Source organism: Myxine glutinosa, chromosome 5 (assembly GCF_964187855.1).
Source record: "Myxine glutinosa chromosome 5, kmMyxGlut1.1, whole genome shotgun sequence".
Classification (NCBI taxonomy): Eukaryota; Metazoa; Chordata; class Myxini; order Myxiniformes; family Myxinidae; genus Myxine; species Myxine glutinosa.
In genome coordinates, this window is record NC_136265.1 from 196,942,146 (window position 1) to 197,086,324 (window position 144,179).

The 144,179-nt window shown below is 44.8% G+C and overlaps 3 protein-coding genes across 10 annotated transcripts; 1 reads left to right on the forward strand and 2 right to left on the reverse strand.

The window, feature by feature from the left end:
- Positions 1 to 18,117: 18,117 nt before the first annotated feature.
- On the reverse strand, positions 18,118 to 68,942 carry LOC137426530 (uncharacterized). 8 transcript variants are annotated; one of them, XR_013623672.1, is made up of 6 exons: positions 68,589 to 68,672; positions 66,784 to 66,999; positions 57,266 to 57,351; positions 56,959 to 57,020; positions 53,327 to 56,839; positions 50,358 to 53,223 (listed from the first exon to the last, which is right to left on the reverse strand). XR_013623672.1 is itself a non-coding variant. In XM_078779327.1 (3 exons), the coding sequence occupies exons 1-3, from the start codon at positions 22,923 to 22,925 to the stop codon at positions 19,158 to 19,160; spliced, it is 519 nt and encodes a 172-aa protein (XP_078635453.1). In that variant the 5' UTR covers positions 22,926 to 23,126; the 3' UTR covers positions 18,118 to 19,157. The 8 variants fall into 8 exon arrangements, 1 of the variants encoding a protein (XP_078635453.1); XR_013623671.1 differs by lacking the exon at positions 66,784 to 66,999 and having other exon boundaries at positions 68,589 to 68,942; XR_013623668.1 differs by having other exon boundaries at positions 50,358 to 56,839; positions 57,266 to 57,348; positions 68,589 to 68,720.
- A 1,373-nt stretch (positions 68,943 to 70,315) lies between these two features.
- On the forward strand, positions 70,316 to 71,635 carry SDHAF1 (succinate dehydrogenase complex assembly factor 1). The gene is made up of 2 exons (XM_068115149.2): positions 70,316 to 70,948; positions 71,088 to 71,635. Exons 1-2 carry the CDS (start codon positions 70,706 to 70,708, stop codon positions 71,100 to 71,102), a joined length of 258 nt encoding a protein of 85 aa, XP_067971250.1. The 5' UTR covers positions 70,316 to 70,705; the 3' UTR covers positions 71,103 to 71,635.
- Positions 71,636 to 72,714: 1,079 nt separating this feature from the next.
- On the reverse strand, positions 72,715 to 92,290 carry GLO1 (glyoxalase I). The gene is made up of 6 exons (XM_068115148.2): positions 91,997 to 92,290; positions 90,934 to 91,016; positions 87,900 to 88,040; positions 84,973 to 85,040; positions 78,633 to 78,722; positions 72,715 to 73,266 (listed from the first exon to the last, which is right to left on the reverse strand). Exons 1-6 carry the CDS (start codon positions 92,075 to 92,077, stop codon positions 73,172 to 73,174), a joined length of 558 nt encoding a protein of 185 aa, XP_067971249.2. The 5' UTR covers positions 92,078 to 92,290; the 3' UTR covers positions 72,715 to 73,171.
- Between the last annotated feature and the right edge of the window lie 51,889 nt (positions 92,291 to 144,179).

A 144,179-nucleotide genomic window follows, 5' to 3' on the forward strand; every position in this document is an offset into this window, starting at 1 on the left:
CTGGATCACACTGCAACATATGAAAGAAAGGCGATCACTGACTCTTGTTCGAAGGCTCCGAACATTCATCACATCAGAAGTTGCAGGACAACGACATTTTACCTGCAACCTCTGTGAAATGCGGGGACATATGTTATTACTTCACCAACGTCCGGGGAACCAGCATGGAGCTGCAAAAAAAACGGCTGTGCCCTTGTCACAACAGCTGTGCACGATTCTGCTGGTTGCTCCTGGTATGGACCATGAATGACCTGAACACCATGGTCCCAACATCATTGTGGATGCATCCGGCATCCCTGTTCCACATCTTGCTGGCCAATCAACATTACACCAACACTTGCTGCCCACTCATAATGAGGGAGGAGGCAAGTCGACTACAACTGGGCAAAGGCCTTGTTCAAGGAATCATTATGGTTCACAGCAAGAGTGGCAAGAATGCTACATGGAGAGCAGGGTCAGTCTATGACTCCTCACCGTTACCACAACAGCGAAATCCTACACGAAGTAGTGCAGGTGTTTATAAAGACAGAAGAAAATGTTTCATACCTGAATTCAAACACAAGTGATCAGCCCTTCCTTTCAAACAAAGAATCAACGTTTGTTTGGAGGGAAACGTTTTTGCCAGATGTTGCAGATGCCTTAAAAACTTGAAAATGGTGAAGCAAAATTGTTGTATCTTGGTGATGGTGAAGTGTTGTTTTACAAAGATATTTGTGATGCAAATGAAATAGATTGAATTAACAATATGGAAGGAGTCAATGACCAACGAAATGTTTTGTGATCAGAGTCTTGCAGGATGACGGTGTATGCCTAAGGAAATTGTATTGATGTTTACTTGTAGTGATTGATTGTTTACTTATATTGATGTTTAGATTAATGGTTAATATAAACAAAAACAAAAAGATGAGGGAATTGTGGAAGTGTAACTCAGTGTAACTCATTGGTTGGAACTGGTAACGAACCAAGGTACGAGCAGGTGGTCGTAAGAATGTCAGGAATGCATCTCGCCCTGTCGAAGCTGGGAGTCCTGTTGTGTAGCTTTAGCACGACCCCGGGCTAACACACATTCCCAAGCCCGTACTATTGTCTTTCATCGGGATGCAAAGAGGATGAAGCAAATTCCCAGCAGGGAGGAGCGAGTTGGTGCCAGGAAGGCGAGCAGGATGACTGAGTAACATTGCTGCGGAGAAGGGATTACGATTTCAGCGCACAGAGGATTAACTGAAGTTTGCCCATATAAACAGAAGAGACTTTGAGTCAAGGAGCACTCATCCTCAGAAGCCCTGCCCGACGGAATGAACGCGTACCACGAGTACGGCGCTGCGGAGAAGACATCGGCCACGAAAGAGGGACTATGCGGATAGAGTTACCTGGTCCATTGAGTTAAACGGTAGTTATTTGGTATTGGAATGAAGTGAACAACCAGTTAATAAAGTTGTGATCTTTTGTAAACCTGTGACATCATTGGAGTCTTGAGTCTCACAACACTTCCATGACAGAGGCGAGCTGTTGCTGACCTTTGCTCTGGCTTCTTGGAGTGGAAGTGCTGAACACCTTCAGCTTGTTACGAGGAATGGGTGCGTCCACTGCCTTTGTTCTGTCCAACAGACACTCTCTGGTGAAAGCCTCGAACTGCTCTTGGCCAATCCTCTTGGCATTCATCACGGTCTCCACAGCAGCAGGATCTGCGATCTCCTTTGTGTCCAGTTTGACTACATCCTGACTCTCCTCCTCGAATGGGTTGCCCATCTCCTCTATGACACCGACGAGAGAGCGAACATCTTTCACAAATGAGGCCTGTACACTTGGCGTCTGATCATGATGACGTGTGTCTGCTGTTTGCCGTCTCCAGTGTTGGTTCCCATCCTGGAATTCTTCGATCACCCTGGCAACTTCTGGTCCCGCAACCATCCAGCGACGTAGGGCACTAGGGTTGTCAGTGAGCCCAACTGCTCCACCGTCTCCTTTGATGCAGGCATTATTCTGCTCATGTGCCTGGTCAATCGGGATTGAAGAGAACACCCTCTGTGTTTTCTGAACGGTGAAGTGGCTTTCCCTGAATTTCCTGGCTACATCTGGGTGTTTGATGGTGAGTTCGGCCATGTCCTTCAGGTGCACTGGTATCCACCTAGCATAGTGGGTGTGATCCAGTGCATGGAACCAGGGGACCAGCTCTGTCAGAGCATCGAGGTACATCATTAACGATCCCTGCCTGAGAGAACGCACATACACTAGAACCAACAGTTCTAGTTCCAGCACGGTTGCCCAGTAGTGAAACTGGGGGATGTCTTCTCCTCTCTGGCAACACCAGTCTTCAAACTCCGGAAGGTCCTCTGCATCCCTGGTTTCTCCCAGACAGTAGTGGTTGTAGGCACGGTGTTGCAGGATGTACAGTGCTGCTGCAGTCACTTGATGTGCTCTTCTTGTGCGCAAGACATGGGATGCTCGCAGGAATGAGTCTGCTGTCCCTGCTGTCGCAATCTCGGCTTGCACAAGTGCTTGCACCCAACCACTCCCTTTCAGCCAGTCCCCCAGTGTCCTCAGTGCCGCCATCTCTATGTGGAGGCCACCAAACATCACCACTATCTGGTCTTCACCATAGCTCTCTGGCCACTTCCACTGTATCTGCTTGGCCAAAGCAAACAGTGGCTGATCAACGGTGACCACTGGTGTCTGTCCAGGATTCAGGTGTTCCACAGCATTCTTCACGACGTCCATTGAGTGCCGGATCATGGCCACTGTGTGGGCACTCTCCAGGAAGAGTGGAAGCAGTGACGTGGGGCAGATGACTCGAGCATCTGGTGGCTGTCGGCTGGCATGAAATGCAGCCCAAGATGTGTTGTCATTGTCCACTGTACCAGTGTTGTCTTCCAGGACTCGCTTTGCATTGCCTAGCCATTGGTATTCTTCATCAGTCTGCTGTTTGAAGTCTCCTCTGGTCAATGACGCCACTTTAGCAGCTGGGACAGGCGACTTCTTGATGCTGCTAGTGACAGGGGGTACATCAGTGTAGTAGTGCGGCAAGGGGGCGACTGTCTTGGACCGTGCATCCCCAGATCCTCCAACAATGACGATACTCCGATCCACTCCTTCACCAGTGTAAGAAGGATGTTGTATGAGGGAGATAGCGGTACCATGGAAGGAGTCCTTTGATGTTGTTGCACTGGGGTTGTGATCTATGTTGTCTACAGCGGCAGTTGTAAACACTTTGCCACGCAAACAGACATACAGACAAGCTGGGATCAAAACATTACCTCCTTCCACCATTGAGTGTAGAGGTAAACATCATGGAAATTATATCATGCCCTAGATTTAATTCATGCTTACCCGTGTATTTGCTTCACTGGTTCACAAGGTCTTTTGCATACATGTAATTCAGACTCTCGTCTTCATTGCTGACCACACAATGTTGTCTAGCTGAGCCCAGATTGTATGTAATTAACTCATTTATGTGGAGTCACAAGGTGATTTAAACACAGCCACACACAAAGAACACAGTTGATGTGGGTCAACACACATGCAGCCTCTCTACTCTTTTATTGGAAGCCTATACAGAAATTTCTGTACTCTAGAAACACAAAAGATGGCATAAAGGGTCTAGGAAAAGGGGATTATGCATGTTTGGTATTTATTGACAATATGAATGTAATGTTACATAAAATATGCATATGAAAAACACAAATGAATGGGTCACTTTGTTTCCTAATGGGATATGAATTTATATTTTAGACTGCCAGTATATATGAGCTTGTCTGAGTTGTTACTAGTGATTTAGTATAGTTTATTTATTTATTTATATTTACAGAACTAAGACATTCTTTTCAAAGTATTGTGTTGAATCCAATATTTGCCTAGATAATTTCCAAATAAAATTATATAACAGACTGTGATAGATAATATTAAGTTGAAATTGGTGCCATTGGATTCCTTGCCCCCAAAAACATACATTTAGATACCAGAATCAAGTCAATAGCTGCATTACGTCCAGAGATAATAGCAAATGTAGATTTCAAGTGGCGGCCATTTTGAAATCCAATATGGCGGACATAAAGAGAGAATTTCAAGTGGCCCAATATCTGAAAATGTTCGCAACATATTAATGTACATTTGTGCCAAATTTGGTGCTTGTATCACAAAATGCACAATTCTTTTGAATATTTGGGCTAAGCCGCCCCACTAAAGGAGGAGGAAAGATAAGAAAATAATTTACAGAAGGATGGAAGGACCAGAAGACACAGTGCAATTATTAACTTACCTAAACAGTCTTACTTATACCCCAAGGACAACATAGACAAAACAGACGACAAGCAGACTTACACGGGGGAATGATGATAGGATTGGCTGGAGGGATGAATGGCACGAATGGCTGGAAGGAGAGGAAGGTTCAGCGGGAGCAGAAGAATGGCCGGGCCGGGAGTGAGCAGCCGCCGACTCTCCACACTCTCATTCATACGACGGCGTTTCGTCGCGGCCACGGGTCGAACTGCCGTTAAAGCTCCAAGCTGCGGTGGTTAAAAGCTGCGGTGGATTCCGTGCTCATTGGTTCGTGGGGGCTTCCTCGGTCACCCGCTTCCTTGACTCCTTCCTCAAATCGTCTCTATCTCCAATCATCTGCGGTGGGGCGTCGCGCTGCGGGTTATATAGGCCACACCCTCGAACCTTCGCGAACCTCCCCGATCGTTCTCTCTCCGCCCTCTCAAGCCAAACCCCTCGTACTTGGTTGGTCGGCAAGGGCTGGCTCACTCCTCCTCCCGATGACGAGGTGCGGAGACACGCCTTTCTTCTCCGAGTTGGCCGCGTGTTCAATGGAGGGCGAATGCAGTTGGCAATTGCTGACAAATGGGGAATTGAAAGGGAATCTATCTTATTTGAATTTGATGCAATGCAGTGTCAATTAATGGAAGACAGAGCCTTAAACTAATACACATAATAAGGAGATAACTACTTAAAAGGATATATGATTTGCTACGTGCATGTATATGGATTAACTAGGAGGACGACCTTTGACCTTTACACTACGGAGGTTGATATTTACAACAAGAATTCATTACATATACATTTATAAAGGGTGATATTTACAATAATTCTCAAATCCACAACAATATATATGTTGGAACCCATCTGTGGATCGGTCCCATCGGCCGATGGGTCTGACCCATCTGTGGATGCACGAGAAATGACAATGCAGACCCATCGGCCGATGGGTCTGCGCCATCTGCAGATGTGTTGTTCACCTTGAAGGAATGTGTATGCATCAATGGTGGATGAGTATGTTTATTTGAACCTAAAAATAAGCAATTGATGTCATAAATGTTTATAAAGCAGTCCGTGACATGTGGTTTGTCGATAACCGTTTGTCGATAAGATAAAAATAAGATAATATTTTTAGGTTCAAATAAACATACTCATCCACCATTGATGCATACACATTCCTTCAAGGTGAACAACACATCCGCAGATGGCGCAGACCCATCGGCCGATGGGTCTGCATTGTCATTTCTCGTGCATCCACAGATGGGTCAGACCCATTGGCCGATGGGACCGATCCACAGATGGGTTCCAACATATATATATATATATATCTACTATATAAGATACTATATAAGACCTCAATGCATACTACTATATAAGAATCTACTATATAAGAGAGACGTCTGTCTGTGTGTGTGTGTTGTGGAGCTGTGAATGTGGAGCTGTGCTCTCACGTCAAACTCCAACAATATGGACGCGACAACGAGCTGAGTTTCACAGAGATGTTTATTCCGAGCTCGGCACGAATGCACTGAAAATGGCTACCCCGAGCGGCAATATATATTTCAAATTCAAACAGTAAGCCACACCTCTCAACGGGGCATGGTATGCAATCCGAGTGACCGCCCGCTGATTACGTCACCGGCCGTTACAAGAGAATTGTGTCCGGTAACCGCTACATGCGCCCCCCCCCCCAGAATTAGCTTTTACAGGGAGAGTCAGTTTGTGGGGGGCCTTAATGACCCGGCCGAAACGACCCCTGGCGATTCGTGTGGGGGTGGGAGGCGGCTTCGTGGCGGATGGTCGGGCGGGGGGCTTGGTCGACGGGGGACGGCCCCGCCGTGGAGGAAGGGCCAACCGTGGAGGTTGGTCGAGGTCCAAATGGGCCGGCTTGAGGCGATCCACGGAGATATGGTCCGGTTTGCCGACAATGTCGATGATGAACGACTTGTCGCCCCTCCTCAAGACCCGAAAAGGCCCATCGTACAGCGGCCGGAGCGGTCCCCGGTGCGCGTCGTTGCGCACAAAAACGTACTCCGCTGTGCGAAGCGCTGGGGGGACATGGAGTTGAGGACAGCCATGATGAGACGTGGGCACCAGGGCAAATCTCCTGGCGGCCTCCTGGAGGACCGAGCGTTGGGGAGCCGCGGACCAGGGGCCTGCGGCGTCGGGGATGAACTCCCCCGGCACGCGCAGTGGTTGGCCGTAGACCAGCTCGGCGGTAGAAGCCTGGAGGTCTTCTTTAGGGGCCGTCCGGAGGCCCAATAGCACCCACGGGAGCCTGTCAGCCCAACTGTCTTCCTGGAGGCTGGCCCTGAGAGCGGCCTTCATTGAGCGGTGGAACCTCTCGCACAAGCCGTTGGCCTGGCGGTGGTAGGCCGTGGTGCGGCGAAGTTTGACCCCCAAGGCCTGAGCGACCGCGCCCCAAAGCTCAGAGGTGAACTGTGGGCCTCTGTCAGAGGAGATGTCCGAGGGGGCGCCGAAACGGGTGACCCAGGTGCCGATGAAGGCCTGCACCACGTCGGCGGACGTCGTTGACGTCAGCGGGATGGCTTCCGGCCACCTGGTGGTCCTGTCCACCATCGTGAGGAGATGGGTGAAGCCCCGCGTGGGGGGAAGGGTTCCCACCAGGTCCACATTGACGTGGTCGAAATGCCGCGCGGGCACGTCGAATGGTGCCAACGGGGCCTGGGTGTGCCGGTGGACCTTCGCACGTTGGCAGGTGACACAGGCGTTGGCCCAGTCGCGGACGTCCTTCCGGAGCCCGTGCCAGACGAATTTCGCTGCCACGAGCTTCTGCGACGCTTTCCGGCCCGGGTGGGAAAGGCCGCGGATGGCGTCAAAAACGAGCCGTTTCCATCCAGCGGGCACAATGGGACAAGGTTGGCCCAGGGAAACGTCGCACAGGAGAACTGTGCCTGTGTCCTTGAAGGGGACGTCGGACAACCGCAGGCCTGTGTCCGCTGTCCGGAGGGCTTGCACCACGGGGTCGGAGGTGTGGTCGGCCGCCATGCGGGTGTAGTCCACGCTAAGGTGGACGGCGCCCGCAACGGACCGGGAGAGGCAATCGGCCACAGCATTGTCCTTGCCCACGACGTGGTGGATGTCCGTCGTGAATTCGGACACGGCGGAGAGGTGGCGCTGCTGACGAGCCGACCACGGCTCTGAGACCTTGGCCATGGCGAAGACCAGGGGTTTGTGGTCCACAAACGCCGTGAATGGGCGGCCCTCTAAAAGGTGGCGGAAGTGGCGAACCGCCAGGTAAAGGCCGAGGAGCTCGTGGTCGAACGTGCTGTATTTGCGCTCGTTAGGGCGGAGGTGCCGGCTTAAGAAGGCCAGTGGTTGCCAAGCCCCGTTAACCCACTGCTCGTGCATGGCGCCCACCACGTAGTCGGAAGCGTTCGTGGTAAGGGCGATGGGTGCGTCGAGCGCCGGGTGCGCCAGCATGGTTGCGTTGGCGAGGGCCAGCTTAGCGCCCGTGAACGCCTCGTCCATCTCCTCAGTCTAGGCGATGTCGTGCTTGGCCGGCTTACCCCTGAGGGCCTCGTACAGGGGGCGCATGAGTTGGGCGGCGCGAGGCAAGAACCAGTGGTAGAAGTTCACCATACCCAAAAACTCCTGCAGGGCCTTGACGGAGCTGGGGCGCGGAAAACTTTTAACGGCTTCCACCTTGGTCGGCAGCGGAACGGCCCCGCACTTCGTGATGCGGTGTCCCAGGAAGTCGACGGCAGCCACGCCAAACTGGCATTTCGCCGGGTTGATGATGAGGCCGTGCTGGCAGAGGCGCTCAAAAAGCGTGCGCAGGTGAAGGAGGTGCTCCGCCCGGGATGTGCTGGCGATGAGAATGTCATCCAGGTAGACGAACAGAAAGGTGAGATTGCGCAGCACACTGTCCATCAGCCGCTGGAAGGCCTGGGCCGCGTTCTTAAGGCCGAACGGCATTCGGAGGAACTCAAAGAGGCCAAAGGGTGTAATTACAGCCTTCTTCGGAACGTCGGCCGGCCGGACAGGTACCTGGTGCCCCGAATAAGGTCGACCTTGGAGAAGATCACCTGCCCCGCCAAACGGGTGGAAAAGTCCTGGATATGCGGTATCGGGTACCGGTCGGGGGTGGTGGCGTCATTGAGGTGGCGATAATCGCCGCACGGTCGCCATCCGCCACCCGGTTTGGGTACGATGTGCAGGGGCGAGGCCCATGCGCTGTTCGAGCGCCGCACAATGCCCAACCGCTCCAGCGCGTCGAAATCCGCCTTTGCCATGGCGAGTTTGGCAGGGTCGAGGCGATGAGCCCTGGCATAGACCGGTGGACCAGTGGTTGGGATGTGGTGTTCGACGCCGTGTTTGACGGCGACGGCCGAAAACGTCGGCCGCGTGAGGGCGGGGAACTCAGCGAGGATGCGGGTGAAGTCGTCTGCGGCCGGGAGCGCGCAGGCTAGCTTGGTTGGTGCGGAGCCGCTCAACAAACAAGCGAGAGAGCTGAAGGTCTCTGCGTTGACGAGCCGACGACGTTTTACGTCAACCAAAAGTCCATGGGCGCAAAGAAAATACGCACCCAACAAAGCCATGGGCACGTTAGCCGTGACGAAATCCCACTCGAAACGCTGGCCCCCGAAGCAGAGTGCGACGCTGCGTGAGCCGAAGGTGCAGATAGAGGAGCCGTTTGCAGTGACCAAGGCGGGGCCGCAAAGCGCGGCCTGCTTGTCCTGCCCCGAGGCGGGTATAACGCTCACCTGAGCTCCCGTATCACACAGGAAACGTCGCCCAGACGCGGTGTCCGTAATGAACAAAAGGCTGCCGGAATGGCCGACACTCATGGCAGGAAGCGTGCACCGGCCTGGTCATTTCCCGACCCGTCGAAAGTGCACGGTGGGCGACACGTTCTGGCCTTCTGCCCGAACCTGGCATGATAGTAGCACATGGTTCACCCCGGTGGTGCCCCGCGGCACCGGTCATGGCGGATGCGGCCACGAGGGGCGCTGAATCGGCCGGTGGCAGCGCAGGTCGTGGCGAGGGCGTTGCCTCGGCCGGACCAGGGTTCCAGGCGGCCGCTCCGAAGTGCCACCTGGCTGAGAAAAATTTGTCGGCTTCCTTAGCCAGGGCACGAGGGTCCTTGATTGTAGAGTTAGCCAAAGCCAAGCGTACCTGCCCGGGTAGCTGTCGGAGAAACAGCTCGCAAAAGAGGAAATCTGGGCGGTGTTCGCCGAGCAGGGAGAGCATGTGGTCCATGCGCTCGGATAGTCGAGCCTCCTCGAGCTCAGGCAGATCGAGCAGCTGTCGCGCGCGTTCGGCCTCAGTGAGGTCAAACGTACCGAGGAGTAGTCGTTTGAGTGCGCCGTACTTGTCGGCGGTCTCCGTAGAAGGCTCAAGACCCGGAGGCGGGGGCGGCGTTTAGCGTGGAGACCACATGGTGGAAGCGAGTCTCGTCCGCCGTGATGTGCCGCAGAGCGAACTGGGACTCCGCTTGGGCAAACCAGACGGCCGCGTGCGATTCCCAGAAGCCAGGGAGTTTCAAAGCAACGGTCGACTCCATTGCCGTGTTCGTAAAAGAGGTCACCAATGTGGAGCTGTGCTCTCACGTCGAACTCCAACAATATGGACGCGACAACGAGCTGAGTTTCACAGAGCTGTTTATTCCGAGCTCGGCACGAATGCACTGAAAATGGCTACCCCGAGCGGCAATATATATTTCAAATTCAAACAGTAAGCCACGCCTCTGAACGGGGTGTGGTATGCAATCCGAGTGACCGCCCGCTGATTACGTCACCGGTCGGTACAAGAGAATTGTGTCCGGTAACCGCTACAGTGTCACCATTTTTCTCAGAGATGGCTGAACGGATCTTCGTCAAACTTTTAGAGGCTCATCAGTGAGTGCCTGGGAGTGTTTTAGGCAAAAAAACAAAAATTATGAAAAAAAAGATCGTTTTTACCTGTAGGCCGGCCGGAGACCTGTGTATGCCAAAAAGACCTGTAGGCCGGAGTTAAAAAAAACAAACAAAAAAAACGCACAATAGTACCTAAGCCTTTTTAAATTAATGACTTGACAAGTACACATTCGCATAAATAAATACAAAACAATCACCAGACATTTGAATACAGATTAATCAAACGATTCCGGAAGTGTACGAAGTTGGTAGTATGGCTTCTTCTTCTTCCTGATCGGCATCACACTTAACACAGAAACGGGATGAACGCCACATTCACCAGCATATATTTAACAAAACCATTGGCATACACATGCACCTCAACCCAAAGGCTGAAGCACATGGTCAATCAAAACACATGCATCCTGACCCCGAAGGGCCAGAATGCATGGTCATACAATTGGACCCCTCCTCCATAGGAGTGAGTCCCCACGACTCCAACACCCTGCCGTCCCGATGAGGACTTATTTTTCCCTCATCAGGACAACATACTGCAAATTGTTTATTTGTGACCAACCTAAGTCGCGAATAAACAAATATTGAACCCCCTAACTTGAGGAGGAAGCAAAGCACGACCTGTAGGCAACAAGTGTCGCCTGCCACGCTGACACCATTGTCTCTGCCCTGCTCATCAACAATTAGGAGGTTTGCAGTCAGGAATATTAAATTTAACTGAAGCACACCTTACGTCATGACGCTGACACATAAATTATACCAACACATCACCTCCAAACTAGGAGGCATCCATGTGGTGCTCAGTTACTACTTATTTATGCGAATGTGTACTTGTATATAACTGTCTTTAATCAAAAAGGCTTAGGCACTATAGAGCGATTTTTTAAAAATCCAAAAAACCAAACTTTTTTTCTTCAAATTTTTATTTTTGGCCTAAAGCACTCCCAAGCATTCACTGATGAAACTCTGAAAGTCATCTCTGAGAAAAATGGCGACACACAGACCAATGGCTCTCTTATATAGTAGACTAGCCGAATGCACCTGGCGTTGCCCGGGTTCTTTTTGAATGAATTTACTGCTATAATTCAGCTTTTACTCGTGGCCGGAGAAGATTGACTACTATAATTCAGCTCAGCTTTTAATTGCTAAATGGGCCCAGCCTGGCCGCGGCCGCCTCGACCGACCTTGACACCTAGCCTATAACCTTCCTGGGTCCCGTCCCGACATTTTTGGTTCTTTTTGAATAAATTTACGACTACAATTCAGCTTTTACCCGCGGCCATAGAAGTTTGACTACTATAATTCAGCTTTTACTCGTGGCCGTAGAAGATTGACTACTATAATTCAGCTCAGCTTTTAATTGCGAAATGGGCCCAGCCCGGCCGAGGCGGCCTCACCACCTCGCCTATAACCTTCCCTGGTCCGTCCCGATATTCTTGGTTCTTTTTGAATGAATTTACTACTATAATTCAGCTTTTACTCGCGGCCGTAGAAGATTGACTACTATAATTCAGCTCAGCTTTTAATTGCGAAATGGGCCCAGCCTGGCCGAGGCGGCCTCGACCAGCCTCACCACCTCACCTAGAACCTTCCCTGGTCCGTCCCGACATTTTTGGTTCTTTTTGAATGAATTTACTACTATAATTCAGCTTTTACCCACAGCCGTAGAAGATTGACTACTATAATTCAGCTCAGCCTTTAATCGTGAAATGGGCCCAGCCCGGTTGAGGTGGGCCTCGACCAGCCTCACCACCTAACCTATAACCTTCCCGGGGCCTGTCCCGACATTTTTTGTTTCAGAGGTTTCCTCCTATCTTTCACCGTTCAGGAGATTAGCGTGTGCAGACAAACAAACAAACAAACAAGAAGACGTCATGCGGAGCACGATACTTGCAAAATACGCCGCCCCACCCCCAAAGGTTTTCCATTGATACAGCAAATTGTCCATTTCATGAAGATTAAAATTTACAATCTTGATCAAAGCTCGGGTCAACAGGATGAAAAGTGACGATTTTTCAGATGAAAAATGATTTTGGAAGGTTGACCTTGAGTTGACCTTTGACCTTTTGACCTCAAAAATAGTTAGTTTCCCTATTTATTGACTCAATGTGCAAATGCTGTTCAATTTTCAAGTCAATAGGATGAAAATTGAGGGTATTAAAAATTTGACCTATGATGACCTTTTGGCCTATGTTGACCTCAAAAATAGATGGTGGTTGAATTCAGTGACCATATATATAAATCCTCTCAGAAGTTCAAGTCAATCAAATGAAAATTGGTGATTTTAGAAATCTGGCCTATGTTGACCTTTTGGCCTGTGTTTATCTATTTTGAAGTTAACCTATGTCGACCTAAAATACAATACGTGGTTGAATTCAGTGACCAGATATGCAAGTCCTCTTCAAATTTCAAGTCAATCGGATGAAAATTGAGGATTTTAGAAATTTAGCAAAGTTGGTGACCTTTGGCCTATGTTGACCTTTCGACCTATTGACCTCAAAACAATAGGCTTCTTGCTTTTGACCAACTCTACCATTTGGTGACGTTTCGTGAAGATCGGTTGAAAATTGTGACCTGTAGGCCGGTGACAGACAAACAAACAGACAGAACCACAAACACAACCGACCAATATACTTTTAAAATCTTCGATTTTGCAAGTAACAAACAAACAAAAACGTTCTTTTTTATATATAGAAGATGATAGGTGTGTGCTAAAATCACCCTTCTTATCAACTTCAGATCAGCTGTTATGCAACTTTAGTGTTTGTAATCTTATATAAACACCTACCAAAACCTTCCGGGTATCGTCACCACCACATGGTAATCATGGATATTTTTTCTTTCCTTCATATCATAACTTTTATTTCAAATAAACGTTTGTTTATTGTCATTACATGTGTGCAGTTAGTCAATTTATAATTCAATTTCCCAGAAACACAAGTTTAATTTGTTTCAGCAAAGCAAATTACATCAAGTCAATTCAAGACAAAGCTAAACAGAAACTAACTCAAGGCCATTTTGATCATCACGCAAATGTAACAAAAACGGTAGTTGAAAGTACATGCGCCATTTTATTAATTTATACAAGCAAGGGTTGGTGTATTCTCATTTAATAACATGGTGGAGTGACATCCCAATCTATACAGCCTGGACCTTAATCTACCTCCCTATAATCATAACCTGGACCCTCAATCTACCTCCCTATAATCATAACCTGGACCCTCAATCTACCTCCCTATAATCATAACCTGGATCCTCAATCTACCTCCCGAAAATCATAACCTGGACCCTCAATCTACCTCCCTATAATCATAACCTGGACCCTCAATCTACCTCCCTATAATCATAACCTTGACCCTCAATCTACCTCCATATAATCATAACCTCGACCCTCAATCTACCTCCCTATAATCATAACCTGGACCCTCAATCTACCTCCCGATAATCATAACCTGGACCCTCAATCTACCTCCCTATAATCATAACCTGGACCCTCAATCTACCTCCCTATAATCATAACCTGGATCCTCAATCTACCTCCCTATAATCATAACCTGGACCCTCAATCTACCTCCCTATAATCATAACCTGGACCCTCAATCTACCTCCCTATAATCATAACCTTGACCCTCAATCTACCTCCCTATAATCATAACCTGGACCCTCAATCTACCTCCCTATAATCATAACCTGGACCCTCAATCTACCTCCCGATAATCATAACCTGGACCCTCAATCTACCTCCCTATAATCATAACCTGGACCCTCAATCTACCTCCCTATAATCATAACCTGGACCCTCAATCTACCTCCCTATAATCATAACCTGGACCCTCAATCTACCTCCCTATAATCATAACCTGGACCCTCAATCTACCTCCCTATAATGATAACGTAGACCCTTACTCTACCTCTCTATAAATACAATCTGGACCTTACTCTACCTCTCTATATAATCACAATCTGGACCTTACTCTACCTCTCTATAATTACAATCTGGACCTTACTCTACCTCTCTATATAATCACAATCTGGACCTTACTCTACCTCTCTATATAATCACAATCTGGACCTTACTCTACCTCTCTATATAATCACAATCTGGACCTTACTCTACCTCTCTATATAATCACAATCTGGACCTTACTCTACCTCTCTATATAATCACAATCTGGACCTTACCCTACCTCCCTATAATGATAACGTAGACCCTTACTCTACCTCTCTATATAATCACAATCTGGACCTTACTCTACCTCCCTATAATGATAACGTAGACCCTAACTCTACCTCTCTATTTAATCACAATCTGGACCGTAACTCTACCTCCCTATAATCATAACCTGGACCGTAACTCTACCTCCCTATAATCATAACCTGGACCGTTACTCTACCCTCCCAATAATCATAACCTGCACCCTCAATCTACTTCCCGATAATCATAACCTGGACCCTCAATCTACCTCCCTATAATGATAACGTAGACCCTTACTCTACCTCTCTATAATTACAATCTGGACCTTACTCTCCCTCTCTATATAATCACAATCTGGACCTTACTCTACCTCTCTATATAATCACAATCTGGACCGTAACTCTACCTCCCTATAATCATAACCTGGACCGTTACTCTACCTCCCTATAATCATAACCTGGACCCTCAATCTACTTCCCGATAATCATACTGGACCCTCAATCTACCTCCCTATAATGATAACGTAGACCCTTACTCTACCTCTCTATAAATACAATCTGGACCTTACTCTACCTCTCTATATAATCACAATCTGGACCTTACTCTACCTCTCTATAATTACAATCTGGACCTTACTCTACCTCTCTATATAATCACAATCTGGACCTTACTCTACCTCTCTATATAATCACAATCTGGACCTTACTCTACCTCTCTATATAATCACAATCTGGACCTTACTCTACCTCTCTATATAATCACAATCTGGACCTTACTCTACCTCTCTATATAATCACAATCTGGACCTTACTCTACCTCCCTATAATGATAACGTAGACCCTTACTCTACCTCTCTATATAATCACAATCTGGACCTTACTCTACCTCCCTATAATGATAACGTAGACCCTAACTCTACCTCTCTATATAATCACAATCTGGACCGTAACTCTACCTCCCTATAATCATAACCTGGACCGTAACTCTACCTCCCTATAATCATAACCTGGACCGTTACTCTACCCTCCCAATAATCATAACCTGCACCCTCAATCTACTTCCCGATAATCATAACCTGGACCCTCAATCTACCTCCCTATAATGATAACGTAGACCCTTACTCTACCTCTCTATAATTACAATCTGGACCTTACTCTCCCTCTCTATATAATCACAATCTGGACCTTACTCTACCTCTCTATATAATCACAATCTGGACCGTAACTCTACCTCCCTATAATCATAACCTGGACCGTTACTCTACCTCCCTATAATCATAACCTGGACCCTCAATCTACTTCCCGATAATCATACTGGACCCTCAATCTACCTCCCTACAATGATAACGTAGACCCTTACTCTACCTCTCTATAATTACAATCTGGACCTTACTCTACCTCTCTATATAATCACAATCTGGACCTTACTCTACCTCCCTATAATGATAACGTAGACCCTTACTCTACCTCTCTATATAATCACAATCTGGACCTTACTCTACCTCTCTATATAATCACAATCTGGACCTTACTCTACCTCCCTATAATGATAACGTAGACCCTTACTCTACCTCTCTATATAATCACAATCTGGACCTTACTCTACCTCTCTATATAATCACAATCTGGACCTTACTCTACCTCTCTATATAATCACAATCTGGACCTTACTCTACCTCTCTATATAATCACAATCTGGACCTTACTCTACCTCCCTATAATGATAACGTAGACCCTAACTCTACCTCTATATATAATCACAATCTGGACCTTACTCTACCTCTATATATAATCACAATCTGGACCTTACTCTACCTCTCTATATAATCACAATCTGGACCTTACTCTACCTCTCTATATAATCACAATCTGGACCTTACTCTACCTCTCTATATAATCACAATCTGGACCTTACTCTACCTCTCTATATAATCACAATCTGGACCTTACTCTACCTCCCTATAATGATAACGTAGACCCTTACTCTACCTCTATATATAATCACAATCTGGACCGTAACTCTACCTCCCTATAATCATAACCTGGACCGTTACTCTACCTCCCTATAATCCCTCTGTCTGGAAAATGACACGACAGCCCTATAATCACAGCCTAATCTGGACCGTCACCCAAACATCTGACAGTTTTATATGGCGGTTGAAGGTTGGATTCTCCACCATTTCTTGCATAGTCCATCCAATAATCTTTCAGATTTTGTGGATGTTATACAGCTCATAATCAGAATTCCAACACAACCCTGTCAGTTCAATTGGTGGAAGATCAGGATCTTTCCCATGGAAGGAAAGAATAGCCCCCCATTCCCCCAACATGGGGTTTTCACCATTAAAAGTGTCATTATGTATGTCGTCATGTGGATAATTGTTGGAGCAAACAAAATGTAGCTCTCCATCAGTGCAGAAAATAAATTTTCTTGTACATTGTGTTGATAGTATTTGTCATTCCTCTTGCATTCAACAAACAAGATTAAATCAGATTCAAAAAAAATGTTTCCAAATTTGTAACATTTGCTTCAATGTTGATGTTAAAATTTTCATTATCCAGCATTTCCCACCTGCCACTATTATCTGTTGTAACATTTGATCAATGTTACATTCAAGATCCTGCAAGCTTTCTTCGAGGTATAGTGCCTGATGTTCCAGCATATCCGCTAGTTGTGATGGGTTTCCTTTGTATACATCTTCTGATGTCGTCACGAGGGTTGAAATATCTATAACTAGAAGTAGAGAACTAAATAGTATTCCTGTTATCGGCAAAGCCAACTTAGCAACTCCACCTGCACTTGCAACTCTACCTGCATTTGCAACTTTACCTGCATTTGCAGCTCGACCTGCATTTGCAACTCGACCTGCGTTTGCAACTCTACCTGCATTTGCAGCTCGACCTGCATTTGCAGCTCGACCTGCATTTGCAACTCTACCTGCATTTGCAGCTCGACCTGCATTTGCAACTCTACCTGCATTTGCAACTCTACCTGCATTTGCAACTCTACCTGCATTTGCAACTCTACCTGCATTTGCAACTCTACCTGCATTTGCAACTCTACCTGCATTTGCAACTCTACCTGCATTTGCAACTCTACCTGCATTTGCAACTCTACCTGCATTTGCAACTCTACCTGCATTTGCAACTCTACCTGCATTAACAGCTCGACCTGCATTTGCAACTCTACCTGCATTTACAGCTCGACCTGCATTTGCAACTCTACCTGCATTTACAGCTGGACCTGCATTTGCAATTCTACCCGCATTTGTAAATCTACCTGCATTTGTAAGTTTACCTGCCATTACAGCTCGACCTGTATTTGCAACTCTACCTGCATTTGCAGCTCGCCCTGCATTTGCAATTCTACCCGCATTTGTAAATCTACCTGCATTTGTAAGTTTACCTGCTATTACAGCTCGACCTGCAAACTCAGCACCTTCCACAATTGCGTTCCCAGCAACCTTGGCTTCTCCAACGATATTACCTGCTCTTGTTGCCACTGCAGCAGCTCTTGCACTTAGATTTACAACGAAAGAAACTGTTCCAACAGAATCTTTAAGTAATTCGGATGTGTAAAAGAAGGCAAATCTTATTACCATGCAAACCCCAACGAATGCTCTGACGTCACAAGGCTCACATTGACCTATAATCGTCAACAACCTTTCAACCTCCTCATATGTTTTCTCAACACACTTTTCAATATCATTGAATGCTTCTTCTTTCATTTCCTCTTCTGCATTTTCCGATGCAATAAGATTCATGTTTTGTACTATCAGAGTAAACAGAGTCTCAATTTTTGTTATTTGTTTACGTAACGTTGAAATGATTGACAGGTGGGATCCATCCACACCTGGTGAAGAAACTGAGGACCCTCCTGGCACAGAGTTTGATTCACATTCTTGACGGCCTTTTCCTCCAAGGGCTTCTTTTATTTCTTCAACCATTTCCTTCAGTCTTTCTTCGATTCCTCCTTCTCCAAGTAAAATAAAAGTGTCATGTGAAGGTTCAGATATTTCATTTAATGAATCTTCCAATCTTTTTGTGACATATTTGTTGACCATGTTTACATCCTCTTCCCCAATCTTTTTGCCAATTTCTTGCTTTGCGATGTTTAAATATACTTGCTCTGTAATACTTTGATCCAGTTCGACAATGTATTTGAAAAGTTCCTCCTTGCGTTTTTCATCCTTTTCCAGCAGCTTTTGCACTTCTTCATTTTCAAAATGTTCCTTCACGGACAAAACGATCCCGGCTCCTGCAGCTGCAACTCCTCCAGCTTCTGCTATGGCAGCTCCAGCCAATGTGAGTGGTGCTGCCAACCCAAAGGTACCAATAGTCAGGCCGAGCCCAACAATCCCTGCAATACCTCCAATTATACCAAGGGTGGATCCAGTGATTTTTGCGATGTTCACATTTTTCTGCGTCTCCCTCACTGTTGCGGCGATTTGGCGGATTTCTTCAATGACGACATTTCTGCTCTCCTTGAATTCTTGCAGAAGCCTTTGAATGTTGGAACACTTTTCTGAAACAGCAGGTTGGTTAACGAACAGCCTCATTCCTCCAAAGAGAGAATAAAAATAGTAACGAAATATATTAAATATTTTCATTTCGAAGTGTTGGTGTAAATTGTTGTGGCAAAAGTTAACAAAAGTGCTGAGGTCGTTGTGCTCTAATCTGTCCTGTAGGCCTAAAAATGTACTTCAATCTGAGAAACTGTTAAAACATGTCGTAAAAAAAAAAATTGTAGCTGTTAAAATCAATCTGAGAAACACAAATCACAAACTCTCGACTGAGTGAAACAAAGACACACTCATCGGCAGAAGCTGCGGTAGTTTAAATATCAAGAGTAGTTACTGGAATGTTTCCGACACCCTCCAGTGATCTTTGTGGTTTGAAAACTTGCTCAATAGGGAGGGCAAGGTAGATTCTGCAGTGCAGGTATTTTGATTGGAAGACAAGGTGAACGTCGTTTGTGAAGATATTGAAACTGGGAAAATGCAGGACAAGAAGAGGTTAGTTAGCATAGACAGACAGGCCTGTCATATATCATCCGTGTCGATAAAATATTTACTTGTGTAAGCTTGAACAATCGCGCATTTACTTACTCACCTGCTAACACCAGATTCCTTGTGTCCACCTTGCACTCCTTCAAGAGAAAGTTTGACTTTCACCTGCAGCACAGAAACAAATGATTTTGTTAGTCTCGCCCCAAAGGTTGTGTGTGTGTGTGTGTGTGTGTGTGTGTGTGTGTGTGTGTGTGTGTGTGTGTGTCTGTGTGTGTGTCTGTGTGTGTGTTTCCGTGTCTATATATTTTAGCTTTAAAATTTTTCTGCATGGATAATATTTTATTGCCAACTCGGACGTCACAAGTCACATTGTATGGCAGGAAAAAACGTCACATTCATTGTATGGCATATTCAATTAAAAAAAAAAAAAAACACCTTTAGAGGCCATTTTTCCCCGCAAAGCGGGGGTTGGCCTTTTTCGGGCACCATGGTTGTTGTTGTTTTTGTTGGTCCCATTTTTGAAGCAATGTTTTACGGCTGGATGCCCTTCCTGCCGCCAACCCTTTTTGTCGCCTTTTACGACACGCCTTTTACGACACTTTTACGCCTTTTTTTGTCGCCTTTGTCGACCTTTTACTTTGTCGCCTTTTTGTTCCTTTTTGTCGCCTTTTTTTGGATTAAAGGGGAAAAATTGGACATCATTTTCTCTGAAACCACTCAATGAAAAAAATTGAAACTCTACATTTGTCATCAACTTCTCATGGGGTTTATAGGGTGAGAACGATGATGTCATCGGTGAAGTTGTATTCCAGACATAATTGGTTGAATTGAAATCCTTATTCACAGAAATCTGAAACTTCATGTGTCTGATATATGACCTGATGTGAGTGAAGAATTAAATTTATGACGCCCTAACCATAATCTTTTATACCCCCATTAATCCACCCCAAGCCCACCTTCTTCAAATGTCCATCTTGTTTATCCTTGTAGTGTCCATCTTGTTTATCCCATGGACCCTACCCCAGCCCTCTCTCTTCCACAGATCTCCTGATATCCCTGTTCCATACTGTTGTTGTGCTTCCCTCTCTTGACCCCTCTTGTCTCCTGCTTCTTTTGTTACATGTTCTATGTGTTAGTTCTTATACGTGCCTAGACTTGGTAGACCAAAAATGTCACAAGGTATGGCAGCCATATTGGATGAAAGGAAAAAATTTGGACATCATTTTCTCCAAAACCGCTCAACGAAAAAAATTTAAACCTGGCATTTATCATCGATTCCACATGGGGTATTGTTACGTGCTCCTCCCCGATCCCCTGGCCACGGTGTACCTCCGAGCCCCGAAAGGAGTAACGGCAGAAAAATATGTTATCCTGTGTCAAAAATCAATGGTGAAACCACACCAATTGCAAATAATACAAACACCAATATTACACACAAATATTGTATTAAAAATCACACAAGAATAACAGTACAACAATCATAGGGATCAAGAGTACAATCAACATCTCCTAGGATGGTACCATCAGCTAGCATGCATAAGGTAACTCACTGTGCTCCAAGTGAGTGAAAAAGAACATTCCCCAATGTCTCTAAATTCATTCCCGTCTTCGCGCTCAGAGTTGATCCCCTCCAGTGATCAATGGAACGATGTCGAATCGAAACCAGAATCTCTTTCAGATGACAGACACAGTCACGCCACCCAAAACCGCACAACGGCACACGCGGCCAAAGCGGAGAAAAGGGTCACGTGGGTTACAGCGGCACAAAGGCGCACTCGCAGCGACTGGGAAATCCAAAGGCGCCCTCCAGGTATGAACTTTCACTGTTGACCGTCGGCGAGCCGCAAAGGAATCGTCAAAAGCCTTGGTGCACACACACACCACAGATACGTCTGAAAACGGTGGAAACGCTTGACGAAGCAAGGAAAGTCTGCTCGACGCACGAAGCGCGCGAGTCAAGATGGCCGACGGCTCGTCCTCGAGTCGCAACGACCCGGCGATGATTCTTCGGAATCTAACGCCAAACCTGACATGCAGGATGATCAGTCACAGCGATAGCAACTTTATCGCAGGAATTCCTTTTTCCCAGGAAATCCAAAGTACGTGACTCTTGCTCGACAACGTTCGATCCCGACCGCAAAGCAACCAGCTTCTTCTCCGACTTTTCGCTCCGCCCTCTTGTTCCTCTTCCTCTTCTTCGTCGTCTGGTTCCCGATCCAGTTTCCTGTTCCCTTTTAACATTAACTTTTTTACCTTTTGACACCAGTTCATGAACCATAAACCTGTTGAACACAATAATAGTACATGGAATCAGAAATATTTACAGTGGATGCAAAACCACAACAACGGAAGTGACGAATCCGTAACAGTATATGCAGTCCCTTCAGAAAGTATTCACACCCCTTGACTTTTTCACATTTTGTTGTGTTACAGCCTGAATTTAACATGGATTAAATTGAGATTTTTTTGTCACTGATGTGCATATAATACCCCATGATGTCAAAGTGGAATTTTTGGTTCAGAATTTTTTAGAAAATAATTTTTACGGAAATATAGAAATATCTAATTTTCATAATTATTCAACCCCGGAGTTAATACTTCGCAGAAATGCCTTTCGCAGCGATTACAGTTTAGAGTCATTTTGGGTATACAGTATCTGTATCAGCTTTGCACATTTCGATTTGGGGAGTTTCTCCCATTCTTCCCTGCAGATTTGCTCAAGCTTTGTCAAGTTGGATGGGGAGCGTCGGTCAACAGCAATCTTCAAGTCTTTCCACAGATGGTCAGTGGGATTCAAGTCTGGGCTTTGTCTGGGCCACTCAAGGACTTTTGCCTTCTGGTTCTGAAGCCATTCCGGTGTTGCTTTGGCTGTATGCTTGTATGCTGTTGGAACGTAAATCTTCGCCACAGTCCAATGTCTTTTTTTTTTTTTTTTTTTTTTTTGTATACAAGATCGAGGCTCGTGAAAGAGCTAACATTAATCACACAAAAAGACAAACCGACACACAAAACACAAAAAACAAGGGGAGCGGTAGACAAGATGGGGAGAGAGGGGGAAGGACACAAAAGAGAGGGGGAAGGACACAACCACAACATTTGAGAGCAGGGACATCGGGAGGACTTGGGGGGAGGTGGGAGAGGATTAAAACATATGAATACAAGGCTCAGGTGACAGGTTGTCATGACAGGTTGACATGACATGACAGGTTGTCATGAGTTGCGAATCTTGATGCAGCTGATATCATTTGCAATCACCCAAAGCATTCCCGTGAGCACGTTCCCATTCACACACCTGAGGCAGCTTGGGGCTGGGAGGCTCAGGTGTCACAAAGTTGTCTTCTTCTTCAAAGCAGTGTTGAAACCACGTGTGCCGAGTACTAACCTCAAAGGCACGAGGGACATCAAGGTTGGCTTCCTCTTCTTCTTCTACATTGCAATCGCTAATGGTCCATGGGTAGTCGTTGCTCCCTATGCCACAATCACTGACCTCGTCGGCATGAAGCTCAGGTTTAACGTCAAAGTTTTGTTCGTCTGCTTCTTCTTCCCCGTCGGAACAGTCGGTAATCCAGTTTGTTGTATTCTTCTTCACTATCATAACTCCACAAAGGCTTCACATCAGGGTACCTACTCATAAGCATGAGGGTCATACTCTACACCAAGGTCGGCTTCCTCCTCTTCTTCATAACAGTCATTGAGCGTCAATGCGTAGTTGTTAATCCCCATGTCACAAGCACTCACCTCCGGCACAATGCTCAGGTTTCACATCAAAGTTGTGTTCTTCTTCTTCTTCCCCGTCGGAACAGTCGGTGACCCACAGTTTGTTGTAGTCTTCTTCTTCCTCAGTTGTTAATCGTTGTTAATCCCCACGTGACGAGTACCAGCCATACAGCGATGGTCAGGCTCAGGAAGAATCTCGCATTTACTTGAGAAATGTTGTGGGGGCCGAACAGTTGCCGGACACGGTGGACACAATGTGCCCGGCACACTCGAAGGATCTTTTAGGTGGTCATCAGGTGAACAGTTGATTAAATTCGAGACTATGAAATGGGCCCCAGATGGGTGAAATGAGGCGGGAACTTACCAGTTCGTTCGTCGTCCTTTGTTGAGCCAGCGGACGAATGGGTTCAAAGACGCTGCCACCACGCCAGCAAATGGTAAACGCCTCTCCTTCCTTCAGAGCGAATGCCCAAACAAAACACGTTCGGGCTTTGTTGTAACATCAGCATTTAATCACCACACTTTGTCGGGTGACGAGGCACGAGGCAACAGTACACAAGGATGAACAAGACACCGGAACCCAACACATGAATGACAATGCAGGACAAAGGAGACGGTACACATTGGCATTAATTAGAAGGAAATTAGGAGACAATGGTAAAATCAGCACAGTATATGGGACTGGACCGTGCTTTAAAAATGTCTTTATTCACATGCAGCCTTGCCCTTTTGCACTCTGAAGCAGATTTTCTTTAATGATTTGCCAGTATTTGGCTACATTCATTGTTCTATGTATCCGTACATGTCTCGCAGGCCCTGCCACAGAAAAAAAAACATCGCCATATCACGATGCTGCCAGCACAATGCTTCACGGTAGGGATGGTGTTAGTTGGGTGATGAGTTGTGCTCAGTTTCCGCCAGACGTAGCGCTTTGCATTCAGAACAGAGTTCAATTTTTATCTCATCAGACCACAGCATGTTTTGCCTCATGATCTCAAGGTCTTTCACGTGCCTTATTGCAAGTTCCAGGTGTGCTGTCATGTGACTTTTTCTCAGGAGTGGCTTCCGTCTGCCACTCACCCATAAAGCCTAGATTTGTGAAGTGCTGCAGAAACTGTTGTCCTTCCTGCAGTTTCTCCCATCTCAGCCAAGGAACTCTGTAGTTCTGTCAGTGGCCATTGGGTTCTTGGTTACCTCCCTGACCAAGGTTCGTCTTGCCCGGTTGCTCAGTTTGGTCAAATGGCCAGCTCTAGGAAGAGTCTGGGGAGTTCCATATTCTTTCCATTTCCTAATGATGGAGCCCACTGTGCTCTTGGGAACTTTCAATATTCTAGAAATTATTTTATCCCCTTCCCCAGATCCATGCCTCCTTACAATTCAATCTCGGAGTTCTATGGACGGTTCCTTGAACCTCATGGTGGAGTTTCTGCTCTGACATGCACTGTCAACTGTGGGACCTCATATAGAAAGGTGTGTTTCTTTCTAAATCATGTCCAGTGAATTGAATTGGCCACAGGTAGACTCCAAACAAGTTGTGGAGACATCTCAAGGATAATGATCCAAACAAGTTGTGGAGACGTAAATTCTCGATGTAAATGTCTATGTAAATTCGTGTAGCGCCTCCTCCAGGGAGGAGAGGGTATTACAATGTGTGACTATCAATAAGAAGGATGTTAAGCTGGGTGTCATGTCTGCCAGCCAGAATTGGTGGTGCATGTTAAATATCCCACAATGTCCTTCACCATTGCCAGCATTCTAAACAAATTACAAATTCCTTCTCACATCTACAGGGACACCATCAATGGCAAAGGTGTGCACCATCATTGAGGATGCAACCAGCAGCCAGAGTGCTGCAAATGAAAGAGTTCCCATAGATCCGTTTTTTTCCCCATATCCTGTTGATGACGCCTCTCCATCCCAAAGGAATAATCCAAACAAAGTTTTCGTTTTTATTTTTTGTATGCAAAGTCGAGGCTCGTGTAACAGCAACACATAAAATACAAAGGCATAAACAGACAACACATAAAACATATAATAAATGGAGCGAGAGACAAGAGGGGGGGGGGGGGTGGAGAGAGGGAAGCACATCAACATTAGAGAACAGGGACAGTGGTAGATCTGTGGAAGAGAGATGGCTGGGGCTGAGGAGGGGGTGGGAACGGGATAAAACAAATGGACACTCATCGGAGTTTCAGGAAAGAAAAACGGAATTTGAAAAAGGTGGATCTGGGGTGTATTAAAGGGGGTAGAAAAGATCAATGTTTTGGATGGGGGGAAGATAACAGATGGTGGTGAACAGCTGTTTTGAAGACCTGGAGGGAGGAGTGGATTGAAGAGAGTGTGGGAGATTGTTCCAGAGGTGAGATAAAAGAGGAATGAAAGAGTGAAGGTGAGCAGAGAGTCTTGATTATGGCAGTTTCACCAGAAAAGGGTTTCTGGCAGATCTTGTGCATCCAGCAGGAAATTTGGGTGACAGAACACAGAGAGAGCTGGGGGAGCAAGGCCGGAAAGGAGTCGGTAGAAGACAAAAAGACCACCAACCTGTCTGCGGTGAGTGAGTGAAAGGCCCTCGGAGTTAGCTTCATCGCAGGAGATTCCAATGATTCTGAAAGCTTTGGTTTCAACAGCGTGAAGCCGAGCTAGGTGTGAGGCAGGAGCACCAGCCCAGAGTGGGAACAGTATTCCATTGAGCTGTGGATGAAAGCCTTGTATGTGGTGAGGAGCTCAGGTGTGCCAAGGAAGGACTTCGCACGATGGAGGATGCCCAGTTGGCGACTGGCTTTGGAGGCCAGCTTCGAAATGTGGTTTTCCCAAGAAAGATCTTGGCAGATAGTGAGACCCAAAAGCTTCAGTGACAGAACTTCTTGGAGAGGATTGTTGAGAAAGTAGATGGGAGGGTTGTCCAGTCGGTCTTTTCGGAGAGACATAGTAAGAGTGTGAGATTGGTCAGGATTGAAAGACATGTTCCACTTGTTTGACCAGTCTGTGATTTTGTCCAGGTCTGCAGAGAGTGAGGAGGCTGCAGACTGCCGATCTGAGGGATGAGGAATGGAGCGGCATAGAGTGGAGTCATCAGCAAAGAGATAGAGAGGATTTTCCAGAGAGTCGGAGAGATCATTGATGAAGACCAAAAAAAGCACAGGGCCCAGAACACTGCCTTGGGTAACTCCAGCCTGAACAGGAAGGGGAGATGAGAGAAATCCATTCAGGGCCACACGTTGACTATGACCAGAGAGGAAGTCCACAAGCCATGCGTGAAGATTTCCATGGATACCATAGGAGGAGAGTTTGGTGAGCAGAGCTGGGTGCCAGACCGTATCGAAGGCACGGGATATGTCAAGGGAGACGGCTCTGATTTTCTGTTTGGCATTGAGGACCTCCATCCATTGTTGAGACAGCAGAAGCAGCATGTCCAGAGTAGAATGACCTGGTCTGAATCCAAATTGATGATCGGAGATCAAGCCATTGGAGAAGAGGAAGGATTTGATATCCCAAGCAATGATGGATTCCATGACTTTGCTGGTAATTGGGAGCAGGCTGATTGGTCTGTAGTTGCAAGGATCTGTTGTTGCACCTTTTTTGTGTAAAGTGGTAATGTTTGCTGATTTCCAAGATGCTGGCAGATGACCTTGAGCAAAAGAGAGGGTGAAAAGAACAGGGAGAGGGTGAGATAGAGCGGCAGAGCAGGATTTTAGGACCCGTGGGCTGATGCCGTCTGGTCCAGTTGCACAATCAAAGTCGAGGTTTGACAAAAACTTCTCCACCTTGTCAGGAGAGAAGGACACAGAGTCCAGGAGCAGTTGAGTCCGACTGGGTAAGGTGGGAACAGAGAGAGATGGGTTTGGGACACACGATTTTGAGGCAAATACAGAGTTGAGGCATTCGGCTTTGTCACGTGCGGTGTCAACTGTGTGGCCATTTGAGGTAAGGGAGGGGATGGAGGGGGAACAAACACCAGAAACGGATTTGACCAGACGCCACCAGGATTTGGAGGAAGGAGACAGGTTTGAGAGTTCATTCTTGAGTGTGGAGAGATAGTGCTTCCTGGCACCCCTGAGGGTAGACACACACTTGTTCCGAGCTTGGTAGAAGGAACTGAGATTGCCTTCAGTTGGATTTGCCTTCCAAGATGCAAAGGCAAGTTGTTTCAGGGCAACTGCCTCACCACAAGATTCAGTGTACCATTGACGGGAGGAAGGGTAAGACAACTGAAGACGAAATGGGATATATCTGTGCATGAGAGAGATCAGTTTACTTTGGAAGAATTCCCAGGAAGAATTGATATCAGAGGCATTAGAGATGGGAGACCAGTCCAGATGATTGATGGCTGCTTGTAGACCGTGCCAGTCGGCCTGAGTGAAATGCCAGACTCGTCGACGCTGAGGAGGCTCTCTGAGAATGGCCAGAGAGATGTCCACTTTAACAAGCACATGATCAGAAGAACCGATTGGAGCAGAAGAAGAGTAGCAGACATTTGCAGGGAAGTTTGTCATAACTAAGTATAGAAGAGAAGATACTCCATTGGCTGAGATCGGGGTCGGGAAATTGACATTGTGTCAGTCCCAATGAGTCATAGAAGTTCTTTGCTGAGGTGCCATGGCTGGTGACAGAGGAACCCCCACCCAGCCAGTTGGCATGATGACAGTTGAAGTCACCATATATGAGGAAGAGAGAGTTAGGATGAGTGGATAGAAGTTTGTCCATGTTGTCAGACAGCGAAATGTAAATGGAGTCATCACTGTTTGGAGGACGGTACAGAACACATATGAACAAAAGGTGGGAGCGGAGAGGAAGCCATAGCGAGAGGTACTCCTGGGGGTTGGGTGGAGAGAGGGCAGTGCAAGGAGAGTGAGAAGAGAGTTTTTGATAAAGATAGCAACCCCACCACCAGGACGAGGCTCAGGTCTATCATACCGGAGGAGGGAGTAACCAGGAAGAGATACTAAGGAATCAGAGACATCTTGAAGGAGGTAAGTTTCTGTTAAGCAGATCAAGTCTGGTTTGTCAGAAGCAACCTGTATGGAGAGATCAGTCAGGTTTGAGCGAAGGCCCCGGATGTTTGAGGTCCATACCGTTAATGAGGAGAGAAGGGGGGCATCGGGTGCAGGACCGGTGGAGGGGAGGGGTAGGGTCAGATGAAGGATGAGAGGGGGAGGTAGGGAGAGCAGTTGATAGTGTGTCAGATATTACAGAAGAGTTACAAGAAAGGGAAGGATGAGGACGAAAGGTTTGATGGTGATGGGAAAAGGCACAGTGAGAGTTGTTTGAGGTGGGGGGGGGGGGGGCAGAGGAAAGTAGAAGGTTGGGGCAGGTGGAGGTAAGAAATAGAAGGGAGATGAAGTGGGGAGGAGGCAGCATTGAGGAGGAGGGGAGGGGGGAGAATTGGAGAGGGATGGTAGGGGGGGGGGGAGATTTGAAGGGGAGTGGTGAGGGGCGAGTTTAGGAAGGGAGGGGCAAGGGGGGAGTTGAGGAGGGGAGGGGCAAGGGGCGAGATTTGGAGGGGAGGGGCGAGGGGGGAGTTGAGGAGGGGAGGGGCAAGGGGTGAGATTTTGAGGGGAGGGGTGAGGGGGGACTTTAGAAAGTGGATGATTAATGAAAGACGAACATTTATAACAAATTGGGTTTATTGTGATTTCCAAGTTAGTGATCCGTTTAAGAACGATAGAGGAGGGGTGGAATGAATGTGAATTTAGAGCATGTAGTGAGGAAAAATTATAAGAGGTTGAATTTTTTTTTGAAGTGGAATGAGCTGAAGAGGAAATTGAAAAGAGCCTTTTAAATCGGAAGAAAAACAGCGTGTTGTAATAAACCACTGAATAAAACATTCCAGGGGAAAGTTTAAACATATTTAAGCAGAATCGTGAAGAACAGTCTTATATTCACAAAAATACCAACGGGGAGAGGGCCTAGAGGGACAACCACGAGTCACGTGAACAGGGCAAAAGATGACACATACACACACACATACACACACGTGTACACCCACACACACGCACATATACACATATACACATATACACATACACACACATACACACACACACACACACACACACACACACACACACACACATACAGAACCAAATCCATCAACCATAGGTAATTCACGAAAGGCCATCAACCGCGGTTGTTTGATACCTAACTTAAGTCGATTCAAAATTAAAATATAACGAAACGGTAAACACACATAAATTATCATATCACTGATTAAATGTTTTATTTTGACGCAAATCTTAACAAAAAGACCGTTTGAGGAACACAAATGGAAATATGAAAATTAAAATTGTACCGAAACCAAGAGTCCTGATGATGATGGGCTGAATATCCTTGAGAACCTTTTGATCTTGGATGTGTAACCTGTAACCAGCGAGTAACACACCTGCAACCAGCGAGTAACACACCTGCAACCAGCGAGTAACACACCTGCAGCCAGCGAGTAACACACCTGCAACCAGCAAGTAACGATGCACTCAATATAAGTAGGTTCTTGTCTCTGAATACACATATAGACACGTTTGGACTTTCCAGCTGTTTAAATGACGATATTTCCGAGCAATAATTCGCTCCAAATTGTTTCTCGGAAATCACATGCAATAAATACCTTTATGTACAGTGTACACACTCATTGTTTGCAGAACCAACCCAATGGTTGCGAATAGGTGGGCCCTGGCAAGTTTCTTAGGTGATTCATAGAAGATCGTCATACGTATGCCACAAGGTAGCATTTGACGACGCTACGTCGTAAGGTAGATGCCAAGTTATATTTACAAGACATAACGTGTGGATGCCAAGTCATATTTACAAGACATAAGGTGTGGATGCCAAGTCATATTTGCAAGACAAGACATAAGGTGTGGATGCCAAGTCATATTTGCAAGACATAAGGTGAGGATGCCAAGTTATATTTGCAAGACATAAGGTGTGGATGCCAAGTCATATTTGCAAGACATAAGGTGTGGATGCCAAGTCATATTTACAAGACATAAGGTGTGGATGCCAAGTCATATTTGCAAGACATAAGGTGTGGATGCCAAGTCATATTTGCAAGACATAAGGTGAGGATGCCAAGTCATATTTACAAGACATAAGGTGTGGATGCCAAGTCATATTTACAAGACATTAGGTGTGGATGCCAAGTCATATTTACAAGATATAAGGTGTGGATGCCAAGTCATATTTACAAGACATTAGGTGTGGATGCCAAGTCATATTTACAAGACATTAGGTGTGGATGCCAAGTCATATTTACAAGATATAAGGTGTGGATGCCAAGTCATATTTACAAGACATAAGGTGTGGATGCCAAGTCATATTTACAAGACATTAGGTGTGGATGCCAAGTCATATTTACAAGATATAAGGTGTGGATGCCAAGTCATATTTACAAGACATAAGGTGTGGATGCCAAGTCATATTTGCAAGACATAAGGTGTGGATGCCAAGTCATATTTACAAGACATAAGGTGTGGATGCCAAGTCATATTTACAAGACATAAGGTGTGGATGCCAAGTCATATTTACAAGACATAAGGTGTGGATGCCAAGTCATATTTACAAGACATAAGGTGTGGATGCCAAGTCATATTTACAAGACATAAGGTGTGGATGCCAAGTCATATTTGCAAGACATAAGGTGGATGCTAAGTCATATTTGCACAATTAAGATAGAGACACTGCTTATATGAATCTCTTGTTCGGTCTATGCAGCTAGACAAAACACGCTTGAGGAATTCTGTTGAACTGTTTCAAAGTTACAAAGATTTGAATGGGTGTATCTTGTCTGGACAGGCATTCATGGAGGAGCTTTATGATGATTTTGTGATGATCTTGTGATGCTTTTATCATCAGGCATAGCAAGTGTCCATCTTTCGAGCTGTTGAATTATAGGACATAGTGTAGTTCGGCGGCCATCTTGTGTAGTGAAATTATACCAAGGTGAACCCAGGGGTGCTCGCTACGGAAGGGGCCGTCTATAAGACCCGGGACAACCGGGGCGTGCGGACACTTCAGCGGAACTCACTGTGACATTATCCAGTAGTTTGAATGGATGTACTCCAGATCTAAATCGCCGGCCTCACAGAGTAGGGCCTGCGAGGCGAGAGGAACCGCATGCAAAGGGGTCCATCCAGCGAAGATGCGGCGCGCGCAACTGGCGCGTCGTGCATTGTAGGGATTCCATCCAGCGACGGTGCGGCGCATGATTCGCGCGTAAGAGGGGTTCCGACGAGCAGCGATGGGAATCGCCGGCGTCACAGAGAGGGGGCCCGCGATGGGTGCCACGTGTGGCTTCGCGGCGAGGAGGTGATCGGAATCAGAATGGAATCACGGGCCTCCCAGAGTATTAGCACGCGATGGGTGCAGTGCACGACGATTCGCGTGGAGGAGGTGGTTCCACCGAATAACGAGTGGTCGGAGTGAGCCGGTCGTGACGGCGTGATTCTGACGAGCAGTGCGCGATTTGCGCGGAGGAGATGGGCCACCGAGTAGCGAGTGGTCGGAGTGAGCCAGTCGTGACGGCGTGATTCCGACGAGCAGTGCGCGATTCGCGCGGAGGAGATGGGCCACCGAGTAGCGAGTGGTCGGAGTGAGCCGGTCGTGACGGCGTGATTCCGACGAGCAGTGCGCGATTCGCGCGGCAGTGCGCGATTCGCGCGGAGGAGATGGGCCACCGAGTAGCGAGTGGTCGGAGTGAGCCGGTCGTGACGGCGTGATTCCGACGAGCAGTGCGCGATTCGCGTGGAGGAGATGGTTCCACCGAGTAGCTCTATGTTCCGCTGATCTCCGCTCGTCACGGAATCACGATCAGCGGAATGCGTGCCCCGAGCGGCCTTTCTGCAGACCTTTGCAAAATGGCCCTTAGTGGAGCACAGGTGACACGTCGCCTCTCGGGCCGGGCATTCAGAGCGAGGATGCTGCCGATTTCCACGAAAATAACGTTTTGCATACCGGGCAGGCCGTGGCCGGGCAGCGGCGGCAGCAGTGAGGCCGGAAGCGGAGTCCGCTTCCGGAGCTCCCAGAGACTCGGCCGTCGTGGTGGTCGGGTCCTCCTCCGTATCCTCGGCGGTAGCCTTCTCAGGTCGCGCGTGTTGCGAGGTCCCTGCCACGACTCGTTGGTGATCATATGCGGTCAATTTTTCTCGGGCATCTGTGTATACGCGTGCCAGCCGTAGTGCTTCTGTAAATGTCAGCTCCGCGACCTCCAAGAGACGGAGCCGCAAGACTCCAGAACTTATTCCGGGGATGTTGAATCTCAGAGCAAATCGTCCTGCACTTGCTCATGGGTCCGGACGTCCTGCACGCAGTCTGCCAATAAGCAGCGCAGCTCCTGCGCGAAGCGATCGATCGAGTCAGACGGTTGCTGTCTCCGCTGAGAGAGTTGAGGCCGGCCGTGCACAGCGCTCCGTGTCTTTACGAGAGGCGCTTCAGCTCGGCTAGGGCCGTAGCGTACGTCCCAAATCGAGAAATGTTCTTGACAACAGTGTGATGGACCCCGGACAGCTTTATCGCAGCGGTGGGCTCTGTCTCGTGAGCCGCAAAGTGATTCTGCAGCGTTTGAGCCAACGAGCAAACTCCGATGCAGATCCCTCAGCCTACCCAGAGCTATTAAAACCTACCCAGAGGTCCAGTCGTGTCTGAGCTTGATTTTCACGACATTTAATATCATTTAGATCTGGAGTACATCCATTCAAACTACTGGATAATGTCACAGTGAGTTCCGCTGAAGTGTCCGCACGCCCCGGTTGTCCCGGGTCTTATAGACGGCCCCTTCCGTAGCGAGCACCCCTGGGTTCACCTTGGTATAATTTCACTACATCTTGGAAGCCATCTTAATTATGACACAAGCTATTTAATAGTCAGGTTTGAAAATATGTTATTCACATTCCTTGACCCAGAAAATGCAGAAGATCCTCCAAAAAATCACTGCTTTGTTGTATAGTAGCTGCTGAAAAGTATATTATACAAGGGACAGTCAACAAGAAACCTTAAAATATTTTTCACAACTTGTTTTCCCAGCGCTTCACTAAGGTCTGGATTCCTCAAGAAAAACAAATATTTTGGCTGCTTGTGTAGCCATTCGTGCACCGCCTCTTGGACCTCTTCGTCGGATCGGAAAGTGGTTCCACCAAGCTCCTCTTTAAGTGGCCCAAATATGTGGTAATCCGAAGAGGCGAGGTCTGGTGAGTAGGGTGGATGAGGAAGACACTCAAAATGCAGGTCCTCGATTGTTGCAGCTGTAGCGCTGGCAGTATGGGGCCGAGCATTGTCATGCTGGAGCAAAACACCGGTCGTGAGTAGTCCACGACGTTTTGATCTGATTGCTTGATTTCAGATGATTTTTAAGGAGGTCACAGTATGATGCACTGGTGACTGTTGTCCCTCTGGGCATATAATGCTCTGCAAGTGGGCCTCAGCTATTCCAGAAGAGCATCAGCATCACCTTTCCAGCAGACGGATGTGTGCGGAATTTTTTGGGCTTCGGTGAAGTTGAATGGCACCACTCTTTGTTTGCCCTCCTCGTTTCTGGCTGAAAGTAGTGGACCCAGCTTTAATCCCCATTTACTACGCGCTGTAAGAAAGCGTCACCTTCTGTTTCGTGTTGCAAGAAAGTTCTTCACATGCGTCCACTCGCCGTTCTTTCAGTTCGGGTGTGAGTTGTCACCTGCAACTATTTTTGGTGTGTCGGCTGTGTGAGGCAGGGCTGAGCGAGAAGCGTTTGCCACACTGTACACACAACTTTTAAACTTCCTGTCCCAGTCGTACACCTGCTGCAGCGATAAACATGCGTCACCGTATTGCATCTTCATTCTGCGATGGATTTCACTGGGATTCGCACCCTCACTTCCCAAGAAACGGATGACAAAACGTTGCTCCTCCCTGGTAGGTTCTTTTAAGGGAGCTGCCATCTTGGAAATGCTCCACTGACGTCATACGCTCAATGTTGCTAGATCTAAAACAGGCAAAACATAACTCTTACCCATAGATGTAACATATGTCATCTACAACTACACACATTACATTCTCGAATTTATATCACTATTTAAAGGTTACTTATTGACTGGCCCTCGTATATTTGGCAACCATCTTGGACGCCATATTGAATTCCTGAAAATGCTCAAGGGTGGCAAGATGTCACCGGCAGATTTTTAATGTGGAGGTTCTGAGCTTTCGAACGATACCAAGAACAAAAGTACAGACCACTTTTAAAGGTTAAGACCAGTATCTGCCAAACTATGAAGCCTCTTCCGCATTGTTGCTGCATTTGAGGATGAAGCCTAGGTCGAAATCCCATAGGAGCCATTAGAGACCAGGAGGACATTTGTATGGGTCTCTATTGGAAATTACGGTTTCTGTTGGTTTATAAAGGAACGAGTAGAGTTTCCAGTAGGAACATAACCAGATTCGGTTGAAACCAATAAAAAACATTCAATGCAACTGGTCTGAAACCCATAGAAACCAATAGGAACATTTAAGTTCAATTGGTCCTGTAAGAAACCATGAGAGTAAACTGGTCTGAAATCCAGAGACAAACCAAAATATTTTAATTATATTTTGTTATAAACAAACGCAAAACAAACTGTTCAATATTCTTAGTTCAAATAGAAAACCACTGGTACAGTTTACCAGAGGATCTGGGTTCAATTCCCAATCAATTCCTAGTCTGTACATGTTATTTTCCCACATATGCCAATTGGTTATTTTAAATCCTGTTAATCTCCGGGAACACGACAATACCAATATATAAATTAAGATCCCACGGGTGTGAATGGCCGACCGAGCTTTACACTCCGAGGCGTTCAGTCAAACTATGGTGGTGTTATTTAATATGCGCGAGCATGGAGAGCAGCAAGGCTCTTACATGCAGGAATTCCACTGGAGCGTCCTCAAAACACGATAATCAAACCAGACCGACACGGATTTAAAATGCAACAAATAAACAGGTTTAATGCAAATAAATGCCAGGGACAAGAAATGCACGGTAAAACTAATTCCTAATGAAAAATAAATGTGTTTGTGTGGTGCGTTTGCCTGCACTCCGCGGTCTCCTCAAGCGGTCCCCAACCCCATCGGCCGCCGCATGGGACCCTGGTCCTTGCGCAGGAAAATAGGCCTTAGCACGCAGCTGCATCCACCCCAGCCGCCTAACGTGAAGCAAGCAGGCCCTCGCTCCTTTCTCATCGTCCGCTCCACAAAGCACCGAGGTGAGATAGGAGAAGGATGCGTCCACCCAGAGTGTCCCAGCCACGAACCAAGAGCGTCAAAGTCCATGAGCTGCGACCGCCTGCCACGAACGTCGAAAACCAAGAGAGGAACAATAAAATGCGACCGTTCGCTATCGATGTCGGGACCAAGAGGGCGTCCGCTCACACCAATCGCCCGGGCCAAAAGAAAGAAAATGGCGGACCTCAGCCTTTTTGTTCCCCGGTCTCGAACGTCATATAATGACGTCTGCATGCGCTCCAATCAGAGTCCATCATAGTAGTCCATCGCCCTGACCAATCATCAGCTCTCGTGGCAGGGCCCCACGGCTTGCTTGGTGTTGCGATGACTCGGCTGGTGGCGTCGTTTGAGTTTTGTCATCAAATTTTCAACAAAGCTTTATTTTGATAATACAGAGAAGTCAAATTAATAATTTGGTCAAAAGGTCAGCATCACATAAAATCGTCAATTTTCATTCGATTGATGTGAAATTTTAAGAATTTACATATTGCGTCACCGAATTGCTTCACAAATTAAAAGCTACAAGCCGATTGTTTTGTTTTTTTCGATCAAAAGGTCAAAGGTCAAGGTTGTATAAAATCACCAATTTTCACCCGATTGACCTGAAATTTAAAGAATTTGCATATTGGGTCACAGAATTGGTTCACCAATCAAAAGCTAGAAGCTGATTATTTTTTGGATCTAAAGATAAAGGTCAAGGCTGCATAAAATCATAAATTTTCATTTTGTATTCTTTTTCAAACTGTCTTCGTTATTTTGAGCATACGAAAGAAGAAGACGTCTGAATACAAACGGACGTAGATAGGCCACGAGTGCTTGGGTGCCGAAAACAAATTCAAAAAAGAAAAACTGGAAAAATTCTGGAAAGTAATTTTTGAAGATCGTTAAGAAATAACACGAAAGCAGAATGGATCCCAAACTTAGAAAAGAATAAAAACAACATCTCGAGGAAATTCCCCCCATTGATTTATTGATGAAGAGAAAATTAGAAAACAACTTCAAAAAATGCCAAACTTCAAAAGCCCAGGCCCAGATGGAATTCAAAATTTCTGGCTAAAACAACTTTATTCTCTCCACAATCAATATGCCAGGACATTTAACGAACTGATCCAAGAGGAAAAGGCAGTGGATGAGTGGCTCGGAGAAGGGAACACCTTTCTCATCCCAAAATCAGAATCTACTCCACAAATACCGGCCGATAACATGCCTACCAACCACATACAACCAACCACAACCACATTCCTGCTGACAGGAATCATCACAGAAATGATGCTCCATCATCTAACACACCAAGGAGGTCTAGAGGCAGAACAAAAGGGATGTAAGAGAGTTTGATATGGAACAATTGACCACCTACTACTGAACAAGGCCATACCACTGCCTGGATAGACTATAAGAAAGCATTTGACGGTGTGCCACATTCGTGGATGATAAAATGCATGCAAATATACAAAATCAATCACCATATGATCAAACTGATTGAGAAAGCAATGGATCTCTGGAATACCACATTGATATTACAGCACTCAGAAGGAGATAATGAAATACCAGAGGTGAAGATACGGAGTGGAATCTTCCAGGGAGACAGTCTTTCCCCCCTTCTGTTTTGCCTGGCTCTGGACCCACAAAGTAACCTCATCAATGAACAAGGACATGGATATACCCCAACAACCAATAGACGAACATCCAAAGAAATGGGAAAGGTGACACATATCTACCTTACATGGATGATTTTAAACTATTTGCACCAAACAATACAAAATTTGCAGAACAACTCAAATTAGTGAAACAGTACTCCAACGATATTAAAATGGAATTTGGACTCGACAAGTGCACCAAGTGCACATGGTAAACCAACAAAAACAGACAACAAACAAAATTGACCTTGAAACAACAATACAGCAGTTAGAAAACGAAGCATCATACAAATACCTCGGAGTAGAAGAGGCCCACCAAATTTGTCACAAACAAATGCACAAAACAATCGCCAAAGAATACCTATGTAGAACGAAGGTGATCCTGAAAACATACCTCTCCCCAAGAAACAAAATCAAAGCCATAAACCAGCTCACAGTACCAGTGTTCCAATGTTGCTGTGGAATAATAAACTGGGCCCAATCAGAAAACAACAAGTTAGACATCAAAACAAGAAAACTTACCATTCACAAAATGTTTTACAAAAACCAGTGCATCCTGAGAATGTACCTGTCGAGACGAGAGGGAAGGAGCGGCCTGATGGAATTCAACCAGGTGCACAGAGTGACGAGTGTAGGACTAGCTGAGTATGTGAAATGCTCAACAGACCATCAGATGCAATTTGTTGACAAACATGAACACAACAAACCTGAAAAAGTATCCCTAACTCACATTGCAAATAATTTCCAAAAACAGGTGCGAATAGAAGATGCTGCACAGGAAAATGAAACAGCAACAAATACAGCCCCAACAATTGCAAAAAATACAGAATAAATATATAAAAAGAAATATCAAGAAATATACACCAACAACTGGGAGAATGATAAAAGAGCAGGAAAATACAAAAAACAATTGGACAGAGTGGGGATAGACAAAGAAGGCTCATTGGAATGGCTAAGAAGAGGTCTGCTCAACTGGGGTGGAGAACATCAACAAACAAACAACAGGCATTTTAAGGTCATTTTCCCTGCTAGAGCGTGGGTTAGCCTTGCGGTCCCCATGACAATCTTTTCCATTTTACCATATTTTCTACATCTACCCTTGTTAACTCCCTTGCCCACATTTCTTCTTCCACCACGTTTAGCCAAGTCTTTCTCGGACTTCCCCGTCCTCTACTTCCTTCGACATTTATTTCCATCACTCTTCTCAACAAGTCAATTTCATCCTTCCTCAGCACATGACCAAACCATCTCCACCTGTTTCTCTTCACAGCATCCATCACAGGTTCTATTCCCATCATCTTTCGCAATTCATCATTTGTCTTCCTATCTCTCAACGATACTCCGCACATCCACTGAACCATTCACATTTCCACCCTTTCCAGCCTTCGTTGCTGCTCTACGTTCATTACCCATGTCTCGCTCCCATAAATCACAACACTTCTCACACATGCAGCATACACCTTTCCCTTCAGCTTCAACGACACTCCCCTCCTCATCAGCACTCCACTCAGTTCCCAAAACTTCTTCCATGCACATCTCACTTCAGCAACTGTTGCCGAGTCTGATCCACCTTCTCCATTCAGCATGGAATGGAGAACAAATCATAATGAATGCCCAAGATCAAGGACACTACACCAATGGATTTAAAAGGAAGGCGGGTCTGAGCCAGATGAACAAGTGTAGATTCTACAAGACAGAAACGGAAAGTACTAGTCACCTGCTCTCGGGATGCAAAAAACTATCAGAACAACTTTACACACAACGGCACAACAAAGTATGCAAAGTGATTCATTGGCATAATTGTAAAAATTTAAACATCCCAGTACCATAAAACCCATGGAAACACAAACCAAGGGCAATCAATGAAAATGAGGACGTCATGCTCACGTACGACCTGATGATTCCATAGAGCGTGAACATAGAAAACAAAGCATTGCGTCCCGACATTGTACTGAGGAACAAAAAGGAAAAGACAGTATTGCTGATTGAGATATCAGTACCAAGCGATTTTGGCCTAAACAACGCAGAAATCAAGAAAATGACCAAATACTTGGACCTCTAAAATGAGGTCTACCAATAATAATAATAATAATAAAGGAGTCTTATATAGCCCCATCAAGCAGAGTAAACTATCCTCATGGCGCTTTACATTATCATGCGAACGCACACACACACACACACACACAAACATACACACACACACAGACACACCTTCACTCTTGCCCTATTCCTTTCCCTCCCAATTCAAAACCCACAGATGTGTACTCCCCCTCCTCCTCCCCTCCCTCCCCCGCGCATGTACACAGACATACTCTCGATCTCTCTCCCACCTCAAACCAAAGGGAAAACAGGTGGATGGAGGTTATGTTTTCACCCCTGTCTACTTGTCTGCCTGTTTTTTTGTCTGTGAACAGGATATCTCAAAAGGACGGATTCAGACAAAATTTGGTGGAAAGATTATGCACGTGACAAGGACGAAATGATTAGATTATGGTGAAGATCTGGATCCATTTACTATAATTTTAAAAGTGATTCTTCGCCATCGAGAGATGAAGCTAAAAACGATATATACCATGATATCTCAAAAAGTTATGGACGCAAAGGGGTTCCAAGAAAACTTCAACAGCCGGATAAAAAAAACAAACGGTACTCGGTAGAGAGCAAAACTCCACCAGGCTGGACAGTTTTTTTGTGTGTTTTTTTGTTGTTGTTTTTTTTGTATACAAGATCGAGGCTCGTGAAAGAGCTAACACTAATCACACAAAAAGTCAAACCGACACAAAAAACATATAATAAGAGCAGCGGTAGACAAGATGGTGAGAGAGGGGGAAGGACACAAACACAACATTTGAGAGCAGGGACATCGAGAGATCTGTGGGAGGGAGAAGGCCTGGGGGGAGGTGGGAGAGGTATAAAACATATGGACACTGTAAGGACTTCCACGAGAGAAGTTCGAATTTCAAAAAAGTGGATCTGGGGTGAATTCGCGGGGGTAGAAAAGATCAAGGAGCCTAGATTTTGGCAGTTTAACCATAAGAGGGTTGCTGGCAGATCTTGTGCGACCTGTAGGACTATTTGGGGGACAGAGCCCAGAGAGAGCTGGGGGGACAAGGCCGGCGAGGAGTCGGTTGAAGACAGAAAGACCACCAACCTGCCTGTGGTGAGTGGGTGAAAGGCCCTCGGAGTTAGCTTCATCGCGGGAGATCCCAATGATTCTGAAAGCTTTGGTTTCAACAGCGGGAAGCCGAGCGAGGTGTGAGGCAGGAGCGCCAGCCCATAGGGGAGAACAGTATTCCATTGAGCTGCGGATGAACGTTTACATTTCGACCAGAACGTTTACATTTTCTATCCCACTGATAGGCCGGATCTGGATCCTGACCTGAACCAAAATCTAATCGGCTTGTTCTTGTCACCTACCCAACTCTTCCACCAAGTTTTGTTATAATTTGTCCACAACTTTTTGAAATATCGTGCTTGATATCGTTTTTTGTACCATCTCTCAACGGTGAATACTCACATAAAAAAATAAAAGCTTCTCATATTCCTGACCAAGGTCTTTCTTGCCTGGTTACTCAGTTTGGTCGGATTGCCATCTCTAGGAAGAGTCTGGGTAGTTCCATATTCTTTCCATTTCCTAATGATGGAGCTCACTGTGCTCTTGTTTACTTTAAACACTAGAAATTGTTTTATACCCTTCCCCAGATCGATACCTCCTCACAATTCTATCTCAGAGTTCTCCAGACAGTTCCTTGGACTTCATGGTAGAGTTTCTGCACTGAAATTCACTGTCAACTGTGGCACCTTGTATAGAAAGGTGTGTTTCTTTCTAAATCATGTAATCAATTCTAAATCAATCAATCGAATTGGCCACAGGTGGACTCCAGTGAAGTTGTAGAGACATCTCAACGATGGTCGAAGGAAATCGGATGCACCTGAGCTCAATTTGGAGTGTCATAGCAAAGGGGTTGAATATGTATTGAATCAAGACATTACAGCTTTTCATTTTTAATTAATTTGTAGAAATTTCGGAAAAAAAAATTCCACTTTGACCTTATGAGGTATTATGTGTTTATGAGCGACAGAAAAAATCTCAATTTAATCCATTTTAAATTCAGGATGGAACGTCACTAAATGTGAAAAAAGTCAAGGGGTGTGAATACTTTCTGAAGGCACTGTAACAAGATATGTCAAAAAGTTATGGACTGATTCGGACGAAATTGGGGAACAAGATGGGTGTTTGACAAGGACGATTCGATTCGATTTTGGTGAAAATAGAGATCTGGAAACGAGAATTTTTTTATTATTTAAAATAATTTTTCACCGTTGAGAGATGGGGCCCAAAAACGATTTATAGAATATTTCAAAAAGTTGTGGATGAGTTATTACAATACTTGATGGATGAGTTGAGTAGGTGACAAGAACAAGCCGATTAGATTTTGGTTCAGGTCTGGATCCAGATCAGGCCAATCAGGGGATAGAAAACGTAAACTGTTCAGCCTGGAGTAGGACCCCAACCCGGATCTCAGTCAACGGAGCATCTTCTCTTCTGTACCTCACTTCCTGTGTACCTCACTTCCTGTGTCCTCACTTCCTGTTTTCTGGGATCGTTACTGTATAAAAGCGGGTCAGCTGACGGCATGCGGGCTGCCTACAATCCACTCCATGCTACGTTCCCTCTTAAGGACTTCAAGCCCTGCTTAGGCCTCTTCTTGGGCACCTGGCCACCATTGTGTTGATTACAGTCTACTTAAAGGCCTACTTGTCTTTTTTGCCCTGCTCTGCCACAACAATTTAATCAACACAACTATGGACCGGCTGCTTCGACCAGAACGCCTTGACGCGGATCCAAACTCAAGTTCGGCTACTGATGAATGGACACACTGGTTTCGGACCTTCCAAAACTTCGTTGTTGTACTTCCTCCTGAAGGACTCGACAAACTTCTTCTCCTGACAAACTTTGTCACGCCAAGGATCTACAAAATCATCACGGACTGTGTCACCTATGAGGACGCCGTTGAAACGCTGAAGGCCGTGTATATAAAGCCGAAGAATGAGATTTTCGCACGCCATCTTCTTGTTACGCATCGCCAACAAGTCGGTGAATCCCTGGATGAATACCTACAGGCTTTAAAGACACTGGGTAAAGACTGTAACTGCCAAGCCGTGACTGCAGCTCAACATCTAGAAGGACTTATTAGAGATTCATTAATCAGTGGACTACAATCGCCGTTGATCCGCCAACGCCTCCTAGAAAATAGGACCTTAGACCTAGCGACCATGTTCGACCAAGCACGTGCCCTAGATTCGGCGCAAAAGAGCTCCGAGCAATATGGGGCGTCATTGGGGTCATTGTATAGTTCCGCCGCTGCTGAACTGAAACAAGCTGTTCTGAATCCGTTCCACCCAACTATCGAGTCAACCGACTCTCCAACAGTATAATCTGCTACTGGCAGCAAATGCTTCTTTTGTGGTTACTTGAAACACCCCCGTACAAGGTGCCCCGCAAGCGAGGCTACATGCAACAAATGCGGGAAGAAGGGGCACTTTGCTAAAGTCTGCCGTTCGTCACCAGCCGCCGCTACCTCAGCGCAAGCGAATCGCCCGACACTTGCCTCTGTGACATCTGCAGCCATCTCTGTGGCACTATCAAAAGCAACCTGTAAGGTTGCCATTAATGGAATTGAAGCCAATGGCCTCATCAACAGTGGAAGCACGGAAAGCTTTATTCACCCACATCCCGTCAGGCGACATTCGCTAAAGTTTTACCAGTCGGGTGAAGTTGTCTCTATGGCCTCAGCATCGCTTTCAATGAAGACACTTGGATTCTGCGTGGTCAATTTAACCCTGAAAGGACGAAGCTACCAAGACGTCTGACTGTCCATACTCCCCAAGCTATGCGCAGACGTTATCCTCGGGCAAGACTTCCAGAAACAGCATGACAGCGTCACACTGAAATTCGGTGGTAACCTGCCGCCTTTAGATCTCTGCGGACTGACCACACTACGCGTTGACCCCCCGGAACTGTTTGCCAATCTGACGGCGGAATGTCGCCCAATTGCCACCAGGTCGCGTCGGTACAGCTTCGACGACCGTAAATTCATCGAGAAAGAAACTCAGCGGCTACTACACGAAGGAGTCATCGAACCGAGTAAGTCCCCGTGGTGCGCCTAGGTCGTGGTAACTAAAGACAAAAACCACAAGAAACGGCTCGCAATTGACTATTCTGAGACGATCAACCGATTTACGCTACTTGATGGGTACCCGCTACTGTGTATCGATGACAGTGAATAAGATCGCCACAGTATCGCGTCTTCAGCACCATCGACCTGCGTAGTGCTTACCATCAGGTACCCAGAAAGAACCACGATAAGCCCAATACGGCCTTCAAATCGAGCGGAAGTCTTTACCAGTTCACGCGAGTCCCATTTGTTGTCACGGACGGTATCGATTTCTTCCAACGCACCATGGACTCCTTTCTCAAGAAAGAGAAACTCGCTGGAACGTTCGCTTACCTAGACAATCTGACTATCTGTGGCATGACACAAACCGAGCACGACGTCAACCTGAAGCAGTTCCTCAAAGCAGCCAAAAGGAAGAAAGTCGCCCATAATGAGGACAAGTCAGGAGACGACGATGGTTCACGAGCGAGCGGTATTCAATGACAAAGGTCAAAACCGACATTGAAAATATATAAATAGGAATGTATTATCTGTTATGAGACAAGTTAGCTCCACAATACCGAAAATTCGGTTCGATTCCGACAACTTTGAAAATTTGACCTTTGTGACCTTGGAATGACAAAACGAAGGTTACTGACCATGAAATGAGATAGAAAATAATGTATAATCAGTTATGAGGTTAGTTAGCAACACAATACCGAAAATTCGGTTCGATTCTGGCAACTTTGAAAATTTGAACTTTGTGACCTTCAAAGGTCAAAGGTCGAAGATTCTGAAATTTGTTGGAAAAGTTGTATTGCATGATGTATGTGATAATATAAAAACATGTACGACATTTCACCCTATCAGGAAGCGAACAATGTAATAAAACTTGTAAAACTAAAACAAACAATGTAAATTCTTCATCAATGATCTCTCCGACTCTCTGAAAAATCTTCTCTATCTCTTTGCTGATGACTCCACTTTCTGCCGCTCCATTCCTCATCCCTCAGATCGGCAGTCTGCAGCCTCCTCACTCTCTGCAGACCTGGACAAAATCACAGACTGGTCAAACAAGTGGAACATGTCTTTCAATCCTGACAAATCTCACACTCTTAGAATGTCTCTCCGAAAGGACCGACTGGAAAACCCTCCCATCTACTTTATCAACAATCCTCTCCAAGAAGTTCTGTCGTTCAAGCTTTTGGGTCTCACTATTTGCCATGATCTCTCTTGGGAAAACCACATTTCCAAGCTGGCCTCCAAAGCCAGTCGTCGGACTGGGCATTCTCCGTCGTGCTAAGTCCTTCCTTGGCACACTTGAGCTCCTCACCACATACAAGGCTTTCATCCGCAGCTCAATGGAATACTGTTCCCCCTCTGGGCTGGTGCTCCTGCCTCACACCTAGCTCGGCTTCATGCTGTTGAAACCAAAGCTTTCAGAATCATTGGAATCTCCTGCGATGAAGTTAACTCCGAGGGCCTTTCACTCACTCACCGCAGGCAGGTTGGTGGTCTTTCTGTCTTCTACCGACTCCTCTCCGGCCTTGCTCCCCCAGCTCTCTCTGTGCTCTGTCCCCCCAATATTCCTTCAGGTCGCACAAGATCTGCCTGCAACCCTCTTATGGTTAAACTGCCAAAATCAAGGCTCTCTGCTCACCTTCACTCTTTCATTCCCCTTTTCTCCCGCCTCTGGAACAAATTCCCCCACTCCCTTCAATCTCACTCCTCCCTCCAGGTCTTTAAAACAGCTGTTCACCACCATCTCTTATCTTCCCCCATCCAAAACCTTGATCTTTTCTACCCCCGCGAATTCACCCCAGATACACTTTTTTTTGAAATTCCAACTTCTTTCCTGGAAGTCCTTGCAGTGTTCATATGTTTTATACCTCTCCCACCTCCCCCCAAGCCCTCCCCCTCCCACATTTCTCCCGATGTCCCTGCTCTCAAATGTTGTGTTTGTGTCCTTCCCCCTCTCTCCCCATCTTGTCTGCCGCTCCCCTTATTTTTTGTGTTTTGTGTGTCGGTTTGACTTTTTGTGTGATTAATGTTAGCTCTTTCACCAGCCTCGATGTTGTACACAAAAAAAAAAAAAAAACATCAAAAATCGACTTTCTAAATTTTGTGACTGTGACCTTGACCTTGGAGCGAAAATGAAAAATCGAGCTCCGTGGGGCTAGACACATGACATTGGCCGAACCAAATACCGAAACACCTGTCAGATTCCACCAAACCCCTTGGAGAAGATGTGGCTTGAAATCGATTACCCCCTAAAAAGATCTTTTTTGGGCGTGGCTCCGCCCACAATGGGCGCAATACGCCCACTCTAGGCAGGACACAACTCGATCATGATATCAACCTCCCACCCAAGTTTCATCAAGATCGGATGATATCATCGGGTAGTTATGCTGCGGACAGACACACAGACACACACCCATGACGAATATAGTGGTCTCTCTGTTTGATAACTCGTGAACCAATAAGTGTGTGTTTTCGACCAGTAAACTCAGTGTACTGGGCTATGTAGTAGAGGATGGTCAAATGCATCCAGACGCTGAGCGTCTTCAGCCCCTGCGAGAGCTACCCGTGCGCATAACATGGAGTCCCTCCGCCGGATCCTCGGACTTTTTGCCTACTACTCTCAGTGGATTCACAACTATTCAAGCAAAATTTGCCCCCTCAGTGCCACAAAAGCTTTCCCCATCTCGAAGGAGGCTGAAACCGCATTCCACCAACTAAAACGGGACATTGAAGAGTCAGTGGTCAACGCAATCTACGAGTCAATACCCTTCGAATTGAGACCGACACATCCGAGTTTGCTATTGCCGCAACGCTTAACCAGGCGGGGCGTCCAGTAGCCTTCTTCTCCCGCACAATCCAAGGATCCGAAAAACCTCATGCATCGGTCGAAAAGGAAGCTAAGGCTATCATCGAAACTGTCCACCAATGGAGACACTACCTGACGGGAAGGCACTTTACACTGAAGACTGACCAACGCTCTGTCAGCTACATGTTTGACAGATGACAGAAAGGCAAAATAAAGAACGACAAGATCATGCATAGGCGCATGGAGTTATCTTGCTTCGATTATGAGATTATCTACTGTCCGGGGAAAGAAAACATACCTCCTGACGCATTCTCAAGGTCATGCTCATCGACATGCCTGGACCATCGTTCACAATACGACCTCCACCAGTCCCTATGTCACCCAGGAATCACACGCATGTACCACTTCATGAAATCTTGAAACCTACCTTATTCGGTGGAAGACGTTCGACGGATGACCGGCTTGTGCAGAACCTGTGCAGAGTGCAAACCCCGGTTCTATCGGCCAGAAAGGGCCCACCTCATAAGAGCCACCCAGCCATTCGAACGCCTTAACATAGATTTTAACGGACCTTTTCCAAGCACTGACAAAAACCATTACTTCCTCACTATCATCGATGAGTACTCGAGATTCCCCTTTGTGTTCCCATGTGCGAACATGACAAGTTATACGGTGAACGACTGCATTTGCCAACTTTTCGCCCTCTTTGGAATGCCCGCCTACATCCATTCGGACCGAGGACCGTCGTTCATGAGCCAAGAGCTTGGTGAATTCCTAACAACTAAAGGCATCTCTAGCAGCAGAACCACTAGCTACAACCCGCAGGGTAACGGACAAGCTGAACATTACAACGGAACAGTCTGGGAGGCTATCACCATGGCCCTGAGGTCACGCCAACTGCCTAACCAGTGTTGGCAAACTTTCTTGCCTGATGCCTTACACTCGATCCGTTCTCTCTTGTCAACAGCTACGAATGCTACCCCACACGAAAGACTGCTAAGTTTTACTCGCTGCTCCGCGACCGGTAGCTCGGTACCGACTTGGCTATCCATGCCTGGACCTGTCCTACTCAAAAGCACGTGTGCCAGAGTAAGACGGAACCACTGGTCGACCAAGTGGAACTCCTGAAGGCGAATCCGCAGTACGCACAGGTCCGCTATCCAGGCGGCAAGGAAAGCACTGTATCCATCCGACATTTGGCCCCGACTGGAGATACAAAGGGATGGGAGCAACAGAACGAGGCACCGTGCGACTTGGAGAATGGGGTTGGCAGAGATTCGACTGCATCGGACGATCCTAGCTGCACGCCCACCGAAGTCTCTGGAGATGCTACTGAACAATAGCCGCTACGACGATCACAACCTGCCCGGCGGGCCCCCGACCGTCTGGGCCACTGAGTAGTGTTTTTCTAAGCAAGGGGAGAATGACATAAACCCAGTTTTCTTGATGTCTCACTTCCGGTGTACCTCACTTCCTGTGTCCCTCACTTCCTGTGTTCTGGGATCGTTACTGTATAAAAGCGGGTCAGCCGACGGCATGCGGGCTGCCTACGATCCGCTCCATGCTAGGTTCCCTCTTAAGGACTTCAAGCCCTGCTTAGGCCTCTTCTTGTGCACCTGGCCACCATTGTGTTGATTAAAGCCTACCTAAAGGCCTACTTGTCTTTTCTGCTCTGCTCTGCTACAACAGGGCTGTTGAAGATTTCTTGGAAAAAAAAAAATCGCCCCCATGAAATTGTTTGCGGAGATGACTTTTAGGTTGAGGGGAAAACTTTTTATTGCTAACATTTGTTTTGTTTTGTACACTGTTTAGCACACAATGTCCCACTGAAGGACTTCTGCACAGATGTAATCACACTGTATGATGATGGTTGAGTAAATGTTGAGTAAAACATGAATGTTTCAAATTAACCACTAGTTTGGCAGTTCAGGGTGCCTCAAATATTATTTCGGTTTACAGACGAGGTCCAATGTCACAAAAATAAAAGAGAAAGCATCTCAAACGGCAAACGAATCAGAAAAAAAATAAATTGAGACTCATTGCGACCGACACAATCTGTCAATTCCCCAACCCGGATCTCAGTCAACGGAGCATCTTCTCTTCTAGACTTGGTTATGACGAAACTTCCCTGCAAATGTCTGCTGCTCTTCTTCTGCTTCAATCGGCTCATCTGATCATTTGCTTGTTAAAGTGGACATTTCTCTGGCCATTGTCAGAGACCCTCCTCAGCGTCGATGAGTCTGGCATTTCACTCAGGCCGACTGGCACGGTCTTCAAGCAGCCATAAATCATCTGGACTGGTCTCCCATCTCTACTGCCTCTGACATTAACTCTCCCTGGTAATTCTTCCAAATTAAACTGCTCTCTCTCATGCAAAGATTCAATCCATCTCGTCTTCAGTTGTCATACCCTTCCTCCCGTCCATGGTACACTGAATCTTGTGGTGAGGCAGTTGCCCTGAAACAACTTGCTTTCACCTCATGGAAGGCAAATCGAACTGAAGGCAATCTCCGTTCCTTTCACAAAGCTCGGAACATGTGTGTGTCTACCTTCAGGAGAGCCAGGAAGCACTATCTCTCTACTCTCAAGACTGAACTCTCAAACCTGTCTCCTTCCTCCAAATCCTGGTGGCATCTGGTCAAATCTGTTTCTGGTGTTTGTTCCTCCTCCATCCGCCCCCCCCCCCCCTCTTACTCTCAAACCAACTCGAGGCCATTTTGATCATCACGCAAATGTTACTAAAAACAGCAGTTGAAAATACATGTTCGATTTTATGAAGTACTAGCAAAGGTACCCGGCGTTGCCAGGTAACAAAGTCGCTTTTAGGGGAATATGACTAGGGGAGTGGGGGAGGGGAGATTTGGGAAGAGGCGGGTGAGGAGGAGGAGGGGTGGGGAGAGACAGAGGGGTGGAGGGGAGAGAGAGAGAGGGGTGGAGAGACAGAGAAGAGTGGGGGAGAGACAGAGATGGGTGGGGGAGAGACAGAGATGGGTGGGGGCAAGACAGAGAGGATTGGGGAGAGAGAGAAAGGGGGAAAGACAGAGAGGAGTGGGGGAGAAACAATCTTGACAAATCTCACACTTACTATGGCTCTCCGAAAAGGCCGACTGGACAACCCTCCCATCTACTTCCTTAAAACAATCCTCTCCAATAAGTTCTGTCACTCAAGCTTTTGGGTCTCACTATCTGCCATGATCTTTCCTGGGAAAACCACATTTCCAAGCTGGCCTCCAAAGCCAGTCGCCGACTGGGCATCCTCCGTCGTGCGAAGTCCTTCCTTGGCACACCTGAGCTCCTCACCACATACAAGGCTTTCATCCACAGCTCAATGAAATACTGCTTTTCCCTCTGGTCTGGTGCTCGTGCCTCACACCTAGCTCGGCTTCACGCTGTTGAAACCAAAGCTTTCAGAATCATTTGAATCTCCCACGATGAAGCCGATTGTGAAGGCCTTTCACGCACTTACCACAGGCAGATAGGTGGTCTTTCTGTCTTCCACCGACTCCTATACAGCCTAGCTCCCCCAGCTCTATCTGTGCTCTGTCCCCCAAATATTCTTACAGGTCGCACAAGATTTGCCAGCAACCCTCTACTGGTCAAATTGCCAAATCAAAATCAAGACTCTCTGCTCACCTTCACTCCCTCATTTTCTCTTTTCTCCCGCCTCTGGAACAAACTCCCTCACTCTCTTCAATCCCACTCCTCCCTCCAGGTCTTTAAAACAGCTGTTCACCACCATTTCTTAATTTCCCCCATCCAAAACCTTGATCTTTTCTACCCTCGTTAATTCACCCCAGATCCACTTTTTTGAAATACCAACTTCTTTCCTGGAAGTTCTAGCAGTGTCCTGTCCATGTGTTTTAACCTATCCCGCCCCCCCCCCCTTCCCATGTGTCCTCCCCCCAAGCCCTCTGCCTCCCACAGATCTTCCAATGTCCATGTTCTCCACTGTTGTACTTGTGTGCTTCCCTCTCTCTCCCAATTTTGTCTCCCGCTCCCTTTATTATACGTTTTATGTGTCCGTTTTAAAAAAAAATTATTCATGTTAGCTCTTACACGAGCCTCGATCTTGTATACAAAAAAAAAAAAAAACAGAGAGAGTGGGGAGTGGGAGTGGGTGGGAACAGACAGACAGAGAGTGAGTGAGAGAGAGAGAGAGAGAGAGAGAGAGGGAGAGGTGGGGGAGAGAGAAATACCGGGGTGTGGGGAAGAGACAGAAAATGGTGGAATGATATGTTATGCTTAATGATCTCTCTCACACTCACACACACACACACACACACACACACACACACACACACAAAATCTCTCCCGTATCAGCGCTTGAGAGAGGAGCGTTGCCACCGGGGGCGCTGTGGCCTGTTCGAAGTTCCTTTATGTTAATTTAATATAAACCTACAAACGCACGCATAGCACTAAAACGACAATCCAAAAGGTTTACCTTCAAACAGAGGTCTTTGAAAGAGGAATTAAAGTGGGAAATTGTCATAATTTTATTTAAATATATATCAAGTCACAGAGAAAACAAAATGTCAGTTGATGCTTTTCACAACTCAAACCAGCATGGCGGAATTCCAACACGAGGTCTATTAAGGTTTTTTATTCATGTAGTGTATATATGTATGTGGAAGTGACAGGTCATATAATAGAAAGCAGGTTGCACAAAAAGGGAGAAAATAAAATAGCACAGCAAAGGCACAACATCCTACACTGCAGGCCCGAATGCACGCATTCAGGTGAGTGGGGGTGGGGAGCAGGGGGCTGCGTTCGTTAGTTAGTTCGTCAATATATGTAGTTTTTACTTTTTAAAGAAAGGAAATAAATAAAATATATTAAACCTGAGGAGGGAGCAGGGGTGTTCCATCGAGTGGGGTGTTCCATTGCCAAGCTGCTTGTATAGCACTCACCAAGCAGATGAAACACTCAAACAAAACTTTTGAGATGCCCTGAGTGTCCCATAATATCCAAATTAGACAAACGAACATTTCTTTAAGTCAGCACTGCTGCTGAGGGCAATTCTGAAGTTAAAAATTTGAAATTTGGTTCAGGCGAAGTGATTAATCGAGCTTTGCGGAAATTAAATAAAGGCATGAACACTGGTGTTTATAAGCATTGCAATGTACACACGAATACAGCCCCCATCCCCACCCCCAAATGTACACAGGAATACAGCGATTCGTAGGTATGAATATCAGCTATATTAGCATTAGTAGATATGAAGCTTTATTGTACAAAAACCGACCTGTTCTGTTCTGAGGCAACAAATACTCGAGTTGAGCGGATAAAGTAGCAGAATTAAGACCCCAAGCTGAGCATCCTGAACACAGGCTGACTAAAGGTTAGCCTGTTTCTTGTTTTAGTGTAAATTTTAGCATAAATCATCTTCAGAACACCTCCAAATACCCAGTTTTCATTCATGCACCCCCTTGGAGTTTGAGAAGTACGCATGCAAAGTTTGGGGGTGCTAGGTTTCATGGTGTTGGAGTTATGGAGGAGACGAACTGACTGACACACTCTTAGGAAGTGTTGTGAAGTTGGTGTTGTGAGGTGAAGTGTTGGTGTGTTCACATTTTATAACATGATGGAGTGACCTCCACGTAATCAAAATCTGGATCCATTCCAAACCAGCCAATAATCAGAGCCTAGAGCCAAGAGTATCTCCCTATATACTCTAGGCCCTGTATACTAGAGTATCTCCCTATACACTACCGGTCAAAAGTTTTAGTAGAACACCTCAATTTTTCCAGTTTTTATTGAAATTTACGCAGTTTAATGTCTCAATGTACTCTGAAATTAAGCATAGAACAAATAAACAATTGGAGATAAAAAAGAAATCATAGAATCATTTTGTTTAACAAAATTTAATTTAAATTTTGACTCAGCAAAGTCGCCACCTTTTGCAGATATAACCACCGAACACACTCGTGGCATTCTTTCTGCAATGGAAATCAAATATTGATTGGGAAGTTCTTCCCAACACTGTTGCAGAAGTTCCCACAAATGTGTTGCACTTGTAGGTTGCTTTGCTTTCACCCTTCTGTCCAGTTCACCCCAAACCAGCTCGATGGGATTTAAGTCTGGAGACTGTGCTGGCCATTCCACGATTTGAAGCCGACCGTCTTGTTCTTTTCCTCGAAGGTAGTTTTGACATAGCCTGGAGGTGTGTTTAGGGTCATTATCTTGCTGTAGGATGAACCCCTGACCAACTAGGTGTATACCAGAGGGTATTGCATGGCGCTGCAAAATGCTGTGGTAGCTCTTTTGGTTCAGGGTGCCAGTCACTCTGTGCAAGTCACGGACTCTGGATCCAGCAAAAGAGCCCCAGACCATCACGCTTCCTCCTCCATGTTTGACAGTTGGTGTCACACACTGAGGAACCGTCCTTTTGCCTACTCGACGGCGTACAAAAACCCTGTATGATGAACCAAATATTTCAAATTTTGATTCATCGGTCCATAAGACCTTCTTCCAGTCTTCAGTAGTCCACTGGCGGTGCTTCATGGCCCAGGCAAGCCTCTTTTTCTTATTTTGCCATCTTAGCAATGGCTTTCTTACTGCCACTCGACCTGTGAAACCTGCAGCTCGAAGTCTTCTCTTCACAGTTGAAACTGAGACTTGCTTACTTCGATCAGTGTTAAGCTGTGCTTGAAGCTGTTGTCCTGTGAGCCGCCTATCACGCAAGCTGTTGACTCTCAGAAACTTGTCTTCTGATTCTATTGTGGCTTTGGTTCTGCAAGACCTCTTCCTGTCAGAGTTTCCTCCAGTTTCCAATATACTACTTCCTGCAGTGCAATTTTGTCCAAATAATGCTTCGGAGGGTGTAATGACAGTCTGTTCCAATACTGATTTTATACAGACAGGGGGTTTGTAATCAAGTAATCAGCAGAGGTTGGGACACCTGTAGGAATTGTTTGCATCAACTTTCAAGGCTTGATTTACTTACATTTACTTAAAAGTTGTTAACCCATTACTTGTTCCCTGAAGAAGGCCTTTTTTTACAATATAACTGTGCAATTTACATTGTTTTCCCGTTTTTGCTTCCCTAAACTTGTTTTTTTTAACCTCGAGCAGTTTACTGCTTACCTTTCTTTGTACCATTTCAGGTTATTCACTGGACATTAAACTGCGTAAATTTCAATAAAAACTGGAAAAATTGAGGTGTTCTAAAACTTTTGACTGGCAGTGTATACTCACACTACCTCCCTATAATCATAACCTGGACCCTTACTCTACCTCCCTATAATCATAACCTGGACCCTTACTCTACCTCCCTATAATCATAAGCTGGACCCTTACTCTACCTCCCTATAATCATAACCTGGACCCTTACTCTACCTCCCTATAATCATAAGCTGGACCCTTACTCTACCTCCCTATAATCATAACCTGGACCATAACTCTACCTCCCAATTAATCATAACCTGGACCATAACTGTACCTCCCTATAATCATAACCTGGATCCTAACTCTACCTCCCTATAATCATAACCTGGACCATAACTGTACCTCCCTATAATCATAACCTGGACCATAACTGTACCTCCCTATAATCATAACCTGGATCCTAACTCTACCTCCCTATAATCATAACCTGGACCATAACGCTACCTCCCTATAATCATAACCTGGACCATAACTGTACCTCCCTATAATCATAACCTGGACCCTTACTCTACCTCCCTATAATCATAACCTGGATCCTAAATCTACCTCCCTATAATCATAACCTGGACCATAACTCTACCTCCCTATAATCATAACCTGGACCATAACTCTACCTCCCTATAATCATAACCTGGATCATAACTCTACCTCCCTATAATCATAACCTGGACCCTCATATGACACGATATCTGAAAAAGTTATGGATGGATTCCGACGAAACCTGGTTGGATGTGTGACAATAACAAGCCGATTAGATTTTCAGAATGCTCACAGTAAACGTTACTTGATTAAACTGGATGGATCCTTAAAACCTGTTTCCTAATTTGCAAAATTTGCTTCAATGGCAATTTTTTAATTTGCATAGTCACTGTCCACATACCTCTCTTATCTGCTGAAATATTTTGTCAATGATGCATTCAAGATCCTGCAAACTTTCTTCAATGAATAATGCCTGACATTCTAGCATATCCGCTGCTTCTGATGAATTCCCATTGTTTATATCCAATAATGTTTTAACGAGGGTTGCATGATCCATAACTACAAATACAGCACTAAATACTTCACCTGTTGTAGGCAAAAACAACCTTGTTGTAGCATACTTAAATTCCCATACAGTTACGGATTCGTCACTTCCGTTGTTGGGGTTTTCCTCCACTTGACATATTTCTGATATTATGTACTATTATTATCTTCAAAATGTTTAGTATTCACGAACAGTTATCAACAGTTAAAAAGGTTAACTTTAAATGATACAGGAAACTGAACCGGAGGACAACGAGGGGAAGAAGAAGAGGCGTGGCGAGCAAAGTCGGACAAGACGCGTGACGTCGAGCTCTGTAGCGAGCGTTGGCTAACGGAGGTCGCGAGGGAATTTTGAGTTCCTTGAAAGGACATCCTGCGATAGGTACTATCGCTGGGATTGAGAAATCTGCGTAGTCAGGTTTAGGCTGAGATTCCGCCGAATCCTTGCCTGGTCGCATCGACTCAAGTAAGAGCCGTCGGCCATTTTGAACCTCGTGCTTCGTTCCCCGACAAAGGTTTTGCTACAAGTCAGCTCTTCTCAACATCCTATCGTTTGTCGGGGATGTGTGTGCGCGACCGCTTCGTCTCCAATTACGTTGCGGTTTGCTGATTGAGCTGTGAACGTGCTCCTCTGGAGGGTGCCTTTTTACAGTTTCGGCTGTGTGACTGCCATTGCCATCTGTACGAGATTCCGGTCTCGACTGGACAGCGGGATTCGGGTTTCGACTGGACAGCGGGATTCGGGTTTCGACTGGACATCAGTCTGGCGATCACTGGAGCGAATCAACTTCGCCTTGGAGAAGGTTATAGAGACATTGAGGATTGTCCTTTTTCGCTCACTTGGAGCGCAGTGAGTTATCTGACTTTAGTTGATGGTACCATCATAAGATATACATAGAGTGCACTCGGGATTGCTATTGGTTGTACCGTTATTCTTGTGTGTGATTTTTAATACAACATTTGTTCGTTTAAAATCATTGGTGTGGTTCACTGTTGATTTTTCTGCCGTGGCTCCTCTCGGGATTCGGAGGTACACCGTGACCAGGGGGTCGGGGAGGAACACGTTACACCACCTACCTCTCTTATCTGCTGAAACATTTTGTCAATGTTGCGTTCAAGATCCTGCAAACTTTCTTTAATGAATAATGCCTGACATTCTAGCATATCCGCTGCTTCTGATGAATTCCCATTGTTTATATCCAATAATGTTTTAACGAGGGTTGCATGATCCATAACTACAAATAAAGCACTAAATACTTCACCTGTTGTAGGCAAAAACAACCTTGTTGTAGCATCCGAAAATTCCCATACAACAACTTTAACAACTCCAACGACATAAGCTGGTTTTGTTGTCAATGCGACAGCCCTTGCACTTAGATTTGCAACCAATGAAGCTGTTCCATCAGAATCCTTAAGTAATTCGGATATTAAATCGAAAGCAAATCTTGTTACCTTGCAAATCCCCCCTAATGTCATCACATCACAAGGCTCACATTGATCTATAACCTTCAACAAACATTTAACTTCCGTAACTGTTTTCTCAACAGACTTTTCAATATCATTCCATGTTTCTTCTCTCATTTTTTCCCCTGCATATTGCGATGAAATAACTTTCAGGTTTTTTATTATCAGAGTAAACAGAATCTCACTTTTTGTTATTTGTTTTCGTAACGTTGAAACAGTTGACACGTGAGATCCATCAACACCTAGTGAAGAAACCGAGGACTCTCCGGACACACGAGTCGATTCATATTCTTGATGAACCTTTCTTCTCAGGGCTTCCTTTATTTTTTTAACCATTTGCTTCAGTCTTTCTGTTATTCCTCCTGCTCGAAATGCATCTCGTGTTCTGAGGTTGCCATTTGGTGAAGTAGAATTTTCATCCAAATATTTAGTTATTTGATTTACCAGATCTTCCAATGTTTTTGTGACATATTTGTTCATCCTGCTCACAGTCTTTTCCCTCATCTTTTCACCAAGTTCTTGTTTTGTAATGCTTGAATGGACTTGCCTTGTCAAACTTTGATGGAATTCACGAATTTTGTTCAAAAGTTTGTCTTTATATTTTTCATCCCCTTCCATCAGTTTTTTCAATTCTTCCTTTTGGAAACGCTCCTTTCTGGACAAAAATAAACCAGGTCCTGCAATTGCAGAAACGAGTAGTAATGCTACCCCTAATGCTGCACTTTCCAAAGTTTTGAGAGCCAGCACAACCCCGATAATTCCTACAATTATACCAAATGTGGATCTACAGAATTTTGTTAAGCTCACAATGACCTGCCTCTTCCTCACTGTTGGTGCAGTTTGTCGTATTTTTTCAATGACACTATATCTGCTTTCCTTGAATTTGTTCAGACTATTTTTAACTTCCAAACACTTTTCAGAAATACTATTTATGTTATATGTGATGTTCAATGTGTCGTCCTCCATTTTGAAGTGTTGGGGTAAATGGTTATTTCAAACGTTAACAAAAGTGCTGGAATTTTTATGCTCTAATCTGTCCTGTAGGCCTAGCAGTGAAATCAATCTGAGAAACTAAAATCACAAACTCTCTACTGAGTGAAACAAAATCACACACTCGTCAAACACCGGCAGAAGCTGCGGTCGTTTAAACAAGAGGCTTGAGGGTAGTTGCTGGAATGTTTCCGCCACCCTCCAGTGATCTTTGTGGTTTGAAAACCTGCTCAACTGGGCAAGGGAGATTCTGCAGTGCAGGTATTTTGATTGGAAGACAAGGTGAAGGTTGTTTGTGAAGATATTGACACTAGGAAAATACAGGACAAGAAGAGGTTAGTTACCATTGACAGGTCTGTCATACTTAGTCATCCATATTAGTAAAATATTTACTCGTATAATCATACACTCACGCATTTACTTAATCACCTGCTACCACCAGATTCCTTGTGTCCACCTTGCACTTCTTCAAGAGATAGTTTGACTTTCACCTGCAACGCAGAGGTAAATTATTTTGTTTTCACTGTATTTTACTTTGTAGAAGAGATGAACGTGGTTGTCCATCTGTACTTGTGATGATAAATAATTTATGGGGAATACACAATAAACAGATAAAGTAATGAACAGTACGTTAGATTTAAAAAAGTGAATGAATGAATGAATGAATGATTTTTTAAATTGAATAGAATTGAAATGATAGATTTTAAAAAGTAAAATAAAGATTTTTTTAGCTCACCTGGAACGTAGTTCCGGGGAGCTTATGGGATGGCGCGTTGTCCGTCTGTCAGTCCGTAAACACTTGCAACTTCTCCTCCAAATCTGCTGAGGGGATTGTAACCAAATTTGACAAATTATATTTGGTATGTTGTAACTCAAGTGTGTTTACAGCATTAAAACATCGGATTTGCCTACAACATGTCATAGGTCACGACGAGGTCATTTTTCGGACATCATCAAAACCGGTAATATATGTGTTGAGGTTTGTTACATACTGTCTACACACCAGGTTTCAGCTTTCTAGCTACATTAGGAAGTACCAGATTGACCAAAATTGATTTTTCAATATGGCCGCCCTGCCGCACCTATTTTTGGGCGTGCAATGCCCAAATGCAATCCCAAACTAGTTTATGTCTTAAAGATGCTGCTTAACAAGTTTCACCAACTTTGATCAGTATTTGTGACTTTTAGAGCGTAGACGTCGAATTGTTTACAGACGACAGACAGACAGACAGGCAGACGGACGACAGACTATGGACACTGGGTGTCGACAAAAACTCAGCTGGACATAGTCCAGTTGAGTTAAAAAAACAAAAGCTTAATACACTGTAAATGAAAAATAATGGGTCAGTGAAATTCGAACAAATCTAATCAATACTTGTACGTACATTTGTGTAACAGGGACAGGATTTGCAACTGACTAAACAATGTATGAAACTCAGGAACATAAAAATAAACCCGTCCCTAATAGCATTAAGTTGCATGCACGCTTGAACGCACGCGCACGTGCACTTGACCTTGGGTAACAACATGGCGCCGATTGTTTAGTTGGCCAAACTCTGTCTATCTACAGCACTGGGACTGGAGCTGTTGCGCCATTGGAGCCAATGTAAACCCAGTCCTGCGGAACCCATGTGCAGTGTATTACCCCATGGAACAAAATGCAACTCCGACTTGGGTTGTGTCATGCCTTTCACCTCTTAATCCTGCAGATACATCACAATGTAATCCTGCAGATAATTTTCCTCGTCACACACACAACCTGTCCAGCAACATATGAAACATTCAAAATGGAGGCAATTTTCATAAAGAACCTGTTATACAAAATGGAGGCAATTTTCATAAAGAACCTGTTATACAAAATGGAGGCAATTTTCATAAAGAACCTGTTATACAAAATGGAGGCAATTTTCATAAAGAACCTGTTATACCAAAGACACCAGGACAGGACTTACTGTATATTATGGTTTACAAGATCTAGGCAAATGGAAGACCACAACGAGACAGAGGACAAATGTTGATACGAACTACCTGGAGTCACGTTTGGGCACAACACGAACAACCAAGGGAGAGACCAAACAGGAAGAGATGTATGAGAAGAGGGGAGGAACAATAACCTGTAAATAAGAGTGTTGGGTTAAGTGGCGTTCATAGGGGGTAGGAGGGAGGGAAGGGGGATCACATGACATGGTATATTACTTGTTTCACACCCTGGAGGAAAGAATGCATTTGAAAACTAGAAAGGTACTCGCGAGAACACAAGCCTCCACCAGGATGAACAGTTTACGTTTCGGATTCACTGATAGGCCGGATCTGGATTCGGTCCTGAACCAAAACCTAATCGGTTTGCTCGTCACCTTCCCAACTCATCCACCAAGTATCTTCCGAAACCATCCATTACTTTTTCAGATGTCGTGCAAAACATCGGTTTTGGCTCCATCTCTCAATGGTGAAGAATGACTTAAAAATTCGTGTGTCCGGATCGGACTCTTCACCAAAATCGAATCAATTCTTTCTTACCTGTTTTCACACACACAAAACCTGTCCACAAAGTTTTGGCTGAATCGGTCCAGAACGTTTTGAGAAATCCTGTTCAAAAACAGACAGGGATGAAAATATAACCTCCGGCCACTTTCGTTGGAGGAGGTAAAAGGTATGAAAAGATTTGTGAAGGTGTGTAAATGAAGGATGAAGAGATTTGTGAAGATGTGTAAATGAAGATTGAAGAGATTTGTGAAGATGTGTAAATGAAGGATGGAGATTTGTGAAGATGTGTAAATGAAGATTGAAGAGATTTGTGAAGATGTGTAAATGAAGATTGAAGAGATTTGTGAAGATGTGTAAATGAAGATTGAAGAGATTTGTGAAGATGTGTAAATGAAGATTGAAGAGATTTGTGAAGATGTGTAAATGAAGAAAACCACCGTTTAGAGGCCATTTTTCCCCGCAAAGCGGGGGTTGGCCTTTTTCGGGAACCGTGGTTGTTGTTGTTTTTTGGTCCCCTTTTTGAAGCAATGTTTTACGGCCGGATGCCCTTCCTGACGCCAACCCTTTTTGCCGCCTTCAACGACAAACAGGGAATTACCAGTGAACTGGTACTCAATTAGCCGACCTCGGAAGGATGACAGGCTGAGTCAACCCCCCTGGCGTTAATTCGGCGATCGACCGAGATTCGAACCCAGGATCCTAGGTATCCCAAGCCGGCACCCTAGCCGCTAGCCCAACACCAGGGAAGATGTGTAAATGAAGGATGAAGAGATTTGTGAAGATGTGTAAATGAAGATTGAAGAGATTTGTGAAGATGTGTAAATGAAGATTGAAGAGATTTGTGAAGATGTGTAAATGAAGATTGAAGAGATTTGTGAAGATGTGTAAATGAAGGATGAAGAGATTTGTGAAGATGTGTAAATGAAGGATGAAGAGGTTTGTGAAGATGTGTAAATGAAGGATGAAGAGGTTTGTGAAGATGTGTAAATGAAGGATGAAGAGATTTGTGAAGATGTGTAAATGAAGATTGAAGAGATTTGTGAAGATGTGTAAATGAAGGATGAAGAGATTTGTGAAGATGTGTAAATGAAGATTGAAGAGATTTGTGAAGATGTGTAAATGAAGATTGAAGAGATTTGTGAAGATGTGTAAATGAAGAAAACCACCGTTTAGAGGCCATTATTCCCCGCAAAGCGGGGGTTGGCCTTTTCGGGGACCGTGGTAGTTGTTGTTTTTTGGTCCCCTTTTTGAAGCAATGTTTTACGGCCGGATGCCCTTCCTGACGCCAACCCTTTTTGCCGCCTTCAACGACAAACAGGGAATTACCAGTGAACTGGTACTCAATTAGCCGACCTCGGAAGGATGACAGGCTGAGTCAAGCCCCCTGGCGTTAATTCGGCGATCGACCGAGATTCGAACCCAGGATCCTAGGATCCCAAGCCGGCACCCTAGCCGCTAGCCCAACACCAGGGAAGATGTGTAAATGAAGGATGAAGAGATTTGTGAAGATGTGTAAATGAAGATTGGAGAGATTTGTGAAGATGTGTAAATGAAGATTGAAGAGATTTGTGAAGATGTGTAAATGAAGATTGAAGAGATTTGTGAAGATGTGTAAATGAAGGATGAAGAGATTTGTGAAGATGTGTAAATGAAGGATGAAGAGGTTTGTGAAGATGTGTAAATGAAGGATGAAGAGGTTTGTGAAGATGTGTAAATGAAAGATGGAGATTTGTGTTGATGTGTAAATGAAAGATGAAGAGATTTGTGAAGATGTGTAAATGAAGGATGAGGAGATTTGTGAAGATGTGTAAATGAAGGATGAAGAGATTTGTGAAGATGTGTAAATGAAGGATGAAGAGATTTGTGAAATGTGTAAATGAAGATTGAGGAGATATGTGAAGATATGTAAATGAAGGATGAAGAGATTTGTGAAGATGTGTAAATGAAGGATGAGGAGATTTGTGAAGATGTGTAAATGAAGATTGAAGAGATTTGTGAAGATGTGTAAATGAAGATTGAAGAGATTTGTGAAGATGTGTAAATGAAGATTGAAGAGATTTGTGAAGATGTGTAAATGAAGGATGAAGAGATTTGTGAAGATGTGTAAATGAAGGATGAAGAGGTTTGTGAAGATGTGTAAATGAAGGATGAAGAGGTTTGTGAAGATGTGTAAATGAAAGATGGAGATTTGTGTCGATGTGTCAATGAAAGATGAAGAGATTTGTGAAGATATGTAAATGAAGGATGAAGAGATTTGTGAAATGTGTAAATGAAGATTGAGGAGATATGTGAAGATATGTAAATGAAGGATGAAGAGATTTGTGAAGATGTGTAAATGAAGGATGAGGAGATTTGTGAAGATGTGTAAATGAAGATTGAAGAGATTTGTGAAGATGTGAAAATGAAGATTGAAGAGATTTGTGAAGATGTGTAAATGAAGGATGAAGAGATTTGTGAAGATGTGTAAATGAAGGATGAAGAGATTTGTGAAGATGTGTAAATGAAGATTGAAGAGATTTGTGAAGATATGTAAATGAAGGATGAAGAGATTTGTGAAGATGTGTAAATGAAGGATGAGGAGATTTGTGAAGATGTGTAAATGAAGATTGAAGAGATTTGTGAAGATGTGTAAATGAAGGATGAAGAGATTTGTGAAGATGTGTAAATGAAGGATGAAGAGGTTTGTGAAGATGTGTAAATGAAGGATGAAGAGATTTGTGAAGATGTGTAAATGAAGGATGAAGAGATTTGTGAAGATGTGTAAATGAAGGATGAATAGGTTTGCGAAGATGTGTAAATGAAGGATGAAGAGATTTGTGAAGATGTGTAAATGAAGGATGAAGACATTTGTGAAGATGTGTAATTGAAGGATGAAGAGATTTGTGAAGATGTGCAAATGAAGGATGAAGAGATTTGTGAAGATGTGCAAATGAAGGATGAAGAGGTTTGTGAAGATGTGTAAATGAAGATTGAAGAGATTTGTGAAGATGTGTAAATGAAGATTGAAGAGATTTGTGAAGATGTGTAAATGAAGGATGAAGAGATTTGTGAAGATGTGTAAATGAAGGATGAAGAGATTTGTGAAGATGTATAAATGAAGGATGAAGAGGTTTGTGAAGATGTGTAAATGAAAGATGGAGATTTGTGTCGATGTGTAAATGAAAGATGAAGAGATTTGTGAAGATATGTAAATGAAGGATGAAGAGGTTTGTGAAGATGTGTAAATGAAGATTGAGGAGATATGTGAAGATATGTAAATGAAGGATGAAGAGATTTGTGAAGATGTGTAAATGAAGGATGAGGAGATTTGTGAAGATGTGTAAATGAAGATTGAAGAGATTTGTGAAGATGTGTAAATGAAGGATGAAGAGATTTGTGAAGATGTGCAAATGAAGGATGAAGAGGTTTGTGAAGATGTGTAAATGAAGATTGAAGAGATTTGTGAAGATGTGTAAATGAAGATTGAAGAGATTTGTGAAGATGTGTAAATGAAGGATGAAGAGATTTGTGAAGATGTGTAAATGAAGGATGAAGAGATTTGTGAAGATGTGTAAATGAAGGATGAAGAGGTTTGTGAAGATGTGTAAATGAAAGATGGAGATTTGTGTCGATGTGCAAATGAAAGATGAAGAGATTTGTGAAGATATGTAAATGAAGGATGAAGAGATTTGTGAAATGTGTAAATGAAGATTGAGGAGATATGTGAAGATATGTAAATGAAGGATGAAGAGATTTGTGAAGATGTGTAAATGAAGGATGAGGAGATTTGTGAAGATGTGTAAATGAAGATTGAAGAGATTTGTGAAGATGTGTAAATGAAGGATGAAGAGGTTTGCGAAGATGTGTAAATGAAGGATGAAGACATTTGTGAAGATGTGTAATTGAAGGATGAAGAGATTTGTGAAGATGTGCAAATGAAGGATGAAGAGATTTGTGAAGATGTGTAAATGAAGGATGAGGAGATTTGTGAAGATGTGTAAATGAAGATTGAAGAGATTTGTGAAGATGTGTAAATGAAGGATGAAGAGGTTTGCGAAGATGTGTAAATGAAGGATGAAGACATTTGTGAAGATGTGTAATTGAAGGATGAAGAGATTTGTGAAGATGTGCAAATGAAGGATGAAGAGGTTTGTGAAGATGTGTCATGAAGGATGAAGAGGTTTGTGAAGATGTGTAAATGAAGGTTGAAGAGATTTGTGAAGATGTGTAAATGAAGATTGAAACAATTTGTGAAGATGTGCAAATGAAGGATGAAGAGGTTTGTGAAGATGTGTAAATGAAGGTTGAAGAGATTTGTGAAGATGTGTAAATGAAGATTGAAACAATTTGTGAAGATGTGTAAATGAAGGATGAAGAGGTTTGTGAAGATGTGTAAATGAAGATTGAAGAGATTTGTGAAGATGTGTAAATGAAGATTGAAACAATTTGTGAAGATGTGTAAATGAAGGATGAAGAGGTTTGTGAAGATGTGTTATGAAGGATGAAGAGATTTGTGAAGATGTGTGATGAAGGATGAAGAGATTTGTGAAGATGTGTAAATGAAGATTGAAACAATTTGTGAAGATGTGTAATGAAGCATGAAGAGATTTGTGAAGATGTGTAAATGAAGTATAAAGAGATTTGTGTCGATGTGTAAATGAAGGATGAAGAGATTTGTGAAGATATGTAAATGAAGGATGAAGAGATTTGTGAAGATGTGCAAATGAAGATTGAGGAGATATGTGAAGATATGTAAATGAAGATTGAAGAGATTTGTGAAGATGTGTAAATGAAGGATGAAGAGATTTGTGAAGATGTGTAAATGAAGATTGAAGAGATTTGTGAAGATATGTAAATGAAGGATGAAGAGATTTGTGAAGATGTGTAAATGAAGGATGAAGAGATTTGTGAAGATGTGTAAATGAAGATTGAGGAGATATGTGAAGATGTGTAAATGAAGGATGAAGAGATTTGTGAAGATGTGTAAATGAAGGATGAGGAGATTTGTGAAGATGTGTAAATGAAGTATAAAGAGATTTGTGAATATGTGCAATGAAGGATGAAGAGGTTTGTGAAGATGTGTAAATGAAGTATGAAGAGATTTGTGAAGATGTGTAATGAAGGATGAAGAGATTTGTGAAGATGTGTAAATGAAGGATGAAGAGATTTGTGAAGATGTGTAAATGAAGGATGAAGAGATTTGTCTTGACCTTGGCTTGTACCATCAGCAGGCTAGCTCCAGGGAAGAAGTGGACGCGGCTGCAACAGCACTACTCCAGAAGCTGGACGCCACCCGTAGGACCAGATGGACTGAAATAGTTGAGTCGATCGATTTTACCCACTCTAGTCACAAGGCGTGGCAGACCATCAACCAGCTGACAGGCAGAAATACAATGCCATTCAGGTGCCCGGTGACAGCAGACGCCATTGCGTCCCAGCTCCTGAAGAACAGTCGCTTCCCAGATGCAGACAAAAACTTTGCCCGCCTGACGTTGAGTGAGGTGTCTTCTCTTTCCAGGGCGGCCAGCGCCGATGCCAATCTCTCTGGAGACTTCACAGCAGCCGAACTCAGTGCGGCCATGAGCAAACTCAAGCCGGGTAAGTCACCAGGCCGTGACAACATCCATCCGGAGTTCGTCATCCACCAGAGCACAACAACATCTGGTTGGCTGTGTTCGTTCTTCTCGTCGTGCCTCCGGAGGTCCAAGCTCCTGAAGACCTGGCACCGTGCTTCCGTCATAGCCCTGCCGAAGCCGAACAAACCTGCGGAAGATCCCAAGTCCTACAGACCGATCTCGTTGCTCTGCGTCCCATTTAAGATTCTGGAGAGGATGATCCACAGCCGCATCGACCCAGTGGTGGACCCACAGCTCCCGCGGGAACAAGCCGGTTTCCGTCGTGGCAGGTCAACAGTGGACCAGGTAACATTACTCACACAAGATATCGAAGACAGCTTCCAGGACAATGAGAAAGCTGGCGTAGTGTTCCTGGACCTGACAGCTGCAGACGACACCGTTTGGCACCGTGGACTCCACCTGAAGTTGCTGAGGACAATCCCGGACCGGCATATGGTGAACTTCATCATGGAGATGCTGTCAAACCGCAGCTTCGTCCTACAGACCAGCGACGGCCAGCACAGCAGGCTCAGAAGACTGAGGAATGGTGTCCCGCAGGGTTCTGTTCTCTCGCCGATGCTGTCTAACATCTACATCTACGACCTGCCGGATACAACATCCAGAAAGTACGGTTACGCGGACGACCTGGCCATCATGCTGCGACGACCAACATGGAAGGTGATGGAAAACGGTATCAACCAAGACATGGGCACCTTGGTCGCCTACCTCCGGAGGTGGCGTTTGCAGCTCAGCATTGGTAAGACAGTGTCAGCGGCATACCATCTTAACAACAGAGAAGCAAAAAGGGAACTGGACGTGTTCGTTGACAACAAATGCCTGGAGTTCCAGCAAGCCCCAAAGTAGGCTACCTCGGTGTCCGCCTAGATCGGATACTGTCCTTCAAGCAACACCTAGAAGACGTTAAGGCCAAGGTGACATCAAGGGTCTCGCTTATCCGACGTCTCGCTGGTACGACCTGGGGAGTCTCCGCCAAGACCCTACGAATATTCACGCAAACCCTGGTCTTCTCTGCAGCCAAATACTGTGCCCCAGCCTGGAGCAGAAACCCACATGTGAGAAAGGTTGATGTTGCCATAAACAACGCCCTCCGCATTGCAGCTGGTTGCTTGAAGCCCACCCCGGCATTCCACCTGCCAGCCCTAGCGGGAATCGCCCCGGCCGGCCTCCGACGGGAGGCCGCTACCCTCGCCCTGGCAAGGAATGCCCAGAAACACGACTGGCACATCCTGCACAACACCACAACGATAGTGGCACCTCCAAGCAGACTCAAGTCCCGCCATCCCTACAACAAGGCGGCATAAGAGATGCTCAGTTCTATCCCTGAGGACCTGTCTAGAAGCGCATGGCTGGCGGCATCTTGGAAGCAGGTGTGGGAAACGGCCGGGTGGCAGACAGCGCCGCGTGCGAGTGCGGCGAGCCTGTGCAGACTGCCGAACACATAATTACCACCTGCCCCCTATACAGACCACCTTCAGAAGCCGGCCTCTTCAACGTAGGACCAGAGACGAGGGCATGGCTGCACGACACTGAGCTGGCCATCTGATGATACACGAAAGAAGAAGAGATTTGTGAAGATGTGTAAATGAAGGGTGAAGAGATTTGTGAAGATGTGTAAATGAAGGATACCTCTTGGTAAGTGTGACGAACGCGCGCGTTTGGACCCGGAAACAGAATTATGACGCGGCCCGTTAGGTCATGGCTTACCAAGAGGATATCACAATCGATATGCTCTACCTTGACGTTTTTCATTCAGTGTGAAAAACAAACAAACCAATTGTTAACTCGACTGTGGTTCCTTAATTTTACCACATGAATTGAGTTGTATTAATGTTAGCTCGACTATGGTGCCCTTAATACTACTACCCAACTGCAAAGCCGCAATGAGCCGGCGAAGCCAAAGCCTCTTGCCACTATTTTACCCATCACTATGGCATCAGTAGGTTAGGTAGTTGGTAGTAGGTAGGTGTAGTAGGTACCGTACCTGGTAAGACTTGGTAAAAGAGAAGAGCAGACAGTCCTCCCCAAATACCTACATACAATAAATGTCACAAGAAGCTTAAGGAAGTAACTATACGATGTGCTAGCTTAGGGCCTATTTTAAGAAATTTTAACTGGGCTTAACATACGTTTTCACAGTATGTGTGTAGTCTTCTACCTTCAGTCGCTGTCAGGACTGGTTCTCTCCGGGCACTGCGCCTTCCTCCACCAGAAGAAGTTAGCTTGCAGTAAGATCAGTGCCGACAGATCAGATGATAGCGCTGTTTCAACGGCAATGTGTGACTGTCGTTAATCAAACCGTGTTGATGGCGCTGATTGGCTGACCTAAGCTGATCGCCGATTGGTCAGCTCACAAAATTTCGCAAATTCAGACCTAAAATGACACCATTTGCATTCTGGATGAGATTAAAATTGATAAAATTTACTTCTTGATTAATTCGGTGAATTCCGTCTCAACTTCGGATATTTCCGGCCGTGAAAAACTATCCCCTACGGCCGCGAGATTTCTAAAAAAGTAATTCTTCGTCAATTTTAGAATATTTGATGCCGTTTTCCCCCTCCGAAACGCGTAATAAGCTTTTTTGAAATATTTTTTCAAATGCTCGAATATCATTGGTTCCGGTGTTTGGTGACGATTTTCGTTGAAGATAACGAGGTTGGTCTTAAAGTATTTTAATTTCAAATTAGAGGTGCATAAGATTGTGAATCAAACAAAGACGGGTGAAACAAACACCTATTGAACTTTTTCGCAATTTTTTTATGCATACTTCCGCATCCGGAATATGGCGGCCTCCATTGAGTGATTTGGTTTTTGAAATATTTTTCCAAATGCTGGAATCTCATTGGTTCCGGTGTTTGGTGACGATTTTCGTTGAAGATAACCAGGCCCGTGCGGGCCGAGGCTGGTCTTCAAGTATTTTAATTACAAATTAGAGGTGCATAAGATTGTGAATCAAACAAAGACGGGTGAAACAAACTCATATTGAACTTTTTTCAATTTGTTATGCATACTCCCGCATCCGCAAGATGGCGGCCTCCATTGAGCGATTTGGTGCGTCACAGCTTCGGAATTCTCAAGCCAAGGGATCCAGCATAATCTGGTTTTCCAACATAATACGTACGCATTCATTGACAACACCGGCTTCGCCGGCTATTACCACATGAATTGAGTTGTATTAACATTAATGTTAGCTTGACGATGGTTCCTTAATTTTACCACATTAATTGCTCGTTTTCTTGTGACGTCATCGGAGCACGCGCGCAGGGCACCCTGGGACACCTCGGCCATTTTGATACCCTCTCGAACAACGTCGTCAGCGGATTCACATTAAATAGTTTTTGTTCACGACCAGACATGCCAATTTGCGGCGTATTTCGTTGTTCAAACAGGCCAGGCGTTAGGCCAGGAGTTAAGTTTTACAAAACGCCCAAACTTCTACTGAATCAGGGTGAGGAAACGAGAAATCTAAGTGAAGAGAGGCGGCGTTTGTGGAAGGCTGCCATCAATCGCAGTGACATCCAAACAGAATCACAGTGGGATCGCACACCTGTCTGCTCCGAGCATTTTGTTAACAGTAAGTAAGAACATGTTTCGTGGAATGCGAAACCTGGAACATAAAAGTATTGAATTTGAAACTGTCCAATAAACTTTCTAAAGTTATGTACTCTTATCAACTCGGTCAAAATGAATCTCGATTTTATCATGTGAAGAACGTGCTATGTATTCGTTGCTTACATGATAAATATAGGTGATGACTTATGGCCATACGCACAAAGCACACATGGCGGCACTCACTTCGCACTGTGCGTCACATGTCTACAAAGTATGCACACAGCCACACATGCATGCACAGCTTAAAACTGCAGTGGTTTTTGAACAAATGGAGGGCACTTAATCAATCAGGTCCATAACATGAACACAAGCAGCTTTAAAAAATACATGTTTGTTTAATATATTAATACCTTGGATCGAATCAAGTGGACGTCATTCAGTTCTTTGTGTAGGATTTGTCGCACCCATCCATCTTGGTACAACCTGTATGCCTCGAGGGATGTTGTATTAACATTGATGTTAGTATGACTATGGTTCCTTAATTTTACCACATGAATTGAGTTGAGTTGTATTAACATTAATGTTAGTTTGACTATGGTTCCTTAATTTTACCACATGAATTGAGTTGTATTAACATTGATGTTAGTTTGACTATGGTTCCTTAATTTTACCACATGAATTGAGTTGTATTAACATTAATGTTAGTTTGACTATGGTTCCTTAATTTTACCACATGAATTGAGTTGTATTAACATTAATGTTAGTTTGACTCTGGTTCCTTAATTTTACCACATGAATTGAGTTGTATTAACATTAATGTTAGTTTGACTATGGTTCCTTAATTTTACCACATGAATTGAGTTGTATTAACATTAATGTTAGTTTGACTATGCTTCCTTAATTTTACCACATGAATTGAGTTGTATTAACATTAATGTTAGTTTTCCTATGGTTCCTTAATTTTACCACATGAATTGAGTTGTATTAACATTAATGTTAGTTTTCCTATGGTTCCTTAATTTTACCACATGAATTGAGTTGTATTAACATTAATGTTAGTTTGACTATGGTTCCTTAATTTTACCCCATGAATTGAGTTGTATTGACATTAATGTTAGTTTTCCTATGGTTCCTTAATTTTACCACATGAATTGAGTTGTATTAACATTAATGTTAGTTTTCCTATGGTTCCTTAATTTTACCACATGAATTGAGTTGTATTGACATTAATGTTAACTCGACTACGGTTCCTTAATTTTACCCCATGAATTGAGTTGTATTGACATTAATGTTAACTCGACTATGGTTCCTTAATTTTACCCCATGAATTGAGTTGTATTAACATTAATGTTAACTCGACTCTGGTTCCTTAATTTTACCACATGAATTGAGTTGTATTAACATTAATGTTAGTTTGACTATGGTTCCTTAATTTTACCACATGAATTGAGTTGTATTAACATTAATGTTAGTTTGACTATGGTTCCTTAATTTTACCACATGAATTGAGTTGTATTAACATTAATGTTAGTTTTCCTATGGTTCCTTAATTTTACCACATTAATTGAGTTGTATTAACATTAATGTTAGTTTGACTATGGTTCCTTAATTTTACCCCATGAATTGAGTTGTATTGACATTAATGTTAGTTTTCCTATGGTTCCTTAATTTTACCACATGAATTGAGTTGTATTAACATTAATGTTAGTTTTCCTATGGTTCCTTAATTTTACCACATGAATTGAGTTGTATTGACATTAATGTTAACTCGACTACGGTTCCTTAATTTTACCCCATGAATTGAGTTGTATTGACATTAATGTTAACTCGACTATGGTTCCTTAATTTTACCCCATGAATTGAGTTGTATTATCATTAATGTTAACTCGACTCTGGTTCCTTAATTTTACCACATGAATTGAGTTGTATTAACATTAATGTTAGTTTGACTATGCTTCCTTAATTTTACCACATGAATTGAGTTGTATTAACATTAATGTTAACTCGACTACGGTTCCTTAATTTTACCCCATGAATTGAGTTGTATTAACATTAATGTTAGTTTGACTATGCTTCCTTAATTTTACCACATGAATTGAGTTGTATTGACATTAATGTTAACTCGACTACGGTTCCTTAATTTTACCCCATGAATTGAGTTGTATTGACATTAATGTTAATTCGACTATGGTTCCTTAATTTTACCCCATGAATTGAGTTGTATTAACATTAATGTTAGTTTGACTATGGTTCCACCCCCATTAATTCTCTCGGTTTGTTTACAAACCTTGAATGTAAAAAGAAAAATCCAAGGTCAGAAACGTGAAGTTACAAAACGAAAAGGTGATCAATTCGAAAGGTAATCCGGAAAATGTACGAGTAGCACTTCCGGGCTACCTTTCGCATCGTCGGTCGCAGGTGTTTGCGCTTTTGAATGCTTTTTACACCGCTCGCGGTGTAAGACAATCTGCAGCGTTTCTCATATATATATTCTTGTCTGTGCACATCGGGAAGCAGTAAAAGTGTTATGGTGCGCCATAGTGAACTACAGCGGCAGGTGCTGTCCCTCTATCGGCAGCTGATGCGGGCGTCCCAAGGCAAGCCGGGATTCGTGTCCTTCGTGCGTTCTGAGTTCCGACGCCAGGCGGCACTTTCCCGCCTAGACGTCCAGCGCATTCACTTTTTATTGCGCAGAGGGCGAAGGCAGCTGTTACAACTGCAGGAAAGCTCAGCTCAACAGCTCCTTCACTTCGGGAATCCTCCGCAGAAGGCCAGTTAATGGGCGCACCTTCGTTTGTGACCACGCCCATCTTCGTTTATGATCACGCCCACGCCGCACCTTCGTTTATGAGCACGCGCACGCCGCTTGGTAACCCCACCCACGTAACCTTCCATTCCTTTCACTGCAGGTGCGGATCCCGTGACGTCACAAACGCGGTTGCTCTCATTTTTGTCCATAACACTGAACCTGAAAGTAACTGCTGTTTGGCCCATCCATCACCATGACGACGAGGCCATCACTATGGCAACGAAGATTTTCGATAGTCTTGCGATTCAAATGGAAACTGCCAACGGGAACTTGCACACAAAGGGCCAATCGGACCATCATGCCTGTGCTCCATCCACCGATTAGACATCGTCCTTGATATTAAGGAAATGTTTGCCGTGTCCCACATTTCTTGAAAAGCAGGAAGATGAGTGAGGTCGGGATCTTCCATGCAAGAGAGTACGGAAGTGGATGTATGGAATGGTCTACCTGGCAAAGAAGTGGCAATTTCGCTCATTCGACAAGGATTTTACACATCGAAGCCTCATTGTTGTCATGTGATGCATTTTATGGATTTTTTTTTTCTTCCGCACAAACCTACTAAAAAAAAATATGCAACAGGTGCCGATCTGTAAAATTCCTCAGCATGTTATACATCTCCAACCAATAAACGTTTGTTGTCATTCTCAATTGGAATCTTGGACTCGATGGTGTGCGTGTGGTATTGGTAAACACCGCGAAGGTACCTGTATTGTCATCCGACAACAGCACGAGACATCACGTTGGCTTCAGGTGCCACCAAAGGGAATGCTGTGAAGACTCCAAGAACACCTTGGTTTTGCACGTGTGTGTGTGTGGTGCTGCACTGGATTCATTTCATGTGCAGCCGACGGTTGCTTGTTTGCATCCTTACTGGGAGCATGGCTGTGCCGCTGATGCAGTGCCCCATGGAGGTTAGGGCAGCAAGTTTTAACCTGTTTAAGGTGCCGGTGAAAGCTCACCGACTCGTCACGATCTTTCACGTCCGACTAATTTCACGCAGATGCCCAGTTTAACGTCCATCCGACGGACGGCATACAAATTGAATCTCCGTGCTTGTGAACCACCGGGATGACAGTTTACAGCTGGGTCGGGATTCAAACCCAGGTTTGAGACGGGTGGACGTACATTTAGGCCAAGCCACTGGCACAATCACAAGTTTGGTCTTCGTAGAGATGACGGCGATGGCCATGGGATGTTCTCATCCATTTGAAGGGTGACACCGGACAATGTCCCACATGTGCTCAATTCCAGGTCAGACTTTTCCCGAGGGCTGCTCATGATTATCACAACGAGCATTGGCAGCATCATCAGATGGCGCTTCCACGAGACGACAGACTGTACCACGGGCACCCAGGCTTTGCACACCAGCGTGACTCCGGGAATGGAGATGTTAAAAGGAAACACGTGGGAATGGAAGAATCTGCTAACGAAGACATTAGGCATACGGAGAGACCGCTGCAGGTTTCAAACGCAAGACGCCATTACGGTTTCTTACCAACTGGTTTGCCTATTCATTAAACGGTGGAAAGTTCAAAGGAAGACTTGGGATTATGCAAAGCAAAAACATCCAGTTAGAAAAATTCAACACCAGCTTTAAGGGAATGAAAAGTTGGAAGGAAAAGTAGACTGGATACCCCGTGGTCATGAAAACGAACACCGGCGCCATCGGTCACATTGGTGAACGCGAGCGATTGGGCGGTGTGAGCAATATAAAAACAGCAATGCCGTTTGAGATAAATCAATGTATTGTGGCAATACCCGATTATGACGACAGCTGCACATAAGCTGAAAGCAGGTGGTGGTGGCTGGTGGCGGTACAAATGCCGAGTGTGGTGTGGCACCTGAAGGAGGTTGGGGAGAGGCAGAGGTGGACAAACTTTTGCCGTACTCTGGCACCGAATGGCCGGCTAGACATGGCCCATCATCGGCTTGTGCCATACAAAGCGGACGTGTACATTTCCAATACCTGCATCGGGGCTTGCGAGGCCTGCGATCGTGCAAACAACTCGCCATCATACCCGTCACCCGTCATCATCCGTTCGATGCAGAGAAAAAGCACACGATCGTTAAACAAGCTCCGCCGAAACACATCAACGCAATCAACTCGTCAATTTGACCGAAACACGAGCACAGGGCAGGGGCGCATCAAGCGGACCTCTTCTTTTCCGAAAGATTCTGATGACCTCAAAGGGAATGGATGGCTCCCATGCCATGTGGGTTCAGAATTTCAATCCAGTAGCCATCGGGGTCCTGGATAAATGCCAGGCCTTTCATTTTTCCTGCAAAAAAGAACACAGGGATGGACGGACATCCGACGATGGATCATTGCAAACTTACAATGTAAAAACACAATGCGCAGTTATTTGTTTCATCAATTGCGAATCTATTCCCAAAGAACCTGAACTGTAGGATTGTTCCCAATGCACGACATGTTCCATTTCTAATCTTCAACCAATAAACAAACACACAAGCCTCATGTTTCACAGCCAGTTGTGACAAAAACATGGCTGCCGACACAGTGACGCGTACACAGAGCATAATAATTAACTTTTCACAAAATTCCACAAACAGGTAGCATCAAGGGATGATGAATCTTTACCTCCACCACCAAAGGTGAATGGAGGTTATGTTTTCACCCCTGTCTATCCGTTTGTCAACAAGATATCTCAAAAAGTTGTGGATCGATTCGGAGGAAATTTGGCAGAGATGTAGCGTATGTGAGAGGACGAAATGATTAGATTTTGGTGAAGTTCCGGATTCGGATCCGGCTACTAGAATTTTTTCAGTGATTCTTCTCCATTGGGAGAAGATCCTTCTCCGCTGTAGCGGCCAAAATTGATACATAGCGGGATATCTCAAAAAGTTGCGGATGGATTTGGACGAAACCTGGTGGACCGGTTCGGTGTCTGACGAGGACAAATAGTTTCGACTTTGGAGAAGATCTGAATATGGATTCGGATATGCGAATTTTTTAATTATTTTTTAAAGTGATTCTTCACCATTGGAAGATATGACGAAAACCAACATATAGCAGGATATCTCAAAAAGTTGTGGATGGATTTGGACGAAACCTGGTGGACCGGTTGGGTGCCTGATGAGGACAAATAGATTCGACTTTGGAGAAGATCTGAATATGGATTCGGATTTGCGAATTATTTAATTTTTTTTAAAAGTGATTCTTCACCATTGGAAGATATGACGAAAACCAACATATAGCAGGATATCTCAAAAAGTTATGGATTGATTTGGACGAAACCTGGTGGACCGGTTGGGTGTCTGACAAGGACAAATAGATTCGACTTTGGTGAAGATCTGAATATGGATTCGGATATGCGAATTATTTAATTTTTTTAAAAGTGATTCTTCACCATTGGAAGATATGACGAAAACCAACATATAGCAGGATATCTCAAAAAGTTATGGATGGATTTGGACGAAACTTGTTGGACAGGTTATATGTGTGACAAGGAAGATTCGATTTTGGTGAAGATCTGGATCCAGCTCGTAGAATTTTTAAAGTGATTCTTCACTATCGAGAGATCGGGTGAAAAGCGATATTTAACATGATATTTTAAAAAGTTAATGACGAGTTATGAATGAACCTGGTGGGCGAGTTGGTTTGGTGACAAGAACAAGCCGATTAGATTTTGGTTCAGGTCCGAATCCAGATCAGGCCTATTAGGGGGATACAAAACAAACTGTTCACTGAAGGCACGGCTGTGCCGCTGATGCAGTGCCCTCTGCTGGTTAAGCAGGAATTTGGAATTTGTTCAGGGTGCCAGCAATAGCTCGCCCACTCTTCACGAAGGTCACTGTGGGATGATTAACGTCCATCGACTCATGCCAGCATACGGGACACCCAGTTTAATGTCGATCCGAGAGGTACACATTGACGAACCACCCTGCCTGTTAAACACCGGGATGACAGTTTATAGCTGGGGTGGGATTCAAACCCAGGCTAGACAGCTTCGAGGCAAGTTTCTGTACTTCCAGGCCATCCTGTCAGCCCATGGGCTGAATGAACAGGTAGGTGGTAAATTTGGTCTAGGTAGCCTGGGTTTCGTCTCCCGTCTGCCAATTCGACGTTTACCTGAACATCTTGTATGTCTTATAAACCGGCAAGAGAGCCCAAGACCCATGTCAAGCAAGTGCAACGAAGGCGAGGTGGATGACATCACATGATCCATGTTCACATTACACGAGTGCCTTCAGAAAGCACTGTATTCACGTTGTTGTGTTATGGCCTGAATTAAAAATGCGTTAAATTGAGATTTTTCTTTTGTCACTGATCGACAAATAATACCCCAGAATGTCAAATGTAATTTTTATCATTTTTTTTTTCTTTTTTCTACAAGTTCCTCCTCAATTCTATCCGGAATGGCACAGACAGTTCTTTGGACAACATGGTGGAGTTTCTGCTTTGCCATGCACTGTCAACTGTGGGAACTTGAATAGAAAGGTGTTTCTTTCTAAATTATGTCCAATCAATTGAATTGGTCACAGGTGGACTCCAAACAAGCTGTGGAGACATCTCAAGGATGATCAAAGGTAATTGGATGCACCTGAGCTCAATTTGGAGTGTCTTAGCAAAGGGTTGAATAGTTATCGATTCCAAGACATTTCAGCTTTTCATTAATTTAAAAAAAATTATATTGACACTATGGGGTATTTTGTGTAGATCAGTGACAAATACATACATACATACATACATACATACATACATACATACATACATACATACATATATATATAGAACAATTGAAAATCACGACTAACCTAGATAGTTTTCATGGTGCCTTTTACAATGTTCAAACCATTCCACCCCTCCTGTAACATTTTCAAGTCTATCTCTGACTTCAAAATCTCAAAAACTTCCATTTTGACTTCAAAATCTCAAAAACTTCCATTTTGCTCTTCTATACTCAAATTCCATTAATCGTTCAAAACTTTCAAAACGCCCCCTCACCCCTCCCCTTCAAAACGACCTTCTGATATGAAATCCTTCCTCTTCTCCAATGGCTTGATCTCTGATTATCAATTTGGTTTCAGACCAGGTCACTCTACTCTGGACGTGCTGCTTCTGCTGTGTCAACAATGGATGGAGGTCCTCAATGCCAAACAGGAAATCAGAGCCGTGTCCCTTGACAGACCTCGTGCCTTTGATACGGTCTGGCACCAAATTCTCCTCCTATGGTATCCATGGGAACCTCCACTCATGGCTCACAGACTTCCTCTCATGTCGTAATCAACGTGTGGCTCGAAATGGAATCCTCCAATCTCCTCTTCCTGTCCAGGCTAGAGATCCTCAGGGTAATGTTCTGGGCCCTGTGCTTTTTCTGATCTTCATAAATAAATTAATTTATGTTTATCTATCTATAATTCCAGCAATCTGTGTGTGTGTGTGTGTGTGTGTGTGTGTGTGTGTGTGTGTGTGTGTGTGTGTGTGTGTGTGTGTGTGTCTGTGTGTGTGTGTGTTTGTCTGTGACCGCTGTTTCTCGACAACCACGGGTCCGATATACTTTAAACTTGCCAGGTATATTGCTGGGGACCCGAGGATGTGCCTTTTCAAGGTTTCATATTAATCGGACAAGTAGTTACCGAGCTATGGCGATTTCTTTACCAAACTCCGCAAGCCGTTCGCTTTGGACCAAACCATTTCATGTAAATAGAGGGGGGGGGGGGGTTCTGTGGTCGTTGCGAATGGACCAAACCATTCATGTAAATAGAGGGGGGGGGGTTCTGTGGTCGTTACTGCCACGTGGTTTCAAAGTTTTTTTTTGTTGTTGTTGTTTGCACGCATGTTTTTTTGCACCCACGTACGGGCACGCCCTAGGATGTTTACACACACACACCCCTACACAAATTTTTTTTTTTTTTTTTTTTTTGGCAAGGAACGGGCACCCACGTACGGGCACGTCCTAGTATTATATAATTATATGATAAATTAATGATTTATCCGACTCTAGAAAATCCTCTATCTCTTTGCTGACGACTCCACTCACTGCCACTCCATATCTCAACCCTCAGATCGGCAGGCAGCAGCCTCGTCACTCTCTGCAGACCTGGACAATATCACAAACTGGTCAAAAAAGAGGAACTCGTCTTTCAAACCTGACAAATCTTACTCTCACTTTGTCTCTCCGAAAAGACCGTCTGGAACACCTTCCAATCTACTTTCTCAACAATCCTCTCCAAGAAGTTCTGTCACTCTAGATTTTGGGTCTCACTATCTGCCATGATCTTTCCTGGGAAAACCACATTTCCAAGCTGGCCTCCAAAGCCAGTCGCCGACTGGGCATCCTCCGTCGTGCAAAGTCCTTTGAGCTCCTCACCACATACAAAGCTTTCATCCGCAGCTTGATGGAGTACTGCTCTCCCCTCTCGGCTGGTGCTCCTGCCTCACACCTAGCTCGGCTACACGCTGTTGAAACCAAAGCTTTCAGAATCATTGGAATCCTCCGCGATGAAGCTGATTCTAAAGGCCTTTCACTCACCGCAGGCAGGTTGGTGGTCTGTCTTCTACCGACTCCTCTCTGGCCTAGCTCCCCCAGCTCTGTCCCCCGAATATTCCTTCAGTACACACTAGATCTGCCAGCAACCCTCTTCTGGTGAAACCGCCAAATAAAGAGTCGCAGCTCACCTTCACTCTTTCATTCCTCTTTTCTCCCGCCTTTGGAACAAACTCCCACACTCTTCAATCCCACTCCTCCCTCCAGGTCTTTAAAACAGCTGTTCACCACCATCTCTTATCTTCTCCGTCCAAAACATTGATCTTTTCTACCCCCGTTAATCCAGCCCAAAACCCCCTCCTTCAAATTCTGTTTTCTTACCTGAAAGTCCTTGTAGTGTCCATCTTGTTTACCCAATGTACCCCACCCCAGCCCTCTCCTTTCCACAGATCTCCCAATATACCTGTTCTCTATTGTTGATGTGCTTCCCTCTCTTTCTCCCCCTCCCTCTGTTACAAGTTATATGTGTTAACTCTTTCACGAGCCTCGACTTAGTATATAAAAAAGGGGTGTGATTACTTTCTGAAGGCACTGTAAAAAAAAGTTCTTACATACAATGTTTACCTGTCAAGAAAAAGTATTGTTTTTTTTAAAAACCAGTGCTTGCCAAGTTGAACATGAATTGTTGGAATGGTTGCAAGTGTATTGCTGGCTGTCACCAGAAGTCACACACGGTGGTCCCTGCTAACCTGTCAAGCTCAAACTGTGCTGACGTTGCTTTGCTTTTTCTGACCAGACTATAAACTGTGGGATTGCTGCTTCACAGGCAGAGTATTGGATAAATGAGTGCTCCATCCCTCAGATGTACGTTAAGGTGAGGACCTGTCTGCTTGGAGTAGCTGATGGACATTTAACGCCTTTCGATGAAGAGTGCGTGTCATCACCAGCACTGCAGCTAAAATACCATACTCTTGGCCTAATTTACGAAGGGCACTGGAAGAGCGGCACAGATGTGCTACCAACGATGATGCTACGGGCAGTCACTTGCTGCACACACATTAATAACCATAGGATGAAATAGTTAAGGAAACGACAAAGAAAGCGTAGGTCACTCCCCCATCATTGAGCAATATTGATGGGATACCATAAAAATGCATTTACTCTAACAAAATCATGAACGAGGGTGGACTCTGTACCGCCATCAGGTAGTTTCGCAAACTTCACTCCGAGTTCTTCAAACCTCTTACAAGCAACGTACACATCAGGAACGGCAATACCAATGTGTCCTGCCAGAGGGACAAAGAAAAACAGAAGGGACATTTGTATCCTCTCCATTTCGGTTCATTCAAACAGACACCTTTTCAATCCCATGGGAGAGGTTATTCAGATGCTTGCAATCTCACACCTCTGAGGTATCATTTAAGTTGAAAAGACAAAAAAAACAAAGTGCTCAACTTGCCATGCATTTCCAGGAGCATTAAGGGTTAAAGGTCATGTGCCAAAGTTGCTGACACCCAGTTATGTAGAACACCATGTTAGAACCTCACAATAACTGACTGAGCTATTCCAATGATATCTGCAACAAATGTCACCAGACTCGGTGGTGTAATGGTTCGAGTGTCCGCTCCAAGTCTGGGGGGTTGGCGATTCGAACCCCAGCCGGGTCATAACAAAGACTTAAAATGGTATGCGCTGCTTCCCCGGTTGGTGCCCAGCGTTCATAACAAAAAAAAAAGGAAAAAAAAGAAGAAAAAAAAAGGATATAGCATGGACAAACCACAGGTTGGTAACCATTGGATAGGCACGTTGGGCCTAACGGCCTCCTCCAGCATTGAAAGTTATTTTAAGAGAACTCTTATTATTATAAATTCGTACTCAAACACGGTGAATTAATTTGGCCGGCTACAGATATCCAAATATATGCTTTAAGTGTTCATTGTCACTTTCAGGTACATAGATTACAACATTGAACTAGAACGGCACTCGGTAGGGGGCATACCTCCGCCAGGCTGACTAGTTTACGTTTTGTATACAACTGGTAGGTCGGATCCGGACCATTCATCCTACTTACCTGATGAGAGATACTGCGAATTAACGCAGTGGCTTTCCTGCGCAGGTGTCATAAAACGAAGGCAACAACAAAACAAAAACAACATGCATTTTTAGGCCATACTCCCTGCGAGAGCGGGGGTTAGCCTTGCGGTCCCCATGACAATCTTCTCCATTTTGCCCTATTTTCTGCATCTCCCCTTGTTAAACCTCTTGCCCGCATTTCTTCTTCCACAATCTTTAGCCAGTCTTTCTCGGTCTTCCCCGTCCTCTACTTCATTCTACATTCATTTCCATCACTCTTCTCAACCAGTCACTTTCATCCTTCCTCAACACATGACCAAACCATCTCAACCTGTTCCTCTTCACAGCATCTATTCCCATTATCTTTCGCAATTCATCATTTGTCTTCCTCACTCTCAACGATACTCCACACATCCACCGAACCATTCGCATTTCCACCCTTTCCAGCCTTCGTTGCTGCTCTACGTTCATTACCCATGTCTCGCTCCCATAAATCATAACACTTCTCACACATGCAGCACACACCTTTCCCTTCAGCTTCAACGACACTCCTCTCCTCATCAGCACACCACTCAGTTCCCGAAACTTCTTCAATGCACATCTCACTCGAGCAACCGTTGCCGAGTCTGATCCACCTTCTCCATTCAGCATGTCTCCAAGGTAAAAAAATGTTTTCACACCATCCAGCTTCACGCCGTCTCCAAGATCCAACTCAACATTTCCTCCATCTGCAGCTCCCTCTGTGCACATCGTACACTTGAATGTAGCTGCCACACTGGTTAATGACCCTCTCAGCCACTGCATTTTTGATGAACCCACTCAGCACACATTGTACATTGAATGGAGTTCACTCCGACACCCTTCCTGCACACAGCAAACGGCCACTTCCCAGTTCTTTCCACCTCACCACATGCTTTACCACTTACCATCACCTTCGTTTTTCCGATATTCACCTTCAGACCTTTTGTCTCCATACATTCCTTCCACTTGTTCATCTTCTCCTTCAGTCCATCCATACTTTCGGCAATCAACACCAGATCATCTGCATACAACAACTCCCACGGTAAACCCTCCTTTACATTCCGAGCCGGCACCTCCATCACAGCTACAAATAGTAGTGGACTTAGTACCGACTCCTGATGCACTCCCACCTTCACCTCAAACTCATCACTGTTCCCGTCCTTTGTCCTTACAGCTGTGCGCGCTCTTTTGTACATTGCCATCACGAGTCTGATCAACCATTCCTCCACTCCTAACTTCCTCAATGCCCATGTCACTACTTCACGTGGAACCCTATGGAATGCTTTCTCCAGATCAACAAACCCAAGAAACAACTTCTTCCTCTTCTCCATGTACTTCTCCTGCAACTGCCTCACAATAAAGAGTGCGTCTGTCATTCCTCTTCCTGGCATAAATCCAAACTGCATTTCGTCAATCTTAACTTTCTTCCTTATCCTCCTCTCCAACACCCTTTCCAATACCTTCATTCCATGCTCCAATAACTTTATTGCTCAATACGAGCCACAGTCCAGAGGGTCACCTTTCCCCTTGTATAGAGGGACGAGGGTACTCAGTTCCCAATCCACTGGAATGCAGCCTTCTTTCACCACCAGATTGCAGATCTCTGTCATTCTCTTCACATCCCAATTTCCCGCTGCCTTCAACATATCTCCCACAATTCCCGTCGGCCCTCCCACTTACCTACTCTTCATTGCTTTTATCGCTTCCTCAACTTACTTCTCGGTTATCTTCTCTGCCGGTCCTAAAACTGGGTTACTATCTCTGTTGCCATCCCATTCATTCTCTGCATTTAACAGTATTTCCATATATCTCTTCCATCTGGATCCACAACGATTTGTCCCACTTCATCCTTCAAGCAACTCACCCCCATCACATCACACCTCTTTCGCTATCTGCTTTACAATCCTGAATACCGCTCTCTGACCCTCTTCCAAATCCAAGCATTCTCCGAACATTTTCCTACATGCCTCCTGCACCTTTGCTACCTCTTTCTTTGCAGCCTTCTTCGCTGCCTTATAACTTTCATGCTCTGCCTTTTCTGCCACTCCTTCAACTTCTACCTCTTCTCGTCAATCTTCTTTCCAACTTCATCATCCCACCACCACGTTTGAGTGCCTCGGTTGTCCTTTTGTTCATCCACATACCTCACCAATGGCTCCCAACAGACTATCTTTCATCGACATCCAACCACTTTCAAGCTCAACCACATCATCCCCTACCATACTCAGCCTCTCTTTTAATGCCTCCCTTACTGTCACCTCTTTCAACCTCCACACCTTCATTCTCGGTTGGTACTTCATCCGCCGAGCTCTCCTCGCACCTTTTACCCTTATGTCGCAGACAACCAAGTGGGGCTGTGAAACAGCCTCCTCCCCCGGGATCACCTTTGTGTCCCGGAGGTGCCCCCTCTCACGCCTACGCACCAGCAGGTAGTCGACGGTTGTCGTCGACCCACCTGTCGTGTATGTAACAAGCTTATTATCCTCTTTCTGGAACTGAGTATTACAAATCAACAAATCAGCTCCATCAGCAAACTCCAAAATCCTTTCACCTTCTCCATTTCTCACACCATATCCGTAACCCCAATGAACTCCCCCAAAACCGTCCATACTCCTTCCCACATGTCCATTTAGGTCTCCTCCAACCACAACAACTTCCTCATCTTTCACGTTTTCCATCAGCTTCTCCATCGCACACCAGAACCTGTCCTTCTCTTCATCGCTCCGACCGACCTGCGGAGCATATCCCGAGATGACGTTCACCAAGAGCTTTCCAATCATCATCAACCTATCACTCACTCTAGTCACACTCACCACACTGTCTACAAACTCCTCAGAAAACAGGACACCAACACCATTCACACCCTCCAGGCACCTTTGCCACACAAACTTGTATTTCTGTCCCTGCCTACCCTTCACCATTCTCACACCACTTCTCTTCCATCTCGTCTCCTGCACACAACATATGTCCACTCTTCTTCTGACCAATATTTCCACCACTTCGCCTGATCTCCCTGTCATTGTCCCGACATTCCATGTCCCAAACCTCAGAAACCGATCTCCACGTCGGGCATCAGACGTTTCGTCGTCATAAATGGAGTGCTTTCCACCCTTGCTTCGATCGGGTTCCCCACCTTGACTTTTGACGAGGAGTGGGGTTCCCCACGGGGTACTTCGGGCTGTACCCTGCCCATATGTAGTTGTAATTGTCATGGTTCTCTTTTTGAGGCAATGGTTTTATGGCCGGATGCTCTTCCTGATGCCAACCCTTTTAGTCGCCTCTTACGACACGCAGGGATACGGTGTACCTATTCTAAACCGGGTTACACACCGGGTAAAACGAAGACAAGCAATTAAAAAAATATTTTGCATGTACTCATCAGTTTATCAATTATTATTGAAAATCTCAGAATAGTAAGCCGAGTGGGCTTCAAGGGCAATTACTCTCAACAATGGTATGCTGCCCCATAGCAAGTGATTTTGTGAGCATATTCACCGAGGGAGATTAGTCGCGCCCAGAATTGTATTTAAAAAATACGTTTAACAGGGTACAAGGTAAAAATGACAGAAAATATTTTTTAAATAAAGGGTGGTAAAATCAATATGCCGTTAAATGCTACGACTGCAAATGTTGCTAATGCTGTAGGTGACGGGACACCGAATCTTGAAATTAATAGTAGCATGGTGCAGCGGTTTCAAGCTTAAGGATGGATAATCAAAACGTTCATGCAATAGCATTGGGAGGAGGGAGGAGAGGGGGGGAGGATGGTGGGAGGAGGAGGAGGGAGCGGGAGGGGGGAGGAGGACGGGGGAGGAGGAGGAGAAGTTGTAAATTTAATTTCCCAACAATTAAACTTCCTAAACAAACCCCATCTATCATTCTCCCATCTACTTCCTAAATATTTCCAAGATGGCCTCCAAAGTCAGGCCTTCATTCACAACTTGGAGTATCCAGCCCAACTTGCTCCATAACACACCTCTGCCCCAGTCAATGTCTCTTTCATGTGCAAGTAGAACCGAGACATTTCACCCAAGCAGCTCTGTCCACAACAAGAAGCGTGAATCAAAGCCATGCATTGGCTTTGATCAGCAGCACATTCCTTTTCTACAAACAAGCCATCAAACCAAGAGCGGTGGCCTTGAACACTCAACAGCCTAGCAAGCACCGTGGCTTATACTGAAGAATTACCATTTCCTCATAAAAAACCCCATTTTACCACAATTGATTTAACTCGCATCGGCTTCCTTCAAGTACAGTTCACATTTTCATCACCTCTGCTACCAAAGGTGGATGGAGGTTATGTTTTCACCCCTGTCTGTCTGCTTGTTTATTTGTCCGTCTGTGAACAAAATATCTCAAAAAGTTGTGGCCGGATTCGGATGAAATTTGGCAGAGGTAGCGTATGCGACGAGGACGAAATTATTAGATTTTGGTGAAGATCCGGATTCGAATCCGCCTGGTAGAAATGTTTGGTGATTCTTTGCCATTGAATGATCGGGCCAAAATGATACAAAGTAGGATATCTCAAAAAGCTGTGGATGGATTTGGAGAAACTTGGTGGAGAGGTTGTGTGTGTGAAAAGGACTAATTATTTCGATTTTGGTGAACATCTGAATATGGATTCTGCTACACGAATTATTTAATTTTTAAGTGATCCTTCACCATTGAGAGATCGGGCGAAAAGCGATTATACAACATGATATTTAAAACAGTTATGGATGAGTTATGACTAAACTTGGTGGACGAGTTGGTTTGGTGACGAGAACAAGCCAGTTAGATTGTGGTTAAAGTCCGAATCCAGATCCAGCCTATCAGCGGGATACAAAACAAACTGTTCAGCCTGGCGGAGGTATGCTCTCCATCGAGTGCCGTTCTAGTTTAAAATGGTATAATATTTCATAACAATGGGCAAGTCAAAGATTTAAGTGCCTTTGAACGGGGTATGGTAGTAGGTGCCAGGCACACCGGCAAACCTGTCTTCCTTTCATGTTCTGATTCTTGTTGAAAATATAACATTCAATTTGAATAAAACAAATTCTCGATCATAACCTGCCAAGATATGTATGAACCAAATGCTTAACCCCAAATTTTACTTTGCGTGCGTTATAAGGCAATTATCTGTATGTGTGTATGTACGTCTGATCATTATCAAATTAAAAATGGCTTGGGCAATCCCCACCAAATTTTGCATATGTGCTGAGTACCCAAGCTCAGGTCAAGGGCATAAAATAACCCCCTCCCCATGAGTGTGCGGAAACAATTTGTGATTCTCACCTGTACTGTAGACATGGAATAGAGAAAGGTTTTTTTTTTTTAAAGCATTGACCCCTGCTGGAGGGTGGAGGTATTGCGGGTGGGATACTGCCACTTCTGAAAGCAAATCCTCTCTCCCAGGGGGACGGGCATTACCAGTTATAAATAAAAACCTCATGTTGGACATACCAAAGCCACGTGGTTCGGAGTTTCCATTGTGATATGCTTGCTTCTCATCATTCTCAGTTCCCCAGTTGCTGAAAAACAACGGTGTAACAGCAGAGCTGAAATGCATGGTTGGTCTCCAGTTCGTCCCTCAAAAATAGCATCTCTGCTGAACATTTGTAGTTGCATTTCATGTTGCTAGTTAATTACCCCATTTATCAATCATCGCTGACCAAGTGTCTAACAGTTACAAAATCACTAGAATAAACTAGAGCCTGACCAATATCCCCAAGATGCAGGGCTGGGTCCATGAGACCAAGCTGGCATGGTTTCTGTTGTGCTACAACTATGTTACATAATTATTTTCTTTGCATTTTCATCGTTTGCTCCGATAATTAAGTTACAAATATTCCAGTGGTATAAAAAAGAAAAATTTCATTCAGGTTTAAGGGAAAAGTTTAATTCTTAAAACTACCCTTCCTTTCCAGTCCTCAGGTCCACGAGACCCCAAATTATTTTCACCATAGTTTTGTTGCCCAATTACCTCATTCGCCTGACATTATGCCCTTGTGAAAATTGCTAAACTCAGACAGGGAGGGATGATGCTGAATCATCCTCGACATCATTCCATTGCCATGTATCCCATGTGTTTCTGGTTTTCATTCCCTCTTGTGAGCTTTGCCTGCTCGCATCGACTTCTCGTTAGTTGGTTAATTGCTTTAGCACCTTCAAAATCGGATTACTGCTTTGAATCCTTTGGCAAATGTAAGATTATTCGTTTCATTCTCATGATTTTACAAGTTTCATGAGTTTTGCAAGTGTATGGGTCTTACTGATCGTTTGGGTCTTACTGTTTGTTTTTTAACTCCGCATGGTGAGACACTCATCGCTTTTTGTTGTTTGGCATACTGTTCTGCAAATGTTGGGCCTATTTCATATTATTTTATCCCATTCTATTTTTTTTGCATCAGTTGGTTATCTTCCAAAAAAATCTTCCAAATTAAAGGTTAAATGAATCACTTGTTCGTGCAAGTACTTCCCCATTCGTCTCAACTTTGTACACAAAAGATGAAACAAAAAGAAATTTCAAAAGTTCACTTTATGCTTCCTGAGACTCATACCTGGAAGGTGAAAGTTTTTGACAAAGTTGTGGGTATATATTCCAAATAAAAGGATCGTTAAAGGATAAACGTCATCTTTTTTGAGCAAATACTCCTCAATGAGCCTCAACTTTGTAGAGAGAAAACAAACTTATTTGGTTTTAATACAATAAAGGGACATTTATTCCCTGGCTCTACAATTAAAGCACTTCCTGCAATTATAAGAAAATACCTCTGTGCACCACCCCCATCAGTTCCCAGTGAGGGTGTTAAGCACAGTTGGGAACATTTACAACGATGCAATAAAAGGAGCTCCCTTAGTGGTGAAAATGCAGAGGCTGTGTCTTCATTACAATCTGCCACTGCTTGAGCGGCAGGACTAGAAAACTGAACTCTGGTGTCTGAGCACTGCCAGACTCTGTCTGCTAAAATAGCTTATTAAATCTGCAAGTTTTACTTTTTTTAAATGTTGAATTCATTAAAAGGCATTGATGCATGTATTGTACACCTCTCCTTTCCTATTCCATCCCCAGGCGCTGCATGACGTCATCGCCCGGCAATGACGTGCGCTAAAAGGGAGTTCTGTTTTCACTCCATTTGTTTTTGTTTGTTTGTCCGGGCGATATCTCAGGATCCTTTGAGCTAGGAAGCTGAAATTTCAGCACAACAGTGAGCAAATGCTTTCGCAAAAACTGTTTTTTGTTTTTTGATTAATCAATTGAAGACCATAGAATTATAACCAGGCTAAGTCACTTCCCCCCCCCCCCCCCCCCCATTCTTCACGTTTTTCAAAATATTTTTCACGTTTTTCTCGAAATGACTAAAATGTGACTTAGCCTGGTTATAATTCTATGGTCTTCAATTATTTACCTAATTATTATCGATTTATTAAGTACTTATTCATTTTCTTTCTCATCTGAGCAATATCAGACACCTTTTGAGCTAGGAAGCTGATATTTGGACACGACAATGACCAAGTGATTTGGCGATAAAGGGTATTATGATTTATTGATTAATCAATTAATCGATTTATTATTTAGTGATTAATCAATTAAGTTTTCTTTTCATTAATGACTTATTTAATTAATTTTCAAAAAGTTACAGCTTCGGATGAAACTGGTGGTTGAGGTATGCTATTAGCCAATTGATTAGGAAATTATTTTATGATCATTACTCTGATTTTAATTATGCAATTAATCAATTATTGTACACCTCTCCCAATACCATCTCTGTGTTGCACGGTGGTATCGCCGGGCACCGAAGGCATCCTGGCTATGCCGCGTGCTGGAGGATGTTATTTATTTATTTGGCATGTGGGCGGTGTACTTTGAATGTATCTGTACTTGTTCGACATTTGTTTGCTCATTCATAGTATAATTTTAGTTCAATAAAAGAGTTTTCAAATATATTTGAAAAATTTGCATTTTTTTGGAAAAAATGTCGATCCATATATCGGCAATCGGTGGACTTACTCTCCAAAAATCGGTATCGGCATTGGCATGAGACCCAAAAGCTGGCATCTGTCGGGCTCCAGAATAAATATCAATCCTCGAACACTTTTTCAACGGAACTGCTTGCTTGGTCTTTGCATCTCTCCCTTCCATTATACACCAACCCAAACATACAAAAAAAAAAAAAAAATCTCTTCCCACACCGATAGATATGGATTTGTTCCTCAGAATCATTGCTGCCCGTCTAGAGACAATGATTTTGGACAACATTGTTTGTAGGATCCACTTAACGGCACTACACTTATTTGTAACCACAACAGCCATCCATCTCCTTGAATCCACCTACAAATGTACAGTGTACTCTTTTTCCCTAGTTTCCACAAACGAGGACCACACTCACTGCGTCAGTTCAATGGTGGCCTTGCGTGATAATGCCCACTCAGTACGAGCAGCATTATCACTGGGAATCTCTTCACGTGGCTCGTAGCCAAGCAAAAACAGCGAGAATTTCATGCTGTGCAAATCAAGCTTCTGCAGCAACCTGAGAAAAACAACCCCAAAAAAAAAGTTACAATAAGATAGCACAATGTTAATTTTGGAGCTTCACTGAACACATCTCAGGTAACCCATCCCAGAACACACATCTCAGGCCTCAAACAACGTGTTTTCAGGATCAAATGTGAGTGACCAAGGATCGACGGCTCTACCCACTATATCTGGCAGTATAGCCCAGATATATGAACACTCACCTTTGAACTGTCTAGCCTGAGTTCCAGTCTTAATCAAGCCACAAATTGCCATTCTGGTGTTTTGCAATGGTACAAGTTTGTAATTGATCACCATGAGCAAAACGTTTGGTAACGTACGTTAAGAAACGAACGTACTCTGACCAGAGAAGAAAACCCCATCATTTTGTTGTACAGGAAGTGACAGGGCATTCAAAACTAGAACGGCACTGGTAGAGTGCATACCTCTGCCTGGCTGAACAGTTCAAGTTTTGTGTCCAACTGATAGGCCGGACGTGGACTAAAATCTAATCGGCTTGTCCTTGTCACATACCCACTCATCCACTAAGTTTTGTCATAATCTGTCCACAACATTTTGAAATATCATGCTATATATCGTTTTTGCCCTATCCCTCAATGGTGAAGGATCACTCGGAAAATTATCAGATCCAAAGCCAGATCTTAACCAAAATCGAATCAATTAACCGTTGTCCCACACCCAACCTGTCCAACAATTTCATCCAAATCCGTTCATAACTTTGAGATATCCTGCTCACAGACAGATAAACAGGGGTGAAAACACAACCTCCGTCGACCTTCAGTGGCGGATATAATTCCAATAGCCTCACCCCACCTTTTCGGGAGTGGGTAATGGCAATGATAGGGAGCATTTGCACATTGTACATCGACTTCCAAAGAAATCCAGACCATAGAAGAATTTAATGGAAGACATTAGAGTAAACTACAATGACACACTTCAATGTCATGTCGACCGACATGCCTCCACCCACATTGTCACATCATCATAGATACTTTTACCGAGTTTGATTTAAATCCCTTCAGCTGTTCTCCAAGCATCACATTTTCACCTGACATGACCTCTGACCTCACCAAAATCACAAAATCACCTTTGATGCCAAAATATAATCACATCTTTGCATAATACACTACATGACCAAAAGTATGTGGACACCCGAACATTGAACATCTCATTCCAAAATCATGGGCATTAATATGGAGTTGGTAGCCCCCCCCCCCCCCCCCCATGCTGCTATAACAGCCTCCACTCTTCTAGGAAGGCTTTCCCACTAGATGTTGGAACATTGCTGCAGGGATTTGTTCCATTCAGCCACAAGAGCATTTGTGAGGTCAGGCACCGATGTTGGATTAGGCGTGGCACAGTCGGTGTTCCAATTCATCGTAAAGGTGTTCAATGGGGTTGAGGTCAGATTTCTGTGCAGGCCAGTCAAGTACTTCCACATCGATCTCGACAAACCATTTCTGTATGGACCTGGCTTTGTGCACGGGGGCAATGTCATGCTGAGACGGGAAAGGGCCTTCCCCAAACTGTTGCCGCAAAGTTGGAAGCACACAATCGTCTAGAATGTCATTTTATGCTGTAGCGTTCAGATTTCCCTTCACTGGAACTAAGGAGCCCAGCCCGAACCATGAAAACAGCCCCAGACCATTATTCCTCCTACTAACTTTACAGTTGGCACTGTGCATTCAGGCAGGTAGCGTTCTCCTGGCATCCGCCAAATCCCGATTTGTCCGTCGGCCTGACAGATGGTGAAGCGTGATTCATCACTCCAGAGAACGCATTTCCACTGCTCCAGAGTCCAATGGCGGTGAGCTTTACACCACTCCAGCAGATGCTTGGTATTGCACATGGTGATCTTAGGCTTGTGTGCGGCTGCTCGGCCATGGAAATCCATTTCATGAAGCTCCCGACGAACAGCTGTTGTGCCGACGTCGCTTTCAGAGGCATTTTGGAACTCGGTAGTGAGTGTTGCAACCGATGACGATTTTTACGTGCTTCGCGCTTCAGCACTCGGCGGTCCTGTTCTGTGAGCTCGGCTGGCCTACCACTTTGTGGCTGAGCTGTTCTTGCTTATTGACGTTTCCACTTCACAATAACAGCAGTTACAGTTGACTGGGGCAGCTCCAGCAGGGCATAAATTTGACGAACTGACTGGTTGGAAAGGTGGCATCCTATGACGGTGCCACGTTGTCACCGAGCTCTTCAGTATGGCCCATTTTACTGCCAATGTTTGTCTATGGAGATTGCACGACTGTGCTCGATTAAATATACCTAACAGAAATGGGTCTGGCTGAAACAGCCGAATCCACCAAGTAGAAGGGGTGTCCGCATACTTTTAGCCATGCAGTGCATCTCAAAATGTTGTGGACGGATTCGCACGAACATTGGCAGAGATTTAGGGTATGTTAAAAGGACGAAATGATTAGATGTTGGTGAAGATCTGGATTCTGATGCGGCTACTAGAATTTTAAAAGTGATTTTTCACTATTGGGAGATCGGGCCAAAAACGATACATAGCAGGATATCTAAAAAAGTTATGGATGGCGATTCCTGTGATTGATTTTGATGAAATGTGATTCTGTATTGCGATTTTCTGGTCTACTCTGAGATACAAAACAAAGTGTTCACCAGGTGGAGGTATGCTCTCTACCGAGTGCCGTTGTAGTCCATAATTACATTCAAGAGCACAGTCTTTAGCACACCAGGTTGTATCACGAGTTGTGGCAAAGCCAACATAGGATTTGATTACGCTGCCAGGATAGTCTGGAGTTATGCATACTCGCCTCCAAGTGGTCTAGCCTGGTTTGGAATATCGGCCCAGCTTTAACCCTATCCGGGCTGGGGTATTTCATTACAAGGAGGCCGTGGGGACAGACACGGGCACGTACCTCATTCCAAGAACACGAGTGTAGAAATCCAAGGACTTCTTTGGATCCTTTATCCGTAGCATCGTCTGCTGCATCATAAACTCCTGTAATGGGCAAACGGTCAGAAGTGAAAAACACAAATATTAGACAAAATGTGACATTTTGATGTTCAGGATTTTAAAAACAAAAACAAATTCAACTTATCAAATTCATGCCTTGGAGTGGTTTCTCCAACCACTACCATTTAAGAGGTTGAAAATAACCCATTGTACCACGTGATCTTGCAAGACAGCAGGTATCGAATTGGGTCAATTTGCAACAACAAAAAATCTCGAACATGAAAGAGCAATCAGAGATGGCACAACCTTGCCAGGACAGGTCTTGTGTGGTGTATTTGGCATGGCAAATAAATGGAAGGATGTTTTAAATGAAAGGTCATCGATTGCAAATGAAAGGGGAACACATGGCCTCGTTGAAAATGTCTGAAAAGGTTGAAGGGGTCCACGGCGTCACCGAGGGTCCACGGCGTCACCGAGGGTCCACGGCGTCACCGAGGGTCCACGGCGTCACCGAGGGTCCACGGCGTCACCGAGGGTCCACGGCGTCACCGAGGGTCCACGGCGTCACCGAGGGTCCACGGCGTCACCGAGGGTCCACGGCGTCACCGAGGGTCCACGGCGTCACCGAGGGTCTTCGGCGTCATCGAGGGTCTTCGGCGTCATCGAGGGTCTTCGGCGTCATCGAGGGTCTTCGGCGTCATCGAGGGTCTTCGGCGTCATCGAGGGTCTTCGGCGTCATCGAGGGTCTTCGGCGTCCTAAAGGGTCTAATTTAATTAATACAAAAAAACTCATTTTGTGCAGACAAACTCAAATACAATACCCCATGACATATCCCCTGGTAAGGGTCGTAAAGATGAAACGTGTCACGGAATGATGTAAACACGTCCACGCACCATTTATTTATCTTCTCTTACCCCTCAAACTTCTCTTCAACCCCTTATCGTCGCCACTTTTAGTTCCATACCCTAAAACATAAGCTATAACCCCTTCAACTTTACCCAACTGTCCCCAGTAAATATCTCACCTTAGTAGAGGCATCGGGCTCCGAGCAAACGGCCAGCGTGTCGTGCTCGTTAAGAGGCCCATCTTCTCCTTTCGCCGCCATGACTGTGAGTACAACACGAGATGGACCCGGAGAGCTGCTTTTAAACACCCTGTGATTCTTCTTCCCCCTGTTTGTTGAATCTTCCTCTTCTTTAAACACCCCGCGACCTCACGTCCTATTTCAGCCTCATTTATTAATTGTTGATCATGTTTTGAAGGACCCTCTGTACCTTAAAAATAAAGGTCAATTTTTTTTATTTTTTTTTTGTATACTGAATGGCTCGTGAAAGATTTAGTAAGAATGAAACATTTTGCCAAAAAGTCATCCCAAGTGATTTACTACTAGGCCTATATATATATATATATATATATATATATCACCTTTGCTCAGATAACTCCGAACCTCTGCTGAAGATTTGTGTGTTCAAGAGATTTTATTATCCTAACCTGCGTTGTATTCCCTGATGGAGTGAGCTGTAGCAGTAGCAGGAGCCCACATCGCTAGTAAGTTGGGAAATATTTGAAGAATTGACATCATTACACATACCAGAGGAGAGGATATTACATTTGGGTCTGTTTGTTTGTCAATTGTGAAAATCGAAGATTTTTCAAGTTTATTGGTTGGTCGTGTGCGTTATTACTTGGCAAAAAAAATAAAAAAAAATTGCAAGTATGTTGCTCACTCCGGTTTGTGTGTTTGTTTGTGTGTGTTTGTTTGTCTGTCCGCTCACTTATACTTGCCTACAGGTCACAATTTTAACCTGATCTTCACAAAACTTTACTAAACGGTAGAGTTCGTGGTCCGCCAAAATCCTATATATTTTGGGGTCAAAAGGTCAACATAGGCCAAAGGTCAACCACTTTTTCTGAATTTCTAAAGTCCTCAATTGTCATCCGATTGACTTGAAATTTGAATAGGATTTACATATCGGCGCACTGAATTCAACCACCAAATATTTTTGAGATCAGCATAGGCCAAAAGGTCAACATAGGCCAAAGGTCAACAACCATTTCAAATTTCAAAAATCCTAAATTTTCATCCGATTGACTTGAAATTTGAAGAGGATTTACATATCGGCAAGCTGAATTCAACCACCAACTATTGATGAGATCAACATAGGCCAAAAGGTCAACATAGGCCAAAGGTCAACAACAATTTCAAATTTCTAAAATCCTTAATTTTCATCCGATTCACTTGAAATTTGAATGGGATTTACATATCAGCAAACTAAATTCAACCACCAACTATATTTGGGATCACCATAGGTCAAAGGTCAACTTAGGCCGAATTTCGAAAATGTCAATTTTCATCCGATTAACTTAAACTTTGAAGACGGTTTGCATATCAGGTCACTGAATTCAACCACTAATTATTTTTGAGGTCAAAAGGATGCTCCACTGAGTGCCATGCTACTTTGTTCTGTTTTGCCAAGTGTCGCTCTATGAGTGATTTTTCATTCTGTCTGTCTGTCTGTCTGATTGTTTGTTTGTCAGTATGTCAATCGGCTACAGGTCACAATTTAAAACGAATATTAAAGAAACTTGGTAGGGAAGGGTCATAAGCAAGAAGCCTATTGATTTTAAGGTCAAAAGATCAACATAGGCCAAAGGTCAACAACTTTGTCAGATTTCTAAAATGAATTTTCATCCAATTGACTTGAATTTTTTTTTTTTTTTTTTGTATACAAGATCGAGGCTCGTGAAAGAGCTAACATTAATCACACAGAAAGACAAACCGACACATAAAACATATAACATGGGGAGCGGTAGACAAGATGGGGCGAGAGGGGGAGGAACACAAACACAACATCTGAGAGCAGGGACATCGAGAGATCTGTGGGAGGGAGAGGGCTTTGGGGGGGGGGGGGGAGGAGGCATGGGAAGGGGGGTGGGAGAGGTATAAAACATATGGACACTGCCAGGACTTCCAGGAAAGAAGTTGGAATTTCAAACAAGGTGAAATTTGAAGAGGATTTGCACATCAGGTCTGCAAATTTAACCACCAATTATTTTGAGGTCAACGTAGGCCAAAGGTTAACTTATTTTAAGGATTTCCCAAATTCTTGTTTGTTGACATATATCTTGTTTATTTGTCTGTTCGCACAAAATGTGAGCATGTCGATTAATTACATTACACCGTATAGAACCCTTTTTGACCCCTAAAACTCCCCCGTACTTTTACAACCCTGAGACCCCTTAAGACCATGGAGATCCTAAGGACTATGGAGACCTACAAAGACCCTAAGACCCTTCAAACTCTTTTGGACCCCTACGACCCTCTAGAACACCTAAACACTTCAGAGCCTTTAGAACCAAAAGACCCTTTGAGAGCCCTAGGACCCTTTAAAACCCTAAGACCATTTCAAACTGTAAGACTTTTTAAGACCCTTTAAAACCCTAAAATGCATTAAGACCCAAAAGATCCAGAGGACCCAAAAGACTCAAATTACCCTTAAATACCCCAAAGACCCAGAGCACCCTAAATATCCTGAAGAACCAAAATACCTCAAAGACCCAACATATCATGAAGACCCTAAAAGACCCCCAAAGACCCAGAGTACCCATAAGACCCTTAAATACCCCCAAAGACTCAGAGGACAAAACCACACACATCCTGGCTATCCATGCCCTCCGTCGGTGTGTTCCTCCACTGGAGTATGACCTTCCAGGGGTCATTGCCATCACAGGTAGCTTTCTCGAACAGGCTCTTTACCATTTTGACGGCAGACTCAGCTTTGCCGTTGGCTCTTGCGTGTCATGGAGAGGAGGTCAGATGCTCAAATTCTCATTCAATGGTAAAGGGTCTGAATCGCTCGCCTGAAAATTGAGACCCATTGTCAGAGATCACACGGTCCGGTTGACCGTGATATGCGAACTGCACCTTGCGTCACCGGATTGTTGTCTCAGCAGACAGATCTGGGAGCAGCTCAATTCGCCAGAAGTCAGAGAAGTAATCGACCATCAGGAGGAACTCTTTCCCAGTGTACCTGAATAAGTCCATTCTGATAATTTTCCAGGGCACTGTGGGCATCTCGTGCGACATCATCGTCTCCTTTTGCTGCTCATGTGCATATACTGACAAAGTCTTTGGTCTCTGCTTGCATGTTTGTCCAGTAGAGAGTATTGCGTGCTTGTCTGTAGCATGCTTCCCCAACAATGTGGCTGGAGTGGATTCGTGCCAGCATCTCTGGGCACAGTGACTTTGGTATGATGACCCACTGACCTTTTAACAGCTCGCCATTCTGCATTCACGGATTTAGTCTCTACGTAGCCAGTAATCTCTAACAGCAAGAGATGTCTCCTCTCTCTGGTCTGGCCATCCGGCCAAGGCAACAGCTTTTAATGATTGCAAGAATTTGTCTCTGTCTGTGTGCTGTCTGATCTGAATCAGGTGTCGATCAGTGGCGTTCAAGTAATCTGCACGATTGATCTGCTCCACAACATACTGCTGTTGTTGCATGCTACAAATTGTGTGTCGCTCATGTTCCACAATGGGAGTCCTGTCCGCTGCTGTTGCCATGCTGAGTGTGTCGCTGATGTACATTTTAGGCCCAGGCTTGTACACACCCCTGAGGCTGTAGTGCTGGCGTGTGAGAAACTCTGGAGCCGCTTACAGTGCCTTCAGAAAGTATTCACACCCTTTGACTTTTTTCACATTTTGTTGTGTTACAGCCTGAAATTTCAAATAGACAAAATTGAGATTTTTTGGTCACTGATCTATACATAATACCCCAAACTGTCAAAGTGGAGGTTTTGTTTTTAAATTTTCTTTTTACATTTTAACAAAATAATTAAAAATGAAAAGCTGAAATGTCTTGAGTCAATAAGTATTCAACCCCTTTGCTATGACACTCCCATTTGAGTTCAGGTGCATCCAATTTCCTTTGATCATCCTTGAGATGTCTCCACAAGGCGACCTTGACAGGCTATGACTTGCTCTTGCTCACGTATCTTTTCTGCATATCTCATGAGTTTGTGAGTTGGAGAAGCAACATTGTCGGGCCGTGACCTGTTCATAGTCACATATCTTGTCTGCATATCTCGCGGGATTGTGAGTTGGCCAAGTGGCCATGACAGGTGGGGAGAGGGTTTGAATGCTTGGAGTGGGGAGAGGATCGACACCTTAGGGTTAAGAGGTGGAAGGTGAGGACTTGGTTTTGGGAGGTGGAGGTAAAGAGGAGGGGAGGGCTGGAAGTCACATTTTACATTCCGTGGAATTTCTGCCGGTCCCTTTCTAGTTAGTTTAATTATATCATCCGTGAAGCATCTTGTATACACATCAAAATTACAATTGTTGGGGGGAGTCAGGGCAGCTGTCCAACGAATCGGTGGGAAGGATTGTTACGGACACACACACACACATATACACACACACACACACACACACACACACACACACACACACACACACACACACACACACACACACACACACACACACACACACACGAAATATGTCTATTATTATACAGATATGCACACTGTTGCTGGCTGCATCATTTATGGGGGGCACAGCTGTGCCATTCATGCAGTGTCCCACATTACCAGTGAGCTGGTACCCAGCTAATACAACAAGGTTGGACCAACATTGGTATTTGGGCGATTGGTCGCAAGCGAATTGTTGACATCAGTGCGACGTTGTTTATTACCTCCGCCACCAAAGGTGAATGGATGTTATGTTTTCACACCTGTCTGTCTGTCTGTTTGTTACTTGCCGAAAACAATTCCGGGAAGTATGTTGGTTGGTTGGTTTGTCTGTCTGTTTGTCTGTCTGTTTGTGCGCAGTACTACATCTACATCGTTGCACATAGAATCGCCAAACTTTACACACATATTTGCCTTTCCCTGGAATACACAATGCCCAATTTTTAACTCTCTAGGCCCAAGGTCAAGCTCAAGGTCACCCTAAACGTGAAATCAGGGGGGTCGAGTTTTCATTTAAAATATATTTCAAACCACTATAACTCTAAAAGTACAAGAGATATGCATACACTTACTGTTGCAGACATATAAGAAGTCACATACGACATTTCATTTGGCACCATGACCTTTGACCTTGAGTGACATTGAAAGGTCAAACTCAAGGTCAATAAAAAAGTACAATCCGGCAAGTCCTCAGTCTCTGACCGATTTCTAGTCTGTCTGTCTGTCTGTTTGTGCGCAGTACTACGTCTACATCGTTGCACATAGAATCGCCATACTTTACACACATATTTGCCTTGCCCTGGAATAGACTGTGCCAAATTTTTAACTCTCTCGGCAAAAGGTCAAGCTCAAGGTCACCCAAAACGTGAAAATCGTGACCGCAGCGTAAAGCCGGGCGAGGCGGAGTGATACAGTGGAAGGATTCGACGGTTTAAATGAAGCCGCGATGAGGCGGATTTTCATTGGGACCTTCATCCTGATTTTGTTACCTCCGCTACCAAAGGTGGATGGAGGTTATGTTTTCACCCCTGTCTGTTTGTCCGTTTGTTACTTGCCGGAATAGATTCCGGCAAATATGTTGGTTGGTTGGTTTGTTACTTGCCAGAATAGATTCGCCGGAATAGATTTTTGGTGGTGAGGGGGCTTGAAGCCAGATTTTAATCTTACAGCCGCCATGTTGGTGCTCGCCGTCACTGCGATGCAAAGCGAAAGACGCCTCAGAGCTGTCACATTCACAATCGCTATGTCGTATGTACTCCCGATACATGTTTCCTTCATTGTAAAAACTACCAAGTCAACAGTTAAAAGGATTTTGCGCCAATAGATGTTACGGCCTTGGCAAGATCGATGGAGACAGCGATCTGTTAGCTTATACACCACCCAAATAGCTATGTGGAATTCTCTCATGTAGAGATTAAACCCACGTCGTTTGAACTTTTGCAAAGGTCATTATTTACTTTTAATGATCCAAAATGGCCGATAAAAAAGAACATTCCGGCAAGTCGTCGGTCTCTGACCGATTTTTCATTTGTTTGTCTGTCTGTCCGTTTGTGAACAAGATATCTCAAAAAGATGTGGACGCATTCTAATAAAATTTGGCAGAAATGTAGCGTGTGTGACAAGGACGAAATGATTAGATTTTGGTAAAGATCCGGATTCGGATCCGGCTATGAGGATTTTTAAAGTTATTCTTCACCATTGGGAGATAGGGCCAAAAATGATACATAGCAGGATATCTCAAAATGTTATGGACGGATTCGGACGAAATTTGGCAGAGATGTAGCGTATGTGACAAGGACGAAATGATTAGATTTTGGTGAAGATCCGGATTCGGATCCGGCTACTAGAATTTTTTTTAGTGATTATTCACCATTGGGAGATAGGACCAAAAACCATATATACAGGATATCTCAAAAAGTTGTGGACGGATTTGGACGAAACTTGGTGGACAGGTTGTGTGTGTAACAAGGACAAATTGATTCGATTTTGGTGAAGATCTGAATATGGATTCGGATATGAAAATTATTAAATTTCTTAAGCGATTCTTCACCATTGGGAGATGGGGCCAAAACGATACATATCAGGATATCTCAAAAAGTTGTGGGCGGATTCGGCTGAAACTTGGTGGACAGATTGGTTGTGTGACAAGGAAGAAGCAATTCAATTTTGGTGAATATCCGGATCCGGATCTGGCTGGTATAATTTTTATAGTGATTCTTCCCCATTGGGAGATAGGGCCAAAAAATAGGATACCAAATATCAGCAAGGATATACAGGTTGAATAACAGGTTGAATATACAGGTTGATATACAGGATATACAGGATAGAATTTTTAAGTGATTCTTCACCATTGAGTGATATAGCCAAAAATGGAGGAGTAGTTCAGGGTATGAAAGACTGGACCTATGGTGATTCCTGTGATTGATTTTGATTAAATGTGATTCTGTATTGTGATTTTTCTGGTCTACTCTGATATACAAAATGTAAACTGTTCACCAGGCGGAGGTATGCTCTCTACTGAGTGCCGTTCTAGTTGGTTGTAAATGCGATGTCTATTTTCCAACGTTTATCCAACGTTGGTTATTGGTTGTAAACATGACGTGTATTTTCCAAAGTTGCCCCAACGTTGTTTATTGGTTGTAAACAAGACGTCTAATTTCCAACGTCGGCCCAACGTTGGTTATTGGTTGTAAACATGACGTGTATTTTCCAAAGTTGCCCCAACGTTGTTTATTGGTTGTAAACAAGACGTCTAATTTCCAACGTCGGCCCAACGTTGGTTATTGGTTGTAAACATGACGTTTATTTTCCAAAGTTGCCCCAACGTTGTTTATTGGTTGTAAACAAGACGTCTAATTTCCAACGTCGGCCCAACGTTGTTACCTTCGCAAAAGCGGAAGGTTATGTTTTGATCGCTGTGTATTTATTTGTATGTCTGTGTGTGTGTGTGTATGTTATTCGCATAACTCAAAAAGTATTCAACCGAATTGCATGAAATTTGGTGGGATGATTGGTTATTATACGGGACACATTTGATTAGATTTTGGGAGCAATCGGGTCAAAGGTCAAGGTCAAGGTCACGAAAAGGTCAAAATCGTATTTTTGTTGTTCTGTTCCCTACACTCCCATGCCAAGTACAGAACAGTAGCTGCGGCGAAGGTATGCGCTCTACCGAGTGCCCGTTCTAGTTTATTGATTGTAAACGTGACGTTTATTTTCCAGCATTTGCCCGAAGTTGGTTATTGGTTGTAAACGCGACGTTTATTTTCCAAAGTTGCCCCAATATTGTTGCGTTAGCTGGGAACCACAATCACCAAAATTCGTCTTTCAAGCCCGAGCCAAAAAAAAAACACTCCAGGTACCCTATCACCTTACCCTTCCCCAATTGGCTCGTGGGGGTAACCCCCCAATGTGCCAGTATGTTTCCCTGACTCCTACAGGGATAACTCACTGAAGATCCCAAGGTGAGCCCACCCCACCCCCCCCCCCCCTCCTTACTCCCTCTCCCCAGGTTAGCAAACACTCATTGTGACTTAGTATTTTTTTCAGGGTGAGTGCCCACCGAGGTGGATAAATTAATGGTTGTGGAGAGTGCAGCACTTACTGCACCAAAGTTCATTAATGCACGGCTGGCAGCACTCGGAGTTCAAACTGCGGCTCCGTTTCATTCTACCTCTTCTTATGACACCCACTTAACATGGTGACATGACCCTTAATTACCGTCGTCTAATATCAAACCATCGTTACCTGTGCAGCTTCATCCTTCCCTGAAGTTCTCAACATCAGCGTTTATTGGCGAACTTTGATCGCCGTAGCCAATGCAATTTAAACAGACGATGGCAATAAGGAAGTCTCTACCATGGAAGCATGAAATTGTGTCAGGTGTTCATATTGCATCTCGTTATTATTGTGAGATACCTTTAATGATTGCAGGTACACTTACAGCCTAGCCGATAATGGTAATGGTGTGCATTGTTATATTGATGCGTGGAAAGAACGTCTCGAAGTTCATCGTTGCTCAATATCCAGGTGATGTGCTTACTTTTTTGACACTTAAACCCCTGAAGCGGTCGTCAGGCACACCTTCTCGTTTCATGTTCTGTCTTCCAACCCCTACCCCTCAATGTCACACTGCAGAACCCCTTCAGGGTGGCACACTTAATACCTTATAATAGTCAAAGCAGGAAAGATAAAATTTAATTATCCATTTAATAAACATCTGAAAAGCTCCATAAGTGATCTCACTTGTCAAGATGAATTTATCACATCCCATTCACTGACACCTTCGCAGCACAGTGCGGTTGGTGGGGGAGCGAGAGGGGAGGTGGAATAATATAATCTTATTGGTGGGTATTTGACACAAGATTAGGCTGCTTGATAATGAACACAGAGTGCATTGTTAAAGTACAAACTTTATAAACAAGACGCATGCATATATAAATATATACAGTGCCTTCAGAAAGTATTCACACCCCTTGACTGTTTTCACATTTTGTTGTGTTACAGCCTGAATTTAACATGGAATAAATCGAGATTTTCTTTGTCACTGATCTACCCAAAATAACCCATCATGTCAAAGTGGAATTTCTTTGTTAGAATTTTTTTTACAAATTAATTAAAAATGAAAAGCTGAAATGTCTCGAGTCAATAAGTATTCAACCCTTTGCTATGACACTTCAAATCGAGCTCAGGTGCATCCAATTTGCTTTGATCATCCTTGAGATGTCTCTACAACTGGATTGGATTCAACCTGTGGCCAATTCAATTGATTGGACATTATTTATAAAGAAACTCACCTTTCTATATAATGTCCCACAGTTGACAGTTCATGTCAGAGCAGAAACTCTAAAATAAAGTCCAAGGATCTGTCCGCAGATTCGGTCGATAGAAATGTCCGCCTTGAGTGTGATGAAATAATGATTTCATTCGACGTGGATTCATTAATTACACCCTTACCCGTCGAATAAGCAACGGAGACCTTAGAAAAATACATCACCAATGACCAAGAGCTAGTGAGCAACAGCCGCCTCAGCTCTGGTCATCTCAGGACACTCATTCAACTCAGAACCTCAAATCAACGTACTTTGTATTCGAACACACCACATATCATCAACATGAAGGAACTCCGATGGGCTCACCCATCTCAGGGCTCATCGCCGAATTGGTGATGCAACGCTTTGAAGATCTAACACTACATGGTGAGCCTTCTCCGAGGTTGTGGCTGCGGTACGTTGACGACACCTTCGTGATCATAAAGAAGGCGGATGTTGACCGTTTCCACACAAAGATCAATTCAACATGGCCAGCAATACAATTCACATGTGAAGTAGAACAGGCTGGGTCTCTACCATTCCTGGATGTACATCTTTCCAGGGACGGAAATGGCAAGCTACACACGCAGGTGTACCTACTAACACGGACGAAGTATCGGATTACCGTTGAGGCCATCCCACCTGCCACAAAATAAGTTGTGTTCGCAGCTTTGTAGAATGTGCAAAAACACACGGCAGTGACCATGAGCAACGTCGGATGGAAATGCTGCACATCACTCAACTTCTGCGAGAAAACCACGACCCAAATGCATTTAACAAATCTTGTCGCCGGAAATCCAACTACAGCAACAACAATACAACCACACCTCCACACACGGTGGCACTTTCATACATACAACAGGCTTCTGAAACTACAGGCCGCATTCTACGTGAATACAATATCAATCGACATCACCCACAAACCACAAACATCCTCACGAGCACAGCTGTCAAAGCCAAAAGACCAGGTGAACAAATCTGACAGAAAGAATGTCATCGACAACATACAATGTGAAGATTGTGAAGCCAATTATGAGGGTAAAACATCCAAACGCTTAACCACAAGGCTAACTGAACACCAACATGCTGTAAGACGACAAGACAGGTTGTCATGGTTACGACACACATACATACATACATACACAACAACACTCGTTCTCATGGAATCAGACCACGATCCTTGGCACAGGATCTTTGAGAGTGAACCACGACATTTATCAAGGCCTCTGATGATGAAAACTCCATCAACTGACACATCGACTTACATCCCACATACAAAGCACTACGCAATCAATTACAACGTCAACAAAAACGGCAGTCATTTGAATGCAGGGAAGCCCTGTGATTGGCAATGACTTGGACCAATCCATGACATGAGCCGTCCCAAATGGAGCTTAACGGTTTGACCACCACACCACACTCAACGCCTCTGAGGAAGAGAACTAATTTGCTCTCGAAACGTCAGCTGATTAACAAATCGTTTAAATTACTTTACTGCTCAGTGTGCTATACTTTACAATTTGGATCCTGAGCTGCAAATCTTTCGACATGTACAGTACGTGTGTGTATGTATATATATATACACTAGCGACGCACGGGTGGGAAGCCAGAAGCAAATAAGCAATGCGTAAACGGTGAATGATAAACCATGGAACCAATAAATTCCACATTCCTGTGCCACCTTCAGTCCCACGTCAAGCATCATGGACAGCAGGTTCGTGAAGGACTTGCATGAAAAACGTACCCAGTCTGAATGGTTCTATACCCAGTCAATGGTGAATCTGCATATGGCGAATCCGCGAATGTCATGGTTAGGAAGTAGAAACCCTCACGTCATTTCCTCATTCACTTAAACTTAATATCTCTATTTTCATGCCAAACAGCATAACTCCAATCACAAATGAAATAGCATTAATATAAAAAATAAACTTTTACAAACACTGGTGGCATAAACAAATATTTAAATCCATGCTGACGTTACATCCGGATATGGAGCAGTTCCGTACGGTTGGAAATTCAAAATCATAATTATATTTACTCAATTCCAAACAGCATCATTCCAATATTTACTCAGTTCCATATATACCATATATACCATATATATATATATATATGTACATATACAGTCAGGTGAAAAAGTAAGTACACCCCATGTAAAGTTTTGACTTTTTCAACATATTTCAACATACAGCTATTTGATCTTCATTTCAACAATATTGATAGATAAAGGTGATATAATATAACAAATATCATGAAACATTTACATTTTGTAGTCCATTGTATAATTTAAATAAACAAATGCAAATTTCGCATGTGGAAAAAGTAAGTACACCCTCAGCTCTAATAGGTGGTATTGCCCCCTTTGGCAGAAACAACCTCAAGTAGGCGTTTCTTATAACTCTCTACCAGTCTCTGACATCGACTGAGAGAAATTTTTGCCCACTCCTCCATGCAGAATTATTTCAGCTGTGCGATATTTGAGGGGTTTCTTGCATGCACAGCTCGTTTCAAATCCCCCCCAAAACATCCCGATGGGATTTAGATCCGGGCTTTGACTTGGCCATTCCAGAACCCTCCATTTCTTTCTTTTCAGCCATTCCCAGGTGGATTTACTGGTATGTTTAGGATCATTGTCATGTTGCAAGGTCCCCTTCGATTGAGCTTCAACTTTCCGACAGATGGCCTCACATTATTCTCAAGCACCCTCTGGTACAATGAGGAATTCATAGTGGATTCCATGATGGTGAGCTGCCCAGGAACTGATGCAGCAAAGCTGCCCCAAACCATAATATTTCCACCACCATGCTTTACAGTTGCTATCAGGTTCTTGTAGTCAAATGCTGTCTTTGGTTTTCGCCAAACATGTCTTCTGGTACTGTGGCCAAATAGCTCTACCTTTGACTCATCTGTCCAGAGCACATTGTTCCAGAAGTGCTGGTCTTTGCATAGGTGTTCATTGGCAAACTTTAGTCTTGCCCTGATGGTCTTTCTGGACAGCAAAGGTTTCCTCCTGGCACACCTCCCATGTAGATCAAATTTGTGCAGCCTCTTTCTAATGGTAGACTCGTGCACTTTGACATCAACAGTGGCAAGAGCTACCTGTAGGTCCCGTGATGACATTCTGGGGGTTCTTAGAGACTTCTTTCAGCATTTTGCGGTCTGCTCTCGGGCTGAACTTGCTGGGGGCGGCCTGGCCTGAACAAGTTGGCAGTTGTTTGAAATCTTCTCCACTTGTAGATGATCTTCCGGACAGTCGAATGATTGATTTCAAATTGTTTGGAGATCTTTTTAAATCCCTTCCCAGACTCGTCGGCATCTATAACCTTCTTTCTGAAGGCCTCAGAGAGCTTTTGATCAAGGCATGGTGACGCCGCACACTTCAACAACAAAGAGCAAACCAAACTAAATGTCTGAGGTTTAAATAAGACAGGTTCCTTGAAGATCTTCTCTAACGATGTTCTAATCATTTGCACCTGAGCTGGTGCACCTGATTCTAATTTTAGGGATTTAAAGTAGTGATAAATGTAGGGGTGTACTTACTTTTTCCACATGCGAAATTTGCATTTATGTTTATTTAAATTATACAATGGACTACAAAATGTAAATGTTTCATGATATTTGTTATATTATATCACCTTTATCTATCAATATTGTTGAAATAAAGATCAAATAGCTGTATGTAGAAATATGTTGAAAAAGTCAAAACTTTACATAGGGTGTACTTAGTTTTTCACGTGACTGTGAGGGACGACTAAGCACGGCGTTTGTGGACCACAAACCTCGAACGTAAGTTCAACGGAACTTGACTAAGGGACGACTAAGAAGAAGACCTTTGTTGGTCGAAAGCTTGTCGAAAATTAAAGATCGACGTCCTGAAGCTACGTCCGCGTCTGATTTAATCTCCCGATTATTTATTTAATGCAAATGAGATGCCCTGCTCGTACTGTGGAGTTTCTACTATTTCTCACAGTTATAATATATATATATATATATATATATATATATATATATATATATATATATATATATATATATATATTGTTACGGACGCGGTTTAGATGTTACTTTGGGCCGAGCGGATGGTCCACCGCGACCGTTACAGGATCCCCGATTGGCCCGACTCCCCCAACGTTGACCAGATCGCACCACAGATATTCAATTTGGAAACCTCTAAAGTGACCGAACGAGAAGGAAGAGAGAAGAAGACAGAGTACGGAGGAATAACAGGATTTATTATACACACAAGCAAAAAGAAGGAGCGATCAAAATTATTTACAAGCAATGGATGGAAGAAGCAGTCACACAGTGCATCGTTAGCTTATACTAGTCTATTTACTTAACCCCAGGACAACGATTAGGACAGACGACGTTCACACTTACACGGGGGATATTGCAGGCAGGTATGGCTTGAGGATGGATGGTTGTTTTTGGGAGGCAATGGAGGGTCCAGCGTCGATTGCTGCCTGGCGCGTCCTTTTCGTGGCCTGCGGCCCCTTAGCTGCCCCCTTAGCTGCAGCGCAGCTGGTCGCACGATGGCTCGCACACACCTGCTCGTTCAGGCGTCTTCCTTCTCCCCAGCAACAATGAGGGGCAGCAAGCAAGAGGACGGGGTCAAAGCAAGAGCTTGGAGGACGCAAGAGCAAGAGGAGCAAGAGGGTGGAGTGCGTCCCGCGGCGACTTATATTGGTTTCCTCACCGAACCTTCGCGCACTTTCTCGGGGGTTCCCGCTCCGCCCTCTCTTAGCCAAACCCCTTGTTCTGGGTTGGATGAGCGGGGCCGCCTTACTCCTCCCCCCTATGACAAGGGGGTCGACCCGTCTTCTCTAGCCACTCCCCTTGTTCGTAATGGCCGCAAATGGCGAAAACCGGTCAGCAGCTGCAGGTACTGCGCCGTCACGTTGCACAGCAGTTCAGTACTGCAATAACCGGTTGCTGTGAAAGCTCAAGTGGGGGAATCCCTGGCACTTGAGCTGCCATGGATCATCGGAGGGGCCTACGCTTATTTCGTTTGATGCAATGCAGTCAATCTAGTGGGAAACACATATTTAGCCTACATAGAATAAGGAAATAAACTATTAAAAAAGATATATCGTGGCCTGTGTGTAAGTTTCATGGAATTAACTAGGAGGACGGCTGCGACCATTATTTACATTACGAGGGTGTTACACACAACAAAACCATACTTTTCACATTCGTTACACTTCCTCCAAAATTGTTACACTTTTCAAAACCGTTACACTTCTCAAATTCGTTACACTGCACCCTCCTTTCTTCAGGCCCATGCTCGGGCCTACAAAACTTTAACTTAGTGTGACACGTAGGTGTAATTCCCTCTACAATTAACCTGACCCTGAGTGTGACAATCTTAAAACACAAATAAGTATGTCCCCCTATTGCATTGCACCCTGTCTAACAGACTCAAGCCCACAGCTAACCGAATTATGGAATTGTTCTCAAACTATACATTTACGGTGGGGAGCATTATTTATAGTGACGTTATTTCTTATTTACAACGCAACCCAGGACCTGTGTTTTTTTTTTCTTTTTAGGGAACAAGAAAAAGAAATGCCTGTTGGGAGGGAGGAGACAGCACGCATTGCATCGATGCACCAGTACCAATACCACCAAAGCACCCAAAAGCGCCCAAAAGCACCACAAAGCACCACAAAGCACCACTCGGTGCACAGTCACCACGGTTCATAATAAACACAACAAAACAACTGGTGGTGGTCTTCTCTTTCTCTGCTGGGCCGATGTTCTTCCCGACGTCTTCTGGCTTCATGCGGCCTACTTGGAAATAATAAAAAGCACAACTTGTGTTCATTTTTATTTAGGGCCTCAGGGGCCAACTAAGGGTGGTCCACCTGTTTGGCATAGGTGCCGCCTTACCGAGGTCCGCAAGCAAGATTCCCTGGCCACTATGGCCGGTCTCCAACAGAGGTGCCCTGACCCAGAACCTGGGGTCCATCAAGTGGTACTTGGCTGCAGAACAGCGGTCCATAAAGTGGTACATCAACGCAATGCATGCTGGTTCTGAGAATCTCGTGCGCACAATGGCCATCTCACGCACGCTCCCCTCGGCACCCAATGGCGCACAGGTCCTCAAGTGGGAGACAAAAGGGGGGAAGACAAATGAGCGAGGGGTAAGGTCACAAGGGTACACGTCAATAAAGGCAATGCAGGGTGAAGTGTGTACGGAGAGCGAAGTGAGAAAAACTCGTCCCTACCGTACGTCACCCCCCCTGTCACCTACACTACCCTTGCCCTTACCCCATATTTACAAGAATTTACACCTTTACAAATTCGTCACTACGTCTTGTCTTCCCCATCTTTCCCTTCTACACCAAATTCGTCTCCAATCCCTCTACTTCAAAATTTGCCATCACCAATTCATCATCAATCCTCATAAGGAGGGAGAGATGGAATTACGCACAATGTCACACCCACGTCATGATGCGTCTCACAATCCAAAACATTTGCATTAATGAAAAATAATAAAACATGGCATGGTGTGGAGTTACCTCATCTCAGGTGAGTGGATGCAGATGGTGCGAGGAGATCCTTCATCCTAACTATCCTCTAAATGATTTTAACACACTTTACACTACCCGGGGTCTCTCCCTGCCAATCCATTGGCCAACTTACACTATGGGTTCTAAAAACCAATTCCCATTGACCAAACTGTGGTGCTTCTCAATTTGGGGTCTCACTCCCCCGATTCATCTCCCGGTGCCCTTGCACAATTTCTGGGCTGTGACGTGTAGCTCTCCCAGCAGGTCTACCCACCTGCACACCTCCACCACTGTAGTTGCCACCCGAGCTTACCTAGCTCCTCACCCTAACAACTAACTGGGGAAGACCCCTCCTGGCTCTGTCACCCCTTGGTGCCCTCTGGCACTGGGCTACCCGGGTCCATCCTCCGGATCCTCGGGCCCCATCCACAACTACTACCGGCTCCCAGAGCCCACCTGCGGCCTCACCTGGCGACATCCTCACAGTGGTGGAGTGCCCAAACCAACTACACACACTAACAGGCTACACGCCCAGCCATTTCCACAACACTAATGCACCCATCCAAATACCATTCTCTCACTCGCACCACAGATGCCAATATCCAACCACAATTTACCTATACCCTCTACCTAACACTTACACTACCCGCCCCGGGTATTCGTGATGGGGGTCCTCTCTTCCCCCATTCACACCTTCGCACCATCCACTCCACTCCATAGTTTCCATCCTACTCACTCCACGACCATCCATTCCAATACTCCACATACTCCACACTCCATGTCTTCCACACAACCATTTATTCCATACACCTGTTCTCCATTCACCTGTCGTTGCACACCTGTGCAATCATACCTGGTGCCACCTGCACCCTCCTTTCTTCCTGGACCATTTGGTCATCACAACACGCAATCACCACTACTCCCTCATACACTGCTCCATACACCTGTTCAGTTGCACACCTGTGCAATCACACCTGTTCAATCCTCAAACACACAGCATCATCTCATCTAACTACTCCCCTCTGAAACTTGCGCTTCCCAGTCGTCCCTTTAAACTATTGCGCTCCCACGTCATTATCATCCACACTTATCTACCTGCGTCCCCACTACAGGTATCAGTCACTAACTAACCTTAACGTTACCTAATATCATCTTCGCTAGATCCCTACACACAATATCCTAACCCACCCGGGCTAGTTTTCACTGCCATCAACCCCATAATCTAGTGCTCCTTTGCCCCCCTTCTGTGAGGGATGACAGAGTTGCCATCCCACCACATCGGGGAGGTCCTACTATCAATTTGGCACACCAAATTTCAGCCAATCAAAAATTTTGCCAATCATCTGCCAATCACCGTACCAATCATCAAATTTTGCCTTTTTCTAATTTTGGGTCCAAACACTAACCTCATCACTCGTCTACTTATTAGATCCTCTCGGTGCGCCAATCCCTTCTAAAGCTCGGCTTCGTACAGCCGAGCAATGAATGCGGGTTGTTTTGTGCCAGCGGCTGGATACGTCCTGCATTCGGGGCAGGGACGGGGGCTTACCCGGGCCAAGATCCCACGCACCACCTCGGCGTGGAGCCATCCAATGTCCCGATCTCGACCTGCCGGCACGTCTCAACAAAACGTGGTCGCCATGACGACCCTTCCTATCGAGCTGCCCGCTCCGCCTAGTTGAGCACGGACGCGGCCGTTCCAAGCGAGGCCCAGCGTGGATCGGGTACGGCGGTCCTTTCGAACCCGCCGTGGCTCGGATCCCCGCTGGTTCTCGCGGCACGCGAAGCCCGGCACGCACCGAGGGCTCGACTCGGCTAAAAGTCGCTCTAACCACTAACCCGGTTACCGTCGATGCCTCACCTGCATGCTTACACGCATACGCTACCCCTTTCTTGCCCATACATCCAGCTGTTCCCATGCTCCTCGTCGTACCTTCTCTAACACACCCAGGTACACTCATTCCACTCACAGACTTGGTCACACACCTGACCACCGAACACTTTGGCACACATTCGTTGTTCGCACACCTCACCCACGGCCTCACGGGTCCACATCAACCCCCAAGCCGACTGAAGCTCCCCTCACATCATATACATTGCCACTCACCTCCGTACCTCGTCGTCGCACCTCCTCTGCCACCTGCAAACTTTTTATTTGGTTAGTGAGCACCTCATCATGATTTGAACACAGGCCTTGTACATATTCCATGACTTCCTCCTTTATCTCCCTCTTAGTTTCCCTCCGTCTCTTCTTAATTTCACTCACCCCCTCTTCCACCTCCTCTAATTTTTCCTTTACCTCCTTCATCTCCCGGTGCGCCCCCTCTATCTCTTCCTCTAACGCCACCTTAACCGTTTCTATGTGCGTCCTCACCTCTCGGTCCTTCGTCTCCATTACTTCTGTCACCTCTTCGAACCTCTTCGTCAATCCCTCATGTACCATCTGACATTCCTTTTGTGTTGCTATTAATTCGTTTTTAATGTCCTTTTGTGTCGCTTTTAAACCCCCGATGATTGCAGTGTTCTTTTCCACTTGGTCCGCTAGTTCCCTTTGTCCGACTGTCAGCTGTTCTACTCCCTTCGTCAGACCCTCTATTCCCCCCTGTAACCTAGCCGTATTATTCCTCACCTCTTTCTCCATACGCTTCTCACCTCGCTTTACCTCCTCGCGTAGCCCCGAAACCTCCTCACTTACACCTCGTCGTATCCCCTCTTTCATCTCCTCCATCTCTTTTGTAGATGCCACCCTCATCTGTCCCAATTCATCCCTCTGAGCATCCAGTTTACTTTCTAACCCGATTTGCACCTCCTCTATCTGGTTCCCCATTCGTTTGATTTCCTTGTCAGATTGTTCCCCTATTTCCCGCAATTTGTCCTCCATCCTATTTTCTAACCCCATTAACCCATTTTTCACCTCTTTTATCCCGTTGTCTAACCCCTCACCGGTACCCCTCGCTTCGTCCCTCATTACCCACAATTGCTCACCCTGAGCATCCATCCAGTTCCCCATTACCCCCAATTGCTCACCCTGAGCATCCATCCGGTTCCCCATTACCCCCATTTGGCCCTCCAATCGCTCACCCTGAGCATCCATCCCTTTGAAATTATCGTCTGTTTTTACCATAAAGGCCATCATCTGTTTCATAAACAGGTTCCAATTCATTGGCATCTCGGGTTCGGCTACCGCGACCATGGGCGCGGCTAAATTTGGTGCCGCAACAACCATGTGCGCGAGGACGCCATCTTGTGTGCCCGAAACCTCGTGCGCGAGAGCGCCATTTTGTGCGTCTGATACGCCCTCAACCACATCCTCCATATACATTTCCCCGAGGTCCTGGGTTACCCCTAACCCGTCTATCTCCCCCACCGACATCCGATCGCCTTGATTGTCCATGGCGCGATCTCAAAATTCGGGTTTTATAAAACAACGAAATTTCGGCAGCACGTAATTTTGACCAAAAAATTTTTTTCCTACACGTTTTAAAAATTTGGTTCGGGCCTCGTATCTCACTCCTCGACACCAATTGTTACGGACGCGGTTTAGATGTTACTTTGGGCCGAGCGGATGGTCCACCGCGACCGTTACAGGATCCCCGATTGGCCCGACTCCCCCAACGTTGACCAGATCGCACCACAGATATTCAATTTGGAAACCTCTAAAGCGAACCGAACGAGAAGGAAGAGAGAGGAAGACAGAGTACGGAGGAATAACAGGATTTATTATACACACAAGCAAAAAGAAGGAGCGATCAAAATTATTTACAAGCAATGGATGGAAGAAGCAGTCACACAGTGCATCGTTAGCTTATACTAGTCTATTTACTTAACCCCAGGACAACGATTAGGACAGACGACGTTCACACTTACACGGGGGATATTGCAGGCAGGTATGGCTTGAGGATGGATGGTTGTTTTTGGGAGGCAATGGAGGGTCCAGCGTCGATTGCTGCCTGGCGCGTCCTTTTCGTGGCCTATGGCCCCTTAGCTGCCCCCTTAGCTGCAGCGCAGCTGGTCGCACGATGGCTCGCACACACCTGCTCGTTCAGGCGTCTTCCTTCTCCCCAGCAACAACGAGGGACAGCAAGCAAGAGGACGGGGTCAAAGCAAGAGCTTGGAGGACGCAAGAGCAAGAGGAGCAAGAGGGTGGAGTGCGTCCCGTGGCGACTTATATTGGTTTCCTCACCGAACCTTCGCGCACTTTCTCGGGGGTTCCCGCTCCGCCCTCTCTTAGCCAAACCCCTTGTTCTGGGTTGGATGAGCGGGGCCGCCTTACTCCTCCCCCCTATGACGAGGGGGGCGACCCGTCTTCTCTAGCCACTCCCCTTGTTCGTAATGGCCGCAAATGGCGAAAACCGGTCAGCAGCTGCAGGTACTGCGCCGTCACGTTGCACAGCAGTTCAGTACTGCAATAACCGGTTGCTGTGAAAGCTCAAGTGGGGGAATCCCTGGCACTTGAGCTGCCATGGATCATCGGAGGGGCCTACGCTTATTTCGTTTGATGCAATGCAGTCAATCTAGTGGGAAACACATATTTAGCCTACATAGAATAAGGAAATAAACTATTTAAAAAGATATATCGTGGCCTGTGTGTAAGTTTCATGGAATTAACTAGGAGGACGGCTGCGACCATTATTTACATTACGAGGGTGTTACACACAACAAAACCATACTTTTCACATTCGTTACACTTCCTCCAAAATTGTTACACTTTTCAAAACCGTTACACTTCTCAAATTGGTTACAATATATATATATATATATATATATATATATATATATATATATATATATATATATATATATATATATATATATATATATATATATATATATATATATATATAATATATATATATAATATAATATATATATAATATGTATATATATATGTATATATATATGTATATATATATGTATATATATATATATATATATATATATGTATTGTCATGTCCCCAGGGTTAAGACCCCCGGGTGACGTGTGGCCAACTGAGCTTTAACTCCGAGGCTTCTCAGCCGAATCGCTGGCGGTGTTATCTCTTTAGCACAATCGGGGGGAGGATACCAAGGTCCTTACCTGCACGGACGGTCTGCACATGGGGGGTTATCCGATCCCCACAGACACAAAGACGGGACAGCAAAATCCACAATACAAGAAAAGTAGGATTCGACAAATAATGATTTAATGAAGGAATTGCAAACAATTAAAATGAATGTGAGGTAAAGCTACAATTCTTAAATGAGGGACCCTCCTCACAGACTCATATACGGACACAGGGATAAATCAATAAAATAAAATGTGTTGTGGTGCATTGGCCGGTACTCAGCTCTGGTCTCCTCACACAGCCCTCAAACCCTGGCGGTCGTAAAATGGGTCCCCGAGGCCTTGCGCGGGAATGCTTAGGATGGCACGCAGTCACGCCCGTATCAGCCACCGATCCGCGGGGCGGCGGCCAAACTCCTTCCTCCTTCGATCGTTCCATGCTCCACACAGCTCCGATGTTTCTCAAGCGAACACTCCACAACCTACCGTCAGCGACAAGCACAACCGTCACGAGCCAGCTCCAAGACAGCGAGAGTTGCGTCCGCCTTTCACGTAGCCCAGAACGAGAGATATCGCAAATGTGACCGCTTGCGACCAAGCCCAGCACGAGAAAGAGCAAAATGGCGGTCGCTTCCCCTTTTTCCTCCAGCGCTAGAACGTTCGATGATGACGTCACACTATAACCAATCTTGCAGCGCCATCGAATCACCCCATCATTCGTCAACCAATCGTCCTTCGGGGCGTGGCCTTGCGGCCATTCTTGACGCCCATCGAGAACATTCAGCTGGGCAGAGTAGTAATGTCCAGGTACCGTTGGCAATCGTGTTATTTTAATTATGTGCCGATCGCATGGCTGGCCGAATAAATGTCATAAGAACAAAGGGAAAATCACAGAGGCGATTACACACTGGGAATTTATCCATATGCCCTAACTAATTAGCATAACTGCACCCCTCACATGGAGACACATATACACTTTCACGGACATTCGGCCCTGACTTAAATACATGAGGGTTCTTCTTTGCAACATTCGGAGCACACTACTCTATACAATTCTACCTCGACTAAGGTATTTTATTACCTACCCCCACACACGTAACAATATACATCTACAAGCAAAGACTTGCGGTTGGGGGTAAATTCAAACGACTCCATGGTAAGATCTCCATCCTTTAATTGAATCAACAATGACTCAACGTTTTGGGTCACATGTGAAAAAACCACATGCATCCACATTAACCTTCTTCAAGAGTGATAAAATAATCTCAAAACACCCCTTATATACTCAAAGGTGGGAGTGGGCAAAGCTAGACAGCCAATCAAAACACATATAACATCACTCTCATGAACTCAGGCAGTTATCATGAAATTTAAAAATTAACAGCACATTAACGGCTCAAATCCATAACAGAAATAAAACTGGATTATAACCCAAATGTTTAGCTACACTCCGGAACAGTCAGTAAAATTTTTAGCAAGTGATCATAAGTTAGTGTAACCCTATTAGTTATTGAGATGAAAGCACAAAATAACCTGTAATGGTATCAATATCAACACAATACCATATGCTATGGGTAAAGAGGTGGGGAGAAACAAAGTAGGGGGAGGGTGGGGTGGTTTGAGGGACATCGTCCTGATAAAAAAAACCTTGGATTCCAACATTATGTGGAATCTCTATTTAAAGTCAGGGAATCCTTGCTCCGTTTATGCAAGAGTGGAATGTGGATCAAATGTTAATGGTAAGTTAATCACCTCCTCTTCCGTGTACCAAGCCTCCTAGATACATCGTCTGTTCCTGTTAGGGGTACAACCTAAAATATTAACCCCATCCCACAAAGGTGTGTACCCTTCCTTAAGACCGTGTTTGACATCTAGTCTAAGTTAGGAAAGGGCGGAGAGCTGTGGTTCAGGTCTAATGCTGCATAGCTTTTATATATGCATATGAAGTATTTGGTGCTTGTGAAGATCTTCACCTTTCATTATGTGGGATGATTTCCGCAATCTATTGTGGATTTATGCAATCCCCCCCCACCCCCACCCCCATGCCTCCTCACCCCAAGCCCTCTCCCTCCCACAGTTCTCCCGAAGTCCCTGCTCTCCATCTTGTTCTCCCGCTTCCTTTATCATATGTTTTATGTTTTATGTGTCAGTTTGTCTTTTTGTGATCAATGTTAGCTCTTACACGAGCCTCGATCATGTATACAAAAAAAAAAAAGGCTACCAACTCAAAGGGGACTGTTCATGAGGACTTTTTAAAAGCTTAAATCGATACCAGTGTTGGATGGCAGTTTTGGCCAATGTCTGGCCGGTCAAAAGCGGTTGTTGCAAAACGAATAGAACAAATCATAAAGACAGATGTACACCTGAGAATCACAAAAGCAGCAATGGCAGAAACGCAAATTGTTTGCATGCATCTGCAAAAATAATAATGAATACACTCAATGTTCCGAGAATACAATCCTAGGTGTACTAACGTCTATAAGCCTGACATCATTTTTGTAATTATTATGACATAAGGGTGAAGCATCAGAGTGAGTAAGAACATTGAAAGAGGTAGAATAGGTGGTTGTGAGAAACTGAGGAGAGAGGGATAGGAAAAGGAAGATCTCTACAAGCAAATACCATAAACAACCATCGAGAGAGAGAGAGAGAGAGAGAGAGAGAGAGAGAGAGAGAGAGAGAGAGAGAGAGAGAGAGAGATTTTAAAAGGTGCAAGTGCCTTGGGCGGTTTTTCTGCCAACATTGTCTCATTTACAAACAGAAACAAGTCAATTTAGACGCATGGTATACACATCCTAAGGTCAGCCCCTAAAATTACATTGTTGCAAAGCAATTTGGAGCGGCCATCAGAAAGAGAGAATGGCCAATTACTACAAAATGTCTTGCAGTGCCTTCATCTCAACACCAAATGAATTCTCCCCGCTGCGATTTATCTGTAGAATAGCCTAAGGTACGGACTGCCTGACCCTCTCCGGGCCGGCCAGATCCAAGGAGCAAATTACTTTCTGCGTTTTCTCCGTGGAGATTGGCACGGCCCTGGCAATTAATCTCCATCGCCAGTGGAGTGCTGCTCCATGTTACCGAAAGTTACATCTGCAATCAGAATCTATCTGTGCCAAGATGTTCTACCCCAAATTTATAGAGGTGCTTGCCCTTCCTGGAATGAAGACATGAGTTCTGGAAGACTCTCGCTTAGACCTTTTACTTGAGCATATGAGGTGAAGTCCTGACATTTATCAATATGAGAAAAAGAAACAAATAGTCGAGGAAGTATGATCGAAAGTTGGGCAATATATTGAGCAGCGAAGTTATTGAAACAATAAGGCAAAAAATTGATTTTCAGGTCAAAGTGGAATATTTGATAAATTTCGATCAGGTTTCCCTTTTTTTGGGGGGGATGCAAGGTCGAGGCTCGTGGAAGAGCTAACATTGATCACAAAAACACAAACTGACACATAAATCATAAGATAAAGGGAGCGGGAGACAAGATGGGGAGAGAGAGGGAAGCACACAAGTACAACAGTAGAGAACAGAGACATCGGGAGATCTGTGGGAGGCAGAGGGCTTGGGGGGAGGAGGCATGGGAATGGGGTGGGGGGTGCGAGAGGTATAAAACACATGGACACTGCTAGGACTTCCAGGAAAGAAGTCGGAATTTCAAAAAAGTGGATCTGGGGTGAATTAACGGGGGTAGAAAAGATCAAGGTTTTGGATGGGGGAAGATAAGAGATGGTGGTGAACAGCTGTTTTAAAGACCTGGAGGGAGGAGTGTGATTGAAGAGAGTGAGGGAGTTTGTTCCAGAGGCGGAGGAAAAGAGGAATGAAAGAGTGAAGGTGAGCAGTGAAGGTGACATCAGGACATCCTGTTGTGGTTCGTTGAGAAGCTACAGTTAATGACAGCTTGTACCTTGTACATGTTAAGCCTTAATAAATCCTCCTGTAACTCTCTAGATGTCTCAGATTCATCTCCAAGGGGGTGGAGTGGGGGGTAAATCCCCGACAGTGGCGTAGTCGGCAGGATGTGTCCGGAGAAGGGAGAGGGAATGGGGGTTCACTACTGGGGGGCAGCAAGATTGTCGGCGCCTCGTTAATGAGTGAGACCTTTCTCGGTAGTATTGATGTCTTGCTGCTGTTCAGTGGGCAGCTCTACCTTAACCCGATCTGCCGGCACACATCGAAGGTAATGGAGACACGGACAGGGTGCGGGAGGATTTGTTAGGGGCAAGGGTACAGGTGGCTTGGGGCCGTAGACACCTGTGCGGGTATCCAGGCTTTGGGAGCCTGAATTCCCGGTCGCGGCGTGCGGGAAGCGTTTCAAGGTGGCCAGTTCGGAAAACTGGACACTCGTGCGCCGTCAGAGTCCGGCAAAATGTTCCGTGCAACGTATGACGGAGAATTATTATTAATTAATAATTAAATATTATTATTATATTTATATTATATATTATTATAAATAATATTATATTATATTATAATTATTATTATTATATTATTAAATTATAAATTATATTATAATTATAATACATATAATTATAGCCGGCGAAGCCAGTGTTGTGAATGAACGCGTACGTATTATGTTGAAAAACCAGATTATGCTGGATCCTTTTGAGAATTCCAAGCTTTGACGCACCAAATCACTCAATGGAGGCCGCCATCTTGCGGATGCAGAAGTATGCATAAAAAAATTGAGAAAAAGTTCAATAGGAGTTTGTTTCACCCGTCTGTTTTTGATTCACAATCGTATGCACCTCTAATTTGTAATTAAAATACTTTAAGACCAACCTCGTTCCCCGGGCCCGCATGGGCCCTGGTTATCTTCAATGAAAATAGTCACCAAACACCGGAACCAATGAGATTCGAGCATTTGAAAAAATATTTCAAAAAAGCTTTTTACAACATTTTGGACGCTGAAAACGGCGTCAAATATTCTAAAATTGACGAAGAATTATTTTTTAGAAATCTCGCGGCCGTAGGGGATAGTTTTTCACGGCCGGAAATATCCGAAGTTGAGACAGAATTCACCGAATTAATCAAGAAGGAAATTTTATAAATTTTAATCTCATCCAGAATGCAAATGGTGTCATTTTGAACTAGGTACGGTACCTACTACACCTACCTACAACCAACTACCTAACCTACTGATGCCACAGTGATGGGTAAAATAGTGGCAAGAGGCTTTGGCTTCGCCGGCTCATTGCGGCTTTGCAGTCGGGTACTAGTAGCCGGCGAAGCCGGTGTTGTGAATGAACGCGTACGTATTATGTTGAAAAGCCAGATTTTGCTGGATCCTTTGAGAATTCCAAGCTTTGACGCACCAAATCACTCAATGGAGGCCGCCATATTGCGGGTGCGGAATTATGCATAAAAAATTGCGAAAAAGTTCAATAGGAGTTTGTTTCAGTTTCACCCGTATGTTTTTGATTCACAATCCTATGCACCTCTAATTTGTAATTAAAATACTTTAAGACCAACCTCGTTCCCCGGGTCCACATGGGCCTTGGTTATCTTCAACGAAAATCGTCACCAAACACCGGAACCAATGAGATTCGAGCATTTGAAAAAATATTTCAAAAACCAAATCGCTCCATGGAGGCCGCCATCTTGCGGATGCGGAAGTATGCATAAAAAATTGAGAAAAAGTTCAATAGGAGTTTGTTTCACCCGTCTTTTTTTGATTCACAATCTTATGCACCTCTAATTTGTAATTAAGATACTTTAAGACCAACCTCATTCCCCAGGACCGCACGAGCCCTGGTTATCTTCAACAAAAATCGTCACCAAACACCGGAACCAATGAGATTCGAGCATTTGAAAAAATATTTCAAAAAATCTTATCACCGCGTTTCGGAGGCTGAAAACGGCGTCAAATATTCTAAAATTGACGAAGAATTATTTTTTAGAAATCTCGCGGCCGTTGTGGATAGTTTTTCACGGCCAGAAATATCCGAAGTTGAGACGGAATTCACCGAATTAATCAAGAAGGAGATTTTATAAAGTTTAATCTCATCCAGAATGCAAATGGTGTCATTTCGAACTAGGTACGGTACCTACTACACCTACTTACTACCAACTACCTAACCTACTGATGCCACAGTGATGGGTAAAATAGTGGCAAGAGGCTTTGACTTCGCCGGCTCATTGCGGCTTTGCAGTCGGGTACTCGTAGCCGGTTGAAGCCGGTGTTGTGAATGAACGCATACATATTATGTTGAAAAGCCAGATTTTGCTGGATCCTTTGAGAATTTCGAAGCTTTGACGCACCAAATCGCTCCATGGAGGCCGCCATCTTTCGGATGCGGAAGTATGCATAAAAAATCGCAAAAAAGTTCAATAGGAGTTTGTTTCACCAGTCTTTTTTTATTCACAATCTTATGCACCTCTAATTTGTAATTAAAATACTTTGAGACATGATGGAGTGACTTTGTTGAGTGACTTTGTAAAATATTTTATAGCCGGCGAAGCCGGTGTTGTGAATGAACGCGTACGTATTATGTTGAAAAGCCAGATTTTGCTGGATACTTTGGCTTTGGCTTCGCCGGCTCATTGCGGCTTTGCAGTAGGGTCATATTATAATATGATTATTATTCCATTATTCCATCTGGTTAGGGTTCCATATGATTGGTACCCACATACTTGACATGTGCGTACCACACATCGTTTACGTATGTGTTGACAGACCGGAAGCTGCTGCGTTCCTCTCAGCAGATCTGTAAATTATTCGATGCTGTTCCGACATATGGATGTGGAATGTGTCATTCAATCCAGGCAAGCCTCACGTTCTTATCCTGTATCTCCAAGAAGCATTGTCTAGCAAACCAATTTATTACCCTGCGCGCGAATCGAAAAGCAGGGTTAGGCATTCGGGTGCGTACGTTGTGCGTACGTGCATATGTCGTGCGTACGTGCATACGTGTGTACGTGTGGCATACGTGTCTGCATCTTTAAAATTCATTTTCTCAGCAACCGTTGGTCCGATTGACACGAAAATTTACCGTAGGAGTGCCTCCGCTTGTAGAATTTTTTTATTCATAATCAAGACGTAATAGGTCACGTGGTACGGACGCCATCTTGGAAAAAAGTTACACCTCTATATCTCCCAAAATGCTCAATGGAAAAAAATGAAATATGGCTCATTGTCAAGCACTCACCATGGGGAATAAGATATGTTGATGATGATGTCATCGGTGCCTTGGTTATGACGTCATAATTTGACAATTACAACGCTTGATTGGATCAGTATGAATTTTTTTCTCTGCAGTTCTCGGTCCGATTGACACGAAATTTTCACCATAGGAGCGCCTCCTCCTGTAGAATATTTTAATGATAAATATGACGTCATAGGTCACGTGGTACAGGCGCGATCTTGGAAAAACCGAAAAACGTTGCACCTCTATATCTCCAAAACCGCTCCATGGATAAATTGAAACGTGGCTCATTGTAAAAAAAACTCTGCATGGGGAAAAAGTCTTGCTGATGATGACATCATTGGTGGCTTAATTATATTAGAGTAGTATAATATTTTACGAACAAAAATATACGAACAATTATATTAGAGCCTTGGTATCTCTCCCAGGTTACTCCCTCTTCCGGTATGATAGACCTGAGCCTCGTCCTGGAGGTGGGGTTGCTATCTTTATAAAAAACTCTCTTCCTCACTCGCCCTCCACTGCCCTCTCTCCACCTCACCCCCAGGAATACCTTTGGCTACGGCTTCCCCTTCGCTCCCACCTTTTGTTCATATGTGTGTTGTACCGTCCACCAAACAGCGATGACTCCATCTACATCTTGCTGTCTGATAATATGGACCAACTTCTATCTACCCATCCCAACTCTCTCTTCCTCATATGTGGTGATTTCAATTGTCACCATGCCAGTTGGCTGGGTGTGGGTACCTCTCTCACCAGCCATGGCTCTTCAGCAAAGGACTTCTGCGACTCACTGGGACTGACACAATCTGTCAATTTCCCGACCCGGATCTCAGTCAACGGAGCATCTTCTCTTCTGGATTTGGTTATGACAAACTTCCCTGAAAATGTCTGCTGCTCTTCTTCTGCTCCAATCGGCTCATCTGATCATGTGCTTGTCAAAGTGGACATCTCTCTGACCATTCTCAGAGAGCCTCCTCAGCGTCGACGAGTCTGGCATTTCACTCAGGCCAACTGGCACGGTCTTCAAGCAGCCATCAATGATCTGGACTGGTCTCCCATCTCTACCGCCTCTGACATCAACTCATCCTGGGAATTCTTTCAAAGTAAATTGCTCTCTCTCATGCACAGATTTATCCCATCTCGTCTTCAGTTGTCATACCCTTCCTCCTGTCCATGGTACACGGAATCTTGTGGTGAGGCTGTTGCCCTGAAACAACTTGCTTTCGTCTCCTGGAAAGCAAATCCAACGGAAGGAAATCTCATTTCCTTTCACAAAGCCCGAAACAAGTGTGTGTCCACCCTCAGGAGAGCCAGGAAACAATATCTCACCGTTCTCAAGACCGAACTCTCTTATCTGTCTCCCTCTTCCAAATCCTGGTGGCATCTGGTCAAATCTGTTTCTGGTGTTTGTTCCCCCTCCATCCCCTCCCTCACCTCAAACGGCTTAACGGCTGACTCCGCACGTGAAAAAGCTGAATGCCTCAACTCTGTGTTTGCCTCTAAATCTTGTGTCCCAAACCCATCCCTCTCTGTACCCACCGTACCCAGTCGTACCCAGCTGCTCCTGGACTCTGTGTCCTTTCCTCCTGACAAGGTGGAAAAGTTTCTGTCAACCCTCGACTCTGATTCTGCAACTGGTCCTGACGGCATCAGCCCACGGGTCCTAAAATCATGTGCTTCCGCTCTTTCACTCCCTCTTTCTGTTCTCTTCACCCTCTCCTTTGCTCAAGGTCATCTGCCATCTGCTTGGAAATCAGCCAACATCACCGCTTTGCACAAAAAAGGTGCAAAAACAGATCCCAGCAACTACAGACCAATCAGCCTTCTCCCAATTATCAGCAAAGTCATGGAATTCATCATTGCTTCAGATATGAAATCTTTCCTCTTCTCCAATGGCTTGATCTCTGATCATCAATTTGGTTTCAGACCTGGTCACTCTACTCTGGACATGCTGCTTCTGCTTTCTCAACAATGGATGGAGGTCCTCAACGCCAAACAGGAAATTAGAGCCGTCTCCCTTGACATTTCACGTGCCTTCGATACGGTCTGGCACCCTGCTCTGCTCACCAAACTCTCCTCCTTTGGTATCCATGGAAATCTCCACGCATGGCTGGCGGACTTCCTCTCTGGTCGTAGTCAACGTGTGGCCCTAAATGGGTTTCTCTCATCTCCTCTTCCTGTTCAGGCTGGAGTTCCCCAAGGTAGTGTTCTGGGCCCTGTGCTTTTTCTGGTCTTCATCAATGATCTCTCTGACTCTCTTGAAAATCCTCTCTATCTCTTTGCTGACGACTCTACTCTCTGTCGCTCCAATCCTCATCCCTCAGATCGGCAGTCTGCAGCCTCCTCACTCTCTGCAGACCTGGACAAAATCACAGACTGGGCAAACAAATGGAACATGTCTTTCAATCCTGATAAATCTCACACTCTTACGATGTCTCTCCGAAAAGACCGACTGGAAAACCCTCCCATCCACTTTCTGAATAATCCTCTCCAAGAAGTTCTGTCACTCAAGCTTTTGGGTCTCACTATTTGCCATGATCTTTCCTGGGAAAACCACATTTCAAATCTGGCCTCCAAAGCCAGTCGCCGACTGGGCATCCTCCGTCGTGCGAAGTCCTTCCTTGGCACACCTGAGCTCCTCACCACATACAAGGCTTTCATCCGCAGCTCTATGGAATACTGCTCTCCCCTCTGGTCTGGTGCTCCTGCCTCACACCTAGCCCGTCTTCACGCTGTTGAAACCAAAGCGTTCAGAATCATTGGAATCTCCCGCGATGAAGCTAACTCCAAGGGCCTTTCACTCACTCACCGCAGGCAGGTTGGTGGTCTTTCCGTCTTCTACCGACTCCTCTCTGGCCTTGCCCCCCCCAGCCCTCTCTGGGCTCTGTCCCCCAAATATTCCTGCAGGTCGCACAAGATGCCAAAATCAAGACTTTCTGCTCACCTTCACTCCTTCATTCCTCTTTTCTCCCGCCTCTGGAACAAACTCCCTCACTCTCTTCAATCCCACTCCACCCTCCAGGTCTTTAAAACAGCTGTTCACCACCATCTCTTATCCTCCCCCATCCAAAACCTTGATCTTTTTTACCCCCGCTAATTTCGGTCCCCTTGTGTTTTATACTTCTCCCACCCCCCCCCCCCCCTTCCCACGCCTCCTGCCCCCAAGCCCTCTCCCTGCCACACTTCTCCCTGCTCTCAAATGTTGTGGTTGTGTGCTTCCCCTTCTCTCCCCATCTTGTCTTCCGCTCCCTCTTTTTGTATATTTTGTTTGTCTGGTTGATTTGTTTGTGAAATAAATGTTAGCTCTTTCACGAGCCTCGATTCAGTATACAAAAAAAAAAAAAAAGAAAAAAAAAAAAGAGAATATAAACTTATGATGTCATCGCTCACGTGGTCTGGCAGCCATATTGGATCAAAGAAAAAAAATGTTCAAAAACAGAAGAGTTGGCTCACACCAAGTTGACTGCGCAGGGTACGTATTTTATTTATTTGCGCAGGGTACGTACGTATTCCAGGAATACCATCTAGTTTATTTATTTGATCGACCACTCGAGTACATTCAGCTCCTCCAACATGTTAGCCTCACCACCAGCCATCTCTTGTCATATCCCATTGCTATCCATGAACTTTTCTACCAGTCTTATCCCTCTGCACATCACCTTTCCGATGGCAGTTTTTTTTTTTTGCAGAGAAGCACCTGCTCATCGAGAACACGAGAAACAAAAAAAAGAACGAGACATGATATCACCGATGGAGGATGCAAAAGTTGAAGGGAATCAAACCTGAGACTTTTCCAGCATGCACAGCCCATTTCTCGAAAGGACCAAGACATTTCTACGTTATACAGACTCCCAAATGTTATTGTTATCGCAGCTGACGTACCCAATGACATTCTGCACAAGGCACCTTGTCTCAGCTCCCGCTTCATAAAGGTCATGAGCCATGTCCGCAGTTCCAGATTCCCCTGTAATTGAGAGCATGACCAGTGGTGCCATTGCATGGGCTAGCGGGCAGGATACCTTCACAAAGCACGCCAGCAGTCGGTCTTTGAGCAAGTGCCAATGGAATCAAGCAAGCAAACTTTTTACAATGAATGACCGGATGTGGGTTGGTGGTAGAAGTCTATTTCGATCTTCCATTGAGGACTGGGACAGTTATCAAAATGCAACGAGGGAACATGGATAGTCAGAATGCAATGGCAAGCAGTAGATTATCCTAAAATATTCATAATTCAACTGTATTGACTTTGCATGATGGAAGACAAGTGGCAAAGGGAGTCACATGAATTTGAAGGAAACATCCATTATCCATGAATGTGTAGGGCAGTTTATGATACTGGTTACCTCCTCCACCAAAGGTGGATTTAGGTTATGTTTTCACCAGTCTGTCTATTTGTCTGCCTGTGAGCAGGATATCTCAAAAAGTTGTGGGCGGGTTCGGACGAAACTTGGTAGACAGGTTGGGCGTGTGACAAGGACGAATTTATTTGATTTTTTATGAAGATCCGGATCTGGACACTAGGATTTTAAAGTGATTTGTCACCATTGGGATATAGGGCCAAAAATGATAAAAAGCACGATATCTGAAAAATTTGTGGACGGGTTCGGACGAAACTTGGTAGACAGGTTGGGCGTGTGACAAGGACGAATTTGTTATATTTTGGTGAAGATCCGGATCTGGACACTATGATTTTAAAGTGATTTGTCACCATTGGGATATAGGGCCAAAAATGACATATAGCACGATATCTGAAAAATTTGTGGACGGGTTATAACAAAACTTTGTGGATTAGTTGGTTAGGCGACAAGAACAAGCCGATTAGATTTTGGTTCAGGTCTGGATCCACATCAGGGTGTTCAGCTCGGTTGAGGTACACGTTCAGCCAAGTACAGCGGACCACCAAAATTCGTGATTTAGGAATTCAAAATATTTGCATATGCTGGAGAATGACCTCACACCTGAACTTGACGTGGGCTAGCCCAAGAGATTTATTTCCATTAGGATGGGCGCCTTGCGCATCATGCATGTGTGGTATGAAATTACCTCAATCAAGGTTTTCCCAACCATTGGATTGGCAGTTCTTCGCCAACACTCCTGTGGCCACAGCGCAGTCCTGACCTGACCACTTGCGACAATGATCTGTGGGAATATATCAAAGCTAAGGTTGCAGAACATCGCATGGCATCTGTTGATGAACTGAAACAACGCATTCAGGAAGCATTTGGTACCATAACACATGGTATTTTGGCACCATAACACATGGTATTTTGGCACCATAACACATGGTAATTTGTCATATAACATATGGTATTTTGGCACCATAACACATGGTAATTTGTCACACAACACATGGTATTTTGGCACCATAACACATGGTATTTTGTCACATAACACATGGTATTTTGTCACATAACACATATGGTATTTTGGCACATAACACATGGTATTTTGGCACCATAACACATATGGTATTTTGGCACCATAACACATGGTAATTTGTCACATAACACATGGTATTTTGGCACCATAACACATGGTATTTTGTCACATAACACATATGGTATTTTGGCACATAACACATGGTATTTTGGCACATAACACATATGGTATTTTGGCACATAACACATGGTATTTTGGCACGTAACACATGGCATTTTGTCACATAACAAATGGTATTTTGGCACATAGTACATATGGTGTTTTGGCACATAACACATATGGTATTTTGGTACATAACACATATGGTATTTTGGCATATACCACATGGTATTTTGGCACATAACAAATGGTATTTTGTCACATAACAAATGGTATTTTAGCACATAACAAATGACATAACATATTTTGGCACATAACACATATGGTATTTTGGCACGTAACAAATGGTATTTTGTCACATAACAAATGGTATTTTAGCACATAACAAATGACATAACATATTTTGGCACATAACACATATGGTATTTTGGCATGTAACAAATGGTATTTTGTCACATAACAAATGGTATTTTGGCACATAACAAATGATATTTTGGCACATAACACATGGTATTTTGGCACATAACAAATGGTATTTTGACAGAACACATGGTATTTTGGCACATAAAACATGGTATCATAACACATGGTATTTTGGCACATAACATATGGTATTTTGGCACATAAAACATGGTATTTTGGTATTATAACACATGGTATTTTGGCACATAACACATGATATTTTGGCACATAACACATGGTATTTTGGCACATAACACATAGTATTTTGGCAACATAACACATGGTATTTTGTCACATAACACATGGTATTTTGGCACTATAACACATGGTAATTTGTCACATAACAAATGGTATTTTGGCAACATAACACATGGTATTTTGTCACATAACACATGGTATTTTGGCACATAACACAAATGGTATTTTGGAACATAACACATGGTATTTTGGCACATAAAACATGGTATCATGGTACCATAACACATGGTATTTTGGCACATAAAGCATGGTATTTTGGCAACATAACACATGGTATTTTGTCACATAACACAAATGGTATTTTGGAACATAACACATGGTATTTTGGCACATAAAACATGGTATCATGGTACCATAACACATGGTATTTTGGCACATAAAGCATGGTATTTTGGCACCATAACACATGGTATTTTGGCACATAACACAAATGGTATTTTGGAACATAACACATGGTATTTTGGCACATAAAACATGGTATCATGGTACCATAACACATGGTATTTTGGCACATAAAGCATGGTATTTTGGCAACATAACACATGGTATTTTGTCACATAACACATGGTATTTTGTCACATAACACATGGTATTTTGTTACATAACAAAAATGGTATTTTGGAACATAACGCATGGTATTTTGGCACACAACACATGGTATTTTGGCAACATAACACATGGTATTTTGGCACATAACACAAATGGTATTTTGGAACATAACACATGGTATTTTGGCATATAAAACATGGTATCATGGTACCATAACACATGGTATTTTGGCACATAATGCATGGTATTTTGGTACCATAACACATGGTATTTTGGTGCATAACACATGGTATTTTGGCACATAACACATGGTATTTTGGTACCATAACACATGGTAATTTGTCACATAACACATGGTATTTTGGCAACATAACACATAGTATTTTGTCACATAACACATGGTATTTTGTCACATAACAGATGGTATTTTGTCACATAACACAAATGGTATTTTGGAACATAACACATGGTATTTTGGCACATAAAACATGGTATCATGGTACCATAACACATGGTATTTTAGCACATAAAGCATTGTATTTTGGTACCATGACACATGGTATTTTGGCACATAACACATGTTATTTTGGCACATAACACATATGGTATTTTGGCACATAACACATGGTATTTTGGCGCATAACACATGGTATTTTAGCACATAACACATGGTATTTTGGCACATAAAACATGGTATCTTGGTACCATAACACATGGTATTTTTGCACATAAAACATGGTATTTTGGTATCATAACACATGGTATTTTGGCACATAATACATGGTATTTTGGCACATAACACGTGGTATTTTGGTGCATAACACATGGTATTTCGGTACATAACACATACTTTGGCACATAACACGTGGTATTTTGGTGCATAACACATGGAATTTTGCGTTGGTCTTCACACCGCTCGTGGACAAAAATCATCCTGCGCCTTGACAACGGCAGACGTCATACGGATGCACTCAATGTCTAAGGAGGTATTATAATTGTTGTATTATTGTACCCTTTAGGACCACAAGACCTGTTAGACATTTCAGACCCTTAAGACCCCTAAGACGTTGTAGACCCTAAAGACCCTGTTAAACCCTATAGACCCCTAAGAACTCCAAGAACCCTAAGATTTTTAATACCTTGTAAATCAATATAGACCCTGTTACACCCTTTAAAACCATTATACCTACCTCTAAGACCCTTTTTTTTTTTTTTTTTTTTTTTTTTGTATACAAGATCGAGGCTCGTGAAAGAGCTAACATTAATCACACAAAAAGACAAACCGACACACAAAACACAAAAAACAAGGGGAGCGGCAGACAAGATGGGGAGAGAGGGGGAAGGACACAAAAGAGAGGGGGAAGAGGGGGAAGGACACAAACACAACATTTGAGAGCAGGGACATCGGGAGGACTTGGGGGGAGGTGGGAGAGGAATAAAACATATGAACACTGCAAGGACTCTGGGGTGAATTACCGGGGGTAGAAAAGATCAAGGTTTTCGATGGGGGAAGATAAGAGATGGTGGTGAACAGCTGTTTTAAAGACCTGGAGGGAGGAGTGGGATTGAAGGGAGTGGGGGAGTTTGTTCCAGAGGCGGGAGAAAAGGGGAATGAAAGAGTGAAGGTGAGCAGAGAGCCTAGACTTTGGCAGTTTAACCATAAGAGGGTTGCAGGCAGATCTTGTGCGACCTGAAGGAATATTGGGGGGACAGAGCACAGAGAGAGCTGGGGGAGCAAGGCCGGAGAGGAGTCGGTAGAAGACAGAAAGACCACCAACCTGCCTGCGGTGAGTGAGTGAAAGGCCCTCGGTGTTGACTACATCGCAGGAGATTCCAATGATTCTGAAAGCTTTGGCCTCAACAGCGTGAAGCCGAGCAAGGTGTGAGGCAGGAGCACCAGCCCAGAGGGGGGAACAGTATTCCATTGAGCTGCGGATGAAAGCCTTGTATGTGGTGAGGAGCTCAGGTGTGCCAAGGAAGGACTTCGCACGATGGAGGATGCCCAGTCGGCGACTGGCTTTGGAGGCCAGCTTGGAAATGTGGTTTTCCCAAGAAAGATCATGGCAGATAGTGAGACCCAAAAGCTTGAGCGACAGAACTTCTTGGAGAGGATTGTTGAGAAAGTAGATGGGAGGGTTGTCCAGTCGGTCCTTTCGGAGAGACATTGTAAGAGTGTGAGATTTGTCAGGATTGAAAGACATGTTCCACTTGTTTGACCAGTCTGTGATTTTGTCCAGGTCTGCAGAGAGTGAGGAGGCTGCAGACTGCCGATCTGAGGGATGAGGAATGGAGCGACAGAGAGTAGAGTCGTCAGCAAAGAGATAGAGAGGATTTTCAAGAGAGTCAGAGAGATCATTGATGAAGACCAGAAAAAGCACAGGGCCCAGAACACTACCTTGGGGAACTCCAGCCTGAACAGGAAGAGGAGATGAGAGAAACCCATTCAGGGCCACACGTTGACTACGACCAGAGAGGAAGTCCGCCAGCCATGCGTGGAGATTTCCATGGATACCAAAGGAGGAGAGTTTGGTGAGCAGAGCAGGGGTGCCAGACCGTATCGAAGGCACGTGAAATGTCAAGGGAGACAGCTCTAATTTCCTGTTTGGCGTTGAGGACCTCCATCCATTGTTGAGAAAGCAGAAGCAGCATGTCCAGAGTAGAGTGACCAGGTCTGAAACCAAATTGATGATCAGAGATCAAGCCATTGGAGAAGAGGAAAGATTTAATATCTGAAGCAATGATGGATTCCATGACTTTGCTGATAATTGGGAGAAGGCTGATTGGTCTGTAGTTGCTGGGATCTGTTTTTGCACCTTTTTTGTGCAAACCGGTGATGTTGGCTGATTTCCAAGCAGATGGCAGATGACCTTGAGCAAAAGAGAGGGTGAAGAGAACAGAAAGAGGGAGTGAAAGAGCAGAAGAACAGGATTTTAGGACCCGTGGGCTGATGCCGTCAGGTCCAGTTGCAGAATCAGAGTCGAGGGTTGACAAACTTTTCCACCTTGTCAGGAGGAAAGGACACAGAGTCCAGGAGCAGCTGGGTACGACTGGGTACGGTGGGTACAGAGAGGGATGGGTTTGGGACACAAGATTTAGAGGCAAACACAGAGTTGAGGCATTCAGCTTTTTCACATGCGGAGTCAGCCGTTAAGCCGTTTGAGGTGAGGGAGGGGATGGAGGGAGAACAAACACCAGAAACAGATTTGACCAGACGCCACCAGGATTTGGAAGAGGGAGACAGATCTTTAGACCCTCTTAGACCCTCTTGAACCTGGAAGACCCTTAGACTCCTTTCTACCCTTTAGACCTTTACACCTTTCAGACCCTTTAATACCCTTTGACCCTTTTTAGACGTTTTAAGACCCTTTTGACCCCTTCAAACAATTCTAACCCTTTAGACCTCATATTAAACCCTTTAAATCCGTTTGACCTTGTTGTTATGAGGAGGTTATATGTTTTCACTCCTGTCTGTTTGTCTGTGGGCAGTGGGCACGATATCTAAAAAAAAGTTGGGGACGGATTTGGACGAAATTTGGTGGATGAGTTGGGTAAGTGAGAAGAACTAAATGATTAGATTTTGGTTCAGGTCCGAATCCAGATCCGGTCTATCAGTGAGATATAAAACGTGTAACCTGTTCAGCCTGGTAGAGATGTGCGCTCTTCCGAGTGCTGTTCTACTTTCAAAATGTTGATTTAAGCATACGGGATTATTTTATAAAATCTAAATGTTAAGTTCTCAAGTGATGGAGAAATCAGAAGTAGATCCGAGATGTGTGTTGAGGTTTGGTCATGTGTTGAGGAAGGATGAAAGTGACTGGTTGAGAAGAGTGATGGAAATGAATGTAGAAGGAAGTAGAGGACGGGGAAGACCGATAAAGACTTGGCTAAAGATGGTGGAAGAAGAAATGCGGACAAGGGGGTTAACAAGGAGAGATGCAGAAAATAGGGCAAGGTGGAGAAGATTGTCATGGGGACCGCAAGGCTAACCCCCGCTCTAGCAGGGAAAATGGCCTTAAAATGCATGTTGTTGTTGTTTGTATCCGAGAGAAAATAAACCATCCATTCCATCCATTGTTGATGAGAGATTGAGCAAGTTGGTCTTGAATAATTTATATAAATGACTATGTGCACTCAATGCTCTTCCAATTTTCTTTCTGAATTGTCTGATATACAAGTATATACTAAAGAAAAAGTTTGATTGTTTGTTCGTTTATGCATTCGTATCTTGGAGGAACCAGTGCAACCAAATTTTCCTGGCCGCATCTTCCATCCAAAGGACGGTCGAGAGCTATGTTTAGATAAAAAATTGACCCCAAATAAAACAAGATAATTGCTTAGGAGCGATCGAGTGATATGTATTGTGAAGATAGTATGTTGAGGTGGTATTTTATTTTTTTGTATACTAAGTCGAGGCTCATATAAGAGCTAACACAGATAACATATTGTTACGGTTCTTCGCCGCCCTTCTTCCCCTTACCAAGGGGGGATTAATCCCCTTGTTCTTTCTGGGCTTGGCGGAACCGAGACCTGAAACATCCCTTCCGGGCAAACGCAAAGTAGGGGTTCGGGACCAGCTCTCGCTCGTACCTAATTCCCTGCGCCGCCACGGAAGCGAGGAAGCAAGCCTCGCATGAGCCACGTGTGGTTTGGGTACGCCGAGCGGATTGAGTACCACGTGGTCCATGCAGTCTTAGTTAGTGGAACCCGATTCGAGCGGTTCTATTCATACCATGCTTAGTCAATGAGGAAACCACAGAAACGATCGAATGGAGAAAAGGAAGAACACAGGTTTAATTATTCCCACACGTATGTACAATGATCGGGGACGCAGAGACACAGGGCAGCACTTAATCAGTCTTATCTTATCCCCCGGACTCGGGCCCGTCACACTCACACAGGGAATTGCAGATGGATTGATGTTCAGCCAAACGCGTCGACGTGGTCGTCCAGGAATGGCCCCGTCCGGCTCTCCACGGTCCCAGCACGTCCCGCGAAGATGGCAGCAGGCGATGGAAGGAACCTCGTAGCGTGGCTCCCGAACAAAGGCAGATGATGAGGTGGAACGGCAAATGTGGGACTCTCAGCGCGGTCGGTGATTACACAGCCGTTCTCACTCGCGCGACTTAATGCACTCTATATCGATCAGCCTCCAACTCAACCGAGCGTCACTTATAAAAGCGCGTATTTCGGTTTATGCGTGTCTTGCTTTGCCCGCGTATCTTTCACAGTTCTCTGACGCTCACAACTCCTCTTCAACGATCCTCGTGGTTGGTCAGTGCACGCGAGTTCTCCCTGGGCAAGTCCTTTGTTCATCAGCGAGAGTCCTGTCCGCGCTAGTCCTTCTCTCGCGAGTCCTCTTGGGGGCTTTGCGCAACGGGTTATATAGCTACGCCCCCGAACCTTCTGGAACCCTCTCCAACCTTCTTACCATGCCCTGTGACGCAGCGCCGCCGCCACCACCTCTGAGCCCTGATTGGCGGCTCATGCTTACCGTCAGTGCTTCTGCCGCTCCGCCCCGACACTCCTAGGTCTGCCTCGTGTTAATTCGCCCAAAATGAACCAAAGTTAGCGCAAAGGGGCATGAGGCTAGGGAAGCTGGAAAGTCGGTAGAAGTAGGGCCTATTCTCCTGACTCTACTCAATGCAGAACGAACAATGGAAATGGACTAAGTTCACAAATCTAAGAAATAACTACACTATCGTGAGGCTACATGTTGCTTGTGTGACTAACTATGAGGGGGAAATTTTAACCTTTATTATACTCACTGTACAAACTCAAAACCGCAACACTACCCCTCTCCCTCGGCAGACTCGTCCCCGAGTCGAACCTACAAAAACTGGAACGACCGGTTTTGAGAAAGATCTGGGACTAACTTTTACTTACATGTGACATATAGATGTGGTTCCCCCTAACATTTACTCTAACCCGTGTATGCGACAGTTTTACAACACTAAATATGTCCCACCTACTGCGTTGAGTAGCTAACTAACAGAATCATGCCCACAATTAACCGAATCCGGAATTGTTTTCAATCTAAACATAAAGCCGGTGGGCAGCATTTTTATATACAAGCACAAAACCCTACTCCTTATTTACAGTTCTATGACCCAGGACCTGTCCTTTTTGGAAAGAAGATTGGAGGGGAGAGAAAGCACAGCAAAGCACAAACACACTCAAAAATTCACATTTCATTTGCTGCTGGTGTCTTGCATCTTGTATCTTCTGTGTGCGCATATCAAACCGGCAAGCCCCCTGACCGGCATACAGGCCATTCCTGCTCTTCGGGGCTAAATAAACTTACAATCTTCTCGTCCCTAGCACACAATAATGAAAAAATGCACAACAAGTGTGTTCGTTTTATTTGACCAGCAGGGCCAACCCTATGTGGTCCGACTGCGTGACATTGATGCCACTCAAAGCAAGTGGTCCAAAGATGCAAGGTGAGTTTGCAGCAAATTGCTACACAGGTGAGGTGTAAGGCCACAAAACTTGTGGTCCATAAGTGTAATGTGTGCAGCAAAGTGTTTGTGGCAGCAGGGTGCTGCACAGGTGCAGCAAAGTTATAACAAAGGATATGAAAGAAAAGTGCTGCGCAGTTCAGCTGCACAGATGTAGCAAAGTGCAGCTGCACAGGAATGCTGCACAGGTCGATGGTGCTGCACAGTTCCACCTCCAAAATGGTCCTGTGGTGGGGGGAGAGACAAAGCACGACCAGCAAAGCGGAAAGGGCACAAAGGTACACAGAAATACAAGGTAATGCAGCATGAGGGGTGTGGCATAGCAAGCAGAGCAAGCTCGTCCCTAACCGTCCGTACCCCCCAACGTCAGCTTACACTACCCTAGCCCTTCCTGGTATTTACAAATTCAAATTCGTCTCTACATCTTGTCTCCCATATCCCCATCTACTCCAAATTCGTCTCCCAATCCCTCCCAGGAAGGAAGGAATGGAACAAACACAATGTCCCATTACGTCATGATGCGTCTTACTCACTCAAACATTGCACTTGATCTTGGTGCGGAGCATCGTCCTCCTTGGTGAATGGATGTGGATGGCGCGAAGGGGATTCCTCATTTCCTAACTACACTAACTGACATTAACTCATTTAAACTACCCAGGGTCGTACCCTGCCAATCGGCCATCTTTAAACTATGTGGTTCTAAAAACCGAATCCCCATTGCCCACTCTGCGGTGCCCCTGAATTTGGGTCTCACTCACAAATTTTTCATCCTGTGCCCTTGCACAATTTCGGGGCTGGGTCGTGTGGCTCCAATAGCAGGTCTACCTACCTGCGCACCTCCGCCACTGAAGTCGCCACCCGAGCTTACCTGCTCCTGCGACTACCTAAACTGGGGAAGGTCCCTCCTGGCTCTTTACCCCTCTGATGCCCTCATTGGCATTGGGCTACCCGGGTCCTTCCCTTGGATCCTCGGGCCCCACTCAACAACTCACACCTACCCTAACTGGCTCCCAGAGCCTACCTGCGGCCTCACCTGGCCGACAAACTAACAGTGGCGGAGTGCTCCAATAACCATACTCACCAATTAAACCACACGCCCAGCCATTTCACTGACTCATGCACCCTCCAAAGCACTTCATTGCCACTACCTGCACCACAGGTGTCAATATCCAAACAATTTACCTAAGCCCAACCCACTACCTGGGTTTACACTACCTACCCCGGGTATTCGTGAATGGGTCCATCTCCCCCCGCCCCCCCCCCCCCATTCACTCCTTCGCACCATGCATTCCACACCTTTTATTCCACACCCAGCATTCCACACCACTCATTCGCACACCAATTATCTCCCACATCTTTTGTCTCACACACCTTTTGTGCTCACACACCTTTTTCATACAACTCAAAACAATTCCATTTGTTTTACCACAATTCCTCTTGTTTTCCACACACACACAGCATCATCTATCTAGCTGCCTTTCCCCTAAAACTCGTGCTTCCCTGTCTTCCCATTAAACTAAGCTCTCCCTCGTCATTATCATCCATCTAATCTCTCTACGTCCCCTCTATAGTACAAATGTCACTACTTAAATCTTGTGTTCTCTACTGTCAGCTAAATCCCTAACAATTATCCTAGCCCTCCCTCGGCTAGCTTCGGTGCCCCATGGAGGTAACCATCGCTGGCCCCCCATGCGCCTAACACTGCCATCCCCCTAATCTAATGCTCATGGGCCCAGAGTGAGGAATGGTAAAACTACCATTCCCCCATGTAGGGTACACTATTGCCATTCGTCCACTGCACTTGAGCCTCTCCGTGCGGAAATACATCGCCATTACGGCTCGACCTCGAGAGGCCGAGCGATCCGTGCAGATGGTTGGTCTACTGTAGGTTGGGTCGGTCCGGCATTTTCGATTCAGGGGAGGAGGCATGGATGGGGCGGGGTGCAGCGGCCCATCTCTGCGCGGTGCCTTGCGGTCCCACGCACGATGGCCCAACCGCCCACGGTCGGAGCACCGCACCCGCCAGCGGGCGCGGTTCCGAACTCTCCTACCTCCCCTTGAACCTCGCCGTTCGCCTTTACCGCCACGGCGTGGCACCAACCATACAGGGTGGGGGCCGGCACGAATCGTGCACGGCAGTCCTTGTGAAACCGCCGCGGCATCGATCCCCGCTGGTCCCTGCCGCACACAACTCACTGAGGGTTCACGTCGGCTATGCGTCGCGCTAAACGCTGCCGCGGTCTGTGTCGATGCTTGAGCCGCGTTCTCACCACACCTCGCGACCCACTCCACACTCGCACACCGAGGTGCCCCCATACATTCCGTTACTGCACTCTCCTGTGCACACTCTTCTCTTACACACTCAGGTGCACACCACCCAGGTGCACTCACACCCCTCACACACTTCATGACACACTATTCCTCCACACACACCTTTACCACACACTTTTCTGTTACACACTCCGTAACACAATCGGCCATCGCCCACCCTCACGCACAGCCTGGCGCACACTCTTCCGTTACATACTCCGTAACGCCCACCGGTGTGCACTCTCCTGGTACACACCCAATAACATGCTCTGGTGTGCACTCCTTCACACACTCTCCTGTAACACACTCTCCTGTTACACACTCTTCCCGCACACAGTCCCTCACATTCTCCCTCACACTCTGTAACACACTTTTCTCGCACACACTCGCGCTCCAGTTCACACTTCTCTGTCACACGCGCACCATTCGCCCTCGTACACAGCACCATGGACCTTGCACGACCACCCTGGTTTCGTCTCGATCCCAAGCGCGCCAAAACCCTTTTCCCGCCAAACACACTCGCGCCATTATATCTCACCTTGGGGACCTACTTCTCCGGCAACACCTGCAAACTTTTATTGGGGTTAGCACGCACGACATCACGATGTGAACACAGACCTTGAGGACATTCCATTACTTCCCTCGGTGCTATATTTTCTATCTCTGCCATCTCTTCGGCCCCAATCATTTCTATTCGAATTATTTCTTCGACGACCGCCGGCGCACATAAAATGTTCTTGTCCAATTTGGCGGTCGTCGGCTTTTCTACACCCCGTGTCGCGATCTCTATTCCCTCGGTCAACTTAGCTGTGCCTCGCTCAAACTCGCTCTCCACGCATTCCTCACACCGCATTACCTCGTCGTGTCCCAATGCGACCTCCTCGCTCAACCTGCGCCCTATGTCCTTCTCCAATTTTTCCATTTCCAGGGTGGATTTGTCCCCCATTTCTTTTAATTTCTCCCCTCGGGTGTCCATTCTTTTATTCAGTTCTTTTATGTCTTCATTAAACTTGACCATAAATGCTATCATGTGTGTCATAAATAGGCCCATATCCATTGGCGCCGCGGGCTCGGCTCTCGCCGCCACGTGCGAGGCGCCGCCATTTTCTTTGCCAACTGCCGCACCCTTTTCAGCTTCCACTACCAAATGTCTCTGCATTTCGTCCTGGGTCATCAATTCTACTTTTACTTCTACCGCCACCGGCATTCGACCGTCTTGGCTAGCCATGGTACGAATATACAATTTTGGATTTAAAAAAAATAAATTTTGGTCGCTCGTAATTTGGAGCCAATTCATCCAAAAAAAATTGGTTAGGGTTCCAAATCCCACTCCCAGACACCAATTGTTACGGCCAATATGTACAATTGGTGTCCAAAATTTTGTCCAAAAATTTTGTCCCAGGTTCCAAATCCCCACTCCTGACACCAAATGTTACGGTTCTTCGCCGCCCTTCTTCCCCTTACCAAGGGGGGATTAATCCCCTTGTTCTTTCTGGGCTTGGCAGAACCGAGACTTGAAACGTCCCTTTCGGGCAAACGCAAAGTAGGGTTTCGGGACCAAGTCTCGCTCGTACCTAATTCCCCAAGGAGTCCTGCCGGAGTTCCCCAAGGCAGTGTTCTGGGCCCTGTGCTTTTTCTGGTCTTCATCAATGATCTCTCTGACTCTCTTGAAAATCCTCTCTATCTCTTTGCTGACGACTCTACTCTCTGTTGCTCCATTCTTCATCCCTCAGATCGGCAGTCTGCAGCCTCCTCACTCTCTGCAGACCTTGACAAAATCACAGACTGGGCAAACAAGTGGAACATGTCTTTCAATCCTGACAAATCTCACACTCTTACGATGTCTCTCCGAAAAGACCGACTGGACAACCCTCCAATCCACTTTCTGAATAATCCTCTCCAAGAAGTTCTGTCACTCAAGCTTTTGGGTCTCACTATCTGCCATGATCTTTCCTGGAAAAACCACATTTCAAATCTGGCCTCCAAAGCCAGTCGCCGACTGGGCATCCTCCGTCGTGCGAAGTCCTTCCTTGGCACACCTGAGCTCCTCACCACATACAAGGCTTTCATCCGCAGCTCAATGGAATACTGCTCTCCCCTCTGGGCTGGTGCTCCTGCCTCACACCTAGCTCGCCTTCGCGCTGTTGAAACCAAAGCATTCAGAATCATTGGAATCTCCCGCGATGAAGCTAACTCCAAGGGCCTCTCACTCACTCACCGCAGGCAGGTTGGTGGTCTTTCCGTCTTCTACCGACTCCTCTCTGGCCTTGCCCCCCCAGCTCTCTCTGGGCTCTGTCCCGCAAATATTCCTACAGGTCGCACAAGATCTGCCTGCAACCCTCTTTTGGGTAAACTGCCAAAATCAAGACTCTCTGCTCACCTTCACTCCTTCATTCCTCTTTTCTCCCGCCTCTGGAACAAACTCCCTCACTCTCTTCAATCCCACTCCACCCTCCAAGTCTTTAAAACAGCTGTTCACCACCATCTCTTATCTTCCCCCATCCAAAACCTTGATCTTTTCTACCCCCGCTAATTTCACCCCAATTCCCCTTTTTGAAATACCAACTTCTGTCCTGGAAGTCCTTGGTGTCCTTGTGCTTTATACTTCTCCCTCCCCCCCCCCTTCCCATGCCTCCTCCCCCCGGGCCCTCTCCCTTCCACACATCTCCCTGCTCTCGGATGTTGTGTTTGTGTGCTTCCCCTTTTCTCCCCATCTTGTCTTCCGCTCCCTCTTTTTGTGTATTTTGTTTGTCTGGTCGATTTGTTTGTGAAGTAAATGTTAGCTCTTTCACGAGCCTCGATTCAGTATACAAAAAAAAAAAAAAAAAAAAAAAAAAAAATATTCCCTGCACTGCCACGGAAGCGAGGAAGCAAGCCTCGCATGAGCCACGTGTGGTTTGGGTATGCCGGGCGGATTGAGTACCACGTGGTCCATGCAGTCTTAGTTAGTGGAACCCGATTCGAGCGGTTCTATTCGTACCATGCTTAGCCAATGAGGAAACCACAGAAATGATTGAATGGAGAAAAGGAAGAACACAGGTTTAATTATTCCCACGCGTATGTACAATGATCGGGGACGCAGAGACACAGGGCAGCACTTAATCAGTCTTATCTTATCCCCCGGACTCGGGCCCATCACACTCACACAGGGAATTGCAGATGGATTGATGTTCAGCCAAACGCGTCGATGTGGTCGTCCAGGAACCGCCCTTTCCTTTCCGGTCTGGCTCTACATGGTCCCAGCATGTCCCGCGAAGATGGCAGCAGGCGATGGAAGGAACCTCGTAGCGTGGCTCCCGAACAAAGGTAGATGATGAGGTGGAACGGCAAATGCGGGACTCTCAGCGCGGCCGGCGATTACACAGCCGTTCTCACTCGCGCGACTTAATGCACTGTATATCGATCAGCCTCCAACTCAACCGAGCGTCACTTATAAAAGCCTGTATTTCGGTTTATGCGCGTCTTGCTTCGCCTGTGTATCTTTCACAGTTCTCTGATGCTCACAACTCCTCTTCAACGGTCCTCGTGGTTGGTCAGTGCGCGCGAGTTCTCCCTGGGCAAGTCCTTTGTTCATCAGCGAGAGTCCTGTCCGCGCTAGTCCTTCTCTCGCGAGTCCTCTTGGGGGCTTTGCGCAACGTGTTATATAGCTACGCCCCCGAACCTTCTGGAACACTCTCAAACCTTCTTACCATGCACTGTGACGCAGCGCCGCTGCCACCACCTCTGAGCCCTGATTGGCGGCTCATGCTTACCGTCAGCGCTTCTGCCGCTCCGCCCCGACCCTCCTAGGTCTGCCCCGTGTTAATTCGCCCAAAATGAACCAAAGTTAGCGCAAAGGGGCAAGAGGCAAGGGAAGCTGGAAAGTCGGTAGATGGAGGGCCTATTCTCCTGACTCTACTCAACGCAGAACTAACAATGGAAAAGGACTAAGCTCACAAATACTAAGAAAAAACTACACTATCGCGAGGCTACATGTTGCTTGTGTGACTAACTATGAGGGGGAAATTTTAACCTTTATTATACTCACTGTACAAACTCAAAACCGCAACAAAATAATAATAATAATAATAAAAGGAGTGTGAGACAAGAAGGGAGAGGGAGGCAAACACAACAACAGGAGATACCAGGGATATCAGGAGATCTGTGGAATGGAGAGGGCAGGGGTGGGGTACACGGGATAAACACGGGCTTTGGAGGCCAGCTTGGAAATGTCGTTTTCCCAGGAAAGATCATGGCAGATAGTGAGACCCAAAAGCTTGAGTGACAGAACTTCTTCGAGAGGAAAACTTCTTCGTGATTTGTTGTCAACAACACAAATTAAATTATTATATTGTTCACATATGCAATGGTGTTGGTCTTAGTGGTTAGGGTGCTGGCTTGGGATCCTAGGATCCTGGGTTAGAATCCCGGTCGATCGCTGAATTAACACCAGGGGGGTTAGACTCAGCCTGTCATCCTTCCGAGGTCGGCAAATTGAGTACCAGTTCACTGGTAATTTCCGATGTGTCACAAGTGGCGAATAACAGGGTTGGTGGCAGGAAGGGCATCCGGCCATAAAACATTGCTTCAAAAAGGGGACTACGGTGCCTGAAAAAGGCCAACCCCTGCTCTGCGGGGAAAAATGGCCTCCAAAGGTGGTTCTTCTTTTGTTCTTGTTCCCACAGGCACCTGTTATTAAAAAGATTGCTTTACACAGGTTTATTATAACACCTCTGTGTTGAGGCCTCGAGTGAGTATGTTTCTTATACGTTGCCTTGGATTTTCCCAGGAGCGATTGTTACGGTTTGTGACCTTTTTTCTTTTTCCTTCCCCCACACCCCCCTGTGAGTTAGACCAAGTGGCTTGGTCCATGTGTATAAAGCCTATGATAGGCTGTGGGGCGGGGAAGTGGCCAGGAAGGTGATTCAGAGGAGAGCGTGGCCATTTTGGAGGAGGGCTTATGGCAGAGTGCTTTTTCGGGGGTTGTAGAGTGTCCAGCTGCAATCTCTCCACCTGAAGGGTGACGTTGATCGAACTCTGGCTGCCTACTCCTACTCTCTCGTGCTGGGCCTGCCTTGGGGCCTCCTGTTGGGCCTGCCCTGGAGCCTACTGTTGGGCCTGCCTACTCCTACTCTCTTGTGCTGGGCCTGCCTTGGGGCCTGCTGTTGGGCCTGCCCTGGAGCCTACTCGTGGACTTGCCTACTCCAACCCTCTCGTGCTGGGCCTGCCTTGGGGCCTACTGTTGGGCCTGCCCTGGGGCCTACTGTTGGGCCTGCCTTGGGGCCTACTCAAGGACTTGCCTACTCCTACCCTCTCATGCTGGGCCTGCCTTGGGGCCTACTGTTGGGCCTGCCCTAGGGCCTACTGTTGGGCCTGCCTTGGGGCCTACTCGTGGACCGACCTACTCTTGGACCTGCCTACTCTTGGACTGGCCTATTTGGGTTTTTCCCTCTTTTCTCCCTTCTTGGTTTTATGTGTAGGAAGAGATTTTCGTGTGATAATCCATGAATAAAGACAGTGTGATTGAAGGCTTGGCTTGGTGTGCTTCAGGCCATAACACGATCGAGTAATATGTATTGTGAAGATAGTATGTTGATTGTTGAGGTTGTATTTAGTGATTTGTTGTCACCAACACATTCAATTATTGGCGTGTTTGCACGTGCACCTGTTATTAAAAAGGATTGCTTTGCACAGGTTTACCATAACACCTCTGTGTTCAGGCCTCGAGTGAGTATGTTGCTTACACTGACTTGGATTTTCCCGGGAGCAATCGAGTAATATGTATTGTTTACAACGCTCAAGACTGGTAATTCATACAAAACCAGAAGGCCAACACTCCCCAATTTGTCATGCAGGAAATATTTAAACATTGTACATATGTCACTGAATTTCCTGGCAATGCCAGTTACTTCAGCTAGTTATTTATAATCCAACGAGTTAAGAATTCAAATGTTCATATGTTAAATGCATCATTGATACAGCTCGTGCGGTACTGCTGCCTACGCGCAATGTTGGTGTTAATAGTTCCGCATGAGGAAATGGAACATGTGGTTTTCCTTCCCCGCATGACTCCTTGTTAGATGGAAAGCGAAGTTTAAAATTGCCTTCCAATATTTTTTCTGGTTCAATTACAAGTCTTCATTGACTCCTGAATATAGTGAGATTGCAAAAGTGAGTTACACTTGCACGGGAACAATTCTTTACCTTATACCTGTGTTTAGCAGGCATTTGGTAAGGGTTAAGGTAAATGTGAAGGATATGAATGAAAACAAATTTAAAACAAAACTGTGACAAACACAACAGCTCGCAGGTTCAAATCCCATGCCTTTTGTTGATTTGTCAATTGTCTAATGATGTTCTTACAACTCATATAAAGGTACATGTTTCTGCTTATCATGTATGTGCACCTGCTTATCTAGTGGTGGCTGCTTGTCTAATGTGTTGGGAATGGATGCCCACAAGGACTGGGAGGTGATGGGTGGTGATGAGTAGGGTGACGGCATCCCTTAAGGAAAAATTGAGGTGCACATCTACCTTCTTAGTGTGTTTGTTCCTTCCCCATGCAGACACACAGTATTCTGTAGGGGCATGCACCAGGGAAAGTTGAGGTGTCCAAGGTTGTGAAAGCTCCCCAGTCGTGGAAAGCTAGTCTGCGGATAAGATTCACTCAAGCAGCTGTTTTCCCTGCTACTTTCTCTGCATGCTACTGAAAGTCAGGGCCCAGTCCATTTGCACATCCAGGAAGGTAGGAGCATGTGCGAAGGGAAGCTGGATACTATTTAGCTTGACTTCTAATTGCCTATGTGCGATACTGTTCTGAAGGTGTAAAACAGAGAGCAGACTGACTTCTGAATGTTGAGATAGAGGTGCCTATTATTACTTGCAAAATCGAAGATTTTTCAAGTATATTGGTGAGTTGTGTTTGTGGTTCTGTCTGTCTGTCTGTCTGTTTGTTACTTGCAAAATCGAAGATTTTTCAAGTATATTGGTCGGTTGTGTTTGTGGTTCTGTCTGTCTGTTTGTCTGTTTGTTTGTTTGTTTGTCACCGGTCTACAGGTCACAATTTTCAATCGATCTTCACGAAACTTCAACAAATGGTAGAGTTGGTCAAAAGCAAGAAGCCTATTGTTTTTGGGGTCAATAGGTCAAAAGGTCAACATAGGCCAAAGGTCACCAACTTTGCTAAATTCCTAAAATCCTCAATTTTCATCCGATTGATTTGAAATTTGAAGAGGACTTGCATATCTGGTCACTAAATTCAACCACCAAGTATTTTTGAGGTCAACGTCGGCCAAAAGGTCAACATAGGCCAGATTTCTAAAATCCTCAATTTTCATTCAATTGGCTTGAAATTTGAAGAGGACTTGCATATCTGGTCACTGAATTCAACCACCAAGTATTTTTGAGGTCAGCATAGGCCAAATGGTCAACATAGGCCAAATTTCTAAAATCCTCAATTTTCATCCGATTGACTTGAAATTTGCAGAGGACTTGCATATCCTGTTACTGAATTCAACCACCAAGTATTTTTGAGGTCACCATAGGCCAAAAGGTTAACATAGGCCAAAAGGTCAACATGGGCCACATTTCTAAAATCCTCAATTTTCATCCGATTGACTTGAAATTTGAAGAGGACTTGCATATCTGGTCACTGAATTCAACCACGTATTATATTTTAGGTAAACACAGGCCAAAAGGTCAACATGGGCCACATTTCTAAAATCCTCAATTTTCATCTGATTGACTTGAAATTTGAAGAGGAGTTGCATATCTGGTCACTGAATTCAACCACCAAGTATACATGAGGTCAACATAGGCCAAAAGGTCAACATAGGCCAAATTTTTAATATCCTCAATTTTCATCCGATTGACTTGAAAATTGAACAGCATTTGCACATTGAGTCACTAAATAGGGAAACGAACTATTTTTGAGGTCAAAAGGTCAAAGGTCAACTCAAGGTCAACCTTCCAAAATCATCATTTTTCATCTGAAATATCGTCACTTTTCATCCTGTTGACCTGAGCTTTGATCAAGATTGTAAATTTTAATCTTCATGAAATGGACAATTTGCTGTATCAATGGAAAACTTTTTGGGGGGGGGGGCAGGCAGGCCAGGGCAGGCCCAACAGTAGGCCCCAAGGGTGGAGGCAAGGGGAAGAGGGTGTGTGGGGTGAGAGAGGTAAAAAAAATCTGGTCTTGGTCCAGGTGCTTTCTCACATTTCAGGCTTTCCAGGGAAAACTTGAATTCCTCTGTACTGAAGTCCACAGCCAATCCAGGTGCTGATGGTGCTGTCCGGAAGTGCTTGAGTTTCCACTTATTTTGTGGGAAAATGCTCTGCCTGGTTTAGGGAAAGTGATGAGGGTTCTTGCTATGGAGTGAGTGGATACAATGTAAACTCACTTCTTTACCATTTTCCATGCTCTCTGGCTGGAGTGAGTGAAGTCGACGGTTGAAACTGCTTCCTGCCATCTGAATCTGTGGGCCTCCTCAAGCATATACTTAAGTTCTGCAGTAGCAGCGCTCGCGTCTTCATTACCCTGCGCTCGCGAAGCGAAAAGTGGGGTTAAGCATTCATGTACGTACTTGTGCCGTGTGTCGTGTCTGCATTTTAAAAATTCTTTTTCTCGGCAAGCGTTGGTCCGATTGACATGAAATTTTCACCATAGG

Coding starts and splice junctions, on each gene's coding strand:
- LOC137426530 (XM_078779327.1), bottom strand. CDS start 22,925: ATGATAGTGAAGAAGAATACAACAAACTGGATTACCGACTGTTCCGAC. Junction 19,496..22,622: donor CCAGCCCCAAGCTGCCTCAG/GTGTGTGAATGG, acceptor TCTGTGCTGCAG/GTGAAAGTCAAACTTTCTCT. Junction 19,312..19,433: donor AAGGAATCTGGTGTTAGCAG/GTGAGTAAGTAA, acceptor GCATTTTCCCAG/TTTCAATATCTTCACAAACG.
- SDHAF1 (XM_068115149.2), top strand. CDS start 70,706: ATGGTGCGCCATAGTGAACTACAGCGGCAGGTGCTGTCCCTCTATCGG.
- GLO1 (XM_068115148.2), bottom strand. CDS start 92,077: ATGGCGGCGAAAGGAGAAGATGGGCCTCTTAACGAGCACGACACGCTG. Junction 91,017..91,996: donor AGCCCGATGCCTCTACTAAG/GTGAGATATTTA, acceptor TGCCCATTACAG/GAGTTTATGATGCAGCAGAC. Junction 73,267..78,632: donor TGCGAAACTACCTGATGGCG/GTACAGAGTCCA, acceptor TCTTTTTTGCAG/GAAAAATGAAAGGCCTGGCA.